Source organism: Bufo gargarizans, chromosome 9 (assembly GCF_014858855.1).
Source record: "Bufo gargarizans isolate SCDJY-AF-19 chromosome 9, ASM1485885v1, whole genome shotgun sequence".
Classification (NCBI taxonomy): domain Eukaryota; kingdom Metazoa; phylum Chordata; class Amphibia; order Anura; family Bufonidae; genus Bufo; species Bufo gargarizans.
In genome coordinates this window covers 188,340,036-188,484,214 of record NC_058088.1, presented here as the reverse complement: position 1 = coordinate 188,484,214, position 144,179 = coordinate 188,340,036, and the positions used below count along the sequence as shown (strand labels likewise).

Sequence of the window (144,179 nt, the reverse complement as noted above, 5' to 3'; positions counted from 1 at the left end):
CCTCTTCCCAAACGTGTATATGGCTGCTACTTTATAATCTAATATTCGACTTTTTCGCTGCACTTTTGCACCTAATTCCTGAGCCGACCTACGAATAGTCTAATTTCACACGATCTGCCTGCGCCCTGACGAGCGCAAAGACGCATCCACTAATCGCACTCAACAGACGAGCATCATAAATGACGCCCAGTGCATCCATAGTGCAATCATCAGCAACAGTGCACCCCCCAAATAGTACAAATAACAGTGCACCCCCCAAATAGTACAAATAACAGTGCACCCCCTAAACAGTACGAGTAACAGTACACCCCCCAAATAGTACAAATAACAGTGCACCCCCCAAATAGTACAAATAACAGTGCACCCCCCAAATAGTACAAATAACAGTGCACCCCCCAAATAGTACAAATAACAGTGCACCCCCTAAACAGTACGAGTAACAGTACACCCCCCAAATAGTACAAATAACAGTGCACCCCCCAAATAGTACAAATAACAGTGCACCCCCTAAACAGTACGAGTAACAGTACACCCCCCAAATAGTACAAATAACAGTGCACCCCCTAAACAGTACGAGTAACAGTACACCCCCCAAATAGTACAAATAACAGTGCACCCCCCAAATAGTACAAATAACAGTGCACCCCCTAAACAGTACGAGTAACAGTACACCCCCCAAATAGTACAAATAACAGTGCACCCCCCAAATAGTACAAACAGTGCACCCCCTAAACAGTACGAGTAACAGTACACCCCCCAAATAGTACAAATAACAGTGCACCCCCCAAATAGTACAAATAACAGTGCACCCCCCAAATAGTACAAATAACAGTGCACCCCCTAAACAGTACGAGTAACAGTACACCCCCCAAATAGTACAAATAACAGTGCACCCCCCAAATAGTACAAATAACAGTGCACCCCCTAAACAGTACGAGTAACAGTACACCCCCCAAATAGTACAAATAACAGTGCACCCCCCAAATAGTACAAACAGTGCACCCCCTAAACAGTACGAGTAACAGTACACCCCCCAAATAGTACAAATAACAGTGCACCCCCCAAATAGTACAAACAGTGCACCCCCTAAACAGTACGAGTAACAGTACACCCCCCAAATAGTACAAGTAACAGTGCACCCCCTAAACAGTACGAGCAACAGTGTTATCCTCCATAACAGGAGAGGACAGCGGCCATACGTACGTTTATACACCCCGGGTGACCAGAAGACATTGTCAGTAGTCAGTAGTGAACCCGTTCTCCATGTCATCTTGTTTTTCTGACAAATTTGCCGTAATTCCTGCAAATAAGAATCCCTTAGAGGGCGTCGGCGAGAGAACCGGTTCTGCTGCATCGTCGCCCCGTCCATCACAGAGCAGAACCCGGGGCTGATACAGAAACCAGCTCGTATTTGTTCCTGGAAAAGCTGGGTGACAACACAACCAGTGTACCCCCTAAATAGTATGAGCAACACAACCGGTGTACCCCCTAAATAGTACGAGCAACAGTGTACCCCCTAAATAGTACGAGCAACAGTGTACCCCCTAAATAGTACGAGCAACAGTGTACCCCCTAAATAGTACGAGCAACAGTGCACCCCCTAAATAGTACGAGCAACAGTGCACCCCCTAAATAGTATGAGCAATAGTGTACCTCCTAAATAGTACGAGCAACAGTGCACCCCCTAAATAGTACGAGCAACAGTGCACCCCCTAAATAGTACGAGCAACAGTGCACCCCCTAAATAGTATGAGCAACAGTGCACCCCCTAAATAGTATGAGCAACAGTGCACCCCCTAAATAGTACGAGCAACAGTGCACCCCCTAAATAGTACGAGCAACAGTGCACCCCCTAAATAGTACGAGCAACAGTGCACCCCCTAAATAGTATGAGCAACAGTGCACCCCCTAAATAGTACGAGCAACAGTGCACCCCCTAAATAGTACGAGCAACAGTGCACCCCCTAAATAGTACGAGCAACAGTGCACCCCCTGAATAGTACGAGCAACAGTGCACCCCCTGAATAGTACGAGCAACAGTGCACCCCCTGAATAGTACGAGCAACAGTGCACCCCCTGAATAGTACGAGCAACAGTGCACCCCCTGAATAGTACGAGCAACAGTGCACCCCCTAAGGCGCCTTTCACACGGGCGTTGCGGATTAGGGCCGGATGCGTTCAGAGTGCGTTCAGTGAAACTTGCGCCACTTTGCAAGTAAGTTCAGTCAGTTTTGTCTGCGATTGCGTTCCGTTTTTTCCGCGCGGGTGCGATGCGTTTTGATGCGTTTTTTACGCGTGTGATAAAAAATCGGAAGGTTTACAAACAACATCTCTTAGCAACCATCAGTGAAAAACGCATCGCACCCGCACTTGCTTGCGGATGCAATGCGTTTTTCACGCAGCCCCATTCACTTCTATGGGGCCAGCCTGCGTGAAAAACGCAGAATATAGAACCTGCTGCGATTTTCACGCAACGCAGAACTGATGCGTGAAAAACAACGCTCATGTGCACAGCCCCATTGAAATGAATGGGTCAGGATTCAGTGCGGGTGCAATGCGTTCATGTCACGCGTTGCACCCGCGCAGAAAACTCGCTCGTGTGAAAGGGACCTAAATAGTGCGAGCAACAGTGTATCGCCCATAACAGGAGAGGACAGCGGCCATACGTACGTTTATACACCCCGGGTGACCAGAAGACATAGTCAGTAGTGAACCTGTTCTCCATGTCATCTTGTTTTTCTGACAAATTTACCGTAATTCGTGCAAATAAGAATCCCTGTGTATACGGGGGCATCGGCGACAGAACCGGATCACAGAGCAGAACCCGGGGCTGATACAGAAACCAGCTCGTACCTGTTCCTGGGAAAGCTGAGTGACAACACAACCAGTGTACCCCCTAAATAGTATGAGCAACGCAACCAATATGGCTGCCATTATAGCTCAATGAGAGGTTGTCACCTAGTAACCCAGCAACCAATCAGTTTGCTGCTTTTATTTTACAACCAGATCCAGAAAAATGACACCTGGATTCTGATTGGTTGTTAAAGGTGATTATAAAAAGGACAGTGCTAGTGCCCCTAGTGGTGAGTGGGAGGTATAGGCCTTAGCTGTTACTAAGGTGTCTGAAAGTGGGCGGGTCTGGGTGTCACTCCTGCAGCCAATGGAGAGGAGGCATCTTGGCTGATTGACAGGAGAAGCAGCTGAGGTGAGGGAAGGTTCTGGAAGTCTCGGTGTGAGCTGAGGAAAGAGGAAGGCAGAGGTTATAAGAGAGGGAAGAACAGCAACTCCATGATGGCTGCTGACAGGATTCCCTGTTTCAGTTTACTGCCATGAGGGGAATATTTACCTGCTTCATTTTTTGACACATTTTTGGTGTGATTTTTTAAATTGTTGAAAGGCGTTTGTACAAAAATTGTGAAAATTTTAAAGATTGAGGTAAAAATGACTGATAATTACACCATAACCATGTGTAACATAGTCTGTCCATGTCAGAGAGGCCCCCCCTAACAACTGAACCCCCACACTGCATAGTAATGTCCTGACAACCGGGCCCCCGCACTGCATAGTAATGTCCTGACAACCGGGCCCCTGCACTGCATAGTAATGTCCTGACAACCGGACCCCCGCACTGCATAGTAATGTCCTGACAACCGGGCCCCTGCACCGCATAGTAATGTCCTGACAACCGGACCCCTGCACTGCATAGTAATGTCCTGACAACCGGGCCCCCGCACTGCATAGTAATGTCCTGACAACCGGACCCCCGCACTGCATAGTAATGTCCTGACAACCGGGCCCCTGCACTGCATAGTAATGTCCTGACAACCGGACCCCCGCACTGCATAGTAATGTCCTGACAACCGGGCCCCTGCACTGCATAGTAATGTCCTGACAACCGGACCCCCGCACTGCATAGTAATGTCCTGACAACCGGGCCCCTGCACCGCATAGTAATGTCCTGACAACCGGACCCCTGCACTGCATAGTAATGTCCTGACAACCGGGCCCCCGCACTGCATAGTAATGTCCTGACAACCGGACCCCCGCACTGCATAGTAATGTCCTGACAACCGGACCCCCGCACTGCATAGTAATGTCCTGACAACCGGGCCCCTGCACTGCATAGTAATGTCCTGACAACCGGACCCCCGCACTGCATAGTAATGTCCTGACAACCGGGCCCCTGCACTGCATAGTAATGTCCTGACAACCGGACCCCTGCACTGCATAGTAATGTCCTGACAACCGGGCCCGCACTGCATAGTAATGTCCTGACAACCGGACCACTGCACTGCATAGTAATGTCCTGACAACCGGACCCCCGCACTGCATAGTAATGTCCTGACAACCGGACCCGCACTGCGCTCTTCATACCCCAACACTGTATAGTAATGTTCTGACAACCAGATGCCCATACTGCTGAGCTGTGTATCTAATCCTATCCTGTGTGATACTGACTGCTGAGCTGTGTATCTAATCCTATCATGTGTGATACTGTCTGCTGAGCCGTGTATCTAATCCTATCCTGTGTGATACTGTCTGCTGAGCTGTGTATCTAATCCTCTCCTGTGTGATACTGTCTGCTGAGCTGTGTATCTAATCCTATCCTGTGAGATACTGACTGCTGAGCTGTGTATCTAAGACTATCCTGTGTGATACTGTCTGCTGAGCCGGTGTATCTAATCCTATCCTGTGTGATACTGTCTGCTGAGCTGTGTATCTAATCCTATCCTGTGTTATACTGTCTGCTGAGCTGTGTATCTAATCCTATCCTGTGTGATACTGTCTCCTGAGCTGTGTATCTAATCCTATCCTGTGTGATACTGTCTGCTGAGCCGGTGTATCTAATCCTATCCTGTGTGATACTGTCTGCTGAGCCGGTGTATCTAATCCTATCCTGTGTGATACTGTCTGCTGAGCCGGTGTATCTAATCCTATCCTGTGTGATACTGTCTGCGGAGCTGTGTATCTAATCCTATCCTGTGTTATACTGTCTGCTGAGCTGGTGTATCTAATCCTATCCTGTGTGATACTGTCTGCTGAGCTGTGTATCTAATCCTATCCTGTGTGATACTGCCTGCTGAGCTGTGTATCTAATCCTATCCTGTGTGATACTGTCTGCTGAGCTGTGTATCTAATCCTATCCTGTGTGATACTGCCTGCTGAGCCGGTGTATCTAATCCTATCATGTGTGATACTGTCTTCTGAGCTGTGTATCTAATCCTATCCTGTGTGATACTGCCTGCTGAGCTGTGTATCTAATCCTATCCTGTGTGATACTGTCTGCTGAGCTGTGTATCTAATCCTATCCTGTGTGATACTGTCTGCTGAGCTGTGTATCTAATCCTATCCTGTGTGATACTGTCTGCTGAGCTGTGTATCTAATCCTATCCTGTGTGATACTGTCTGCTGAGCTGTGTATCTAATCCTATCCTGTGTGATACTGTCTGCTGAGCTGTGTATCTAATCCTATCCTGTGTGATACTGCCTGCTGACTGTGTATCTAATCCTATCCTGTGTGATACTGTCTGCTGAGCTGTGTATCTAATCCTATCCTGTGTGATACCGTCTGCTGAGCTGTGTAGCTAAGCCCATCATGTGTGATACTGCCTGCTGAGCTGTGTAGCTAAGCCCATCATGTGTGATACAAGCTGCTGCCCCTCTGGGGTGTTCTGTAATCTGTACGTCTTGTCTCTTATTTATTCCCTCAATGCTGTGATTCGCCGGAGTCCAGGACTTAGGGCTCTTTTACACAAGTGGATGTCATGCGAGTAATCTGCTGCATGAAAGAGAACCAAGCCCCGCACTGGACAGCAGAGATACAGAGCAGTAACATGACTGATATTGCTCCGTGCCTCTCTGTGACCTTTTTACTACATATTTACAGTGAGATGAAGTTGTCACCGTGATTTTGTAGTAAAAAGATCACAGAGAGTGACGGAGCAATATCAATCATGTTACTGCTCCATGTCTCTGCTGTCCGGAGCGGGGCTTGGCTCTCTTTCACGCAGCGGATTCCACGCACGCCATCCACTCGTGTGAAAGAGCCCTTCTACATTGTAACAAACCAGGCAAAAGCCACAAAATAATCGCTGAAACGTGGCGCGCCTTTAAATGCGTTTGCTGTAAACTGCTGCAGCCGCCCCTTTACTTAGGCCGGTGCTAGATCTCGATACTCACAGGGTGCTGCTTCCCCGGCTAGGAGATGGTTCAGTGCCCGCTTTCTGGAGGGGAACGCCCCGGCCTCACTGTTCAGGAATGGGGGGTGTCTTCCGTACTGGTGGTTTTAATGTTATGGGCGTATACCCTAGCGGATCCTATAACAGCTGCATCCTGGAGTGTGATATTTGCGTAGTATATACCCAGTGGTGTAATATATTTGTACTGGTTGCAGGCACTCCGATTCCCGGAAAACCAGTGTTGTCTGCAAAATTAGATGCATAATTTTTTAGAAGTCTCCAGTTTTATCATTTAAACCCTTCCTGATGGAGCGATTTTCCATTTTTACATTTCATTTTTCGCTCCCTGTCTTACCGGGGCTAAAATATTTGTATTTTTATTTCCCCATAGTCGTAAAAGGGCATGTTTTTTTTGTGAAAAAAGTTGCACTCTCTAATGCCACCATTTAATATTGCATAAGAGGAGCTGGAAAAAAATTCTAAATGTTTTTTTTGTTGTTGTTTTTTTACCATGTTCACTGTGCGGTAAAACTGACTTGTGCTCTTCATTCTCCGTTTCAGATAACTTTTCACAATCAGCTGCCATGAAAACACAGAACATTATATAGATGTCCTGAGCAGCACAGATGTGAATAAAGCATAGGACATTATAGAGATGTCCTGAGCAGCACAGATGTGAATAAAGCACTGTACATTATAGAGATGTCCTGAGCAGCACAGATGCGAATAAAGCACTGGACATTATAGAGATGTCCTGAGCAGCACAGATGTGAATAAAGCACGGGACATTATAGAGATGTCCCGAGCAGCACGGATGCGAATAAAGCACTTGTGGTAAGATATATCACTTACTTTCTCTGCTCACTGTGCAGCTCTCCACTCCTTGCCCTCCTCTCTCTGTAGACTTCTAAGGGATAATCCTTCTCTTTCAAGTTGGATTTATCACAGAGTTTAGACAAAAAAGTTATTTTGGATAAGTGGGAGGGATGGGGTGAAAAGAGCTGATAACTGGAGAACAAGGCATTATTTTCTGATAAGACATATTACAAAGCTTCTTATATTCACCTTTATTATTGATTTATGCAAATAATAATGACCATTTAATTCCATTAATTATAGGACGAGTGTCTATCAGTCATGGGATGCTCCACTGGTAGACATCATTAGAAGTTGTTGGAAAATATTATTCACACTCAGCGCCATCTGCAGGTGACCAGTGTGCACTGCGATGATTAAAGGGGTTTTCCAAGATTGTTTTATCTGATGACCTATCCAGTATCTGATGGGTGGGGGTCCGACACCCTGGACCCCTGCCGATCAGCTGTTTGAGAAGGCATCGGCACTCAAACAACCGGGTAGGAACACAAACCATCATAGGACAAGTTCTTAAAAGGGTATTCCCATCACATATAACGGGGGCATATTGCTAACATATGCCCATATTGTCTGATAGGTGTGGGTCCCACCTCTGGGACCCGCAACTATAAGGAGAACTGAGCGGGGAAAGCTGTGGCTGGAGGACCCGGGGTTTCCCAGGGTCCGTCCACCACCAAGCGCTGCTCCCATACAAGTAAATAGGAGCACATTGCGCAAGCGCGGCCCCTGCTCCCATTAATTTCTATGGGGGCAGACGGAAATAGCCGAGCCAGCGATCAGCTATTTTCGGCGGCCCCATTGAAATGAATGGAGGGCGGCTGCGCATGCGCAGTGCACCCTCCATTAATTTCCCTGCTCCGTTCTCGTTGTAGGTGCGTGTCCCAGAGGTGGGACCTGCACCTTTTAGACAATGGGGGAATATCCTAGCAATATGCCCCCATTATATGTGATGCTAAAACCCTTTTAAGGGGAACTCTGATTGCTGATATGTCTCCTGTCAGACATCTTTTTTTTCGACCACTTAGATGTTTCCTTATAATTTCTAATTCTGAGTTTTGGGAATATAGGGTGGACTTGATGCGGGGTACATAGCGGAGTCAACATTAGAGGCATCCTTTGAAGATCTTGGGCACCAATGTAAAAACTGCCACCAGGTCTAGTGGGGTATTTTGGTCCCTCAGGCAACAGGGGCTGAATGCTACCTCTGCAACCCCTATATCAAATCCCCCCCCCCTTACCCAAAATAAAAACACTTAAAAGGGTATTCCCATCACAGACAACGAGGACATATCGCTAGGGCATCTCTGGGACCTGCACCTACACTGGGAAAGGTGGTGGAGGGTGCACCGCACATGCGCAGCCGCCCTCCATTCATTTCTATGGGGCCTCTGAAAATAGCCGAGTGCTGGCTCAGCTATTTCCATCAACCCCCATAGAATTGAATGGGAACGGTGGCTGCGCAAGCGTGGTGCACTCCCGTTCACTTTAAACAATAATAAAAATAAACATCATGGGCATCCCTGCATGTAGCTGTGCATTGCGCCCCCAGAATGAATTTTACTGGTCGGCTCTAGGCACCCCAGTCCGACACTATGTGTTTGGTATTGCAGCTTGGTCCCATTTACATGAGCTACACCAGTGTCTTCACTGGCCTAAGAAGAGCCACAGCGCTCATGGAGTACTGTAGTCTCTGCAAACAGCTGATTGCACCCCCACCCATTAGATACTGATGACCTGTCCTAAGGATACATCATCAGTATTAAACAGTCAGAAAACTCCTTTAAAGAGGAACAGAAATATTCACTATATTTGATTTGTTTCTATAATAATCTGTAGAACCTTGAGTTTCTCATTTACAGTAGAATTTCAGATGGATCCACTAGGGGGCAATATAGGCCTGATAATAGTCTACTTAGTGCCCTGCTCCTCATTCACATCCGTATCATCCAACCTGGACAATTATTTTCTCTCTCCAGGACCTGAGCCTCTCCGTCTAGTCGTACATTTCTGATGGTAACACTTCACCCACCTAGATAATCATCAGCTGAATGTGACTGAGAGGTCTCATGGGCAGATTATCGCACACAACAAACCTATTACCAGATAATTATCTGGACGTCTTTTACATTTAGATTTGGTTTTCTGGCACAAAACAATCTTAACTCTTAAACAAAGCAATTTTCTTCTTTCTCAATCAGCGTTGTTTCACGCGGAGAAGATACTGATGGCGTCTTGCAAACTGTTCTGTGTCCAGACGGTAATCAAGCAAGCTCTCTCTTCCCCTCTCCCAGCAGGAAGGCCCAGCACGGTCGTGTAAGTATTTCTGGATCTGTTTTGTAGAATTTACCCTGCTATCCTGTTACTTCTGAATGTCCAAATTCTATCAACATTCAGTCTTGTTGGGAAAAGAAACCCTCAAGGACATATTCCTGCTGTCCTGAAGAGAATGGGGCTGAGGGCAATACCAAGCACAACCACTATACAATATACGGCACTGTGCTTGATGAGCTGCAAGACGGCCGCAGAGCTCACAGCAATGGGGGTGCCTTCTCAAACTGGGTGTCAGGCCCCCGCTGATCAGATACTGATGACCTATCCTAAGGATAGGTCATCAGTATCAAAATCCCAGAAAACCCCTTTTGAGATAGAAGTCAATAAATTGTATGTAACTCCATGAGTATGAGGTCGTCTGAAATCAATCTTCTGTTTTACCAGAGGCTCAGCTGTGTCCGTTCTCCTTGCTTTACACTGCAGCTCTGCTTGTCCACATTGGATGCTGGCTCTTTGGCACCCAATATACTCAGTGCAGTCCAATCTGTATGAAATGCTGTGGTTGTGTGTGGGTGCACCTTGGACAATACTCTTAATGTACACGTCTGAGGCAGTCATGATATGAACAGAGTCTTATGCTGGCCATAGTACTGATCATGGCCTCCAATTTCCAGAACCTTATGGGGTTTCGCCACTCTCCTCAACAGCAGATGTCAGAGAAAGAAGGATCAAGCTGTTGGATTTCAACATGTTCTCAGAGGAGCGGTGTCTGGAAGCGGGTTACTCCCCCTCACCATTCAGAAGACATGTACACTTGGCCAAGCCCAGCATGCATGTGCAGATTGGAAAGGATAGTTGTCAGATAAACAGTCTAATGTATGACCGGCCTTTGACATGCTTTTATTTCACCTCCTGTTCCACCACCCTAATAGTTTACTGTCACCACCCAGATCATATATCCGAAGGAAAAGAAGAGCTTATCAACCAGACAATGGAATTAATTCTGTAAATAGCACCCAGAAGGGAGAGACGCCTCTGTAAAGTTAGGGACTCGGCTCTTTTGTTTGCACTTAACCACTTCAGCCCCGCTAGGTGAAACCCCCTTCATGACCAGGCCACTTTTTACACTTCGGCACTACACTCCTTTCACCGTTTATCGCTCGGTCATGCAACTTACCACCCAAATGAATTTTACCTCCTTTTCTTCTCACTAATGGAGCTTTCATTTGGTGGTATTTTATTGCTGCTGACATTTTTACTTTTTTTGTTATTAATCAAAATGTAACGATTTTTTTGCAAAAAAATGACATTTTTCACTTTCAGCTGTAAAATTTTGCAAAAAAAACGACATCCATATATAAATTTTTCGCCAAATTTATTGTTCTACATGTCTTTGATAAAAAAAAATGTTTGGGCAAAAAAAAAATGGTTTGGGTAAAAGTTATAGCATTTACAAACTATGGTACAAAAATGTGAATTTCCGCTTTTTGAAACAGCTCTGACTTTCTGAGCACCTGTCATGATTCCTGAGGTTCTACAATGCCCAAACAGTAGAAAACCCCCACAAATGACCCCATTTCGGAAAGTAGACACCCTAAGGTATTCGCTGATGGGCATAGTGAGTTCATAGAACTTTTTATTTTTTGTCACAAGTTAGCGGAAAATGATGATGATTTTTTCTTATTTTTTTTTCTTACAAAGTCTCATATTCCACTAACTTGCGACAAAAAATAAAAAATTCTAGGAACTCGCCATGCCCCTCACGGAATACCTTGGGGTGTCTTCTTTCCAAAATGGGGTCACTTGTGGCGTAGTTATACTGCCCTGGCAATTTAGGGGCCCAAATGTGTGAGAAGAACTTTGCAATCAAAATGTGTAAAAAATGACCGGTGAAATCCAAAAGGTGCACTTTGGAATATGTGCCCCTTTGCCCACCTTGGCAGCAAAAAAGTGTCACACATCTGGTATCGCCGTACTCAGGAGAAGTTGGGGAATGTGTTTTGGGGTGTCATTTTACATATACCCATGCTGGGTGAGAAAAATATCTTGGTCAAATGCCAACTTTGTATAAAAAAATGGGAAAAGTTGTCTTTTGCCAAGATATTTCTCTCATCCAGCATGGGTATATGTAAAATGACACCCCAAAACACATTCCCCAACTTCTCCTGAGTACGGCGATACCAGATGTGTGACACTTTTTTGCTGCCAAGGTGGGCAAAGGGGCACATATTCCAAAGTGCACCTTTCAGATTTTGCAGGCCATTTTTTACACATTTTGATTGCAAGGTACTTCTCACACATTTGGGCCCCTAAATTGCCAGGGCAGTATAACTACGCCACAAGTGACCCCATTTTGGAAAGAAGACACCTCAGGGTATTCCGTGAGGGGCATGGCGAGTTCCTAGAATTTTTTATTTTATGTCACAAGTTAGCGGAAAATGATGATTTTTTTTTTTCTCTTTTTTCCTTACAAAGTCTCATATTCCACTAACTTGCGACAAAAAATAAAAAATTCTAGGAACTCGCCATGCCCCTCACGGAATACCTTGGGGTGTCTTCTTTCCAAAATGGGGTTACTTGTGGCGTAGTTATACTGCCCTGGCAATTTAGGGGCCCAAATGTGTAAGAAGTACCTTGCAATCAAAATCTGTAAAAAATGGCCGGTGAAATCCGAAAGGTGCACTTTGGAATATGTGCCCCTTTGCCCACCTTGGCTGCAAAAAAGTGTCACACATCTGGTATCGCCGTACTCAGGAGAAGTTGGGGAATGTGTTTTGGGGTGCTATTTTACATATAACCATGCTGGGTGAGAGAAATATCTTGGCAAAAGACAACTTTTCCTATTTTTTTTATACAAAGTTGGCATTTGACCAAGATATTTTTCTCACCCAGCATGGGTATATGTAAAATGACACCCCAAAACACATTCCCCAACTTCTCCTGAGTACGGCGATACCAGATGTGTGACACTTTTTTGCAGCCTAGATGCGCAAAGGGGCCTAAATTCCTTTTAGGAGGGCATTTTTAGACATTTGGATCCCAGACTTCTTCTCACACTTTTGGGCCCCTAAAAAGCCAGGGCAGTATAAATACCCCACATGTGACCCCACTTTGGAAAGAAGACACCCCAAGGTATTCAATGAGGGGCCTGGCGAGTTCCTAGAAATTTTTTATTTTTTGCATAAGTTAGCGGAAATTGATTTTTTTGGTTTTTTTCTCAAAAAAGTCTCACTTTCCGCTAACTTAGGACAAAAATTTCAATCTTTCATGGACTCAATATGCCCCTCACGGAATACCTTGGGGTGTCTTCTTTCCGAAATGGGATCACATGTGGGGTATTTATACTGCCCTGGCTTTTTAGGGGCCCTAAAGCGTGAGAAGAAGTCTGGAATATAAATGTCTAAAAATGTTTACGCATTTGGATTCCGTGAGGGGTATGGTGAGTTCATGGGAGATTTTATTTTTTGACACAAGTTAGTAGAATATGAGACTTAGTAAGAAAAAACAAAAACAAAAACAAACAAAAAATTTCCGCTAACTTGTGCCAAAAAAATGTCTGAATGGAGCCTTACAGGGGGGGGGTGATCAATGACAGGGGGGGTGATCAATGACAGGGGGGTGATCAATGACAGGGGGGTAATCACCCATATAGACTCCCGGATCACCCCCCTGTCATTGATCACGCCCCTGGTAAGGCTCCATTCAGACGTCCGTATAATTTTTACGGATCCATGGATCGGATCCGCAAAACACATGCGGACGTCTGAATGGAGCCTTACAGGGGGGTTATCAATGACAGGGGGTGATCAGGGTGATCAGGGTGATCACCCCCCTGTCACTGATCACCCCCCCTGTAAGGCTCCATTCAGACATCCGCATGATTTTTTACGGATACATGGATACATGGATCGGATCCACAAAACACATGCGGACGTCTGAATAGAGCCTTACAGGGGGGTTATCAATGACAGGGGGTGATCAGGGTGATCACCCCCCTGTCACTGATCACCCCCCCTGTAAGGCTCCATTCAGACATCCGCATGATTTTTTACAGATCCATGGATACATGGATCGGATCCACAAAACACATGCGGACGTCTGAATGGAGCCTTACAGGGGGGTTATCAATGACAGGGGGTGATCAGGGTGATCAGGGTGATCACCCCCCTGTCACTGATCACCCCCCCTGTAAGGCTCCATTCAGACATCCGCATGATTTTTTACGGATACATGGATACATGGATCGGATCCACAAAACACATGCGGACGTCTGAATGGAGCCTTACAGGGGGGTTATCAATGACAGGGGGTGATCAGGGTGATCGGGGTGATCACCCCCCTGTCACTGATCACCCCCCCTGTAAGGCTCCATTCAGACATCCGCATGATTTTTTACGGATACATGGATACATGGATCGGATCCACAAAACACATGCGGACGTCTGAATAGAGCCTTACAGGGGGGTTATCAATGACAGGGGGTGATCAGGGTGATCACCCCCCTGTCACTGATCACCCCCCCTGTAAGGCTCCATTCAGACATCCGCATGATTTTTTACGGATCCATGGATACATGGATCGGATCCACAAAACACATGCGGACGTCTGAATAGAGCCTTACAGGGGGGTTATCAATGACAGGGGGTGATCAGGGTGATCACCCCCCTGTCACTGATCACCCCCCCTGTAAGGCTCCATTCAGACATCCGCATGATTTTTTACGGATCCATGGATACATGGATCGGATCCACAAAACACATGCGGACGTCTGAATGGAGCCTTACAGGGGGGTTATCAATGACAGGGGGTGATCAGGGTGATCAGGGTGATCACCCCCCTGTCACTGATCACCCCCCCTGTAAGGCTCCATTCAGACATCCGCATGATTTTTTACGGATACATGGATACATGGATCGGATCCACAAAACACATGCGGACGTCTGAATGGAGCCTTACAGGGGGGTTATCAATGACAGGGGGTGATCAGGGTGATCAGGGTGATCACCCCCCTGTCACTGATCACCCCCCCTGTAAGGCTCCATTCAGACATCCGCATGATTTTTTACGGATCCATGGATACATGGATCGGATCCACAAAACACATGCGGACGTCTGAATGGAGCCTAACAGGTGGGTGATCAGGGAGTGTATATGGGTGATCACCCGCCTGTCATTGATCACCCCCCCTGTAAGGCTCCATTCAGACATCCGCATGATTTTTTACGGATACATGGATACATGGATCGGATCCACAAAACACATGCGGACGTCTGAATAGAGCCTTACAGGGGGGTTATCAATGACAGGGGGTGATCAGGGTGATCACCCCCCTGTCACTGATCACCCCCCCTGTAAGGCTCCATTCAGACATCCGCATGATTTTTTACGGATCCATGGATACATGGATCGGATCCACAAAACACATGCGGACGTCTGAATAGAGCCTTACAGGGGGGTTATCAATGACAGGGGGTGATCAGGGTGATCACCCCCCTGTCACTGATCACCCCCCCTGTAAGGCTCCATTCAGACATCCGCATGATTTTTTACGGATCCATGGATACATGGATCGGATCCACAAAACACATGCGGACGTCTGAATGGAGCCTTACAGGGGGGTTATCAATGACAGGGGGTGATCAGGGTGATCAGGGTGATCACCCCCCTGTCACTGATCACCCCCCCTGTAAGGCTCCATTCAGACATCCGCATGAGTTTTTTACGGATACATGGATACATGGATCGGATCCACAAAACACATGCGGACGTCTGAATGGAGCCTTACAGGGGGGTTATCAATGACAGGGGGTGATCAGGGTGATCAGGGTGATCACCCCCCTGTCACTGATCACCCCCCCTGTAAGGCTCCATTCAGACATCCGCATGATTTTTTACGGATCCATGGATACATGGATCGGATCCACAAAACACATGCGGACGTCTGAATGGAGCCTAACAGGGGGGTGATCAGGGAGTGTATATGGGTGATCACCCGCCTGTCATTGATCACCCCCCTGTAAGGCTCCATTTAGACGTCCGTATGCGTTTTGCGGATCCGATCCATGTATCCATGGATCCGTAAAAATCATGCGGACGTCTGAATAGAGCCTTACAGGGGGGTGATCAATGACAGGGGGGTGATCAATGACAGGGGGTGATCAGGGAGTGTATATGGGTGATCACCCGCCTGTCATTGATCACCCCCCTGTAAGGCTCCATTTAGACGTCCGTATGCGTTTTGCGGATCCGATCCATGTATCCATGGATCCGTAAAAATCATGCGGACGTCTGAATGGAGCCTTACAGGGGGGTGATCAATGACAGGGGGGTGATCAATGACAGGGGGTGATCAGGGAGTGTATATGGGTGATCACCCGCCTGTCATTGATCACCCCCCTGTAAGGCTCCATTTAGACGTCCGTATGCGTTTTGCGGATCCGATCCATGTATCCGTGGATCCGTAAAAATCATACGGACGTCTGAACGGAGCCTGACAGGGGGGTGATCAATGACAGGGCGGTGATCAATGACAGGGGGGTGATCAGGGAGTTTATATGGGGTGATCATGGGTGATCAGGGGTTTATAAGGGGTTAATAAGTGACGGGGGGGGGGTGTAGTGTAGTGTAGTGTTTGGTGCGACTGTACTGACCTACCTGAGTCCTCTGGTGGTCGATCCTAACAAAAGGGACCACCAGAGGACCAGGTAGGAGGTATATTAGACGCTGTTATGAAAACAGCGTCTAATATACCTGTTAGGGGTTAAAAAATTCGGATCTCCAGCCTGCCAGCGAACGATCGCCGCTGGCAGGCTGGAGATCCACTCGCTTACCTTCCGTTCCTGTGAGCGCGCGCGCCTGTGTGCGCGCGTTCACAGGAAATCTCGCGTCTCGCGAGATGACGCATATATGCGTGACTGTGCGCCAGCCTGCCACCTCCGGAACGCACATGTGCGTTAGGCGGTCCGGAGGTGGTTAAAAGGGGTTATCCCATGATTAGTGTAAAAAAATAATAATCAGACATCATATAGTACATGACAACCCCTTTCTAACAAATCTAGAACCAGCCCTGTACCTCACATGGATCCAGAGATCTCCACATTCATTGCACTGCTAAATTTATATCAAACTGAAAACTCAAGGGGAGTGTCCTTTCTGCTGCAGCTAAGGGGCGTGTCTCAGCTCTCCCTATCACAGCTCAGGGGGCGTGTCTCAGCCCTCCCTATCACAGCTCAGGAGTCAGTTGAAGGATCGAACTGAGCATGTTCCTCAGGAGGCAGTTGAAGGATGGAACTGAGCATGTGCGGCCTTTTCAGTGAGCAGGTCAATAAAATAAGAAAAAAAACAGCAGGTGGCGCTGTACAGACATTTTATTGAATAACAGCGACTATGCAAAAATTTTTATTACATACAATTACAAAAGTATTCAGATACAGGTGCTGGTTTGAAAACTGTAGAATATTTTTGTGGGACAACACCTTTAATATAATTCTTAAAGGGGGCCTCCACCAATTCCTGCTCAACAGGACGAGTATGCTCTGTATTGCTCCGTGCAGCAGTATTGGAGATGATTGGCTATCTTTCATACAGTTAACCCCTTCCCGACACATAACGTACTATTACGTCATGGAAGCCACTGCGTTCCTGCAATTTGACGTAATAGTACATCATGGTGATCGGGCGGGCATCGGAGCAGTGCGCACGCGAACACTGCAGGGGCCCGGCAGTCCCTGGTAGCCGGGCCCCTGCTGTATCCGCTGGCATCACTGTAAAAGCCGATGCCTGTGGATTAACCCGTCCTATGCCGCGGTCCTCGCTGACCGCGACATAGCAGGGGTTTGTGTTGGGTGAGGGAGCACATCGACTCATTGTGTCAGAAGGCAGCCAGATGCCATGCAGAGGCTGCCCAATGCCTTGCACTGCATCGGGACCTGCCTTCCACGAGTGCCGAGGAGATCCAGCCTCAGGCCCGCCTCCTAGGCAACCTGTTAGTGTACTACTCACTGTGCATGCATTGCAGAGGGGATCAGACCCCCAAAAGTGAACATCAGAAATAAAGAAAAAAAAGTTTAAAAAAAAGTGTTTTTATTAAAATTAATAGTTTTTAAGTAAAAAAAGAAAAAGAACGCCCCTTTCCCCTTATTTTATGATAAAAAAGAAAAAACAGAAAAATATACATGTTGGGTATCGCCACGTCTGTAACAACCAGCTCTATAAAAATATCACATGACCTGACCCCTCAGGTGAATACCGTAAAAAAAAAAAAAAAAGTGTAAAAAAAAAAGCAATTTTTGTCACCTTACATCACAAAAATTACAACACCAAGCGATCAAAAAGGCATATACCCCAAGCGATAAAAAAGGCATATCCCGCAAAAAATTAGAACTTAACTAAGACGATCTGCTCTATAAAAAAGTCACATGACCAAATCTCTCCGGTAAACTCTGTAAAAATAAATAAATAAAAACTGCGCCAAAACAACCAATTTTTTGGTCACCTTGCCCCATAAAGTGTAATAATGAATGATCAAAAAATCATATGTACCCAAAAATGGTACCAATAAAAATGTCAACTCTTCTTGCAAAGAATTGGCACAAGACAATTGGCAGAAAAAAAATAAAAAATAGGGCGTTTAGAAAATGGAGATACAAAAACCTAATTTTTGTTTTCAAAAATGCTTTATGTAAAACTGAAACAAACATTATAGAAAGTAAACATAGTTAATATCATTGCGTCTGTAACAAGCTGCTCTATAAAAATAGCGCATGATATAACCTGTACGATGAATGTTGTTAAAAATAAAAAATAAAAACGGTGCCAAAAAATCAATTTTTTGGTTACCTTGCCTCACAAAAAACGTAATCTAGAGCAATTAAAAATCATATGTACCCCCAAAATAGTACCAATAAAACTGGCACCTTATCCTGTAGTTTCCAAAATGTGGTCACTTTTTGGAGTTTTAAACTGTAAGGGTGCATCAGGGGGGCTTCAAATGGAACATGGCATCCGAAAACCATATGGTGTTCCTTTCCTACTGCGCCCTGCCGTTTGGTCATACAGCAGTTTACGACCACATATGGGGTGTTTCTGTAAACCGCAGTATTAGGGTAATAAATATTGAGTTTTATTTAGCTGTTAACCCTTGCTTTGCTACTGGAAAAAATTGATTAAAATGTAAAATCTGCCAAAAAAGTTAAATTCAGAAATGTAATCTCCATTTTCCAATAATTCTTGTGGAACACCTAAAGGGTTAACAAAGTTTGTAAAATTAGTTTTGAATACCTTGAGGAGTGTAGTTTCTAAAATAGGGTCATCTTTGGGTGGTTTCTATTATGTAAGCCCCACAAAGTGACTTCAGACCTGAACTGGCCCTTAAAAAGTGGGTTTTGGAAATTTTCTGAAAGATTTCAAGATTTGCTTCTAAACTTCTAAGCCTTCTAACGTCCCCAAAAAATAAAATGTCATTATCAAAATGATCCAAACATGAAGTAGACATATGGGGAATGTAAAGTAATAACTATTTTATGAGGTATCCCTATCTATTATAAAAGTTGAGAAATAGAAATTAGAAAATTTGGGAATTTTTCTAAATTTGGTGTAAATTTGGGATTTTCTCACAAATAAAGGTGAAATATATTGACTCAAATTTATGACTATCATGAAGTACAATATGTTACGAGAAAACAATCTCAGAATGGCCTGGATAAGTAAAAGTGTTCCAAAGCTATTGCCACATAAAGTGACACATGTCAGATTTGCAAAAAATGGCCTGGGCAGAAGAGCGAAAACTGGCACGGGGTAGAAGGGGTTAAACATAGCAAAAGAGTCTCTGCCACTGCTCCCTACTACAGAGAAGCTAACAGTCCAACTATGTGTCGGCCTCTGATTTTTCACTTAGGCCTCTTGCACACGAATGCACGAACACTCACCGTGGGGCATCCGCAGTGGATCACGGACCCATTCACTTTATTGGGTCAGCGATTCGGCCGTTCCACAAAAAGATAGGACATGTTCTTTGTAAATTTTGTTTTTATTAGTTTTTAAACAAGAAAAATAAAACTTTTATTAACAGTGCACATGGTTCCATTCACCATTACAATCAAAGTAATATAATATATATATAATATAACAATATTCAATAAAAAAGCGAGCATTATTTATATAAAAACTAATAAATATTACAAATAAAGAAAAAAATGCACTGGGGGAATAATTCTAATGAATATACTGTGAATGAGCACATATAATCTTTTTGCGGAACGGAAGTACGGGACGAAACCCCACGGAAGCACTCCGTACTGCTTCCGTAGGGTTCCGTACTTCCGTTCCGCATCTCCGGATTTGCGGACCCATTGAAGTGAATGGGTCCGCATCCGTGATGCGGAATGCACATAGAATGGTGCCCGTGTATTGCGGATCCGCAAATGCAGTCTGCAATACGGCCACGGAGCGCACACGTTTGTGTGCGATGAGCCTTAAGGTTTTCTGAATTTCTCAGGTTCTTGTCTCTAGATTACAGACCATGTGCCCAGTGACGTATGTTAAGTCTGGATTGGACTTTATTACATAGAGCTGCCAAGTCAAGGAAGAAATCTGTGCATACTGTGAGAGATTCCGGGAAGCGAATCGACACCACGGATGAAGAGGTTGGTATGGCATAGATATGGTGGGAAAGATCTGTTACTAGAAGAGACCCCTTTAAATTAAGGTCCTAACAGAAAGTGCTGATCTTCTTAGGACGAACTTAAAGGGATTGGGTCATCTCACATTTATTAGTGCCTCGCCTATAGTGAACTTTTGAAAACTTTTTTTTTTTTAGTTGTTAATCCTTCTCACCCAATCCTGTTGAAAATGAAATCCTGCAAACCGCAACCTGTATTTACTTGTTATTAAATGCTATATTCCCCAGGGAACCTATACATGGAATGCCAGGGCTTCTGTGTACACCAATTACTCAGCGACTGCCATCTGGGCACGGTTCCAGCAGGTTCATTTCTTATTGCGCTCTCACATCCATCGCTATTGAAATGCTGATGGTTTCTGCGACGATTAAAAAGTTATTTCATTTTCTACTCTTTTAAATTCTCCCAAATCAAAGGGATAGCCTTATCTGATTAAGCGTTGGGATATGCTATCACTTTGTAATTGATGGGGTTCTGGCTGTAGGAACCCCAGTGGTCCTGAGAATGAAGGGGCCACAGAGCATTCTTTCTCTGGATCAGTGGGGGTCCCAGTGGTCAGACCCTTACTAGTCATAAAGCAATGGCATGTCCTTTATCCAATGTGAATAACACTTTCCGAACATATATTTTTTTTTTAAACAGGCAGAAAAGGTGACGCTGAAAACTGATAACCATTAGGCAAGGACTCCACGTACTGAACTGGTAGTATTACTGTGGCTCATGCACAACTGCAAGGGAGGAAAAGGCATACAATCAAGGCTGACAACTCTGTGCCACTGTGGAGCCCTAGCCTTAATGTAAGACTAAAATGTGCTCAGAACAGTTGTCACCCCTCGTCCACCAGTGCAGGTAGGTAAAACATATACTGTATTCAGCGCATTGCTCAGCAGGGGGCATCAGTGAGCACAAGAGTGGCATAGAACCGTTCCTCTATAAATGCCATAAAAGAAGGGAGCGTCTCCTGCTTAGGAGCCCCCCAAAATTAGCCATCCCTTGGCATTTATAGAAGCAGGCCACCCATTGTGGTGTCGGGTTTTGCCAAAAATACAATGCTTTATAGCATTAAAATAGTATTAAACAGCAGTCAAATGAATTGGTTAATCTTAGTATCCGTGAGGGTCTAGGGCAATAAAGGAAGTGATATCAGAAGGCTAATGTCTGTATACCTGGTAGTCTAGGGCAATAAGAGGCTTACTTACATTACCCCTGGTGGTCTGGGGTAGTGAATGGGTTAGTATACAAATCCATGGTGGTCTAGGGTAGTGAATGGGTTAATATACAAATCCCTGGTGGTCTAGGGTAGTGAAAGGGTTAGTATACAAATCCCTCGTGATCTAGGGTAGTGAATGGGTTAGTATACAAATCTCTGGTGGTCTAGGGTAGTGAATGGGTTAGTATACAAATCTCTGGTGGTCTAGGGTAGTGAATGGGTTGGTATACAAATCCCTGGTGGTCTAGGGTAGCGAATGGGTTATTATAAAAATCCCTGGTGGTCTAGGCCAGTGAAATGGTTACATTAAAAAATTTTGGTGATAGGTAGAAGAAGAGTTAATGTTGCATACCGGCGGTCCGGTGGGTTACTGGATACTCTAGGCCAGTGATGTTGAACCTTTTAGAGACCGAGTGCCCAAACTGTAACCCAAAACCCACTTATTTATTGCCAAGTGCCAACACTGTAATTTACCACAGTCCAGTATAGTATATCTTCCATGTACTTTATCATTTAGCTATATATGCTCCCTACATTCAGTGCGCTGCCTGTGCTGTTCATAGTGCGCCCTGCGCTGATGAATGGCAGGAGAAGTCTAAGGCATATTGGTATACCATGGACTTTTTCCAGGGTGCTCATGCCCACAGAGAGGGCTCTGAGTGCCACCTCTGGCACCCGTGATATAGGTTCGCCACCACTGCTTTAGGCTATAGTATTGTCCTCTCTGTAACAAGGGGCTGAATACTGATCATTAAAGAGTTTTTTGGGGGTAGGATATTGATGAACTATCCCCAGAATATGTCATCATTATTAGACTGGCGGAGTCGATCAGCTGTTTGAAGAGACTGTGTCGCTCCCTCAGCGCAAGGAACCAACCAGATGCGGATGATGGATCTTCAGAAATATTTATTGCAACCACACTACGCATTTTGGGGAAAGAATCCCCTTCATCAGGTGAAGAATATTGCATAACAAATCAACAAACAGACTGGATATACACACACATATGGTCACATGCAAGTAAGGTCAGAGGGGAGGTGGGCATCACCCCAAAATCTCCCCAAACTGGAATCATAAAAACAAATATACAAACTAATAAATTAAAGGGAACCTGTCAGCTGGATTTTGTGTATAGAGCTGAGGACATGGGTTGCTAGATGGCCGCTAGCACATCCGCAATACCCAGTCCCCATAGCTCTGTGTGCTTTTATTGTGTATAAAAACCGATACATATGCAAATTATCCTGAGATGAGTCAGAGCTTGAAAATATGACTTTTCTCTGGTCACACAAGTAAGATATGACTCTTTTTTATGTTAATTTGCATACATATCAAATCGTTTTTCTAACACAATAAAAGCACACAGAGCTATGGGGACTGGGTATTGCGGATGTGCTAGCGGCCATCTAGCAAACCATGTCCTCAGCTCTATACCCAAAATCCAGGTGTCAGGTTCCCTTTAAGACATATACATATATTCACTGCCCCTTTGGGCTTACAGGCTATCCACACAAATGTATTTTGTTCATTAATATACATTATGATCGCTTTAAGACACTTTAGGGATCAGCCCATCGCTAGGGAGGAGGAACTGCGTCACCCAAGGTCACATGATCGCTGTTCCGATCATGTGACCTATGATGCAGACTTGTTGCTAGACAACGTGACGCTTCCCTTAATGTGCATTTTTTGCAATCAATTATATGTATATTTATAATTATATACATTATATATTCTAGTTATTGTGTATTTTATCATATCATTCATTTTTTTATTATTAATATATTTTGTAGTCTGTCTGATATATTTGGGAATATGTCTCTCTCCCCCTTCTTTCTTCGAAATAATATAATACATTGCCCCGTGGACCGATCGCTCCCAGTGATGAATGGCACCTCAAGCACCTCTTCACAGCACTGCAGACTGCCCCATGGAGGCGGCGTGACGCCTGACCCTTCCGAGTGCCGAGCCTCTCTTCACGCCGGCCTGGAAGTGTAACGTCACCTAGCAACAAGTCTGCATCATAGGTCACATGATCGGAACAGCGATCATGTGACCCTGGGTGACGCAGTTCCTCCTCCCTAGCGATGGGCTGATCCCTAAAGTGTCTTACAGCGATCATAATGTATATTAATGAACAAAATACATGTATGTGGATAGCCTGTAAGCCCAAAGGGGCAGTGAATATATGTATATGTCTTAATTTATTAGTTTTGTATATTTGTTTTTATGATTCCAATTTGGGGAGATTTTGGGGTGACGCCCACCTCCCCTCTGACCTTACTTGCATGTGACCATATGTGTGTGTACATATATATATCCAGTCTGTTTGTTCATTTTTTATGCAATATTCTTCACCTGATGAAGGGGATTCTTTCCCCAAAACGCGTAGTGTGGTTGCAATAAATATTTCTGAAGATCCATCATCCGCATCTGGTTGGTTCCTCGCGCCGAGGGATTCTCCTTTCTTTCACTATATACTAATCCTCTGTGTGGGCCTTTGCACGCTCATCTGGGGACACCTGCATTTGTGGCCGCATACCTACCTTTACATTGGGGATTGAATTTATCTCCGACACGTCTTCAGTAGCGTTGTGCCTATATTTGCACAACCCTATAAGGTGAGCCTCCTAAATTGGAGTTTATTTCAAATTCCCAAACGTTTTTACCCTATGGTGCGCCCTGTTTTTCTGTCTATACAGTAAACAACCTGCTTTTACATGTCGCTCCTATGTATCAAGCACGGCGCCGTCCATTGGATAGCGGCTGTACTTGGTATTGCATTCTAGGACCATTCACTTGAATGGCACTGAGCCGCGCCTAGGCCACATGACCAATTAATGGGACATCACAGGCCTAGGAAGGGGCTGCGGGCCTCACTGGAGCATCTCTGTCTCTTCAAACGGCTGATTGGCAGGGTTGCCAAGAGTCATACCCCCACCGATCTGACACTGACGACCTATCCTGAGTAGAGGCCATCAATATCAAAATCCCAGAAAACCCCTTTAAGTTTCCTGCTCTTTCCATGCACTGATCATAGAGATGAGAGCAAGGTGGACTCTTCAGCTCTAAAGAAACACAGTTCTCTCTATGATCAGGTAGAGCAAATCATTCTACCTGATCACTCATAGAAGAGCTCAGAGCTTCTGAGCCGTTGGACCATGCTACCCTACAGCTTAGAGGGGAGAGCTGGCACCCCGTAATACTCTGTGATCACCCAGCTACACTAATGAGAAGAAATAAGGAATAAAACTTTTGATGCTTCTCTCGTCAGTGTAAATAACACACTGCCCACCTTACTAATCTCCAGTATGCCCTTTCTGGGTGAGAATTATTTATCCTGTTGGGTGGAGTTGATTCACATATCCCGGTCAATAGGAGAACAATGAAAGAAAACACAGCCGCCACATAACCTTAGAATAATCTCAGTAAATATTTGCACAGCTCATGTGACCCGTCTTTAGCTTAAGAAATTAGCACAAGTTTGACAAGAAGAAGTTTCTTTTTTTTTCGGTATTGAACTGGTAAGTCGATTTTTAAGAAATCTGTGCAGAACAAGATGCAGCCATGAAGTGGTGGAAGTCAAGCTTTCCTGAATATTTTTAGCATCTGAAAAGTTTGCAAAAAGTTTTTGGCAGTTGACCTGTGTTGTCTTAATTGACTGAAGATTGATCGTTGACATGAAGGGTTTTCTGGAAGTCGTCTTCTGGATTACTTTTTTAGGTACGAGTAGTCTACAGAACCCCAAGTGTCCAGATGTCTGCAGATGTTCTTCAGGAGTCGTAGACTGCTACGGAAGAGGGCTCTATTTCATCCCAGAAGATCTGGATGAAGACACCCACACCATGCTCCTCGCCTACAATAAAATTACTGCCCTGAAGACGTTATCATTTTATAAGTACCCATACCTTAGTCATCTGGAGTTGCACAACAATTTAATCTCCAACATTGACCCTCAGGCCTTCAAGAACCTTCAGAATCTGACCTACTTGGATCTCAGCAGAAACCAGTTGACAATCTTAAAACCAAAGGTTTTCAAGCCATTGACCAGCCTAAAAACATTAAACTTGGGGAACAACTGGATTACCAGTCTGCCCGGGGATATCCTGGAGCCCCTCAGAAATCTGACCACGCTGTATTTACACAACAACGCCCTGACTGGCCTGAGGGTGGACATTTTATATCATTTACCGGCCTTGACGCAGCTGAGATTGGATGGAAACCCCTGGGTTTGCACTTGTCAAATTCAGTATCTGTTGTCTTGGATGATAGACAATGCTCAGAAAATTTATGGTAAGATTCTAGGATTTTTAGGAGAATTTGGCGAGCATCTGGGTATACCAAGAATGTGTCTAGTCTAGGATGGTTCCTCATAGAAGACTTTAGGTAAGTGCACATTCATCAGATTTGCTGTGGATTGTCTCTGCCAATCCACTGGAAAATGTACAAAGGTACATTCACACAGAATTGTACAGATTTTGGGGCAGATTCGCTTTGTAATGTGGATTTGCAATTGAGATCTGCTAAAAAAAAATATGAAATGGTAAAAATCTGCAGCAAAATCTGCATCACTAGACTACATGCAGATACGATGGCCTGTGCAGCTCAGAGAAGTGTGCATGTGTCCTAAAAGCGGAAAGGGGAGTAAAACAGTATTAGGCTACATTCACATGGCCTTATCCGTTTTGCGGTCCACAACCCGTGGATACCTTCCGTGTGCATCCTGCAGGCCCCATTGTCAAAATGCCTATTTTTGACTGAAAAAACAACACGAATAGGATATGTTCTAGAATTTGCTGCGCAGATGCAACAGCACATGGATACATGTCTGCATCTTCTGTGGCCCTATAGAAATCAATGAGTCTGCGTGAAAATAGTCATGTGAATGAGGTCTTTGACCATGGCTGTTGACTTCTTTACCCTGTTTCGATTGTTTTAAAGGGGTAGTATCTTCTTTTTTCCAGAAGTGGCTTGTCCATGGGCTAAATCTAGTATTGTAAGCAGGGGCGGATCGGCCATAGACCCTATGGGGAAACTTCCCAGTGGGCCAATGCCATGGGGGCCATCTGCACCCTCCTCATGGCTGCCAGTCAAGTAAGTAATGATTTTATGCTCCCAGAGCTGGGAGCGTCAAATACCTAAAGTATGTACCTAGCTGGCATCTACAGGTGCCCCCCTAACTTCTGAATTCAACTGTGTTGCCACCCTGAGGCAACTGGAATAGGAGGAAAGGAAGTGGTGCTGGCCACCACAGTGGGGCATCTGTGGAGGTGTTTTGTGCTGCTGGAGCAGTATTTTGTGCTGCACTGTGGCATTTAGCACTGCTGGAGTGGTATTTTGTGCCACAAAAATGGTGTTGCTGGCTCTGCCTACTTGTGTCGGCCCCACCTACTCTTGTAGGCTCTGCCTTCTATCAATTTGGACCCGCCTACGACATGGGGCCACTTTAAGTTCTCGGTCAGCCCCTGATTGCAGGTTAGTCTTTGTGAAGTGAATGGGGCCACTCGGGGGGGGGGCTATTTCCCTAGCATATGCCTCTACCAACCCAAATTTTTTCCAATTTTTTTTAATGTCTTGTAGAGAAAGAAAGAACTTTATGTGGAGTCCCAAAATACCTGAACCAATATCCTATCCTAGAAATCGAGAGGGACTCGTTCGACCACTGCCAGGACTTCTTCACCCTGCATGAATACCTTTATTTCCTGCTGATTGGCCTGGTGCTTTTCCTGAGCAGCATCATCCTCTGCCTGGTAACGGGGGGTCTCATTGTTTTCTACGAACGGTTGTTACTAAAAGCCCAACGAAAGCCACGTGTGTATAAGAAAAGGACAGTGAAGAAACGGGAGAGCATAACCAACGGCCACCACATACCAGTGTGCCATATATAAGTCGTGACCGAAACCTGCCTGTGCCTTCACTTGCTGAAAAATTTAAAGGGACACGAGTTATATATATTAAAAAAAAAATTAGGAACACTTGCCATGATCTACTCCTCTTTACATAACCCTTCTAATGTCACAATCCAAAGGATGAAAAATGCAAAGTTTTTATATTCTTCTCTTTGTGTTACAGGAGACAGCCATTTTGACTCCTCTTCCTCTTTCTCCTTCCAATGCTAGTGAACGCAGACCATAAAGTTTAGAAAAACTGCTTACAGTCGCGATACACCATGGGGAGCTGCCAGCTATTCCATCCGACTCCCTCTCCCATACACATGCACGCTGGTCTCACAGGAGAATGCATGTGTTCTTACCGTGGATGAGGGGGGGGGGGGAGAGTAAGAAAATCCAGCACCCCAATCCTCCCTTCCCATGACATATGCCATCGGAGTCGGGAGGATCCCATACATCTCATTAGATGATTGGTCAGTCCTACAGAAATCGGTGGGTTTGACCAACAGTCTTCTAATGTGTCTTGCCAGCTTTAGACTGCATCATCAAGGGTCAGAACTGCCCACCATCATTTCTTAGGGCTCATGCATTCAAGTGTACTTCATCAGTGGACATTGCGGAAGATTGAATAGGTCTTAGGTCTGCATCTTCCAGATACAATCGAAGATAGGACTTCAACTATCTTTTTGTGGTACGGAGACACGGATCAGGGCTTCCAATCCATACCTCTGCACCACAATCAGATAGTTGAAGTCCTATCTTCAGTTATATCTGGGAGATGCGAACCCATTCAAGTCAATGGGTCCGCATCCTTGATACGGAGTGCACACGGCCAGTGCCCGTATATATTGTGGACCGGCTGTACGGTCCGCAAAATGGGCACTGAGCAATTGATCTTACACCCCTCTCCCCATATGTGCTCGGTGCTTGTGTATGGAATGGTCGGGTGAGATAGTTGTAGACCAGCAGGTATCTTATGTGTATGGCCAGCCTTAGCCAAAGGCAGAGGGGGACCAGGAGGAGGAAAGGAGGTAGATGTTGGTGAAAGAAGCCTGTTTTTTTTAGGAGAGTTCTTTTAAAACAGGGGTGTGCAGCCTGGGGACCACATGCGGTCCATGATGCTGTTACATCTAGACACAGAAAAGCATGTTTTTTTTTCCACCCTTGTAATACAACCACAGATTTTATGTTTCTAGGCCTCCTACATGCGGCACCTAGAATTGTTGTCCCAGACTGTCTGAAAGGCCATTTAAATGAGCATTGATCAACTTGTATATTGCCGATCACTGCTCCTTATGGACCCGGCATCGGCTTGTGTAAGAGGAACCTGAGCTTTGGCAGCATAGACTAGGACTGTGATGCCTTACAACTCCCAAGATGTACACTTGCTTGGCTGTTCTCCTAAGAAATGAATGGAGCATACTGGGAGTCGTAGTCTTACCACAACTGGAGTGCCATAACTTGACTAGGGTGTCAAAAATGAATAGGGACATTATAATTGTTTTCTATTCCTTTTTTTTATTATTTCATTTTCCCCATAGTTTAAGATATCATTTATGTAAAAGAAATCGGTACAGGAAATAAATACATGAAAAATAATATTTTACAAGAACTTTATTTATAAATATCCTTTAAATAATTTCACACTGAGCGGCTTATACAGAAACGCTTACCCAGAGAATCGAATGACCGAGCACTCAAGAAGATCAATTTGTAAAAACAAATTATAGCAATATATATATTTATATCTGAAATATTTAGAAACGTATATCTGACATCACCCCTCTTACCAGAAACTCAAGCCTGGACTGATGGCCTACTACTACCTGTGGCTTGCCAGCAGTTATGGAACCACAAGACCCATCATGTCCTTCCACACAAGGACAGGAAGTGGCTTGTGGTTCTACCACAACTGACAAGTCAGAGGTTGAAGAAGCCCGATTTAGTGTAAATCTTCTCACCTCAGGGAAAATGACCCATCATTTACAGATTTACATGCCCTAAACCATCCATAGAGTGTATCTGCAATGTATGTAATTACACATATGGTAGATGACAATACTGCGCATGCACACATGTATATTGTATGTAGTTCAGTGCATCATCACATGTCATTTCCTAGTAAAAAAAATAAAAAAAATATTTTGAGTTTTTTGGGCTTCATTATATTTCACACAGACTAATCTATAGTTAATTATAGAGAGGAAATGAGGCATATGATGGTAACACATACAATATAGTATACAGTGTAGATAAATAATGCAATAACTTAGCATATCTTAAGAAAAACATCAGCAAACTAATATAACGTATTTAATCAATAAATACAATAGAAGGGACTAAAAGCATCAATAATATCGATACGGCGATCAGTACGTGTATCGTTATGACTGATGACAGGAACGTATGATTTAGAAAACCCTTAGGAAGTCCAAGCACCGGTCAGTGGCCACAAAGAGTGTCTCTTGCTCTGGAGGACACGGCACATCTCTGAATTACACGGACAGCCTATTGATTTCATTAAGAACTGTGCAATACTTCATGTCACCAGTGGTGGCACTGCAGGGAAATTGAGCACAGCTGATAGCTGAAGGTCTTAAAAGCAGGACGCCATGTAATTGGCTTAAAGGGGCATTCTTGTTATATTAAGCTACTATTAGATCAGTGGGTCACCACGGGGTACAGCGCTCCCTATCTAGCGATCGGTGGAGGGTCCTACCACTAATAGTTATTTCCTATTCTGTGGATAGGGGATAACTTTATATAACCGGAATACCCCTTTAAGTCCTTCCAACAAAACCGGTCTGTCCAAAGCAGTAAACCCCTTTTACTGAAACACAACTGGTCTCGGCGCAGGAAGTCTCCTGGACCGACCCTCTGGACTACATATAGTATTTTATTCACTGCACCGTCAACCGGATTTGCATGTAAATGAATCATATCTTAAATAAATTGTCAAAACAGGCCGGACATTTGTGTATAGCACAGATCCGAATCTCCAGTACAAAGAAACTGTCATAATGGAAGGACCTGCCTCCAGGAAAAATGGTTATCTTTTGGACCAATTGTATAGTACTCAGGTATATAGCAGTGCTCGGCTCGATCTATCACAGTTCCATAGATGTGAATGGGGTGGTGGTGAAGCATGAACACTACCACTCCATTCTCATGGGGACCTCAGGTGCTGAGATCTCCGGGGGAAAGTGTTCTTTGTAGGAGACCCTCCCTTTAATTTTCTTGCCGAGTGCTTTATTCATAATTTATCACTACCATTTACCTAATGTACATTACAGTCCGACCAAAAGATGAGCACTTTGTCCCGGTTTAGAAAAAAAATAATCTGCTCTTGATTGAGGGAAAAGTTGCAATACCGGACCTAGCCCATGGACAGACGTGGCACTGTTTCTGGGAAACCCCTTAAAAAAAAATTAGGAGTAAGGGAGTTTTTCAGGATTCTTATATTGATGGCCTATCCTCAGGATAGGTAATCAATGTCTGATCGGTGGGGGTCTGACTGCTGTCACCCCTGCCAAACAGCTGTTTGATAAGAATGTGGCCCTCGGTGAGCGTTACAGCCTCTTCCTAGGTCCGTGACGTCATCTTACATAGGTCACATGACCTAGTGAACAGGACTGAGCAGCAGTACAAAGCACAGCCACTATACGACGTTCGGCGCTGTGAGGAGGGAGCAGCGCTCAATGAAGAGTGCTGATCGGCAGGGGTGTCGTGAGTCGGACCCTCACCAATCAGATATTGATGGGCCATCAATATAAAAATCACAGAAAACCCCTGTAACGAAAAGGATCCATATTCAGGGGGAAAGCTTTTTTTTATCGATGTCTAATTGCCTAGGAGTAAAGGGACAGACTTAATAGAAACTATTAAAGCTACCAGATTGAACATTTAAAAAAATGTTGTATCGCCTTTTGACCCTTTTTATGCAAAATCTAGAGGAGGAATAATGTAATAAATGCTATTTAAAATATATAGGTAAATGCACCTGTGGCATCATCTGCTTTGTGAGCTATGGTATGCAAGAAAGCCAGTCAGGAGATGAAAGGGTGAGCATACTAATACTGGGTCAGATGATGAAGTGACTGAAAAATAACATTTTTAAACTCCCGATAAATGAAAGCTGTTATACAGACATCAAATGGGTGAGTACAAGTTATAACACTTATGTCGTGAAAAGTTAGACATACATGACCGTCTTCTTCCTGCAACAGCGCCACAGGCTGTGTGTGGTATTGCAGCTCAACTCCGTTCACTTCAAATGGAGCTAAGCTGCAATACCAGACATGGCCTGTACACAGGTGAGGCGCTGTTTCTGGAAGAAAGCAGACATCTTTTTTTCTATTTCTGTACAAACCCTTTAAAAACATATCTATATAATAACAGTAATATTAATATAATTAGTCAGACATGTTGACGTGCACTTGTATAGGTTATATTACACATCAAATGACCATAATGTTACAGAAAATGGCTTCTAACAAATCAAATACATTAAAAAAATAATAATAATTAAAGGGACTGGCCCGCAAACACCATCCAAGCACAGTGCTCATCTATCTCCGGAATAGGGAATGGAGCAGTGGTCATGAATGAACACTCTACCAATATATTAAGGGGTGCAGGGACTCTTCAATCAGTCAGACCCCCCCAGCGATTAAAGATTTATCAGATAAATGTTTGTGGGCCAACCCTCCAATATTAAACACTTCATTGGAATTGGACCGTTATATGCCAGATTATCCGAATCAGATGCAAAAATATTTCACTGGAAAAATATCCGTACAGTCCGGCTGTCCCTGAAATTGTCATACTGTTCTGTTACAGTGCAATGGAGATGAATCCTATATACTTATGAATTGCATTCCCGAACTGAAAAGATGTGGAGATGAACCAAAACATGGAGGACCTCATGTATCAAAATAGCCAAAAAGTTGCTCTAAGCAAAAAGTCCATGAGTATTTCATTTTTCCAATGTAATCCAAATGCCATCTGGTTCACGTTTCTTCTTTTGATACATGAGGCCCATTGATGGTTTTATATCTGAATATATTTGGGTCCAAACACCTTCCAAAAAATTACATACGATCTAGGGATGAGCAAATCGATTTGTCTCAATGGCAAGAGCTCTTCACCTGTCCCCAAGTCGAAGAAGCACCCACCTGCCCGTTGATTGACTGGGCCTTACACGTAGCTCGACCCTGTCCTGCTCAGAGTAGCGACACAGGCACCAAAGCTCAAAATTTAGCTTCGAAAGCAGAGACTGCCCAGAAGTTTAGTGGCGCATGCGCAGTCGGTGAGCTGGTGAAAAGCTTTGGCTAAAGAGACAGATCAATTTGTTAGAATCGATTCGCTCATCTATAATAATGGCCTAACCCGACGGTTGGGTTATATTAAAATTGTGGAGTATGTAATTCAATGGAGATGGCCCACTAAAGGACAAGACGATCCCCCAGTGACACACTAGTGGGGGCCCTTAAAGTCCAGCAAAAGGCAACCTCATTTGGAGGTGACTTTGGAGCCAATCACTTCCCTTCCATTCGGACGTGTTGGTTCGTAAATAACTTTTTGGACCTTATGGTTGCTACGTCCTGTGTGTAATGATAACAATAAAGATTATGATGTCATTCAAATGAGTACGTGATGGAAAGTGGCTCAATCATGTCCTCTGGTGGGTCTAAGGAACCCTAGTCCATTTTTAACAACATTTCCATTGGTAAATTGGGGGCATTTAAGGCCCACCGCTGAGAAAAGCTCAAACCTGCCCTGGAATGCCCATTTCTGGCCTGGGTTTACAAAGGCCTGGGGCAGGACGAATTTAGTGACAATCATGGCAAATTTGGGACTATGTATATTATTTAATACTACACATGGTTGCACTGGCCCACCAACGGACTTGAAGGACCTCTAAAAAGTTCTGATATAATAAGGCCCTGGCAAAAATGAGGGTCCAGCAGTAGACAACCCCATCAAGGCTGGGCTGTTATGTTGTGACCACAGCAGAAACCATGCTGACCTAAAAATTAGAGCCATTTTCAAATTAATCTCCACCTCTGGCTATCTCCGTCAGTCCCATAGAGACTGAGTGGAGTTGCAGTGGGCATGCTCGACCATCGTTCCATTGGAACCCCCCGTTTTCGTGATCAGTTGAGCCCCCGCAATCAGACACTTACCCCCTCTCCTGTGGCACAACCCCTTTACCAATTTAAACCCCCCTTTTGCCACAACACAAGAACCCAGCCTAAAACATAACAATGGAACTGACCTGTAAGAAGTAACCTATTAGTCCCTATGGATTATATGACCCAGAGGGTCTTGCGTAATTCATTGCGGGCAGGCAAAAGTTTTGGTTAAAGCATGACTTGGCGCCTAGAATCATATCCACCAGTGGAGCTAGGTCTGACATGGTTTGCCGAATCCAAGCCAAAATGCACAATATTGAGGTTCACCACACAAAGTCATTGATTTTTAAAAATTTTCACTAATTTTATGAATGGCTGTGAAGCCTATATATATGTATTAGAGATGAGCGAATCGAAGTTGACGAAGTGGAATTTGATCCGAATTTCAGGAAAAATTTGATACGCAGTTATATGTTCTAAAGCCTTTTTGAAGTGTATAAGTAAAAAAAAGAAAATATATTTGCCGTTCAGTGGTGCAGTTATATATTCTAAAGCCTTTTCTGTTGTATATAAGTGGAAAAAAAATAATAATATATATTTGCTGTTCAGCGGTGCAGTTATATGTTCGAAAGTCCTTTTTTGTGTTTATTAGTGGCACAAAAAAAAGTATTTCCGTTGTGTGGTGAAGTGAGAAAATGACAGCCCTTTTTGGCATGTATTAGTGGGAAAAAAAGGGCTGATTAGCCGTTGTGTGGTAAAGTGAGACTTTTTTGGGGTGTTTTAATTTCCTTTTTATTTATTTATTTGATCTAAGAGTATGTCAGACAGATAGTGCCAGGCCCTGCCCAGGGGAGTGGCAGAGGCCTAAGTGTTTCTGGCGCAGGCAGAGGTCGCAGCAGAGTAAAGGGGCGTGGCAGCAGGAGTCACAGCGAGAGGCCTGAGCTCCTGGTGTCATCTAGCGATCGTGTCTTGACCAGCAACCCAGCGGTTCTTGAATGGTTGACTTGGTCATCCACTTCGTCCCAAGTGACATCAGACACTCCCAGCCAAGAGTCATGGGTTCGTCAGACAATTTTATCCTTTTTGAGACATTTAATAAATACTTTTTTGTTTTCATTTTAACATCCCCAATTTACATTTAATGAAATACTAATTTAAGGGTGACGCATTCCTGTATTGGCGTGATCTGCCTAGTGTGAATTTCGTCAGACACAACCCTTAGTTGGCATGGCCCGGAAGGGGGCCCTGTGCCCTCACCTGTCCTCAACCTTCCTCTGTCCTTTTCTGTTCCCTCAGCCAGAGAAGTATTATATGCTGTGGGCTCAGCTCCACTATACAGCGAGGACGAGCTACTAGAGGACAGTCAGCAGCTACTGCCTAGCCAAGATATGGAGGAGAAATCCGCTGCTTCCTCTGCTAGGCGGGCAAGTAGTGATGAGGAGAGTGGCGTGGGAGCTGGTGTTGCGAGCGGTGAGGCTCCTGACCCAGAGACCGTTGAGGAGGACATCAGTGACATGCAGACAGTACTCGATGATGATGATGTAGCTGATCGCACTTGGGAGCTGGGTATATTAGGGGTTTCATTATCATCGGGAGAAGAGGGTGGCAGCTTGCCCGTGAGGCAGCTGCAGAGCCAGCAAGTCGCTAGCATAGCCGGGAGTCAGCAGGGTGGCAGCAGTGGGAGGTTGGTAGCCAGACGTGCTCGGGGTAGACCACCCGCTTCGCAGGAGCCTAACTGCCCGGAAAGTAGTGGTGCAGGGGTTCACAGAGGCAGCGGTGGTAGCAGTCAGTCAGTGTGTAGTGTTGGGAGTAAAATCACCTACTTGGTGGTGTGGCGGTTTTTTGTTAAGCCGCCGGAGGAGTTGAACATGGCCATATGTAGAATCTGTGGGCAAAAGGTGAAGCGTGGCCAGGGTGCCAATGTTGGCACCACGGCCCTGCGTCAACATATGCAGCGTCACCATAAAGTGGCCTGGGAGAACCGTGGCTCCGATGTGGTGGTCCAGCCTGCCGCAGCAACCGCTGCATCACCCAGTGGCACGCACCCGGTATCAGGCAGTCAAGGCTTCACCACCTCAGCCAAAGGGAGCTGTCTGTCCTTCCCATCATCTGCTGGTCCTGAAGCTCCTGCTCCTCCTCATCAGTTATTCCGTCAGCAATCGATCACTGAAGCGATTGCCAAGAGACAACAGTATGCGTGCACTTATCCAACGGCGCAGAAGCTGAATTTGCTCCTGTCCAAGTTGCTGGTGCTGCAGTCTCTCCCTTTCCAAGTGGGGGACTCTGCACCTTTCAGAGAACTGATGGCTTGTGCCGAGCTGAGATGGAGAGTCCCAAGCCATCATTTCTTTGCCAAAAAGGCAGTACCAGCCCTTCACACACTTGTAGAACAGAAAGTGGGCCAGTCCTTGAGCCTGTCGGTGTTTGCCAAAGTGCACGGCAGCGCTGACGTGTGGAGCTGTAACTACGGTCAGGGTCAATACATGTCCTTTACGGCCCACTGGGTGAATGTGGTTCCTGCACAGCCACACCAGCAACTTGGCCAGGTGATGCCGCTTCTGCCTCCACGTTGTCACGCACGCCGTTGGTTCTGCGACAATGTCCGCCTCTGCCTCCTCATCCTCCACCATGTCCTCAGCCTCCACTGCAGGGACAAGTCACAGTGCTCCTCCAGCATACCACGTTTCCACCCGTTGGAATTCCATCCTCCATATGTTGGACCGATAACACGAACAGAGAAAGGCCATAAACGATTTCTTGATGATCCAAACGGACAGGAGTACTCCTCTCTGTAACTTCGATGTCAGCCAGTGGCAGCTCATGTGTGACACCTGCCGTTTGCTCAGGCCCTTTGAGGAGGCCACGTTATTTGTCAGACGCCAGGACTACGGGATGAACAACATCATTCCACTGCTTCATGTCCTGGAACAGATGCTGGTAAATCTGGCTTGTCAGGGGAATGGAGATGTGGCGCCTAGATCGCAAGGCCACATGAGCCCTGTGGGGGCTGAACAGGAGGAGGAAGAGGACATTGGAGCACAAGCAATGTGTAGCCAAATGGGTGGTTTTTCTACTCAGCTGACAGGAGAGGAGGAGCAGCCAGGGGAGATACAGGGCGATGAGGAAGACGAGGCAGAGGACCTAGACACACAGTGGCATTATGCAGTGGAGATGGAGGCAGCGAGTCCCTCCGAGTCACTAGCACAAATGGCCCGATGCATGATCACTTGCTTGTGTAGTGACAGCCGAATTGTCACCATTCTGCCGAGGGATGACTTCTGGCTCTCCACCTTGTTGGACCCTCACTACCGGTCCAAAATGGGGGCCTTTTTTACACCCACTGAGAGGGAGGATAAACTGAACTACTATAGAGACATCCTGTGTAGTGAGTTGGCCGCTGCATATCTGCACCATTGTCCATCCTCTCGCAGATCTGACCGGGGGGCCCTCTGCGCTCACGTTCCTCTGCCATGGCTGCTGTGGCAGGGTGGGGGGGTAGGAGCAGTTCCAGCTCCATCAGCAGCAACTTGAGTCTAGAGTCGCTGATGAGCAGCTTTCTTCACCCGCCTAGTGAATAAACTACTCACCAGCAGCAGCAGCTAGACCTGGAGCAGGACCTGAACCAGCAGGTGGTGGCATACTGGGACAGTACCCTGCCACCCCACATTGAAGATCCGCTAGACTACTGGGCAGCCAAACTGGATTTGTGGCCGCAACTAGCAGAGTTTGCCCTAGAAAAGCTGCCCTGCCCGGCCAGTAGTGTGGCATCAGAGCGGGTGTTTACTGCGGATGGGGGCCATAGTTACCCCAAGAAGAACTCGTCTGTCCACCCAAAATGTGGAGAGACTGACCTTTGTCAACATGAATCAGGCGTGGATCAGCCAGGATTTCCAATCACCAATGCCTGATGCATCAGACTAGATCATCCATGGTGCCACACCAACACTTTGACAAAAGGGACCGGTTTCTTCTGGCTACCTGCCTCAGCTACTATTCTGATTCTGCCACCCGCCTGATGCCACACATCTGATGCCAAGTGCTCCTTTTTTCACCCACTATCTTCAGCTGGTAATCGTATTGCCACCCACCTCCCCACTCTGTCACCAGGTCAATGAGTGGTCTCCTGATGCTGCTGCCACCTCCTTACTATGTCACCGGGTCACTCTGGGGTGTCCTGATGCTGCTGCCACCTCCACACTATGTCACCTTGCCACTCTGTGGTCTCCTGAAGCTGCTGCCACCTCCACACTGTCATTGTGCCATTCTGTGGCCTCTTGATGCTGCCGCCACCTCCACACTGACATTGTGCCACTCTGTGGCCTCCTCATGCTGCTTCCACCTCCCCACTATGTCATAGGGCCACTCTGTGGACTTCTCATGCTGTTCCCACCCTCCGCACTTCATGACTGGGCCACTATTTTGCCTTTCGACCTGGCTGACATCATCATTTATTTGACCTTTTCTTCTGATCTGTCGAAAGGAAAAATGAGACGCACAACGGATCCTGTCTGTGTAGCAGCTGTAAGGCCTGTATGGTCCCATCAGAATTGGTTTATGATTTGGTAGCCAAAAGCAGGAGTGGATACAAAACACAGAAGACATGCAAATATTCCATTCATGTGTCATCTCCGTTTTGGATCCACTCCTGTATTTTTGGGCATTAGCAATACTGATGAATTACTGACCAAATGCTGATCGAGTGAAAGTGGATGCTCCACAGACAGGATCCATTTTTTGTGGGTTATTGTTCTGACGGATCAGAGGAAGGGCAAAATAATCAGTGACGTCACCACAACCTTACTGCTGACCCCCCTCTCCACTCTGTCGGGGGGCTCTACTTGTATAAGCGTTTAATATGACAGGCTCTGGAGACATCTATGTGGAATCAGCTGACGACGGTGTAAAAGGAGTGCGCTTCTTCTTGACGCTAACATCAACCTGAGTTATTTAGTCAGTTTTGGCCCCGTGACTGCCCAAATAAGTGAAATGTGCAGTGATTCTAAGAGCGACGCCGGTCATCTGCATGTCATACGGACTCAGTATTATTTCACTACCACAGCAGACTCCCTATGCGTGTTACTGCAAGGCACAGTGTTCTACACCACTATACAGGCTCTCTGTAGCCCTGAAATAGCAGTTTTTATAACGATTCGCCGCAAATAAATTCGGATCAAAACAAATTCGGCAAACCAGCCGACTCAATTTTTTTTTTTCAATTTGCTCATCTCTAATATGTATTAAAAGATATATTAAGTGAAATGGAAAAATTTCTGTTATAATATGGCAATATTCCAGCTCATGTTTACAGGTAATCAATGGAGGTCGCCATGTTGTAGTCTGGACTAATACTTTATGCAGAGAGTGAGACAAGTGAATCAATTGGTAGCCTTCCCGTACACCTATAAATACAAATGGCTGCCACCAGCGTGGGCGCCTGCAGATTGGATTTAAATTTATTTGCAAAAGAAAAAGAATGTACTACTTAAAGGAAACAAAAAAAAATGGCTGCTTTCGTCCAAAACCAGCGCCACATCTGTCCACAGGTTGTGTATAGTATTGCAACTCATCCCCATTCACTTCAATGGACCTGAGCCGCGATACCAGGCATAACCCTGGTGTGGGGCTGTTTTTTTGAATAATGCAGCCATGTTTTTCTAATCCTGTACAACCCCTATTGAAGGGATTGTTCATAATTTTTTTTAGAACCAGTGCCACCATATCCATGGGTGACGTTTGGCATTGCAGCTAGGCCCCTATTCAAGTAAATAGGACTGAGTTGCAATTCCAGAAACAGCCCATGGACATGATGTGCGCTGCTTCCGGAGAACCCAAAAATGTTAAGACGCAAAATAAAAACCTAAAAGATAATAGAAAGCGTTCACATTTCGAATAATACATGTGCAGAAATACACATTCCATGCATATTGAAGACATTTTTGTTGTTGATGGAATAAAAAAAGAGGCAGATGATGATAAGCAGTACGATAATAACACAGATTTAGCAGCAAAAAGGAAATAAAAAAATAAATAAAAATGTTTGAATATTGTTCAACTGTCCAATTTTTCATGTACAGAAAAATAATTAGGAAAAAGGGCAGAGAGAAGGGTTCATTTATTAGGTTGGGGGGGGGAATGAGTTCATTTCTCTCCAGCAAATGTTTGAAGTGTAAAATCCAACCATCGAGCCAGGTGTAGTGGGCAGAGGGGGGTGGGATATTTGGAGAACATGCAGTCCCAGAGTCCTGTTGTGGCCTCGTTCTTACCAGTTATGCAAATGTGAATTGCGTTGCTCTTAGGTCCATTATATACCATCCACAAGCCAGAACAGTCACTGTCTCTCTTCTTTGTACTACACCACAGTGCTAACAGAGGGATCGGACAGATTTAGCTGACCCGTGATGTCAGTTGGATGGTATTGCTGTAAAATACAAATATACAGAGAGGAAAGGTGAGGATCAACCTGGGCCAAGCCTGGACTCTGCCGTTGCAGCTTCTGTTTCATTCTGCAGAGTTTTATGTCTGTAAAAATGACAATATGTTGGGCCAGTTATATATTCAGGTGGCTTACTGGCTGCTGAGAACATTTGTTACACTGATAACGATATACAGGACACACATTGGAGTTTACGGTCATATATTTGATCTGTATTACAGCTGGAAGATGTAGGTGTAGTAATGTATGGAGGGTGCAGGATGTTGTCATAGAAATTAGGGTACTTTTACAGTAGCGTTTAAGTTTTCCGGAATTGAGTTCCGTCATAGGGGCTCAATACCGGAAAAAAATGCTTCAGTTTTGTCCCCATTTATTGTCAATGGGGACAAAACTGAATTAAACGGAATGCTCCAAAATGCATTCCATTCCGTTTAGTTGCGTTCCGATACTGAAGAGCAAACCGCAACATGGATTTTGCTTTCCGTCCTGGGGACGGATCCGTTTTCTCTGACACAATAGGAAACGGATCCATCCCCCATTGACTTTCAATGGAGTTTATGACGGATCTGTTAAAGATAAAACAACCGGATCTGTTCATAACGAATGCAGACGATTGTATTATCAGTAACAAAAGCGTTTTTGCTGAACCCTGCCGGATCCAGAAAAAATGCTAGTGGGAAAGTAGCCTTACAGAGTGTATCCAACCCTGGTACTGCCTAAAATGTCGACTCCTCCCAATCCCAAAGCTGAATACTAAAAACAGATTATGCTTTCTCAAAACTTCAAGAACATTGAGAATAGTCCTTATAAATAAGAAGTTTAAATATATTATTCAGTAATCTCAACAAAACAACAATGTTTTCATAAGATAATTGGGTGCTTTATGGCCTATAAATGCTGTAAAATAACACAAATATAACTACTAATTTACTACTGCTATGTACAAGAATATGACTACTATAATACCGCTCCTATGTACAAGAATATAACTACTATAATACTGCCTCCTATATACAAGAATATAACTACTATAATACTGCTCCTATGTACAAGAATATAACTACTATAATACTGCTCCTATGTACAAGAATATAACTACTATAATACTGCCTACTATATACAAGAATATAACTACTATAATACTGCTCCTATGTACAAGAATATAACTACTATAATACTGCCTCCTATGTACAAGTATATAACTACTATAATACTGCTCCTATGTACAAGAATACAACTACTATAATACTGCTCCTATGTACTAGAATATAACTACTATAATACTGCTTCTATGCACAAGAATATAACTGCTATAATACTGCCTCCTATGTACAAGAATATAGCTACTATAATACTGCCTCCTATGTACAAGAATATAACTACTATAATACTGCTCCTATGTACAAGAATATAACTACTATAATACTGCCTCCTATGTACAAGAATATAACTACTATAATACTGCTCCTATGTACAGAATATAACTACTATAATACTGCCTCCTATGTACAAGAATATAACTACTATAATACTGCCTCCTATGTACAAAAATATAACTACTATAATAAAGCTTCTATGTACAAGAATATAACTACTATAATACCGCTCCTATGTACAAGAATATAACTACTATAATACTGCCTCCTATGTACCAGAATATAACTACTATAATACTGCTCCTATGTACAAGAATATAACCACTATAATACTGCTCCTATGTAGAAGAATATAACTACTATAATACTGCCCTGTGTACAAGAATATAACTACTATAATACTGCTCCTATGTACAAGAATATAACTACTATAATACTGCCTCCTATGTACAAGAATATAACTACTATAATACTGCTCCTATGTACCAGAATATAACCACTATAATACTGCTCCTGTGTACAAGAATATAACTACTATAATACTGCCCCTGTGTACAAGAATATAACTACTATAATACTGCTTCTATGTACAAGGATATAACTACTATAATACTGCTCCTATGTACAAGGATATAACTACTATAATACTGCTCCTATGTACCAGAATATAACTACTATAATACTGCTCCTATGTACAAGAATATAACTACTATAATACTGCTCCTATGTACAAGAATATAACTACTATAATACTGCCTCCTATATACAAGAATATAACTACTATAATACTGCTTCTATGCACCAGAATATAACTACTATAATACTGCTTCTATGCACAAGAATATAACTGCTATAATACTGCCTCCTATGTACAAGAATATAGCTACTATAATACTGCCTCCTATGTACAAGAATATAACTACTATAATACTGCTCCTATGTACAAGAATATAACTACTATAATACTGCCTCCTATGTACAAGAATATAACTACTATAATACTGCTCCTATGTACAGAATATAACTACTATAATACTGCCTCCTATGTACAAGAATATAACTACTATAATACTGCCTCCTATGTACAAAAATATAACTACTATAATAAAGCTTCTATGTACAAGAATATAACTACTATAATACCGCTCCTATGTACAAGAATATAACTACTATAATACTGCCTCCTATGTACCAGAATATAACTACTATAATACTGCTCCTATGTACAAGAATATAACCACTATAATACTGCTCCTATGTAGAAGAATATAACTACTATAATACTGCCCTGTGTACAAGAATATAACTACTATAATACTGCTCCTATGTACAAGAATATAACTACTATAATACTGCCTCCTATGTACAAGAATATAACTACTATAATACTGCTCCTATGTACCAGAATATAACCACTATAATACTGCTCCTGTGTACAAGAATATAACTACTATAATACTGCCCCTGTGTACAAGAATATAACTACTATAATACTGCTTCTATGTACAAGGATATAACTACTATAATACTGCTCCTATGTACAAGGATATAACTACTATAATACTGCTCCTATGTACCAGAATATAACTACTATAATACTGCTCCTATGTACAAGAATATAACTACTATAATACTGCTCCTATGTACAAGAATATAACTACTATAATACTGCTCCTATGTACAAGGATATAACTACTATAATACTGCTCCTATGTATAAGAATATAACTACTATAATACTGCTCCTATGTACAAGGATATAACTACTATAATACTGCTCCTATGTACCAGAATATAACTACTATAATACTGCTCCTATGTACAAGATTATAACTACTATAATACTGCTCCTATGTACAAGAATATAACTACTATAATACTGCTCCTATGTACAAGAATATAACTACTATAATACTGCTCCTATGTACAAGAATATAACTACTATAATACTGCTCCTATGTACAAGACTATAACTACTATAATACTGCCTCCTATGTACAGGAATATAACTACATTTCCATAAGATGTAAGTGTGTAATGTCTAACATACTTGTTGGATGGTTCCTCAGAGTGATAGATAAGATGTCTATACACACTAGATCTATGTCAACCAAACTCTCTGATTTCGGTGAGTTTTCCTACCATCTAATGTGTATTGGGGCCTCCTGACTCTTCTGACTGCTGATGTCAGGGAGATGAGCGTCACTGTTTGGGGCGGCAGAAACTGATGATGGTAAATAGCACTCTGAATCTCTATTGGGTAATCTTCCAATTGACAGAATAGAAATGACTTTTCCGTGGAGGACCTGTTTCCTTTGTGCCTTGAAGTGTGAACAAAGACTGTTAAAGGCGGCTTTACACGTCCTGATGTTAAAGCCAATTCCTTCCCGACAGTCGGCTGCTCGTTCAGTGGAGGTGATCGCTGTATTTACATGCGGTGATCTCCATCACAGTATGAGGACAAGCGGTCGCTATTAATACCCCTCGTCCTCGTACAGCTGCATTGTTTCTGGTCAGCGGATCGCTGTTTAGACCGCATGATGATTAATGTGCCTGCACGAATTACAGGATCACCCATGAACCAGTGTTTCTGCGGCACATTTAGATGGACAGATTGTTGGGAACGAGCGTTCGTAGGTACGATCGTTCCCGATAATATGCCCAACTATTGGGCAGTCTAGAAGGTACAGTGGAGCCACTGTAAATGTGTTTTCAAGGTGCATCTTCCTGGAAGGGTTTATTTAATGGGCGTCAAAGTCCATTGCTCTTGAGCAGCTCCAGGCAAATCTTGGTATGTATTAGGGGTCTCCTAAAATCTACCATTGATGCTTATTTGACAGGTAGATTGTACGCTTTTATAGTAATAAGATATCTATTTTTTATTTTGCTCCCCTGCTTGTTATCTTGTGTTTTACCGTGTTTTTTTATACTCCATTTACCTCCAGAGCAGCATTCCTAATTCTGCTGGTTTTTGTACAGTACAATGAAGAATGGAAGCTCAGATGACCATTTAGACAAGGGTGTGCGCTCGACTGCAACCATCGACATTGCCCCGATGTATCTTAAAAGGTAAAGTAACTTTTTCACATAGTCTTATTCATTAATGTCTACAGTTCGTTTACAGACGCATTTCTCTCCATAGTAACAGACTACAAACAAACCCTGTGCAGTCTGATATTGCAGTCTTGTGTCACCTCCTTCCACCTGCCTCCTCATTTACTGTCTGAGCTTCTCAAGAGGAGATCAGACTACACCGGGTTTGTTTGTAGTCTGTAACCATGTCAACACGGTAGATTTTTAATTCCGATGATTTTTTTAAATGTTATTTTAAATAGATTGAAACAATCAAGAAATACACATGGCCTGTTATATATTATGTCACATCCAAGTGTGGATGCAGAAGAAGGTCGAATGCAGCTTTGAAGGTGAATAGAGCAGCATTTTCCTGAGGTGTGTACGCAGATTTAACTGAAATGCTATATGTTGAGGAATGCACTTTGATTAATTTTTTAATTTTATTAATTTTGATGGACTTAGGGCTATTTGTGAGGTCTCTGTGTGGTAGAAGTTACAGGGAGACTTGGATATTCAGCATCTGCCTTCCAGTTCTTTTCTTATTTCTATCTAAAATAGAAGGTTAAAAATACAACCGTCCTTCATTGTGCCGCCTCGGCAGGGGAGGCTTTGTCCTGCCATCTCAGCGCAAGGCGAGAAAAAAGCTGCAATGTGTTAGAAGATAAAGCGCCATTGTGTGCCGGTCTGATCTGTGCACGGTGTGTGCCGTGTACGCTCTGCGGCCCTCAAAGCACACGCTCAGTATGTGGTTGTGTTGCTGCCGCCTCTGCCTGACTATGTGTAAGAACTACAAGGTGACACTGACCTGGCAGTAATAGATATGGAATCAGGATTAAAGGGAGTCTGTCACCAGCTCAGCTGAATGTAATGATACCTTTCACTTAGCGAAAAGTGCTTTTAATTAATATGCAAATGAGCAGTTAAGTGCACAGAGGGTGGGACCAAGCCTTGCTCCTCCTGCTTTTTCTGCCAGCCCCTCCCCCTGTTTCTTGATCATGCGGTTCTCACCAAGCTCAACGGCCCTAATGCGCTGCCATTTCTATGTGGTAATGAGCTGCATTATGGTGGACATATGTTGAGTGAAAGATCTACCCTTCCTCAGGTGTCCTACATATTGCTGCAAAACCTCCTATATCTTGCACACAATGAGAGTGAAAGATAAATAATCTATGCTATGAGGCAGTGGTCTCCAACCTTTGCGTGGTTCTCTACAACTCCCAACATACTATGTCAAAGAGTTTCACCACAGTGGAACAGTCAAAGGTTGGAGCCCAAGGAAGGATCATATTGATTGGACTGAGGTTTTTCCAATATGGTGGAAGATCTCAATGTGTAGTTGGCCATCAGAAGTGACCCTTATCTCTTCTTGGGATATTTTTTTTATCACAAGTTACAAGGGTGTCCAACCATGACATGCACAGTGTTATTCATATGACCCATTTTACAATGCATTCGGAAAGTCTTCAGACCCTTTCACTTTTTTCTCACATTTTGTTATGTTGCTCCTTGTGCTAAAATGTAAAAAATAAATCAAGTTTCCCCCATCATTCTGCACTTAATGCCCCATAATAAGAAGGTGAAAAAGAGAATTTTAGAAATTTTTAGCAAATTTGTTAAATAGGAAAAACTCAAATTTCGCCTGGACATAAGTATTCAGACCTTTTGCTCTGACTCTTGACATTTAGCTCTGGGGCCTCCCATTTCTCTGGATCATCTTTGAGATGTTTCTCCACCTTGGTACCTGTGTCACCTGTGGTAAATTCAGTGTATTGGACATGATTTGAAAGACACAGCACTGTCTATATAAGGTCTCACAGCAAAAATCAAGCCATGAGGCGGAAAGAACTGCCCGCAGAGCTCAGAGACATGATCTTCCTGAGGTACACATCTGGGGAATGGGATGAAAGCATTTCTGCTGCACTGAAAGTTCCCAAGAGCACAGTGGCCTTCATCAGGACCCAACCGCCCATAGACTGTACAGGGAAATTTACCAGTGGGCTGATGCTTACGCTGCCGACCAGGTACATTCATTAATGCTAGGAGCATCAGACGCCCTCCTGAATTCAAGTACTCAGCACAATGATACAGTTGAATACTGCAGCGGGGTGGCAGTATTTTTTGCTGCACTGCAATATTGCTGGCCTCATCTACTTCTGTTGTCCTTTCCTACTTGCATTGCTCCAACTTCTTTTCAGTTTGGACCCACCTACAACATTAGGCTACTTTATTTTTTTATTTTTTTTCAGGGTCTCTTTTAAGTTCTCAGTCCATCCCTGGCCTTCATAATTCTTAAATGGAAGAAGTTTGCAACAACCAGGATTCTTCCTAGAGCTGGCAGCCCCACCAAACTAAGTAATCAGAGGAGAAGGGCCTTGGTAGGAGAGGTGGCCAGGAACCCAATGGTCACTAGCTTAGCTACAAAGATTCTGTGTGCAGATGGGAGAAACTTCCAGAAGGTCGACAATCACTGCAGTCCCCACCAATCTGGGGGACTGAATACTTATGTCCTCAGTAAAGGATTTTTTTCTGTTTAAATAAATGAAACTTGAACATTTTATCACCTTCTCATTATGAGGAATCGGGTGCAGAATGAAGGTGGAAAACTGGATTTATTTTTTATTTTAACACAAGGCCAAATCATAACAAAATGTGAAAAAGTGAGAGTCTGAAAACTTTCCAAATGCACTGTTTGTTGTCTTTGTACTTATCTGAGGATAAAAATCCTTGAACCGCTGAACCACGAGATAAAATAATAGATTCATTTACTGCGCTGATTTATCTTTAGCCTTAAAACTGGATATCTTTAGATAAGCCATATATACATGACATGTCAGTTAGTTCTTTTTATCTAGATATTCTAAACTCTCTGGGACATCAGAAATCATTAACATGGCCATACATATTAGATAGAACTATGTTGATGGTTGAAAAACCATTGATGCTTCTACACCTTCAACATCTCATGTATATGGCCACCTTTAAAAGATGTGATTCCCGTCAATGTGCCCATATGCCTGTCAATAGCTGCCACTCAGCCAATAGCTTTTCTTCCTGACTCCCAAATACACCATGGGCTCAGCAAACGATGCATGTATTCTTAATGGAGAGAGATAGTACAACTGACAACTCTGGCGGTGGCGGCTTATCTATCTCTTGAGAACAAATGATTGGAAGCTGAAATCCCACATGCCTGATCCTTCTGTCCTCCAACATCATCTGTCAGGGTGAATCAGCACATCCCCATACAAATTAAATGGAATGATTTAGAAGAACAGTCCTGGACAGTTGATGTCTGTTGTAAGCCTTGTTCCGGGCCTAAAAGAGTGGAGCACAAAAGGGAAAATCCTGGTCTCATGCTCCGCCCCTGTAGAACCACAAAAGGGAGAATCCTGGTCTCATGCCCCGCCCCTGCAGAACTTGTACTAGGTATAATATATAACTTTTTGCCCAAGTCTTCCCGTAATAATAAGTCACTCATCGGTGACCAGATATCTACATAACTTTAGGGTTGGATGAGACCTCCACTACCCTCTCTCAATATCCACCTATTAATTACAACAGTCGATGTCTACAGTCTATTGTATCCAATGGAGGATGGGGAAAAATTAACGTGAGATATCAGTAATAGATGTAACTGTAGAATATGTTGGAACGTTTTGCAAAATTATGTTCTAATGGTGCAGCCTACATCAGCGCCTGGTTACCCATTGCCTAAGGTGATTTTTATGGTAGGTAGGTTTAGACAGTATGTCATAGTGTGTGTATGTATATGATGTATACAAATTGATTAAACTGTGACGATATACAAGGTATACAAACCTAGCACATGGTACATCCACACAAAAAAAATTAACATTGGTTTTAGAAACAAATTTACCCTAACGAACTGACATTTATAAAAACACAGTAAAAACCAGTAACATACAGTTTGACAATTCTGATTTTGTACAGTATTTTTGTGTTGGTATTAATTACCCTATAAAAATAGTTTTCTTAATCAAGCAAATTGTTGCATTTGGAATTAATGGAACACATCTGGAAGGGGTTGAGAGTTAAAGGGGGGGGGGGGGTCGATTTTGGGGTGTGTGGGTGGGGGGGGGGTCTCTTCAGCAAGGTGCTGTCATCACAAACAAAAAGAGTACACAAACTTGTGACACAAACATGACCCTTAGTGATGTGAAACTTTGCCAAAATAACAAAAATATAGTGTGTGTCCAGAAAGCTTACAACAACGAACAGGAAGGAACACGTAAAAAAATCATAAAAATAAAAGTAAACACCAAAAAGTCTCGGTAAAAGATCGGCACCAATAAACGCAAAGAATTTTCTTAAATTTTTTTAGTTTTTTTTTAAGAATTAAAAAAATTATGCCATTAGCGGTGTCTTCAGACTGACAAAAAATTTATAGATCGGCTCCATGTTTGATGATGGAGCCCAGAAAATTTAAATTTCCTTAGATTTCGATGACTGACTCTTGACAAAAACATGGGGCTGGAATGTACTTGCATGTACAATGCGCAGCTTCTGGATGGGCATTTGGCAACCAATGAAATGGTAGAAGGAATTAAGAAACAGAGAGAGAGAGAGAGCCAGAGACAAAGACGAAGAATTAGAAGAGAAGATTAAGAGGTTGAGCCATACAGAAAAGAGAGCAAGCAAGAGACAGAAAGTAAGAGAAAGCAAAGCTCTTCCTCTGAGAGTGCAAGCAAGAGAGAGAGATAGAGAGAGTAAGAGCGAGAGAGTAAGTCAGAGAGAGAGAGAAAGAGAGCTGAATTCTTCTTCCTTACCGTGTCTTTGCAGGACCTACGTCTCTTGAAGCTGGAGGCCAGGGTTGAGGTGATGGACCTAAAAGAGGCTTTCTTTTTAGGGTCAGGTTCTGCTCTACCACTTTTTCTATCCTAAAATGAATATGTATAAGCAATTAGATACCTAATGTGCCTCTCTTTCAACTACCTCTATACCGAATATAGTCCAAGGTGACAAGAGGTTGGCCTATCTCTTAAGACTCTGTATGGACTATGGTCTAAGGATTATTGTCACCTAGCTACGGTGGATTCATGGTCAAGGAGGACATGTCAACAAAATGGTCACCAGTTATATAGTAGAAGGTTTACTAGTTGTACTGGGTAAGATCCACCAATGTCTTCTACAGAACTTGGAGTCAAAGAAGGAGTTGTGTATCTACATCTACTTTGCTTAAACATGGGCTTTGTTAATTAGGGGAAAAAATTCCTGAATTACATACATAATGCTCTACTGGGCGATAGTTAAATGCCAATTTAAGTTACGGTGACCATGGACAGTGGCAGTGGACTCTAAGTGCATCTATTAGGGGGTATAAGGACTGTGTGGGTGTCTAGAGAAGGTTAGGCTCTTTAAGCTGGAGGCAATGTCACAAGAAAGATAGAAGACGGCATTAGAAAGCAGCCATTGTATGAGATTTCTGTAAAAAATGTAGTCAAAAATTTTAATGGTGCATTGGCGCAAAGCGTTTTTGTTTGTTGTTTTTTGTCCAAAAGCAAAAATAAATAAAAAGAAAGAAAAATGAAAATAATACTTTCTAAAAAAAAAAAAAAAAAATAGCAAATGAAATAAGAGAAGCATTAGCTATTTTTGACATTGCATAAGAAAATGTTGTGAAATCATAAAAGGTGGGAGAGAAAAGAAAAAGATGAGGCTTGTTCTGTTATACCAACACTGAGTATAACAAAAATTTATTCCATAGGTGCCCAGGCACCATCAATGGGATAAATTTTGGGATTTGTTGTTTTCCTTTTCGATAGGCATGCACAAATGGGGTTTAAGCGGGATGGATGGCATGGAATGACTATATTTTGCTCCATGTATTATCCCAAATCCAAATTTTTGCTTAAACAAATAGATTTTTTCCACTTGCCTTCCTTCTAGTAACGTGACAGACTTTTGTTTTCTGAAGTTCCCACCTGTGGAAAGGTCTCAGATTGTAAGATTGTTTTTATTAATTTTTTTTCACAGTCCCCACAGAGTGACATGCACACGTAACATGTACAAAAAAAAATTTCCCCTACGTTGACACGGGGCGCAGGGGATTTCTAGAAGGTTGGCAAGTGAAAATTGTGGTGCTCGTGACAGTCTAGTGCCCCTGGCTGGCAGACTTCTCCCCGAACGAACACGAAGGGAGAGAGTTCCCGAGAGACCAGACACCAGAAATTAAGCTCTTACCATCTGTAGTTAACAAGCTGAAATTTTTGGGGGGGAGGGGTGCAACAAAATTGAAAAAATATATATATCTGAGAAACGTTCCGTATCGGGATTGAAAAATAACATGTACACCTATAAATCTATATTGTTTTTGCTGTTTTTGGATTTTTCACCATGATCTGACCCCCAAGTTTCTGGAAAAATATAGCTCGTGTTTCTTGTACAACTTACAAGATTGATTAAGACATTATAAAGGATCTACGGCACTAATTAATTTTCTCTTCGTCTGTATTTTAAGGGCAAGGCTCCTTCATACAGGATCCAATGGGAAGGTTTTTTTTATCTTGCTAGATTTCGATCAACTTGAATGCCATTTCTCTTGGATCCTACTCTGTTCTGAAAGCAATATATTCTATATCTAACAAGCAAAGGCTAAAAAAATAAATAAAAAAATTACAAAAATTCTGGAATTTCACATACGGAGTCCTGACCCTCAGGTTGTGAACCTCCATCCAGATGTCACAGGGGTGCGTTCTTTAGTAAAGCATGGAAACTAGAGAGAACCATTTGTTTTGATGGCGGCTCCCCCCTGAGGACAAAAGGATCAGGCATGTTAAAATCCAACTATCTGATCCTTGTCTCCCTCGACAGCGTATGTCAGGAGGACCTCATATACATGAGATGGTTGGTTGGTCCTGCTGAAATCAGAAGCTCCAGCCAACATACATCTAATGTGTATGGCAAGCTGACATTTTTATGACTGTCCCCCAATTGTTTTCTCAGACAATACTATGGTTTTTTTTTTATATTTACCCAGTTGTTATAACCCCCTCCCACCTCTAAATCATTGTCTAGGTCTCCCAGGTCTGCAGGACCTCACAGAAAGAGCACATGCACCACAATAATTTATATGAATTCATCTTGATTATGTAGATTGCAACTGCACTTTAGTTTTTTTATAGTATTTTTTTTATGTTTTTTTCACAAACCTGTTTTGTTTATTCATTCATATAAACTTTTTTTTTTAATAACCAGCATCTGTCTTCAAATTTTTTTTACCAGTAGATTAACAGCAACATGGCAACTAATCATGTATCATACTACAGGACAGACATGGGTTCGTTATCCATTTGTCACCAACATATGGGGAGGTATTGGTGGACTGCGCGGACTGTTGGTGTTTGACGAGCCTCAATATCTTGGTGACTCAGACACATGGTTATGTGATAGCCATGGGGCTTGTGTTTCAGTGTGGAACATGGAGGTTGTATGGAAAATATATGAAGTTGTATGAAATAGTAAAGAACCCATGTGGATGCTGTAGACCATCAGGAAAGTGCAGTCCAATATAACATCAATGAAATGGATTCACTTGGTCACGTTTCTTTGTTGCCCCGGCTGAAAGGGAAGGGTTAGTCCAACATCACATTCAACAGAATATGACTTCCTGTATACGCACACATATATAAATAGTATTTCCTGCTGATACAAAAGACAAAAACTAAAACTGCAGTATTGCATTTTAACAATAAAAAAATTTTATTGAATATTTTTGGCTTTTTGCCATACATGTAATATTATAAGATTATCCAAAGGTTGCCTTTAGTAAATCTAATAGGGTCTCTGATAATCATGACTTCCATCCAAGCCCCTCAGAAATTGTGTCCCCCTGCGATGTAACATTTTATCACCCTATATTCAATATGCAAAAACAGATGGCGATCAGGGTGCCCCAATTTATGGGGTTTCTCGGCGGGAATGGATGCATACATGCTTTTGCTAGGACTACCTTGAAAACCAAACCACAAACTTCGAGTGGCTTATGTAAATTCCACCCAAAAGTAGGCTTTCCCAAGCTGAGTTTAAAGGCTATGTACACCTTTTGGGGGCAATTTGTTTTATTATTATTGCATTGTACTCATTTTGAGCTAAAAATATTTTTTTCAATTGATCTTTACTAAAAATATGGAATTCTTTTTTGTGTACAGAGCTGAGATGCTCTAGTAGCAGCCTGTGGATTTTCTGTCCTTTTCGTCATTTGGGGAGCTGACAGGCTCCTCATCACTGCTCTCTGACATTATAAACACTCATTAGAGCTCAGTTTGTATCTTACTGATAAGAATGTGGCTTAAATAAGTGTTTATGACCTCTTAGTAGTTTAGAGATAAGGTTTATTAGATGACCGGCACTATGTGAAAGTACCAGTCACACAGCTAGAAAAACTGTTAAATCTTTGTGACAGAATGGCTCAATATTTTTTAATAAAGGCCAATTGAAAATATGATTTTTATCCAAAAATTTTAAAAATGCAATCATACACAAATATTGCCTCTGAAGGTATACATAGCCTTTTAAATTTCTTGATTTTTGCAATTCAAATTTTGGCAACAGTGAGGATGGTACTAAAGAGATTCTGTCAAGATGTTTCCACCTACATTTTCCAAGCTCTTTCCATTCCCCCTATTCATTAGCAGAATGGGAACAAACCAACTTTCAGCTGACAATCTTGTTGCTATGGATCTACTGCCCAGCAACAAGATCATTTTGTAGAAGGTTGTCAAACAACATCTCCCTAGAAACCAGTCTGGCTTAGTTCACTAAGTTCTTCAAAAAGGCCCGAGATGGAGAAGTAAGAATTTACAGTGTTCACAGATATGTTCCTCTTAAGGTGGCCAAACACATTCAATAGCTGTTGCCTGAACAATGGTTCAGCCAACAGCCATCTCTAATGGCTCCCTCAGAAACACATACACGTTCAGCTCAGCCGAAGGGGGGAGTGGAGAAGGCCTCAGCCAGACACCTCTGGTGGCAACTTATCTCCCAGGAGAACAGAGGGATCATCAGGCAAATATATTCACTTTGCCTGGACCTTCTGTCCCCCAACGATATCCGTCGGGAGCTCCAATTAGATTGTCAGACAAACCTGCCGTTCTTTGGGGGGGTTCGGCTGCTAAATGTATTTAGGTGAAGAGATCCTCCTCTCAAGGTTTGGGAAGTTTTTGATTTATGTCAAAGATTAGAGCAATAAAAAAATGTAGGGCGTAATATAAGACAGTCTGGTTGTTAGGGAACAGCTGCTTGGCAACTTCATATAAAATATTGTTGTTATTTGGCAGTAGGTCCATAGCAACCAGTCTGACTAACAAAACCCACTGCAGTTTTAGTATCTTGTTTACACAATGGTCAACAAATGCCATTTCAGAACAGAAGAAATGGACGACAAGAATGACCCGCTCAGTGTTAAGAAGATTCCATTGTCAGCCATCTTCTGACACTGACCCAGTCATCCCACACGCAAAATATGGCGAGAGAACCAAGACATAGAAGAATGGTCACACCTGAGAATCCACAGTGAGATGGAGAAGGCTTAATGTAGACTGGACGAGACGTGGACTATGGTGAAGAGTCTGCTCTCTGACAACGAAACGGCAAACGCACCTGTTGGTTAAGTTCTCTAAAACGTTTTGTCATACCTGCAGGTTTTTTCGCCAAACGTTAACGGCGGCAAAAGCGAGCTGCATCTGCTTCCTCCGAGCATCCTTGTGTCGTTTGTAGGCAATCTCAATAAATATCAGGAAGATCCCGGCAACAATACCGCCAGCAACAAGCATGAAGACACCTGGGGGGCGGAATCACAGATAAGGGAAAAATTATTTGATAAAATTAGAAGAAAAAAAAATGTTCTGAATAAAATACAAAAGTATTACTAATTTACTATTTTTTTTTTTTTATTTCTTCGAATTTTCTGGTATTCAGCTATTTTTTGTTAGTTCTAGGATAAATTACGAATTGTTACTAATTTTTACACTCACTTTTTCTTGGTAATTTTCATATTTAGTCCGCTTTTTGAGGGTGGATACGAATTGTCTGATCGGTAAACTTTTATGGGGTCATTTATCAAACTGGTGTATAGTATAACTGGTTTAGTTGCCCATAGCAACCAATCGGATTCCAACTTTAATTTTTGACAGCTCCTTTGGAAAATGAAAGTTGGAATCTGGTTGCTATGAGCAACTAAGCCAGTTCTACTTTACACCAGTTTTATAAATGATCCAATAATTATTTTTTTACATCCTCGTTGCTCCCGTTCTGATGCTTCCAGGGTCCTGCTTTAGTCTCTACTAACTGCTGGTCCCTCTTGACACGGAAATGGGATGGCTCAGCCAATTACTGTCATAGGAGGGTCATCGCTTCGGCCAGTGATTGTCCGGCAGTCTCATATCCTGTGCCAGGAGGGACCAAAAAGTAGAGACCAGTAGGGGACCCAAAAAGCATCAGAACAAGAGTGGCGGGGGATCTGAGCCTTTATTTTTATTTTTTTATTCCTGCTGTACTGTAAAACCTTCCTGCTCCTTGTCTGGCCGGTTGACCGAAAGCCTAGCTAGGACTCTGCCTTATGGTTATCCTTCTCCCAGCATATCACTTGCCTGCCATGTTCTCAAAGGTGAGTGTAGCTGGGGCATTGCTGCGAGAGTCACATTCCTGATACCTGACCCATGTCTTATCAAGATCTTCCATAAATCCATTCTCATGTGATCTAGAAAAGGAAATTAATAGACAGTGAGAAACCGCTACCATTTATTACTAGTAGATGACGGACACAAACCATAAAGTGCTGCCATATTATCTGTACTGGATGCATAAAGACCTGTGAAAGAAATCCCTAAAATGTTATTTGGTCCAACTAAATATTAAAATGCAACACATATCACAGTAAGAAAATTGTACAATGTCAGGTTCTGCGTGGTATACAGTATTACAGTAATTATAGTATTTTATAGTATAGTAGTAGTTGTATATAGCAGACAGTATTATAGTAGTTATATTCTTGTACATAGGAGCAGTATTATAGTAGTTATATTCTTGTGCATAGGAGCAGTATTATAGTAGTTATATTCTTGTACATAGGAGCAGTATTATAGTAGTTATATTCTTAACCAAATCTCTTTTTATTGAGAAAGCAAATAGTTAAATAGTGCAATAGTATGACAAACGCCATACGCAGATGACTACAGACAAATGCATCAAATACAATCGTATTCAAAACATATGAGGGGGAATGAACACAGATAAACAAAGGAGACTAACAGACAGGAATAAGAAAACAAACATGAGAAGAAGGAGGGGGGGGAGGGGGGTAGCTACAATACTGGAGAAATCGCTCAATACGTGGTGGGGTCGCTCAGTTCGCCGGGTGGCGATAGCCCTTACAGGGACTCCATACGTCTAGATAGTAGTTATATTCTTGTATATAGGAGCAGTATTATAGTAGTTATATTCTTGTACATAGGAGCAGTATTATAGTAGTTATATTCCTGTACATAGGAGCAGTATTATAGTAGTTATATTCTTGTACATAGGAGCGGTATTATAGTAGTTATATTCTTGTACATAGGAGCAGTATTATAGTAGTTATATTCTTGTACATAGGAGCAGTATTATAGTAGTTATATTCTTGTACATAGGAGCAGTATTATAGTAGTTATATTCTTGTACATAGGGGCAGTATTATAGTAGTTATATTCTTGTACATAGGAGCAGTATTATAGTAGTTATATTCTTGTACATAGGAGGCAGTATTTTAGTAGTTATATTCTTGCACATAGGAGCAGTATTATAGTAGTTATATTCTTGTACATAGGAGCAGTATTATAGTAGTTATATTCTTGTACATAGGAGCAGTATTATAGTAGTTATATTCTTGTTCATAGGAGCAGTATTATAGTAGTTATATTCTTGTACATAGGAGCAGTATTATAGTAGTTATATTCTTGTACATAGGAGGCAGTATTTTAGTAGTTATATTCTTGCACATAGGAGCAGTATTATAGTAGTTATATTCTTGTACATAGGAGGCAGTATTATAGTAGTTATATTCTTGTGCATAGGGGGCAGTATTATAGTAGTTATATTCTTGTACATAGGAGCAGTATTATAGTAGTTATATTCTTGTACATAGGAGGCAGTATTATAGTAGTTATATTCTTGTACATAGGAGGCAGTATTATAGTAGTTATATTCTTGCACATAGGAGCAGTATTATAGTAGTTATATTCTTTGTCAAATTTCTTTTTATTGACAGCAATAAAATCATCAAAACATAGACAGAACATTCCATCTCCAGTAGTTGTTGTACAGATTCAAGTGCAACATAGACATAGCATTCCGTTACAGGCAATACATGCGGTCAGTTACAAAATACATCCAGTCAAGTTGTTGAGTAATTTAACATAAACAGCACCGATTAAACCTGGTCATAAGTATCTTAGAACCTATGGGAACTCATGGCGCAGTTGCATATACATGTTCCTCATACATAGGCGTCATGTACCCCTGTGCAGTTCAGACATCCTTGAGGGGCACTGATGGTCCTACCTTGACCCTATATGTACCTTCCTAATTGTCCACAGCAAGGAGGAGGAAAGATTCCAACCAGGATGGGAAAAAGGGGGATAACGAGGGAGGGGGAAAATGAACCCTGTTCCTCCAACATGGAGGGACGGGGAGTTTGGGAGATAAGATCTCCTCGGCGGAGACCCTCCTGTACACACATACTTCCAGTGCTTCCCATATGTACTCTACCTACTAGCGCTATATAAACATTCCTGATTTTAAATAGTCATGGCATGGGACTGAGAAATAAAGACTCTACTGAACGCAACCCTTTCATCTAGTGGGCCTGAGGGTCTATTCTCTGGTTCCTGTACGTCATCCATGGGGTCCATAATTTTAAAAAGTTTTCGTGCCGTCTGTTCTCCCAGCCAGCCAGCTCCTCCATTCTACATAACTGGTCCACCTTTGTCTCCCAATGTGGAATTGCAGGTGGTTCCTCACTGAGCCATTTTTGTGGTATTAGGAGCCTCGCAGCTTGTATCAAGTGTGTAGGTAAGCTTGTTTTGGACGGAAACAAGGCTGGTGTGGGAAGCCAGAGGAGCACCAGTTCTGGTGACAGCTGTATGCTTTTGTTCATGACTTTATTTATTACCTCTGATACTCCCTCCCAATATCCCCGTATCTTAGGGCACGACCAAAATATGTGAGTTTGCGATCCACTCGCCTCCTTACACCTCCAGCACAAATCAGAAGCGCAGAGACCTTTAATGAATAATTGTTTAGGGGTATGGTACCACTGAGTTAGTAACTTGTATGAGTGCTCTTGTACCCTCACGCATCTGGAAAATCCATGTGAGTGTGCGTGAATACGCAATATGTCTGTTTCTGAGAATTTTAAGTCTAGTTCTGTGGCCCAAGTTTTTATATAATTCGGGACCCCCACAGGGTTTTGTATGTTAAGTGCCAAGTATAGTTTAGATATCAGTTTGTTGGGGGGGGACTCTAAATGCAGCAGCTTTTCAAACCAGGTGCTTTCTGCTGTACTCTGTCTATCTTCTAATAGTGGTTTACTGACAGACTTAAATTCTATGGAGTCCAGAAAGTGGCAGGATGACAAAACGCTATTTATGGGGTGCTGGCCAGGGAGAGCCTTTGATGACCCATCTAGGAATTCTGTTATAGTGTAAGATTGCAATCTGTTCCAAGCTGGCGATACGTTTTCTGCATTGGGTCTAACTAGGAATGGAGCTAGGTCAGCTGGCATCAGTGAAGACGGGGCAGTTAGCAAGTATTTATCTTTGTTTAGTTGTCTCACCACCGCTGCCGTGCCTTTGAGCAGCACATGGGAGTGTAGTGAAGAGGAGTTCAGGCCCCATAAACCCGCCCTCTGCTTCCTGTCAAGTTGTGCAATCTCTAGTTCTCTACTCAGGGTGTTGGACCACGGGGCGTGTATATATAGCCACCTCTTCAAGTGTATGGCCTTATAATACTGATGAGCATCGGGTAGAGCCATCCCTCCCTGAGCCCTCCTCAATATCAACGTGCTATGCGCCAGTCTCGCTCCCCCCCCCCCCCAAAGGAACGTGCTAAATAGTCGTCTGATTTGCGTAAAGAAGGAGGAGGGAAGAAAGACAGGCAGCATCTGCATCGCGTATAATAGCTTAGGCATAACAAATGCTTTCAGCATATTCTTCCGGCCCATCCACGATACATATGGAATACGCAGGGTGTGTAACTGTTGTTGGATGTCCTTTAGTAATGTAGCATAATTTAGTTGGAACAATTTCTCTAGCTTACAGGGAATTTTGATACCCAGGTAGGACAGGTGAGACGTTTGCCATATAAAGGGAGTATTGGTTTTAAGTAGGTTGATCTGGCTAGCTGATGCCGACACATTCATTGCCTCTGATTTTGTGTGGTTTACCTTAAAGTTGGACACTTGTCCATACTGCTCGAACAGGGCTATCAGATGCGGGAAGGCCTCGACCGGGTTAGACACCATAACCAAAAGGTCATCTGCGTAGGCTGCATTAAGATGTTCGATGGAACTATTCTCCAATTTAATGCCCTTGATACCGGGATGTTCCCGAATAGCTTGAAGCAATGTTTCCATTACTAATATGTATAGGGCAGGCGATAACGGGCAACCCTGTCTCGTCCCATTCCGTATGGGGAAGGGAGGCGACAGAGTGCCATTAACCCTGATCCGGGCGCTTGGATCACTATACAGTGACATGATAGCGTTCCGGAACTGTTGAGGGAACCCGAACTTTTGCAAGGCCCCCATCATATATGCCCAATTCACCCGGTCAAAGGCCTTCTCCGCATCTATACCCAGCAGGACCAGGGGAATTCTTTTTTTAACAGCTAGTTGCATAATGGACAAGATTCTGCACGAATTGTGACTTCCTTCCCTGCCCGGAACAAAACCAGTCTGTTCAGGGTTTATAAGTTTAGGGAGAAGAGCACTTATCCTAGAAGCCATAAGTTTCGCCCAGACCTTAATATCGACGTTTAAGAGCGAGATTGGTCTGTAACTGCCACATAATTTAGGGTCCTTCCCTGGTTTGGGGAGGATAGTGACTGTGGCCTCAAGGGACTGCTTGTGTAGCTGGGATCCGTTCAGGAGCTCATTGCACCAGGCAGCCAAGTGAGGAGTCAGTACTTTGGAGAATTTTTTATAATAACCCACTGGGAAGCCGTCCGGGCCTGGACTCTTCCCTAGTGGCATGGAACCCAATAGTTTAGTAACTTCTTCCTCCGTTACAGGAGATAATAGAGCCTGGCCTTCTACCTCAGTTAAGGTGGGCAACTGTAAATGCTTTAGGAAGTTGTCTATCAGGGTATCTCTCCCCTCAGTGGATCCTGCCACCTCCTCTGGGAGACCGTAAAGATCGCTATAAAATTTTTGAAACTCAATGGCTATGTCTGACGTTTTATGTAGGGTAGTGCCATTTTTTGTATCAATGCCTGCAATATACATAGAGTCCTTTTTTTGTTTAAGCAAAGCGGACATGAGTTTCGTGCCTTTATCTCCATGTGAATAAAAGCGAAATTGCGAGTACTGGTACGTCTTCGCATAGCCTACATTTAGGTGATCCGTCAGCTGTTTACGTAGGATGGATAGCTGATCCCTGGCCTCAATGGCTCTAGACCTCTTATGTAGCGATTCAATATCAGCTATTTGCCTAAGTAGGTTATTAATGTGCTCCTGTCTGACCTTCTTGACTCTGCTGCCCAGCGCAATGAGCTCCCCCCTCATGACTTGTTTGTGCGTCTCCCAGACGGTCGTGAGCGGCATGCCTTCCGTGCAATTCTCCCTAAAAAACAATGTCAGTTTCTGAGTGAGAGTAGTTAGGTCAGATTGTTTATCTAAGAGTGTTTCATTTAACCGCCATTGTCTAGCGTGGATTGGCAAAGTTGGGAATTGGAGTGAAGCCGTCACCGGGGCATGGTCCGAAACTGTGATGGGTTCAATGGTGGACCGCTCCAGCCTGTCCGCACAGCTGCCAGAGATCAGGACATAGTCCAGCCTCTTATAGGTGTTGTGTGGGGCTGAAAAGAACGAAAAATCTTTGTCAACAGGGTGAAGCAGTCTCCAAGAATCCACCAAGTTAGCATCCGCAAGATAATTATTAACCCTACCTATGACCATTTGAGTTAATTGTGAAATGCCATCCGAGGCGTCTAGTAAGGGATTCAGCGTCATATTTAAGTCACCCCCTATTAGTCTTATCCCTTCTGCAAAGGAGGCAAACGTTTTCAGAGTACCAATAAGCCATTTTGCTTGACCTCTGTTAGGGCTATATAAGCTGGCAAGAGTCACTACCTGGGTACCAATTGAGCCCTTCACAAATACATAGCGCCCTTCCGGGTCTTCTTGTTTACAAATCAGTTGAAAGGGGACATTCTTAGCTATGGCAATGCCCACACCCCTAGCTGCCTTACTATATTCACTAGTGAACCAGTGCCGAAAATAAGTCCTGGGAAGGGTAGGCGCATGCGCCGACTTAAAGTGCAATTCCTGCAGGAAACAGATGTCAGTATGCAATTTCTTCATCAACCTTATAACTTGTGACCTCTTCTGCGGGGTGTTAAACCCTCTGACATTAAATGACGTACATTTAATTAATGCCATGATAGCGTCTGATTAGGTTTTTTAGAGCGAGCAATAGATCAGATGCATGTGTGTGACCAGGGAAACTCAGTAACATAAAAAACACTACGAACAATTGATAAGTGGAGTAAAACTCCAACATGTGTGTCGGGTGACTTGTGCCTAACGCGCAGCCCATCAGAAAAAGGCAAAGCGCGAATGGCCCAAGCCAGCCTGTACTAAGGCGCTTGCACCAGGACTGCGCCAGTAGATCCCTGGTGAGTGCCATCTGGAACTGAAGGCAGATGGCAGTACGGGGGGAGAATGCCAACCTGTCCCATGAGCCATAGCAAACTGACTCAAGTATGTTAATCAGCATAAAAACCTAGCCCGGCCGGCCCTGTGGCCACACTCTGTCTCCAACATATCATATCACAGTGCATATGTTATAGGGCGACTCATAAACCTTAACCCCAAGGCTCCAATATATGCCGTAGATATGTAGATAAGTGACTACATTCCCGGATCAAAACCAGGAAAGGGGGGTATCACAGCGTCTGTATTCAACTAACTGTGTCAGCCCGCCATGGAGCGGCCCATCCGCAGCATCACAGCCAGGCCCCGTCCGGGACCCGACCACGAGGCGGCGGCTAGGCGTCTCATTAACGGCTATGAAAAAGGCAAACATAAATAATTATACATTATACTTGCAGAGCGGTGCACCAAAAATCAACAACCATAGTGTGGCCTAGCCGGCCTTCCCGCTTCCAACAATCGCCATCTGTAAGCATAGGCCATGCTGAAAAACCATGTACGTCGCTTAGGGCCTGACGTTGGGCTTCCTTTTATTCGTTGCTCTAATCCACTTCTGCTCCACCGGTAGGTCAGGCAATGGAACTCCTGTGTCAGCCGACGGCAGCCAGGATGGTATGTCCAGTGGGGGTGTTTGAAGAAGGGACCATGCTGCTGGTAAGTCCGCTGGAGCACGTATCGTGCATCTCTTGCCCTCTGAAGAGAAAGTTAGTCCAAATGGAAATAGCCACTTGTAGGGTAGTTTGATCGCCCGTAGATGTTCTGTTAGTGGCCTCAAGATTCTCCTCTTGCTTAGGGTCGAGGGTGCTAGATCTTGATATAGTAGTATCTTGGCTCCTTCATATGTCGGCTCCCTCTGCTCTCTGGCCGCTTTGAGTATAGCAGCTGTATCTACGTATCGTAGCAGACCACATACTACATCTCTAGGCGGGTCTGTGTCTTTTGGCCTCGGCCTCAGCGCTCTGTGGATCCGCTCCACACAAATCTCAGCAGCCCGCTCTGCGCCCAATAGGCCCGAAAAAATGGCGGCAGCCGCTTCTGGTAGTGCGTCATGAGGCACCAGCTCTGGGAGACCACGCAGCCTGATGTTCTTCCGACGGCTACGATTTTCCTGGTCTTCTATTAGAGCAAAAGCGGTATCTAGCGAGGAGGCAATCGCTGCACTGTTGTCGCCCAAGGTATGAGCAAAAGTTAATATGGCCGCCTGATTGTGCTCCAACTTGTCCACCCGGTGTCCGATGTGCTTCACATCGTTCTTGATCTCCGTGAGTTCCTGCATCACCGGCGCCAGTGCTGTAGTCAGAGCTTGTTGTATAAACTGGCGTGAGATGGGAGCCGATGCAATCGCACGGGTCTGGGTGTCAGTGTCAGGAGAGACGCCTTCCGCTCCTTCTGCGTCTTGTGGCCACTCATCTTGTTCAAGCGGCGCCATCTTAGCAGCACTTGCGGCTGGTGATTTCTTGTGGAAGAATTTATCCATTTCTGGCGGATTTTTGTCCAACCTGTAGCGTTCTGGTGTTTCTCTGGGGATATATCTGCCTACTTTGCCCATTCTTGTACGGCTAGATAGCAGAATTTACTGGTTTGCTGGCTCACATGGAGAGGAGCTCTCTCACATGCGTCTTTCCCGGTCGGCTGTCAGGCTCCGCCCCATAGTAGTTATATTCTTGTACATAGGAGCAGTATTATAGTAGTTATATTCTTGTACATAGGAGCAGTATTATAGTAGTTATATTCTTGTACATAGGAGGCAGTATTATAGTAGTTATATTCTTGTACATAGGGGCAGTATTATAGTAGTTATATTCTTGTACATAGGAGCAGTATTATAGTAGTTATATTCTTGTACATAGGAGGCAGTATTATAGTAGTTATATTCTTGTACATAGGAGCAGTATTATAGTAGTTATATTCTTGTACATAGGAGCAGTATTATAGTAGTTATATTCTTGTACATAGGAGCAGTATTATAGTAGTTATATTCTTGTACATAGGAGCAGTATTATAGTAGTTATATTCTTGTACATAGGAGCAGTATTATAGTAGTTATATTCTTGTACATAGGAGCAGTATTATAGTAGTTTTATTCTTGTACATAGGAGGCAGTATTATAGTAGTTATATTCTTGTACATAGGAGCAGTATTATAGTAGTTATATTCTTGTACATAGGAGGCAGTATTATAGTAGTTATATTCTTGTACATAGGAGGCAGTATTATAGTAGTTATATTCTTGTACATAGGAGCAGTATTATAGTAGTTATATTCTTGTACATAGGAGCAGTATTATAGTAGTTATATTCTTGTACATAGGAGCAGTATTATAGTAGTTATATTCTTGTACATAGGAGGCAGTATTATAGTAGTTATATTCTTGTACATAGGAGCAGTATTATAGTAGTTATATTCTTGTACATAGGAGGCAGTATTTAGTAGTTATATTCTTGCACATAGGAGCAGTATTATAGTAGTTATATTCTTGTACATAGGAGCAGTATTATAGTAGTTATATTCTTGTTCATAGGAGCAGTATTATAGTAGTTATATTCTTGTACATAGGAGCAGTATTATAGTAGTTATATTCTTGTACATAGGAGCAGTATTATAGTAGTTATATTCTTGTACATAGGAGGCAGTATTATAGTAGTTATATTCTTGTACATAGGAGCAGTATTATAGTAGTTATATTCTTGTACATAGGAGCAGTATTATAGTAGTTATATTCTTGTACATAGGAGGCAGTATTTATAGTAGTTATATTCTTGTACATAGGAGCAGTATTATAGTAGTTATATTCTTGTACATAGGAGCAGTATTATAGTAGTTATATTCTTGTACATAGGAGCAGTATTATAGTAGTTATATTCTTGTACATAGGAGCAGTATTATAGTAGTTATATTCTTGTACATAGGAGCAGTATTATAGTAGTTATATTCTTGTACATAGGAGCAGTATTATAGTAGTTATATTCTTGTACATAGGAGCAGTATTATAGTAGTTATATTCTTGTACATAGGAGGCAGTATTATAGTAGTTATATTCTTGTACATAGGAGGCAGTATTATAGTAGTTATATTCTTGTACATAGGAGGCAGTATTATAGTAGTTATATTCTTGTACATAGGAGCAGTATTATAGTAGTTATATTCTTGTACATAGGAGCAGTATTATAGTAGTTATATTCTTGTACATAGGAGGCAGTATTATAGTAGTTATATTCTTGTACATAGGAGCAGTATTATAGTAGTTATATTCTTGTACATAGGAGCAGTATTATAGTAGTTATATTCTTGTACATAGGAGCAGTATTATAGTAGTTATATTCTTGTACATAGGAGCAGTATTATAGTAGTTATATTCTTGTACATAGGAGCAGTATTATAGTAGTTATATTCTTGTACATAGGAGCAGTATTATAGTAGTTATATTCTTGTACATAGGAGGCAGTATTATAGTAGTTATATTCCTGTACATAGGAGGCAGTATTATAGTAGTTATATTCTTGTATATAGGAGCAGTATTATAGTAGTTATATTCTTGTACATAGGAGCAGTATTATAGTAGTTATATTCTTGTACATAGGAGGCAGTATTATAGTAGTTATATTCTTGTACATAGGAGCAGTATTATAGTAGTTATATTCTTGTACATAGAGCAGTATTATAGTAGGTATATTTTTGTACATAGGAGCAATATTATTGTAGTTATATTCTTGTTTATAGAAATAGATAAATATGCTTCTTGCTGAAGAACAGTGATAAGTGACATTTAGGCGAACAAGGGTAGACAAACCTGTTTTGAACAAATCAGATAATGCAGAACTTGCTTGACTGGTCTAAGGAATCTATTTCAATTCCTAGGAAATTTTAATACTGTCCCCTCCCTTGTTCATTCAGTGCTCCCTATTTTTCCATTCCAGGACACTTATTAAAATCAATAGAATTTTCACTTCACAGATCTGCTGCAAATTGAAAATTTAGAGGGGGCTCTAGGCAGAGGTCTGTCACCTCAGTGTAAATAAGTTGTCAATGTAAATGAGTTGTCCAGTCTTAGAAGTATTAACATCTCTCTGAATTTTGGAAAATGTGCTTGCTTTGTTCAAATTTTTGCCTAATTTACATAATTTTGATATGGACATTGACATCCTGTGATTAATTAAAGGCGACTGATCTAAAATGGTTTTACTATCCCATTGTCCTGCAGTCAATCTGTTACACGGGCCTAGACCCCCCCCCCCCCCCCTCAAGAGTCTGACTGGTTGAAAGCTCTCATTGGAGAAGCTCATAGTTGTGAACCCATCGGCATCTGGGGTGTGGGGCTTTAATGTGTGCAAGTGAGATTAAGCAGGGATTAAAATGGGGACCCATTTTATGGCAATTGCCTCATCCCCACACCGTTATTCGATAACACTGCAAGGTCTATGGAGAGGGGTGTCCTTCAAAAATTTACAATATTCAATAATAAAGGTGACACCATAGCATCCATACAGGCTGCCCCAAAATCAAGTGTCGTGTATTGTAAACTCAACATCACATCTGAAACGCCCCCATTTTTTAAAATAAAATCCAGTCTGGAACATACTTGAGAATATTGAGGGACACGTTCTGCTTCCAAGGACTGTCCTTCCTCATACCGATACCAAAACCAGAACGGAAGAACAGTTCTCCGGTAGTGACGAGATCGCACTTCTGAGAAGCCTCAAATTCCAGCACGGCAGAATCCCAGATGAAAGCATGGAGTTTACTGAGAGAGATAAGAAGGATGACGTTCAAGGATAACTCCAGGCAGAACATCTTGATACCCCATTTTTTTTTTTTAGAGGTCCCCATAAATGGTTGTGAGGACCATTTGTGCATGCTGGGACTGGACTAAACCTATGAAATGAAGACATAAGTAAAAAGGAATAACAACAGAGACTGAAGTTAAAATTTTGGACCCCGATGAAAAATGCATCCCATCCCCACCAAGTACCATTCATAATACTGGTGTCTATGTGGTAGAGGGGCCTTTGGGCTGGGTGTGACGGCTAGGCCACTGGATAGCAGATGTTTTGGCCTTATAGACTTGAGATATCCAATATTATTCCGCAGGGTATGTATTTCCTCATATAATCTTACCAGGGGTGAAAATTTGCTTTAGATTATCAAAATCCAACATACACCTTATTATATAACATCCCATGACATTAAATCGCAATTTCATCAAGAACCGTCAACGAGATAAACATCTAAGTGGGTGGAGTGGCGTTTCAAGGGCACTAAACGGGAATCCTGGAGCACTGCGCCCACTGGAGGACACACACAGACATTACGTGATGAAATGACATCGTGGTAATGTCTAACATTTCTGTAAGCGGCCTGTTATAAACCTTAGCGAGAAATGCAGTTAGGTTACATTCCTCTGTGACACAGAGAGCCGGAGTGGCTGCAGTTTGTCTGTGCAGCAGTTGTTGTTTTTTTCCAGAGAGGGCTACTTACTTATCCCGCACGGCCTGTATGGCTTCGGCCGCACTCTCGTAGTTATGTTTCTCCATGTGCCGATACATTGTGCTCAGCTCCACCTGCCTCCTGAAGTAAATGTCCACAGAGCTCTGCTTGACCGTGGCATAGATGAACTTGTCACTGGGGTTCCGAAGCTGCAGAAATAATAATTAATATGAAAAGCCGAAATGGCTGCCGTATACTAAACAAAAAAAAAACATGGAGCTGCTCCATTTAACTTTATGGACTTCAGGAGGTGGACATGTGTACGGAGCGAGACGGGTGTATGGAGAAGTCAGGAGGAACAGACAAGCGTTCAGGCAACAACTGTCTGTAGTATATGGCTAGCTATATACTGCCCATACACATGCCTGATTCTTCTGTACTCAGTGATGATACTATTTCTTCTTATGGAGAACCCCTAGTAGGCGTAAGGAACCTTATAGGCAGTGTCGGACTGGGGTACCTAGGGCCCATCAGTAATATGTATTTTGGGGGCGCACCATATGGATACATTCAAATATAAATAATTTAACAAGTTTTTTTTATATGAACATAGGCTGGTTGAATATATGTATGTAGTGCAGTAAGTCTACTGTGTTATGTGCCACTTGTGTAGGGGGTGGGAGACTAGGGGCCCACCTTGCTCAAGGGCCCACCGGGGGATTCCCCTGTACCCCTGTGGGCCAGTCCGAGCCTGCTTATAGGCCAGGCCATGCTCCTCTGAGAAAAATATATGCAAATTACCTCTGTTTTCAAAAATAAAAAAAGATATCTGAGCCTCTAATGCCATCAGATGTATCCTATAAATCAATTTTTGACTTTTTAAACAGGCCTTAAGACATAACTTAGAATTATAGCTAAACCAGCACCTCTTCTGCAGACAGCTGTTTCTGAGTGACTGCCACTCATCAGTGCAGAGCAGAGGGAACTGGCTTAAAGGGGTTGGCTCATCTCGCACTTTTCGCTAGGATATGCTACTAATGTCTGATAGGTGCAGGTACCACCTTCTGGGATCCACATCTATCTCTAGAACGGAGCCCCCAAAGTGAAGGAGAGTGCTCCCTGCATGCCCTTCTATGGGAGTCCCCAAAAAAAAAAAACAGTTAGTGCGCTCGGCTATTTTCTGAACTCCCATAGAAGAGAATAGAGAATGCACCGCGCAAACGCACCCACCTCTCCATTCACTTCTATGTGAGTTCCACAAAAGAACAAGCGAGTGCGCTCGTCTATTTTCGCAACTCCCATAGAAGGGAACGGAGAATGCACAGCGCAAGCGCAGCCACCTCTCCTTTCACTTCTATGGGAGTTCTGTAAATAGCCGAGCTGGGATTTCCGCATTCCCATAAAAGTAATTGGAGGTGTGCCACGCTTGCGCGATGTGCACTCCTTCACTTTCGGGGCCCCGTTCTAGAGATAGATGCAGGTCCCAGAGGAGGGACCCACACCTCCTAGCGATATGCCACCAAAAGTGTGAGTTGAGCCAACCAATTGGATCCTGACGAAGAGCTGTTAAGCCAGTTACCTCTGCACTGATGAGGAGCAATCACCCAGAAACCTCTATCTGCAGACCAGGTTCTGGCTTAGCTAGAATCCTAAATTACTGTGTGTCTCAAGGGCGGATTAAAAGGTCGAACATTAATTTATAGGATAGCCACCTTACATCTCGAGCCATGGTAGCTCAGCTATGTTTTTCTTTTTGGAAAAAGCTAATTGCATACTATTCTCAGAGGGGACGAGCTGCTGTCAGACACATTCAGGACACACGTGTATATGTATGGGGCGGGTCAGGAGAACTAGCAAAGGTACTATTATATATGACTGGTGACCCATTAATGTGATGCTGTTATTATTTACTGGTCTTTAATTAAAATGCATTATGGTGAATTGTGACATGTCCTGGAATAAGGACATAGGTGACATCTGAAATGCCTAAGCATGCATGTACTGGAACGTAACATACAGCAATAAAGATTAGAAGGATAGTATAGAAGCACTAGTGGATACAGGAGCAAGCCGTTCTAACATCTGGGATAGTGCCACATAGAACAATGTCTGGAACAGGTTTAGCAGGGACCACTGTTCCTCTGCAAGAAACCAAGAACATGAGAGTAAGGCCTCATGCACATGACCGTTGACAGATGGTGTCTGTGTGCGTTCCGCAATTTGTGGAACGGCACGGACAGCCATTGATATAACTGCCTATTCTTGTCCGCAAAACGGACAAGAATAGGACAGGTTATATTTTTTTTTGCGGACCATGGAACGGAGCAGCGTGCTGTCCGCATCTTTTGCGGCCCCATTGAAGTGAATGGGTCCGCATCCAAGCCGCAAAAACTGCGGACCAAAACAACGGTCGTGTGCATGAGGCCTAAGTTCAAAAGATACACTGGAAATTCTTAGTACATTTTTGGAGTCTGATAGCTGTCCTGTTAATCAATTTGAACGATGTCGATGTATGTTCACTTCTGTATTCGGCGCAGGTGCAGTGAGTGAAGGCTCCTGCTGCCGGCTTCCTCACTGTGACGTAGTCGGCGCAGGCAAAGTGAGGAAGCCGGCACCAGGGGCGTGGCCTTCACTCACTGCGCCTGCGCCGAATACAGAAGTGAACGGCGCAGGCACGGGATTTCCTCAACGATGCATGGAACTTGGACATTAATCAAGAGAAGCTGGGCGGGTAGAACGGAGGACCTGGGCGGGATACATGGTTAGTTTTTCGAGCCTCTAGGTGCTGAATCTATGCCCACATAGCCCCTAGAGGCTCAATAGCATATTGTAAAAGTGTGTATTTTAGAAGAACGGCTGCAGGGACAAATGTAAAAAACACACAGTTATGTAGTGCACACATCGCTAATGTCAGTCAGCTACATAACACAAATTCTGATGGTAGAAACCCTAAAATCCAGGGTATAGAGACACAGATTAAAGAGTACTTGTAGACTGGTGTGATTAGGGAATGTGTATCCCCCCTACAATACCCCCTTATTTGCTATTAAGAAATGGACAGAAAAGGGAAAACCAGCAACATACAGAATGGTCCATGATTTGCGTGCCATAAATAACTGTATTAGAAACGCCAGTGGTGCCAAATCCTCATACTCTGTTATCACAGATCCCAAATTCTTCACAATGGTTCACAGTTCTTGATTTGGCTAAAGCTTTCTTTTTTTTTGTTCCCTTGGAGGAGGGCAGCCAGGTGCTGTTTGCATTTACACATGACAGGCGGCAGTATTGCTGGACTTATCTTCCACAAGGAGCAAAGAATTCACCAAATCAATATAACTAGTGATGAGCGTCCAGTAGACTTATTCATTAAATACCAGATCCGTCTTTCCGGTATCATCTGGAATAACAGATCCGGTAGTTAATTTTTTCAAAGCTAGAAAGAACTGCGCATGCGCAGACCGGAAATACCAGATCCGTCTTTCTGGAACACTTGGTACCGGATCCGGCATTAATACATTTAACGTTTTGGCAAGTGCGGTAGTGTTCCGGAATTTTGTCCGGAAAAAAATACCGTACAAGGGACGGAACGGAAGACATTCTCGGATTGCTTTCCATTCAGAATGCATTTGGATAAAACGGAAGCGTTTTTTTCCGGTATTGAGACCCTTTACCGGATTTCAATAACGGAAAAGAATAACGCTAGTGTGAAAATTTTCTAACACCTATGTCATCTGTGTAATTATTTCCAGGTCCTTCACAAGTGTGCATTTACCTTACTATCTTGAAACAGGTTTTTTCTTTAATACGCCTGGTTCACCAGCAGGTGGCAGCGTATATGGCAGAGAGAGAGACTGGAACTCTCAACATTCTATTTTCCCCACTTTGGGCAGAAGTGGGCCAGTCCTGCTTCCTACCAGAGGGGGCGGGTTGAAGTTTAAACTCGATAGTGGAGCTGAGTGGACATGAAAGACGTAACAGCAAGAGGAAAATGTTCTCCGGCTGCAGCAGAAGTTTCTCCAAAGGAAATAGCTCGTAGAGCCCCTTGACTCCTTGCTATATTACTTACTGAGTGTCAGGAGGGGAACAACAGCCAAAGGCCCCCCCATCCAGGAATACCAGAACCGACCAAAAGTCCAGTAACCAGACCCAAGCTGAGTTTAGCACAGCAGAGAGAGAAAGCAGACTTATCAAGTGTGCCTGCCAGTTTATGCCAAAGCCTGCTGGAACTAAGAGAGAGCCTGAATATTGTTTGGATGCAAGTTTACCCAAGTAAAGCTGTTGAACTTTATCAAGGCCTGGACTCGACTTATTCTCCACCATTACTCATCCTCTTTATTATTTCAGATAAAACCCTGGGGAGAGACGGAATCCAGGTAGGAGCACCGTGACACATAGAGACTATTAAGGCCGCACCACATCACTCGACATTCCTATCAACCTGGGACACGATCGGCCCTGGGGGGGCCAAATGTCAGATGGAATTAAACATTTATCAAAGGAAAGAATCATCAATCATAGAGGCACCCTTACCAAAAACTGCAAAGCAACGCCAAACGTTTTCGTGTCTGGTTACACATTGCAGACAGTGGATACCTTCAGCATCAACATTTATGCAACCGCTGTATGATGCTCAAAGCAGACAACCATTTTCCCTAACCCCAGAAGAAGTGGCAGCTATTAATCACCTTAAAGGCTGTATTATATCTCCACCAGGATTGGGTCTCCCTAAGTATTCCAAACCATTTTTCCTTTTTATCCCATGGACACACAAAAGGAGACTTAGAGGCCAAGGTGGCAGCAAAAAGCATGAGTTTACCAATCCTCACATCCACTGGCAGAGAGGCCAAATGATAACCAAGTGGTGCCAGTTTTTCTTGCAGTGTTAGTGCACTGAGATCCTGAAGACGCAACTTGGAGATATGCAGAGACTCCACGCTGGGAGGCTCAGTTAATCTGGACAAGACTGTCCAGTTGTATTTGGATGGGCATCTATTTTGTCTGCTTCCCCTGGGTTTCCGACTCCTGGCACCCCCGCCGATCAGCTGTTTCAGGAGGATGTGGTGCTACAGTGAGAGCTGCAGCTTCCCAAGCACAGCGCCGTACATTGTATAGTGGCTGTACTTGGTATTACAGCTCAGTTCCATTCACTTGAATGGGACTGAACCGCTCCTAGGCCACGTGACCGACGAACGTGATGTCACTGGCCCAGGAAGAGGCCGCAGCGTTGTGACCTCTTCAAACAGGGAGTTGGACCCCCACTGGCCAGGTATTTATGACCTATCCTGAGCATAGGGCATCAATATTAAACAACCAGAAAACTTCTTTAAAAGGGAGCCTGTCACCAGAATATTCACTATTACACTGGTCACAATGCCTTGTGGGGCTAGCTCAGCTGAATGTAATGGTACCTTTCACCTAGCAATCAGTTGCTCCTTTATGGAGAAAGAGTACTTTTAATCTATATATAAATGAGCGGTTAGGTGCACCAAGCCGCTCTGTGCACTCCTGCCCCTCCGGCTTCCTCTGCCAGCCCCTCCCTCTCCTTCCTGATTGACAGGGCCAAATAAGCAGACTATGCAGGAACCTGGCCCCATCCATCAAAAAGACGGAAGGGCTGAGCAAGGGTGGACAGTGTTTTGGGCCCGCCCTCGGTGCACCTAACTGCTCATTTACATATGGATGTAAAGTCAATTTTTTCTAGAATGATACAACGGATCGCTAATTGAAAGTTATCATTACATTCATCTCAGCTAGTCCTACAAGACATTTTGTCTGGTGTGACTGCAAATTTCCTAGTGACAGACTTCTTTTCTTTGGAACCATTTTTTCTATTTATTTTGGGGCAAAGTATGTTTTTGTAATAGTATTTTTTTTAAAATGTTGCTTAGTTCGGCTTGTGCTCTAATTTGGTCATAAATCAGTTTAAATAAGTGTTCAGGAGACGGATTTATCCCAGAACATCATTCTGCAGCTGCTATGTACTGTGAAACGCGGAGGCTGCAGAAGCCAAAGGAACCAACAATAAAAAAAAAAAAGCCTATTACACAAACATTTTTGTAGCCCAAAATACATCTAAAAAGTCAGTAACAAATTTGGCTTCGACGTACAGGATGACATACGGAAGATAGGATGGGCTGGGCACATCTCAAGTCCAATGTTTCCTATGGAGTTCATGTTTCAGTGTGAAATAAATCCGCATGAGGAGATAATATGTGAGGTTTATCTGATCCGCAGTCATATTGTAGTGAAGAATAGTGTTCAATAATGCCGCCACACCTTCCTGACATTCTGTATCAGGCAGTGACAAGGTCTCTGTATACAGCCTAACTGCAGACATCGCCCGTCACGTTCTCAGATGTTTAGGAGGCCACAGATGCAGCCATAATTTCATCCACTGTGCTATTTGGATAAGATCCATAGCTGTGTTCAGCGTTGAATAGAATATGTAGCAAGCAAAAAAGAAACGGCTCACTGTCTGGGGACACTCGGGGCACTTGTCCATAGTCATGTTCGGTGCACAGAGATGCTGAGACGGACCCCTGGGGTATATTGCACCCTTGGAAAGCTAGGTGCTGGACATCCCCTTCCTCCAGATGTTTCATGAATACAGTGACAGAAGGAGACTTACACAGAGCAGAGCATCCAGAAAAGGGAACCAATGATTGGGATGTTAGTGTACACTTCATGTATGTGCGGTGGCTGCCATGACAGTTATCCATGTCGGAGACCAAGATAACGCAGCTTTTATTAGTTGTTTTAATGGGGTTATCCCATGAACAGCATTGATCACCCCAGCGATCTCGAGAAAAAGGGGTCCCTGAGCCCCCTGTCCGAATGGAGCGGTAGAGAAAATGTCGGGCCACCTCTCCATTCAATCCTATGGAAGGCTGTCTACATCGGTTCCCAAAAAAGTGTATGGAGCTCAAGGTGTTCCCCACCGTATGCCCTGCAGTCTTATTCTGGTGTCCTACATGAAGCTACTCACCCGGGGGTCATTTATCCCTGTTATCCTTTCCTCAGGTCTGTCCAGCACCAGGAAGGCAGCCAGGTTAGCAGTGTAGGAGGCTACGATGATCATAGCAAATCCAGCCCACACCATGCCCAGGATCCGAGCCGAGAAGCTTCTTGGTGCCCCTGTGGAAGAAGAGGCCATTAATCACTGCCATGTGACTGATATTGATCCATCTTGGGGGTTAGCTGACCGTGCATGTGGTCATATAACGCAGATTACAGTTTATTAATTCAGAGACTTTTATGGTGGCTTCATGACCCAGATTTTGGCCTGTGGCGTGGATATAATGAGCCTCACTGTTCACTCCAGCTTAGACCTGTGGCCTACGCAGTTGGCACAATATACTGGCGCCATCGTGCTGCCTGTGTCATGTCAAGGACAAAAGCCGCTATGCTCCATGGTGTTGGGCAAGTGGTTTTTGGGGGGACTCAAAGAGAGATTTTTACTGTGTAGGGCACAAAGAGGGCAACTATGACTGTGGAGGGGAAAAGTTGGTATTAATGTGCAGGAGCACAAAGGAGGGCAATATTAATGTGGGGCAAAAAACAGGAAATTTTACTGGGTGGGGATGGTATACATTGTGGGGCAAAAATGTGGGCACTAGTGCACTTACTGTATGTCTTAGGGCCTACACCCGTGATCCTTTAAGGGGCTGTTCCGAGACAGGCGGGGGTCCAACTCCCAGCATCCCCAACGATCAGCTGTTTGCAGAGTCTACGACGCTCCGTGAGCACCGTGGCCTCTTCCTAGGCCAGTGACGTCACATTCATCGATCATGTGGCCTAGTGGCAGCTCAATCCCATTCAAGAGAATAGGGCTGAGCTGCAATACCAAGGATAGCCACTATACAGTGTAAGGTGCATGATGTGAAGAGGCATTGGTGCTCACCAGAAGGCAGCAGCCTCCTCAAACAGCTGACCGGTGGGGGGTGCCAGGTGTCTGATCCCTACTGATCTGATCTTATCCTGAAGATTGGTCATCAATATCTAAATCTCACAAAAAAGATCTGAGTAGTGCCCCTGGGGGGCGGGGGGAAGGGGGCGCGATAATGAGCACTAGAATCTACCCGGGGGAAAATGTGGTCCATCCCAAGTCACCACTAATGATGAATACTTTTACATCTATCACACAGGTCTACGTTGAAGTCACCTTCTCCAATTCCAGAGTTCAGCAGGACACCCCAGGAGAACCACATAGCAGAAGACAGTGTGAGGGCATCCTCCTCTTCCTCCTCAGTGTTCACTTTAAAACGGCCAAATGGACTGGGAGGAAAGGTAATGCAATGGGTAAGTCAGGGTATGCGAAGCACGTTCATAATGAAAATATTATGCTATTAATCGCTGTACTAAGGTCATAGAAGATACAAACAACTCCAGACCAAACCCAACCAGGAATGGTGTGATATGTTGATGCTCAGCTTCTAAGGCCACATTATCACATTTATCACTACCTCTAGAGTCCAAGGTGAAACGATAACAGGGATCAATGACCGTTAGGTCAAAACTATGAAGTTATGTTACCAGCGCTTCCTACAAGTACAGTGAACAGATTGCCAGAGAACAGAAATCATCTTGTAGGACTGACCTGAACCGATCCAGTAGATACAACATAACGGCCACCACATGTACAGAGAGTCCGACCAAGAGCCATAGAGTACTCTGGAAAGGCTGCATAAATGAATCCAGTGTACTCCTGGGGATTTCCTGTAAGGACCCAAGAAAATATACTCATTATCTATATTACTATAAAGGAGATGCATAGGTTGTACTAGCATAGTCCGTACTGGAGGTGGTGTATATCTCACTAAGATTGCTCAGATGGGTGAGGTAAAAAGAATCAAGAAAGTTGTGTTGTTTCAGCAAATTGTAGCTTTCTGAGGAATTTTTATTCTACAGTATTTTATGGACTGGATTTTAATAGAATGGCATGCCGGTTGGTAGTGGGACATGCCATTCCCCCCACACTCCAGTAAAAGATATTCACCCAGCCTAAGAAGAACCCAGGTGTAGCTGCTGGGCTCATTACTGTGAACAGCAGCGCTGCGGCCTTCTCACTGTTTACCGCCGGCCCACTGACGTCACGACTAGTATCAACTAGCGTGGGCGGGGCTAAGCTCCATTCAAGTGAACAGAGCTTAGCCCCGCCCACGCCAGTTGATACTAGTCGTGACGTCAGTGGGCCGGCGGTAAACATTGAGAAGTCCGCTGCGCTGCTGGAGCGCCGCTGCCTTCTCAAACAGCTGATCGGCGGGGGTCCTGGGTGTCGGACCCCCGCCGATCAGAAGCTGATGATCTATCCAGAGGATAGATCATTAGTTAAATGAAAGTGCAGAAACCCTTTAAGTATGCACCCCATTGAGTGATTTGAGTAAAATACCTGAAAGCTGAATGTTTAGATTTTTTACATTTTTCTCTTAATATTTGAAATTTTTTACATTGCTATTTTTACCCTACAAAATGAACGTTTTTCTTTACTTCTTTGCTATGTAGAGTTGTTTTTGTCTAGATATTCACCTGGTAGTTACACACACAAAGAAGTCTATATAAATTGTATAAACTGCACTTTTCTGTTCCTGGAGAAGGCCTTCAGTGGGTTGCCCCAACCCCAATAGACATTCTCTTGGGCTATGGACATTATAGAAGAAGATGCAACCCCACTCAGGACTCTACTGTAGTATTAGCCGGATCAAAGGGTTATTGGAAGGATTGGTTCATTCAAAGTTTGGTGCATTGGCACTGATTCCCCTGTAGAAGGAGGTCAGTGTAGTAGACCTTGATTTGAATGGAGCAGTAGAGATCATGCATGACCACCACTCTAGAAAAACAGGGACTGTGGTCCCACTCTAGTGATTGTGGGTGTCTCAGTGGTCTTCCCCTTTCCAATCATATACTTATCAGCTTGTCCTGTGGATGCCCCAGAAGTTCAATCCACACCGATCACACATATCCCTTTAAGCCTTATTGCTATGCAACACAATTGATAAATGGGAACTTAAAGGGGTCCTCTCACTTCAGCAAATGGCATTTATTATGGAGAGAAAGTTAATACAAGGCACTTACTAATCTTTCATCATTGTCCATATTCCCTCCTTTGCCGGCTTGATTAATTTTATTTAATAAAATAAGATTTATATTAATCACATTATACACTGCTTGTTTCCATGGTTACGACCACCCTGCAATCCATCAGCGGTGGTCATGCTTGCACACTATAGGAAAAAGCACCGGCTCTCACGGTCCCCGCCACCAGAGAGGCCGGCACTTTTTCCTATAGTGTGCAAGCACGGCCACTGCTGATGGATTGCATGGTGGTCGTAACTATGGAAACGAGCAGTGTATAATGTGGTGGAAAAATGAATCCAGCCAGCAAAGGAAGCAATATAGAGAATCAGAATACATTAGTAAGTGCCTTGTATTAACTTTCTCTACCTGATAAATGTCACTTGCTGAAGTGACACAACCCATTTAAAACTTCATATGCCCTAATACCTCTGAGCTAGTGGGAGAAGTTACCTCCCGGTACAGGCTACATTGCGGTACATGCCATAAATATGTACAATGCCTCCGTTCTCTCCTGACCGATCATCACTACTGGGGCCCCATAGATCCTACCCACCGTGACTCCCATAAAGTGGACTCTACTGGTTTCAAAGATTCTAAATCCCAAGGGCCTGTATAATACAGAACCCGACAAGACAGCTTCTATGGGGCCAAAGAAGAAAGGGGGACCAAGTCCATTTGGTCTATGGGTAGTGTAAACCTGGACATGGTAAATAAGTCAATGGAGAGTGAAATTGTAGGATGATTAGCGTGCCCCAGACCGTTATCTTAATGAGCACCAGGAGAGGACCAGAAATTGCTTTAGTTCTGGGGACCCACTCTCCTCTATGTCCACCCCTGCTATTTCCTACCCTACATACCTTTTTCACAAGGATGGTCAGCCCCTGGTACTTGAAGGGCTTGGAGAATTCGATGTACTGAGCGCACTCGTTGTTGATGGTCAGCGGGGCGACGATCATGTCGGCTTGTCCGCTCAGTAGCTCGCCCATCATCCCGTTCCATTCTTTCTTATTACTGTTATTAACCTGAAACAAGACGACTCACACATTTTACTCCCGTTCCCCGGGCGAACGCACTTATCAGATTAATCTAAGATGATTACAAAGGGCAAGTTTATACCATTAGGAACATCTGACAGAAAAGAAGAGGCAAAGTGAATTTGTCAGGTATTATCCCAGATTAATCTGCCAGCAGCTGCATGTAATCTGACAAGTGGATGAGCCAGAGGCATGCTGTCCCGCTCGGCCTGAGGGCTCAGACACTTCATTGAGCCAAATGCCCTCACGCAGCTGTTCTTCACAAGTATACATGGATATAGGCCCAAATGCGCGCATGATATATATTTGGTTACATCACCTGGTTGCACCAACGGGGTAGGGTATAAACAGGGTCCAATACCTTACCTTGGGCCGCCCCTATGAGGAGCTTTCCCCGATCCTGGCCATAGTAGACGTGCAGATGCTAGGTAACCTGGAGAACTTTCCTCTTCCTGCATCTAGGTGTGTGGTTGGTAGACAACAAGCAACCCCTACCTCTTTTCATTCTCAGAAGCCCCATCCAGGCTGCTTTTCTCAACCAAGGTAACCCTGAAATTGACATCCCCAGTGGCCTATTTTAACTTAGTTCCGGCCTCTGGATGCAGCCCGATCACTACTCTTCCGATAAACTATTGTCTCCAATCTAAAACTACTCCAAGTGTCACAACCTGGGGATTAAAGGGTGACTACCACCGAATCCCTTAGATTGCACACTTTGCTTTAGCCAGCGCAAATCGGATTAGAGGGTCCATCCACGACAGGGAGGAACCGATCGTGGACTGGCCATTAAAAATCATGAGGCTCTTACTAATGACCAGGGGGTCATTTATTAAACAGAAATATGCCTAAATTAGGCGTACTTCTGGCGCAGATTGTGGTGCAAAGGTAACCGCTCACGCCAGGTCTAAAAAAATGTGGGCGTGGAATGGGCGGGGAAGGGGATGGGCCAGCACCTGTTTTAGGCGTACAAAATGGTCTAAATGTAAGACAGCAAAGAGCTTAAATGTTTTTCATTTATAGTAGGTATACCACTTTAATATAGAATAATCCCCATTTTGGGTAGCATGTATCATTTGTTTCCAAAAACGCCCACTTTTGCTCATATTTGCATAAGGTCCTCCCCTGCGGTACCATTCAGTGAAAAAGGGGCAGTTGCGTTATTTGGTGAATATGTAAAATGTACAAAATAATGGACGCAAATAATGTAAGCAACTCACCCGCTCCTGGGTGCCAAACTTCCCATCAGCCACTAGGTGAAACTCGTAATTGAAATTCATCTCTTTGGCAAGTTTCAGCAATAAGTCGATGCAGAAACCGTAACAGCACTGGGGTACGGTGGGGCGACCTGATAACAGAGCGATGGAGATCAGAATGTGGCATAAGGATAATACTATCAATTACAGATCTGAGTCACCGAGGGAAGCCTCTACCTGGAATGGTATCATTGGGTCCTGAACATGGAACTTTTTTTATGAGGTCCCCGGTTATGGCATATTCCTCCCTGCAGGAGCCGTCCGGCAGAGCTGATTTCACATACACAAAGGGTTCCTGATGAATGGTAACTATCTGTGGGTGAAACAGTGAGGAACAATTGAAAGGGAGAGTCCTGGCAAAGCTGATTCTCTGTTATGCCTAGTGCGGGTCAAAGGGGGTGGAGCATGACCTAAGTGTTCCTTGGATTCCCTGTGTCATGCTCCACCTCCTTATGCCCTGGACAGTGAATCAATTTTATCTGAAGTGTTCATCATGCTTTTTTTTTATGTTTTTGAATAAAAGAATTGGAAACTTTTTTTTTCTACTTGGATTATCTTGCACAAGTCAGCAAGTGTTTCCTGCACCGATGCGTTTGGGACACTCAGTGGAGATTATTAACTGAAGTGTCAGTGGGCTCCAAAATTTTTGGGACATAATATTTTATCATAATATATTAGTGTTAATGTAAAAAGCGGAAAACTCAAAGAAACTACAGCATAACGTGGTATTGCTGAAGGAAAACTTCAACCTTTACCTTTAAATTGGTTGACATTTTGTAACCTTGCGGTTTCTCCGTTTCACCGCCCGGCCAAATGATTTTTCTTTCATTTTGTAAAATCTGGGGAAAAAAAATAATAAATCACATCATCAACCTCCATCGGCCTAGGAAAGATGAAAGGGCAGAGCAGGAAAAATAAGAGTTAAGAGTAAAAAAAGAAAAATAACAAAATAACCAAAGAATATATCTAAGACAAAGACACTTCACAAGAGATGATGAATTATAAAAAAAAAATACTAAAAATATATGTAATAAATAAATAGAAAAAGAAGAAAAATGCAAAAATATAGTATTAACAAAATCTAGCTTTAAACCCAAATGTGCAGGGGAGGTTAAAGATCCCCAGCAGAGGGTGTAGCTATAGGGGGTGCAGAGGTAGCAGTCGCTACCGGGCCCAGGTGCCTGAGGAGCTCAAAGACCCTTGTGCCACATAAGACATTGGCATTATAGAAAGTGCATGCTGGTCAATTTACACCTCTGGCTGGAGGGAAGGGGTTAGGTTAAGAATTTGGCATGAGGGGGTGCCCTTTCAATGTTTGCCTCAGGCAGCAGGAAGAATACGTGCTCCCCTGCCCCTTGCCAACAAGCACTGAGGGACGGGGGCCCAAGCTGAACTCTTGCACCAGGGCCCATGAGCTTTTAGCTACGCCCCTGATCCCCAGATCCCCTTTGATTTCAGTATTCTTCTATATTGTATTTGCATAACCCCATGCCAGATTTCCGACTCACATGACTCCCGTTGAAGATGCCGACTTGAACAAGTTTCCGATTCTGCAGATTCATGATGCTATAATTAGCAAATTTCCTGTCTCCGTCCTCATTAAACTCCACTCGTCCTGTTACTCCCTCAGGATACTTGGAAGACATGAGCACCCTATAGCGACAAAATATAGATTGGAAATCATGGAAGGTTTTCATGGTTTGCTGTGTGTTAGGCCTGGTCAATTCACAAAAAGTTCAACATGGTAATTTTTGTAGTAACCAGATATTTCCCCAGGACAATTTTTATACTTGATTTTTATGCACTCCGCAATATTGAAATTGCAACACCAAGAAAGACAAGGTTTTGCAAATCGAGAAAATAGCAGGTGTCCTAATATATGCAGATGACATTTTCAAGCACCTAGCTCCAATCTGTGACATGTGGGAGGGGCATAAAAAGCAGATTGAAAGCAAAGTTTTTTGGCCACATGAAACCTCATAAATCAGATCAAGTCATGTGAGATGATTGTGTGATGTCTCCTGTTCATCGACATGACAGTGATCACCACCTATCACAAACTGAGAGGGACTGAATCCTTGAGCTGAGAGCCCTTGGTTTATCACACCAGCAGATCGCTATGTGCCTAGGCCGATATGTCAGCACTGGTCAACGCTGCGTGTCCCAGTGGTTGGGAGAGCAACAACGGACTAGAATGACAGCAAGGGGTGCAGAGAGTAGAACCTCTACTCGGACAGATCATCTGATTAGAAGAATGAGGCCTAGTGATCCATTCTGTTCTGCAAATTAAATTGGACATCATATCCCAAGCCTAGGGCAGCAAACAGCATGTACACAAACCATCAGAAGGCGTCTGCACAACATTGGGCTACGAGCCAGAGGTCCAGCTACAGGTGATCCACTGACCTCACGCCACTACTCCCAAGGCTATCATGGTGCAAAGCAAGATGGCAATGGAGGCTGGAATGGAGAGCTGTCATCTTCAGTGATGAGTCTCGCTTTTGTCTCGATGCAATGAAATTGGTCTGGAGACCATTTGAGCAATGGCATAAAGAGGGCGTCACAAGGGAATGCCACACTGGTCCTACTCCCTATGGTGTGGGGTGGCATAATGTACACCTTTCAGGTACTAACAGCTCGGCGTTACATTGATTTGGTCGTGGAACCAGTGGTACGGCCATTTCTCCAAAGTGTCCCAGGATCTGTTTATAAACAGGATAATGCAAGGTTTCATGTTGCTCGTACTACTGTGAGCAGCCTGCATTGCCTAAACGTACTACCATGGCCTACAGCATCTCTAGGACATCATTGATTGGCAATTGTAAGCAGCGGATCTTGATGATTTCCGTGCCCAATTGCATTCAGCGCGGCAGAACATTTCTCAGAAACCATTAGTAATGTCACTGATAGAAGCACGTGGATTTCTGCACGTGGTGCTCATACTCCATAGTGGATAAATCTAGATGTTTTGAGTATTTTGTTTTCATTTCATTTAGATTTATTATTTGCATATCATTAACATGTCTATCCATCCTGTGATTTCCAGAATTACATGACTTTTCCTTCTTAGTGTTACAGTTTCAGTGTTGAGGAGTGTATGTAAGCCATCCATACTCTTATGTCCTCATGACAACACTTCCTTCCTAGGCTTTGCCATAAGGACCTGATATGGATATGTCAACATCCACATTAATGTCCCCATCGCAACTTGCCTAAATTGTGGTAGTTATAAGGTTGTCTCATGTAGACCACCCATTGTGCATCGGGAACTTGCAGAGGAAATGTAATATTACATGGGGCGATTCAAAATACGGCATAGGAGCTGATTGCAACCAGCTCTGGTTCATAGGACTCTTTCTATGAGGTCCTTGTGTCCTAATAAGGTGGTCTTTGAAATATGTGACCCTTGAGATGCATGGTTTTTGGATCCACAGAGCGGAAGTGTTATCACAGGAAGCATGAATAACCTGACACCAGGGGTGCACCATCAATGAGGCGAGGTGAGGCGTTTGCCTCAGGCTAGATGGGGGGATTATCTGTTTATGTAGTATAGTATTGGGAAGCACAGTATGTGGCGGTGTATTACCCTGTATGTTTTGTGGCTCTGTATGTAATGTTTTCCAAGTATGTCTTTAACAGTAAGGCTGGAGGGAAGGGGTTAGGTTAAGAAATTGGCATTGGGGGTTTGGGGCGCCATTTCAGTTTTTGCCTCAGGCAGCATAAAGGCTAGGTGCACCCCTGCCTGACACTGCTCATGTCTAGTAAGTTACAGAAGGGACTGTCATGTAGGGAGCAGATCCTTCAACCACGGTAGACATATAAGCACCTCTTAAAGAGCGGCCCTGTTTTCCATATGTTGGTATTCCCAACACAACCTCTTGGAGGGTCAGTAATATTTTCCTTCTCAAAAAGTTCATGAATCGCCTGAGCCGCGACCGCGACTGCGTCACTGATATGCGCAGACTCGTTTTTCCCGTTAATTAGCTGGAGACCTATGACTCCTGGGGGAAGAAGAGTGAAATCATTATTAGGAGGCACCCAATGATACTGTCATTTCCGACCTTCCCATTACGGCCATTGCCTAAAATGCATTTAAAAACTAACAAAATCTTGTTCGCTGCATTACATTACCGTCTGGAGCATATCGCAAGGCACTTCCTGAGATCTCCCGTTCTCCCACCAACCAGACATAGCCGGGGCCGGTCATTTCCAGAACCGCCGCTGTTTTGTATACCGTGCTGGCATCATCCTCGCTGAAAGGAAAGTGACACAAAGATAATATCACCATATCAAGCCATCAGAGGCCCGCCACCCTAGGTGGCATTGACCGTCAGCTCCCTTATCACTTCTGCCATGGCACTGGACTCGTTCGTTGAGTGGGAGGTTGTTGTGCTACAAGTCTCAACATGAACCAAAGGAATATTTACCTTCTATACAAATGAGTGCAAGAGATAACAAAGTGGGTAAACAGGGCACAGTTAGGGTAGAGTTACCATATGGTTTACATCAGAGGAGTGAACATGGAGATGTGCCAGGAGTAGTTGCCATGTTACTCAGGAACATGTATCGGCAGTACCTCCAAAATGTTTAATATTGATGTCATTTGGATCTGTCGTCTCTGCAGTGTGGATAGACAGACAGTTTGTGAGCTGCCAACCAGAACAGGTGCAATAGTCATGGATTTTACTGGCTAATAGTGGGTATGGTGCCACCCAGGAATATATTGAGCCAGTACAGATTAATCTGTCACATAAAGAGGACGGATAGATAGATAAATATGAGATAGATAGACAAATAGTGTCACGGCCTTTGGTGTGCGCCGTGACATGGTTGCCATGCATGCTGTTGCCAGCGGCAACCTGTTGTGGTTACAGCATGTAGGTGCCTCCTCCTTTCTCCTTGGGCCTTCCCTGTCTTATGCCGGAGGGTTAATTATCTAGGTGGTGGGGATTTAGCTGTGTCCTGGGTGTGGCCAGGAGGTTTATTTTACCTGTGGCTTCCAGGCTGGAGTCAGTTGTACTCCAGCCTTGTTTGGTGATGGAGCGCTGCTCCTTTCTTGGGTTAACCTGCCCAGTCCTTGAGGAACCGGTAGTCTCCTTTTCCTGACCCCTATGCTGGGGTTCGTTAGAGTCAGTAGGGCCCAGGTTCCAGTGTATGAGTCCTCCCACCATTAGGGGGCGCTCATACGGTCAGGAGATCAGGGCTAGGATGAGGGTTGTATTGGAGGTTTTAATTTTCTGCATCCTTGCTTACAGGCCTGGTTACTTCCTGTATTCCTTTCATTATATGGTGGGGGGTTTCCCCTACTCCCCACCGTGACAAATAGATGATAGAGACAAAGAGAGATGGATAGATATAGAACAGATAGAGAATGGAGAGATAGACAAAATTAGAGAGAGATATGAAATAACAATAGAGAGATATGAGATAGCTATGGGGTGGATAGAGAAAGAATAGATAGATCGATAAAGATATTAGAGAGATAGAGATATGAGATAGATAGTGGAGTGCCGTGGAATATTTTTATTTCTGCACTTTTGGAGATTGGATCACTTCAACATCCGCTGGCACCCTTCTGCTTTTTTGGACGTGCAGTGCCGTTCATACTATATTATAGATAGACAAATAGATAGATAGATAAATAGATAGAAGAGAAAAGAAAAGTAGCAGCACACAAACTTTTTATATGGGGGTGCAAACAATCCTCCTAGGGGACCGGAGACCAAGGACCCAATTGTAGACAAAAAGAGAAGAGAAGGCAGCACTCCAGGTAGTAAGGAAAAGTGGACGATTTATTCACCCAACCAGCAGCAACGTTTCAGCTCTCACAATGGAGCCTTTATTCAGGTAGTAAGGAAAAGTGGACGATTTATTCACCCAACCAGCAGCAACGTTTCAGCTCTCACAATGGAGCCTTTATTCAGGTAGTAAGGAAAAGTGGACGATTTATTCACCCAACCAGCAGCAACGTTTCAGCTCTCACAATGGAGCCTTTATCCAGCTGCTGGATAAAGGCTCCATTGTGAGAGCTGAAACGTTGCTGCTGGTTGGGTGAATAAATCGTCCACTTTTCCTTACTACCTGGAGTGCTGCCTTCTCTTCTCTTTTTGTAGATAAATAGATAGATACAGGGGTGGGATTCAAATTTTTAACAACAGGTTCCCTACTCAACAGCGGACACGCGACATCACAACACGTTTACATATACAGTACAGACCAAAAGTTTGGACACACCTTCTCATTCAAAGAGTTTTCTTTATTTTGATGACTATGAAAATTGTAGATTCACACTGAAGGCATCAAAACTATGAATTAACACATGTGGAATTATATACATAACATAAAAGTGTGAAACAACTGAAAATATGTCATATTCTAGGTTCTTCAAAGTAGCCACCTTTTGCTTTGATTACTGCTTTGCACACTCTTGGCATTCTCTTGATGAGCTTCAAGAGGTAGTCACCTGAAATGGTCTTCCAACAGTCTTGAAGGAGTTCCCAGAGATGCTTAGCACTTGTTGGCCCTTTTGCCTTCACTCTGCGGTCCAGCTCACCCCAAACCATCTCGATTGGGTTCAGGTCCGGTGACTGTGGAGGCCAGGTCATCTGGCGCAGCACCCCATCACTCTCCTTCATGGTCAAATAGCCCTTACACAGCCTGGAGGTGTTTGGGGTCATTGTCCTGTTGAAAAATAAATGATGGTCCAACTAAACGCAAACCGGATGGAATAGCATGCCGCTGCAAGATGCTGTGGTAGCCATGCTGGTGCAGTATGCCTTCAATTTTGAATAAATCCCCAACAGTGTCACCAGCAAAGCACCCTCACACCATCACACCTCCTCCTCCATGCTTCACGGTGGGAACCAGGCATGTAGAGTCCATCCGTTCACCTTTTCTGCGTCGCACAAAGACACGGTGGTTGGAACCAAAGATCTCAAATTTGGACTCATCAGACCAAAGCACAGATTTCCACTGGTCTAATGTCCATTCCTTGTGTTCTTTAGCCCAAACAAGTCTCTTCTGCTTGTTGCCTGTCCTTAGCAGTGGTTTCCTAGCAGATCTTCCACCATGAAGGCCTGATTCACACAGTCTCCTCTTAACAGTTGTTCTAGAGATGTGTCTGCTGCTAGAACTCTGTGTGGCATTGACCTGGTCTCTAATCTGCGCTGCTGTTAACCTGCGATTTCTGAGGCTGGTGACTCGGATGAACTTATCCTCCGCAGCAGAGGTGACTCTTGGTCTTCCTTTCCTGGGGCGGTCCGCATGTGAGCCAGTTTCTTTGTAGCGCTTGATGGTTTTTGGGACTACACTTGGGGACACTTTCAAATTTTTCCCAATTTTTCGGACTGACTGACCTTCATTTCTTAAAGTAATGATGGCCACTCGTTTTTCTTTACTTAGCTGCTTTTTTCTTGCCATAATACAAATTCTAACAGTCTATTCAGTAGGACTATCAGCTGTGTATCCACCTGACTTCTCCACAACGCAACTGATGGTCCCAACCCCATTTATAAGGCAAGAAATCCCACTTATTAAACCTGACAGGGCACACCTGTGAAGTGAAGACCATTTCAGGTGAAGCTCATCAAGAGAATGCCAAGAGTGTGCAAAGCAGTAATCAAAGCAAAAGGTGGCTACTTTGAAGAACCTAGAATGACATATTTTCAGTTGTTTCACACTTTTTTGTTATGTATATAATTCCACATGTGTTAATTCATAGTTTTGATGCCTTCAGTGTGAATCTACAATTTTCATAGTCCTGAAAATAAAGAAAAAACTCTTTGAATGAGAAGGTGTGTCCAAACTTTTGGTCTGTACTGTACATACACCCTATACATGGTATACATACATAAATACACCATATATACACTACACACACACAGGCTACTTTCACACTAGCAATACCGGGAAATAAACACTTCCGTTTTGTCCCGATTCATTGTCAATGGGGACAAAACTGAACTAAACAGAACGGAGTGCTCCAAAATGCATTCCGTTTCGTTTAGTTGCATTCCCATACCGGAGAGCAAACCGCAACATGTTGTAGTTTTCTTTCCGTCCTGGGATGCGGAGCAAGACAGATCCGGCATGACCACCAATGCAAGTGAATGAGGACGTGTCCGTTTTCTCTGACACAATAGAAAACTGATCCGTCCCCTATTGAGTTCATGACGGATCCGTCTTGGCAATGTTAAAGATAATACAACCGGATCCGATCATAACGGAGGCAGATGGTTGTATTATCAGTAACGGAAGCGTTTTTGCTGAACCCTGCTAGTGTGGAAGTAGCCTAATGAGCTAAACTATCAGCAGCACGCAAAGCAATGGAAGTGAACATCTCCAGCTGCCCTTATGTCACCAAAGCACTGGATCGGGACTCAGCCGGTGACATGGTTCTCCGATCCAGTTGTAATTTTAACAACCGTAGAACTAGAGGGAACTGGCAGAATCCCATGCCTAGATAGATGAAGAGAGAGATGAGATACCGGATGGATAGTCAGATTAGAGAGAGAGACAGAGAGATGGAAAGATGATAGATAAATATGATAGATAGATAGCAGGGGCGTAGCTATAGGGGGTGCAGAGGTAGCAGTCGCTACAGGGCCCAGGAGCCTGTGGGGGCCCAAAGACCCTTGTGTCACATAAGAAGACACTGGTATTATAGAAAGTGCATGCTGGTCAAGTTACATCTCTGGCTGGAGGGAAGGGGTTAGGTAAAGAATTTGGCATGGGGGTGGTGGGTGCCGTTAGGCAGCATGAAGGCTGACGGGAAGGGGGGCCCAAGCTGAACTCTTGCACCCGGGCCCATAAGCCTTTAGCTACGCCCCTGATAGATAGAATATGCAAAAAGAAACAGCAGCACAGTCCAGGTGTAAGGGTGCGATTCCAGACAAAGATTCCATATACAATATTCAAAGAATGAATGATGAAGGAGCACTCCAAATTAGGTGAAGGGTGCCTGACAAAGGCCTCATTGAGCTGGGCTGAAACGTTGCTACTTGGGAATAAACGGGTCTCACACCCTTCACCTACTTTGTAGAGCTGCCTCATCTTTTTTTTTTTGAATATCATAGATAGATAGACAATATAAATATGAGAAGAATTTTACAACCAATGGGAAACCTATTACAATATTAAGGATGCGCTTAGATAAAAAAAAAGAAGAGGATAAACACCATAAGGCATATCATTCTAGCCAACAATAAACTTGGCGCTCTGTGTAGATTAATGCTGTTATTCCATTATCAGAATATATTTCAATCAGGGAATAATCTGAAAATAAAAAAAATATTTAAAAAGTTCATCGGGGGAGATCTCTGCATGTATGCCTGTCTGGACTTGACCCCAGGGCATTTCCTGTGTATAGAAAACAAATGTCAGACAGTACAGAGGCCAGGGTGTCCTGGTCGCCAACTTACCTAGCGGAGAGGATGATCACTCTGGCTTCCAGTCCTTTCGCTTCAGTCAGAAGAGCCGTCACATTTTTGGTCCCAGGTTCAAAGTGAAGAACTTTTTCTGCCTGTGATTAGTGTGAGCAAATGGAATTAGCACGGGTAATACATACCTTTCTGAGAGTGAGCCATGCTATCTAGAGAAAGAAGGTTACACACTCTTATCACAAGTCAAGAGATTTTTTTTCTTTTTTATCTATGTCCAATATTTTCTTTAATTATTTTTTCCTTTTCTTTTTTTTCTTTATATTTTTTCCTTGCTTTCATTTTGCACTCTGCATGCAAACTGAAGTTCGCCAAGACCCAAAAAGAAAAAAAAAAGACGTGCATTTTATAAGATATTAGGTTAAAAAAAGGTCTGGAAATGCATAAAAAAAAAAAAAAGAAAATCCAATGAAGTGTCCTCTTCCCAAAATCAAAAAACCAAAAAGAATATATCGCAAATAAAAAAAGAGAAAAAAAGTTTTTTTACCTTTGAAGAATAAAAGTGAATATTTTATACTGTAGAATAAAATCTTCCTTATTTTTTTTGAAAAATAATGATAAAAAAACTTGCAGGTTAATTCATTGGTTCACATGCATTCCTAACAAACTTTAACTGCTGGAGGTGCCCACAATTAATTTTTTCACATAATTTTTTATTTTTCATTTTTTTATTTTATTTTTTTGCTAGCCCCTCCAGCATCAAAGGATAAAGAGAGTTCACTGAAGGGGGCAGGCTCAGCACTTACATTTCCCATTGTCTTGTCCAATCCATTACCGGATTGCACAAAAATAGCAGACAGTCACGGACCACCTAAGTTAGGTGGGGGGCAGGAGGAGGAATTTAGATTGTATCGTTTTTGGTTTTGGGGTGTCTGTGACTTAGTTAGAACCGGTGGGCTACGTGCATTTTCCATGCATATATACCTTGGGTCCACGCTTGTTGTCATAGGAAAGTTGTTCGAGGTTTTCATAGTTCCTTTTTTTACTCTGATGAATAATGTGCACAGAGAAAATATGTAGACACAGAAGAATATTATAAACAGTTGAATATGGTGTGTAGAAAAGCAAACCAACATCCACCTCATTTCTCCACCTCTGCTAAAGGGTCACAATAACACTGGAGCTTGCAAAAAAACCATGTGATGTATGTCAGTGAATGTAGACCGCATAGGCAGTGTTGCTACTGTACACAGAGGGCCGAGGCTAGTGAAACCTTTTGCGTTAAAATGCAGCCCGATCTGCAGCAGCATGTTATAGAGCAGGATGAGCCGAACAAATTGATATATATATTTGTAGGAAAAGATTCAGTAGAACCTGTAATATATTAATTTAAACCTCTGCCCATTCTTAAGAGTCCAGGGGGCAGGGAGTGGTACCACCCACTGGACTCTTTAAGCCCAGAATGATTAGAAGCTTCATGACAGGTTCTACTGAATCTTTTCCCACAAATATATATATCAATCTTCTCAGCTCTTCCTACTCTATAACATGCCGCCCACAGATTGGAGTGCATTTTTAACGTGACATTTAATGAAAAACTATAAAAAAACAAAAACAAAATGGAGGTATTTTGTCACAGCTCTACATTCATTTCTGAGCTTAAAACTTCAGAGGTCAAAGATAGAAATATTAATTAATTTTTTTGTTTCTATATCGCAAGACCATAGCCGGGGGTGGGGGTGTGGGGGGGGGGGGTACAAGGACATTGGCCACCGCATTATACTGTGAGAAGGTATTAGGACACAGGGCTAAGATAGTAAGATACCATTCACATATGTCAGATTTGATACGTATTCCGCACAAATATCCACATCAAATTCGAAGACAATCCCACGCACGTGAATAGGGTTTCTCCAACAGAAAATTTCCGGGCCAATTTTTGGTGGAAATAACTAGTGTGCTTATTTTAGGCAGAAATGCCAAGGATAACACTGGTGCTAATCATAGAGCAAATTCAATGCAAACCCACATTCAAAATCTGAGGGTCAGCCTTAGATTTCTGCCATGTTGGAATTTAATGCTGATATGTGAATAGAGCCTTAATGGCTATGGACACCTTTAGGGGCAATTTTTTTAAAAATTATTGCATTAAACTCATTTTGAACTAAAATAATTTAAAAATGTCTTTTTTTCTGTACAGAGCTGAGATGCTCTAGCAGCAGCCTTTGGATTTTCTGTCTTTTCGGTCAGACCAGGAGCTGACAGGCTCCTTATCTCTGCTCTCTGACCTTATAAACACTCATTGTAGCTCAATTCTTATCTGACTGATATGAATGTGGATTATATAAGTGTTTATGACCTCTCAGTACTTTAGAGATAAGGTTTATTAGATGACCGGCACAGAGTGAAAAAGTGAAAGTACCAGTCACACAGCTAGAAAAACTGTTAAACCTTTGTGACCGAACGGCTCAATATTTTTTTTTAATAAAGGCCAATTGAAAAAAATATTTTTAGCCAAAAATGAGTAACATGCAATCATAAAACAAATTGCCTCAGAAGGTGTACATAGCCTTTAATTTAACATTGGCCCCAGATGAGGGCCATGCTGTGCCCAGGGCCCCTTTGTACATCTGGGATGTTTCAAAAAATCTATAAATTATCTTTACTGATGGTCAAAATGCAGAATGTGTGTAATGGGGGGAGCGTCAAGAAAATGGAAGCCAGATTATAATTGCTTGCCTCTTCATCCCCTATGGATATGCAATAATAATCCTGCCAACATCCTCACCATAGATATGAAGCAAAAATTCATAGAATAGTGTCCATTTTGTAAATATAGATGATTTTCAAAAATATTACATTTTTAAAAATATTTATAAAAAAATCTAAGAAACTTTCCCCATATTTTTAATACTTGTGTGAATGTAAAATATCATGATAAATATCATATATGCCCATCAACCATAACACTGAAACCAGGTGACGTGAATGGCATTGACCATTAAAAAAATTATTTAAATAAAATAATTGTAAAAAAAATGCAATTTTTTGCATATATTTGCCAGCAATTTCTCCAGTTCGGCTATGTATCAATAGATCAGTTGAAGTAATGCAAGACATTTTTTTTATGGATACCTTAAGATACATTGCACAGTTTTTTTGGTTACTGTGATTTGACCTACAGTACAGACAAAAAGTTTGGACACACCTTCTCATTCAAAGAGTTTTCTTTATTTTCATGACTATGAAAATTGTAGATTCACACTGAAGGCATCAAAACTATGAATTAACACATGTGGAATTATATACATAACAAAAAAGTGTGAAACAACTGAAAATATGTCATATTCTAGGTTCTTCACAGTAGCCACCTTTTGCTCTGATTACTGCTTTGCACACTCTTGGCATTCTCTTGATGAGCTTCAGGAGGTAGTCACCTGAAATGGTTTTCACTTCACAGGTGTGCCCTGTCAGGTTTAATAAGTGGAATTTCTTGCCTTATAAATGGGGTTGGGACCATCAGTTGCGTTGTGGAGAAGTCAGGTGGATACACAGCTGATAGTCCTACTGAATAGACTGTTAGAATTTGTATTATGGCAAGAAAAAAGCAGCTAAGTAAAGAAAAACGAGTGGCCATCATTACTTTAAGAAATGAAGGTCAGTCAGTCCGAAAAATTGGGAAAACTTTGAAAGTGTCCCCAAGTGCAGTCACAAAAACCATCAAGCGCTACAAAGAAACTGGCTCACATGCGGACCGCCCCAGGAAAGGAAGACCAAGAGTCACCTCTGCTGCGGAGGATAAGTTCATCCGAGTCACCAGCCTCAGAAATCGCAGGTTAACAGCAGCTCAGATTAGAGACCAGGTCAATGCCACACAGAGTTCTAGTAGCAGACACATCTCTAGAACAACTGTTAAGAGGAGACTGTGTGAATCAGGCCTTCATGGTAGAATATCTGCTAGGAAACCACTGCTAAGGACGGGCAACAAGCAGAAGAGACTTGTTTGGGCTAAAGAACACAAGGAATGGACATTAGACCAGTGGAAATCTGTGCTTTGGTCTGATGAGTCCAAATTTTAGATCTTTGGTTCCAACCACCGTGTCTTTGTGCGACGCAGAAAAGGTGAACGGATGGACTCTACATGCCTGGTTCCCACCGTGAAGCATGGAGGAGGAGGTGTGATGGTGTGGGGGTGCTTTGCTGGTGACACTGTTGGGGATTTATTCAAAATTGAAGGCATACTGAACCAGCATGGCTACCACAGCATCTTGCAGCGGCATGCTATTCCATCCGGTTTGCGTTTAGTTGGACCATCATTTATTTTTCAACAGGACAATGACCCCAAACGCACCTCCAGGCTGTGTAAGGGCCATTTGACCATAAAGGAGAGTGATGGGGTGCTGCGCCAGATGACCTGGCCTCCACAGTCACCGGACCTGAACCTAATCGAGATGGTTTGGGGTGAGCTGGACCGCAGAGTGAAGGCAAAAGGGCCAACAAGTGCTAAGCATCTCTGGGAACTCCTTCAAGACTGTTGGAAGACCATTTCAGGTGACTACCTCTTGAAGCTCATCAAGAGAATGCCAAGAGTGTGCAAAGCAGTAATCAAAGCAAAAGGTGGCTACTTTGAAGAACCTAGAATGACATATTTTCAGTTGTTTCACACTTTTTTGTTATGTATATAATTCCACATGTGTTAATTCATAGTTTTGATGCCTTCAGTGTGAATCTACAATTTTCATAGTCATGAAAATAAAGAAAACTCTTTGAATGAGAAGGTGTGTCCAAACTTTTGGTCTGTCCTGTATATGTTAGAAACAGAGAAGAAGAAGAAAGAGTCCTTCATTCATACAGTTATACAGGGTGGCCCACAAAAAGTGTATGTAGTATCTACCAGCATAATCGGACCTTCCCAGAGATGCAGAGACCTGGACGGGGACCACTTTCAGCATCTTCTGTGACATGTGGGTAATAAAAAATAAAAATAAAAAATCCACTTGCTCGTTCATCTTGTCATACTATTGCTGGAGGCAGGCTACTTTTTCCTGGGCCACCCTGTATTCAGGATTCAGTGGGAATGCACTTTTAAAATTTTATTGTGAAAAATATATATTTTTTAAGTATTTGTTAATTATTTTTTATTTATGGTAATTTTTGGGCACATATTTTAGTGTCTTCACTTTTGCACACAGTTAAAAGGCATGATTAAGCTAATACGAACCCATATGTACATACTTCAGGCAGGTTAAAAGATATAATTGGATCATTTTTCACCCTAGGGACGCAAAATAGTTTTTTAATAAGCTCATACTGAAGGTTGAAGTGTTATATGATCTGTTATCTGAAAAATAATATCATAGATATTGACTGGAGATTATGAAGAGTAAATATTTGTCTGATGCGTTGCACTGATTGTACTCCACACATGTTTACTGCATCAATTTTTTTATTGCACAGTTTATTTTTGCATTTATGTCCATCCTATTTTCAGAGATAAAAAAATCTAAAAAACAGAAAATGCTTTTTTTATTTAAAAAATTGCTAGTTAAAACCGATGATCAGAGATTCAATTTGGGTTCAATTCGGCTGAATCAGTCAAAAAATTCAGTTCTGAATGAATTTTCAGCCTGAAAATTTGTGTATGGCAGGTCTCCTAGGACTTATATGTTCTCTCTCAATCTCTTAATTCACCTGAATTTTTACAAAATTTGTGTTGAATCCGATTCATTTGCTTCTCTATACCCATGAATTCTAAAGTAGAAAAGAAGTCACCGGTGCATCTCCAGTCACAATCTCGATACCGACCAGCAAGGTTTTTCTCCTTCAAGAGAAACAGAACATAGTACAATACCCAGGGTGTTTAATATTCAGTAAGATTTATTGTACTTACAAACATCGATTGGTAACAAGCGTGTATAGCTGCCTGACCCGGGTTTTACCTTTGCTTCATCTGGGGCGTTACCAATCGATGTTTGTAAGTACAATAAATCTTACTGAATATGAAACACCCTGGGTATTGTACTATGTTCTGTTTCTCCTGAAGGAGAAAAACCTTGCTGGTCGGTATCGAGATTGTAACTCGAGATGCATCGGTGACATCGTGGAATCTCTATTTGAATCTTCCTGTGAGTGAAACACCAGCCTGTGGAAGCCTAGCGCGGACCCATATATATGTACTTTGGTTGTCTTTCTGGAGAATGGACTTACTCCAATTTTTGGGACTGCTGCTTTAAACTGTTCCTGACACCACACAGAAATTCCTTTTGTGTCTAAAGTAGAAAAGAAGTCTAGAATAAAAAGTATACAACTTTCTAAAAAAAAAAGCATAAAAAAATCTAATTTTTTTAAAAAAAAACCTTAGTAAAACATTAATTCATAAATAAATAATTATTTGTAAATAATAAATAATAAATGATTATATTATTTTAAAAATAATATAATATTATTATTATGTTATATTATTTTATAAATAAAAAAACTGGAAATAGAAATGCAATACATTGTATTGTATTGTAGAGCAGGAGTTTATAAGTAAAAAAAAATCTACAATAAAAAATGTAAAACTTCTGTAATAGAAGATTAATTTATAAATTAGACATCTTTTAAACAATAATAAAAAATCTATAGTAAAATAAATTTATAAATAAAAAATTGGAAATAAAAATGCAATGGTAGATTTGGTAGATTTTTTTGGTAGATTTTTTTATTTATAAACTCATGCTCTATTATAGAGCATTAGTTTATAAATAAAAAAAATCTACCATAAAAAAATTTAAAATTCTGTAATAGAAGAAGATGAATTTATAAATTAAAGAAGTCTTTAAAAAAATAAAAAAAAGTTTTTATAGTAAAGCAGAAATTTATAAATCATTACAAATCTAAAATAAATATGTAAAAAACAATTCCATAACACATGAATTTATAAATTAATGAAATCTTTACAAAATTAAAAAAAATCTATAATAAAGCTTGAATTTATAAATTAAAAGTCTAAAATAAAAATATGAAAAACATTTGTATAATAAAAAATACAATTCCTATAGCAAAAAAATTAAAACAATTTCTAAAATATTAAAATGACTACTTTTTATTATTTATAGAATATAATATGGTTCCAAAGATCACTTGAGATATTCAGTTTTTGTCCCCGATTTATATAGAACTTTTTTTTTTATTCCGGTTTTTTTTTTTATGCAATGAACTTTATTTCGATGCAGTGTGTGCTGTGTGTATGATACATGTATGTGTATGTGACATTTGACATATCCTGTTGTACAGGGTTTATACAGAGGGATCCTGTTGTTTTCACAGTTGTAACGACTCCCAAACAAAGAACTGTTACCAGGAGATGTCAGACAATGGTCATCATGTGTATGGTACATAAGCCTATCCCTCCAGCAGGATTACTACCGCCTAGATCCTTTCTTCCATTACCTATTTATGTGGCTCAATATATGGGACTGCCGGGGGTATCCAACCAAAGAAACATGAATACACATTAAAATTTTTATCAGGTTTTCTGGCTTTCTATAAATAAAGTTAATCAGAGGTGTAATTTTAGGTTGGGGGATGACAGAATACAGCTTATTATTGAGTTCAATATGAACTGTATAGATCTGTCTTCAGTAAGCTCCCCCTAGTGGTGGCTACAGGCAGCCCAAATATTAGCACCATGTCTGTGCAATTAAGAAACTAATCAGCACAGATTCTGGACCTTCTAGGAGTAAGAAACTGAAATCACAGGTATCATATTGATGCATCTTTAGGCCGAGATGTTGATCTTGTAGTTCCCCATATGTAGGCATGACCAGGGGTGCACCTAGCCTTTCTGCTGCCTGAGGCGAAAACTGAAACTGCGCGCCACCCTCCCCAATGCCAATTTCTTAATCTAACCCCTTCCCTTCAGCCCATGGCCCTTCTGCTGCCCCCCTCTTGCCCCTACCTGGTGCTGCCTGAGACAATCGCCTCACCTGGCCTCATTGGTGGTGCACCCCTTGGTATGACTTAGAGCCGCACATTACTTTTCCCGCATTATTTCAGCTATATATTTAATTACATGTCATTTATAGTCAGTCTTTCTCCAGATCAAGCTTTTTCTTTATCACACTGGATTGCTCCAGGTTAAGAACAAGACAAAGTCGCCATACTAGTCAATCAAGGCATTGTTCTTGTGCAGTCGACACATTATAGAGCACAATACCAGCCTGAGGGGCAGAGGACACTTACGTAACTATACCTAACAGAAGATCTGCAACCAGCGCCATTGTAGTCCTGTGAATGTGATGCTAGGGGGTGCCATTAAATCCTGAAGAAGCAAGCTCCATACCCTTGATTCCTACTCTGTTCTTAAAGTGGTTGTGTAAAACCTGGAGCTTTGAGACCACCTGAATTGGACTGAGTTGTAATACCAGGCACCCCCTTCTTGGCGGTACTGAGTGGGTGAGAGAAAGGGCATGCGTGGCGCCTTACAGCCCTCTGATCAGAAAATGCACTCACTAGCTGGTCTCCAGTTAAACATTTTGTCATCTAAAGAGGTCTGGAGCGACCTCATCAGGACCCAAATAAAGACCCCTATGTATTCAAAAGCCTGATATCCCCTCCTAATGATAATGCCCTGGGAGTAGATGGCCTGCCAAGGAATACAAAGACCTATTGTTAACGGAGTTGCTTTCTACACTGCAGGTGGCCTTGGAAATGGGGCGTTACCTGACTCCATGAAGGAGGCGATTATTGTAATTATACCCAAGCCTGGTAAGGGCCACATCATCCCTGACTCTTATCGGCCGATATCATTATTATGTACTGATGTGAAACTTGTAGCTAAAGTTTTAGCAAATAGGCTAATAACGCATGTCCTGTGTCTTGTTCATGCAGATTAGACAGCGTTTATGCCTGGAAAATCAACCGCGACCAATTTACAGCGAGATTTTCTTAATTTGCAGGTGGGGAGGAGATAGCTGGAGGGGTGCTCCCAACTTGACCCTGCCAAGGCTTCTGACAGTGTTGACTGGGCATCAGGGGTGCACCTAACCTTTCTGCTGCCTGAAGGGAAAACTGAAGCGGCACCCCCCTCCCCCCAATGCCAATTTATTAATCTAACCCCTTTGCCACAATGAAAGCGCTCATTGCTCATAGCCCTTCGGTTGCCCCTTCTTGCCCCTACCTGGTGCTGCCTGACGCGATTGCCTCACCTGGCCTCATTGGTGGTGCACCCCTGGTGGGCGTACTTGTGGTCAGTGCTTAAGAAAATGGGTTTTGTCCCTCAGTTTAAAGTGTGGGTCCATGTAGAGTTCACCTATTGCACGTATACGGACAAATGGCGTGCTGTCCCCTTCCTTTACATTACAAAGAGGTACTAGGCAGGGTGCCCCCCCATTCCTTTTACTCTTTGCATCAGCCGTTGAGCCTTTGGCTGTTCTGATCCGCAATTCACATGATATATTGGGCTTTCCATATGGTTCCTTAGATAAAAGGAATACATTGTACGCCGATGATCTGCTTTTTATTTATTTATTTTTTGACTAACTTGGACCGGTCACTTCAGGTAGTTATGTCCCTAATAAGGGAATTTGATGAGTTTTTCAGGACTCACTATACATTGGGACTTATTGGCGCTAATGCCATTGGGACCAATTCCTAGCTCTGCCTCTATAACTGCCCCATCTATTCCCGTTGTTACATCACTCAAATACCTGGGAATAAATTATTCTCCCCGACCTTTATAATATATTGATTTATTCCTGCTCCCTTTAATTGAACGCAGCCGCCATAAAGTAATACATGGTGTTAATTGCCCCTATCGGTGACTGGTAAGGATGGTCTTAATGCCCCTGTTTCTTTATATATTACATAACTCTCCTATATGGATTCCAATTATACATTTTTTAAAGCTTTTTAGAGCTTTGATTTGGAAAGGGTAATATGCTAGAATCCGATTGGAGACTTTATAGCAGAATAAGGAGAACGGTGGTTTAGGAATCCTCTATGCTTTACTTCTTGCAGCTCAGTTTCAGCATCTGAAGGGATGGGGTAGAGGGGAGCCCTCTTATCACAGAAGAAATAACTGAGTATATGGATGGTGGGCGGCCTCCTCTTTATCTTTTGGAACTTGGGGCCCAGAATACACCACCAGAATTGACACCTACTTTGGACCTTATAATTAGGGTCTGGGATAAGGTTTAGGTTCTGAAAGGTAAGGGTGGTCACACTAAGGGTGTTTGCCCTATGGTATAACACTAACTTCTCTGAATTTGCAAAACTAGGAGAATTCCCCTTATAGATGTGAGCGGGAATATACACAGTTATACTCATAATATCGAAGGGGACCACATTAAGAGTTTTGACTGTCTTAGACAGTGCCGCATCGTGCCTTTTACCAGTGGATATGAAAAGGAGGTACCATATCAACAGTTAGAGGAGGACGTCTACTTAGAAGTGGTTGCAAATACAGTTTCCATCGTGTGAGAAGTATAAGCTGCAATGTTCAATATAAGTATTATGCGCTCCTTAATCTGATTTATTGAGGCCAGTGTCCCCATTACCTTTAATATAGTTGCCTGATATTTCCTCAAAGGGGTTCTCCAGGAATAAAAAAAAATGAGAATACTTAAATATTATTTTATAATAAATATATTCACAAATACCTTTCATTAGTTATAATGGCTTGTTTTGTCTAGGGAGCGATCATTAGGACAAATAAAATGGTCGCCGTCTTATCAGTACACACAAAACCTGTCCTAATCACACAGGAGGACAAGTTACTTCACCACAATGAGCCACAGAGCTGCCTCTTCCTCCTTTCTGCTCTACTTGTCAGGAATCATGATCCTGAATACAGGTGAATCTCTGTGGGAATGGAGATGATGAGGGGACATGAGAGGAGGGTGAGGTGTGGCTAATGAGCAGCAGCACTTGTTTACAGTCTCTATTACCACAGTCTGTCCTGTCCGTCCTCTCTGTACTTCATGTCTCCTCATGAACTAAATTCCCCAGAGATTCAGCTAAAGTTCTTATCTGTATTCCGGATCATAATCCCTGACAAGCAGAGAGGAGGATGAGGATGAGGCAGCTCTTTACCTCAATGTTGTGAAGTAACTTGTCCTCATGTGTGATCAGGACAGGTTTTGTGTGAACTGATGGGACAGTGGCCATTTTATTTCCCCTTATGATTGCTCCCCAGACAAAACGAGCCATTATAAATAATGAAAGGTACAGTATTTGAGAATATATTTATAATAAAGTAATATTTAAGTATTTTCATTTTCTTAATTCCCAGATAACCCCTTTAAGGGTAGTTGACCCCTTGGCAAAAATCCCCTGTCTTATGTTACAACTACGGAGGAAAGTCAGCTTTAAATACCAATTACAAAGCCCAATCTCACCTATGCTTCTGATATTCAGAAACCCCCTGGATTATCACTAATGACGTTTGTTTGGTGGAACCATGCCAAATGACTTCTTGCTTAATTGTAAACTCATGTCCAGACCATACTTTCTTTCTACCTTTTCACCCCCAACAACCGAACTCTTTAGAATTACCCAAGTCTTCCACTTCTTATCCTACCTGATCCCAACGAATGGCTCAGCAGGGTACCCAATGTTTGAGCTTTATAGAGGGGCATTCTCACCCTTCTTTTCTCGTTTTAAACTTAGAGGGGTTGTCCCACAAAAAAATATTGTACAGTTTTCAAACTAGCACCTGGATCTGAATTATTTTGTAATTGGGGTTAGTATAGCTATTGAGTTATTCAATAAAATGTATCTATATTGCGCCACCGGCTGCTTTAATTGTTCCTTATTTCTTTAACCTACTCACTGAGAAGGCCGCACATGCTCAGTTTCATCCTTCAACTGCCACCTGAGCTGTGATAGGGAGAGCTGAGACACGCCTCCTGAGCTGTGATAGGGAGAGCTGAGACACGCCTCCTGAGCTGTGATGGGGAGAGCTGAGACACGCCTCCTGAGCTGTGATGGGGAGAGCTGAGACACGCCTCCTGAGCTGTGATAGGGAGAGCTGAGACACGCCTCCTGAGCTGTGATAGGGAGAGATGAGACACGCCTCCTGAGCTGTGATAGGGAGAGATGAGACACGTCCCTTAGCTGCAGCAGAAAAGACATGCCCCTTGAGCTGTCAGCTGAATATAAATCTGGTAGAGCAATGAATAGGGAGATCTCTGGACCCATGTGAGGTACAGGGCTGGTTCTAGCTTTGTTAGAAAGAGATTTTCATGTACTATATGATGTCTGATATTCATTTTTGTACATTAGTCATGGGGTATCCCTTTAATAGAGACCTCTCTAAAGATACTTCCCTGAGTTTTATGGTGCCTTCTTATTGATCCAGTGGTTTCCATTTGATGTTTAGGGGTTGCCAAGAAATTGGTAACACCCTCCATGTCTGGTGGGCCCCCCCTAACCCCTTTCCGGGCAGTATTAGCTTAAGACCTTACAGGAAAATTTACCGGTGGGCTGATGCCCAGGGGGCAGCCTGAGCTCTCCTCATGGCCGGCCAGTGGAAGTTTTTGGTGATGTATTTTATGCTTCTGGCAGCAGTATTTTGTGATGGACTGTGGTATTTGGCTCTGTTGGGGTGGTATAATGTGCCACAATATGGTATTGCTGGCCCTAACTACTTGTGTTGGCCCTGCCCTCCATCAATTTGGACCTGGCTACAAAACGGGGCCACTTTTCATTAACTCGTAGTGTAGGTTATGTTCCTATTGTTCTACATATGTTCTGTTCTTTGACTTTATGCCTCTTCGAACTGTGTTCGACGTTCTCCACTAATATTGGAGGCCTATGTTCGCTATGTATTCACTCACATGCTTTGTGAACTTCTCCTTTTGTTGCTATTATGCCAATAAAACATAGAAAGTAATTCCCATGTTTCTTGTGAGAACGGTACGTACTCCCTCGGAGGTGGCTCTTGGGGGTTTACCTTGTGTTGGATTTGTTCCCGTTTTTGTTGTATGTCTTTTTTTCTCTTTCTGTATACACTGTTAAAAACTAATAAAAAATCAGATTTAAGAAAGCCTGCTATCCTCACTTTGGGTTAGTCTGGAAACTAGACTTCATCAATTTTAGAAGTTGCTGGTCCAGCTTAAATACTCTGCACTCTTTAAACTACTGTGATGTTCTTATTGACCGAAACCTCTTACCAGTCGCTCCTTATTGTCCTCATATAAAATTTTGTGTCAAGATGCCATGACACAGGCGGGTTAGATACAAGAGAGATGGCCCAAAACAGATATATAAATTGGGCCTCTTCCCTGGGCAACATGGCTATTGGGGCCTAAGGGAAAGGTCCACCATAGCCATGGGGAAGGGTGATGTGGACAAAACTAGGGCAAACCTCTAGGGTAGGGGTCAGCAACCTCCGGCACTCCAGGTGTTGGGAAGCTACATCTCTCATCATGCACACTTGCTTGGCTTTTCTCTAAACTCCTACACAAGTGGAAGGAGCATGCTGGGAGTTGTAGTTTCACAAGGTTGCTGATCCCTGCTCTAGGGCCATTGTAGTCAACTGTATCTGCATCCGGAGGGCAAGCAGGGGTCCAGACATTTGGCATCCATGGTCCAGTTTTGGACCTTGATCTGCCAGTTGAGTGCCCCCGCTCTAGGGCATACATGCTCTTAAACATGTGCCATGTATTGTTGTCATGTATGTTAGGTCGTGTAATGGCACATGGCCTCAGCAGCAATCTAAGCCTGTAACACATCTATATAATTTTTGGGTTCCCGTCCTCTATCCCGAATTGAGCACAGTGCATTTCCTCAGGGAGCTGGGCAGCCAGCCAGGGGTTTCCAATCTATCGCATGGGCAATGTCAGCAAAAGCCATGTAGACAGCATGTCGGATGAAGATGGTGGAGCAAATGTCGATGACGTAACAACAAGAGCTCGCCTGAGAATCTGCACTGTGCGGAAGTAAACTCAAAAAGTTCCATCACAATTTTTGTCTTCTCTAGCCAATCCACAGAGCTGCCGGCCACAGGTGTCGGAAAAGGTGTTCCTGCCATGTTACGCCAAGTTGCAGTATGCTGGTAGTGGTGGTGGTGGTGGGTTGTGGTTAGATTTGCAAAGCTCCAGGTTATTCCCTTGTATTGATTGACTTTATCGTAGGAGATTTGGCCTATGGCAAAGCACGTGAGATGAATTCTAGTACAACGGTTTGTGCTAGTGACACACTCTAGATGTATAAGCACAATGCTGTCATGTTACAATGAGAAGAGAAACATGTCTTAACGTATAGAAAGAAATCTACATACAGGTCTGAGGAACGTTAACGGGGTTATCACAAAAATCAACGGGAGGTCCCCATACTAACCTTGGATTCCCTTTCTTCCAGCAGGGTCTCCAGCTTCTTTTGGGCGGCCCGACCTTCGTGGTCATCGCTCACTATGAGGATGACGTGGTTCCAGCCGAAAATACGCATCATCTCAAACCATACAAGCGCCTGATGGGAGTATGGAGGAACCGTGCGCAGGAAAGACAAATGTATGCTCTGGAGTGGAGGACGGAGAAGAACACGGGTCATCCACAATGGTAACCCTTCTTATGTTGATACATTACACGTGTGGTACATATGGCATACCTTATCAGAATAGATAGACATCCTGGTTGTCAGACCGATGACTGGGATCCGGTAGAATCCGGCCGTGTATGAGACTGGTGTTGGCGTCAGGTGATCAGTTGGTGCCGGAGGGTGACTGACCAATATTGCATAGACCTGGGCATAAAAGAATTAGAAATACGGTGTGAATAAGTGAAGTATATACAGTTATATAACATAGATCCACTATCCAGGGGCTGCGTCCGTGCTCGTTGCAAAGGAACACAGGTGAGAGCTGCTAACACACCGGTTTTTGCAGTTATATAACATAGGTATATATGAACCTGCTCTGTTACTAACTGATCAGTAACCTTCCGGAGTCTACCCATTTCTTATATACATATATATGTCCTATATAAGCTCACCTATGTCCTGTATATAATATACAGCGTCTCCTCCCATGTCCTGTATATAATATGCAGCGTCTCCTCCCATGTCCTGTATATAATATACAGCGTCTCCTCCCATCAATAATGGCGTAATTTGAACCCAAAAAATACTAACATTACAAATCAAAAGTAGTGATTGGTTTCACCTCATATATCACAAGGCGTGCACCACTTTTAAAATGTGACTTTTTTATAATATAAACCTATTTCACTTGATTTGCGACATATTGATGCCAAAAGCACTAAAATGCAACTTTTTTAACCAAAATGCGCCATTTCAGCCATCGCTGCCAGACCACACTTGCGACTTCTGTAGCATATTTGTGACCTTTCCAGTTTTGTATCAGACTCAGGAAATGTTTGTTATTGTTTTGTTTTTGTTGAATGCTGTTTAGCTCATCGCATGCTGGTTTATACTTACCTGTCACTTGTTCCCCCTATGAGTTTGTTTTCATTTCATAAATGCGACTTTTTGACAAAAAGTTGCATCTTTCTGCCATAAATACGACTTTTTACACAAAACACCACCACATAAGCCGGCTTAATTGTCCGCAACAATTTGAACCATTTCTGCTGATAAGAGGATGATAAATGATGCGTAATATGCGCCAATTTGATGGCCCTGCCCACATTGACATTTATCACTAATTTTTGGCGTGATGCATTCTTTATGGTGAAAATTCTAGAGAAAACTATATAACGATATATTTAGCGCAAATCAATACGCCATTCACTTTGGCGCATTTTATTCCATAATTTTGTAGCAACGTCTCCACTCATGTCCCGTATATAATATTTCTTGGTTGTCCTACTGCAGCTCAGTCACAAATGGGTTAAAGCCCCCTAGGTCCAACTAGACAGACAGGTTGATAAGCAGTAATGATCAGTTAAGGCCTAGTTCACACTTCCGTTATTTGATCAGCTATTTCCATCAGTTATTATGAGCCAAAACCAGGCTTGGGTCAAAGACACAGAACAGGTGCAGATGTTTCCATTACACCTGATCTCTGTGGAGGCTTCACTACTGGTTTTGGCTCACAACTGCAACCACACTGAAACCAGTAAAACCAAAGAGGCTGTCGGATCACATCACGTGCAGCCAGTCTCTTAGATCTTCTGACACTTGTCACGTTAGAGACCGTGAGAGTAAGGAAGACAATGTCAGAGCGGTCTTTCCTGTGCTGCTATATGCTACCTAGCACTCCATGGCTGCCGTTCTCTAGGATATGTCTCCATTCTGACTATGTTGTGGTCACCTCCAGAGTTCTCATACTGTGAATGCTTCTTATAAGATGTCTGGCTTTTATGGAGACTCCAGGATGAGGTCTTAGAAATTCAGACACTGCAGGGAATGCCAGTAACCTTAGCGTCTGATGAATGATCCTTAGGAATGCTATGCCATACGCAAAAACAGACTTCATAATTTATTAGAGTCCGTTAAAGATGTGTAGGAACGGACAAAAATGTGCAGAATATGCCTAAATGTGACAGACTGTTCCCAAAAACTGAGGAGTGTTTCCTGGTCATCCAGTACTGAATGAATGACTGAAACAGGCAATTTAGATAGGAAAAAAAAATATCTTAGGCCTCACCTTGTGCGGCCTATAAAATAGACCTGACATCTATTTCTGTGACAAAAGGACTACAAATCTGGTTGACCCAGTTGTGTCAAGATGTGTAAGAGAGGCTGCCTAGAGGAGAGCTCCTCCAGAACTTACCTGTTCTAAATTTCACATCAGGGTACCTCTGTGACCCTCCTATGATCATTGTGAAATTTTCATCTGGATTCTTGCCACTCATTTGGATCAAACAGTGGGCTGGCGATGTATCATTCAAGAACTATCTTCTGCCAATCTGACATTTCACCCAGGTTTGTTGGTTGGTTACCAAATTTTAGAGCCTCTGAGCAATGGTAAAGGAATCAAGTTGAGACACTACGAAGAGTTCCCTGTTAGATGCTTTCAGGGACAAAAAGAAGGTCTTCTATGTAGAGGCAGATCTTTGACAACAGGAATATGGGGTCCAGACAGGGTCCAGAATGGGAAATTTCTCTACTGTATGTTCCAGGTGCAGGCCTCTACATGACTTTGGTGCTTTGTTCCGCCGACCGTAGGACATGGTTTAAACTACGCCAACTCTCTTAAGACCATTTTCCACGCCATAAACTGGCATAGAACATGGTAAATGAGATGGCCCAGCTGGCCGTCCCTCTTCCCCGTCCGTGTCAGGCCCCCTTTTTCCGCCACCACAGAAAAGTGGTGTGAGTGGGTAAAAAGTCACAGATTTGACTGCAAATCCCTTTTGCGACCAAATCTGCGACAAAAGGCCACTACTAGATGGGCCTAGTGTAAGCCCCTCTATTGAGAGGAGGAACATTCTAGAGATGGGGCAGTGTAGTCTAATACATAAGTGAGAACAGATGCAAAATGTGGGAGCTGATATTTTTTTTTAACAAATCTCTTTTTATTTAAGATTTTCATATAAAGATGAGACCGGCTAACTTTACAATCCCAGTAGTTGCAAAAGTATTACATAGCAGAATCTGAAATTCTGACTTTTTGATCGATGAGGGACGATTACAGCATCCTACATCATACAAGATGATACATTAAAACTGGGCCGCATGAGCCTACAAAACTGAAAACAATGGTACTGTGAGACCTTGCATTACAAAGGTGTTAAAGGTATAGGAAAATAAATAAAGCTAGCTGTCACTGCTGATTAAAATGCTAATTAGAGTGAAATGCTAGAGGTTACAACTTAGGTGTATGATAGTTCACGAAGGTTAAATATCTAATTCCTCTTCTTTGGGTCTCTAAATGTTCTCCATGGACTCCACACTTTCAGAAACTTGGAGTGAGATCTAGTTGCCCATCCTGCCAATTCTTCCATCAGATCTATCTGATAAATTTTATCATACCAATCCTCCAGTGATAGAGGAGAGGTGTTTAACCAGTTAAGGGGAATAAGCAGCCTGGCCGTCTGGACTAACAGGGTTGGTAAATCAGCCAATGGTGGTTGCCCTTTCTTTGAAGAAAACCACAAAAGTACAGATTGAGGAGAGAGCTCAATCGTGGAATTTTGAGCTCTACTTGGTCCCAGAAGGGGCGGATCAGTGGGCAAAACCACATGATATGACCTAATGTACCTTTCTGCGATTTGCATCTCCAGCACAGATCGTTATTTGCAATGCCCATTTTGAAGAGCTTAAAAGGAATCATCATACCATCCAGTCATGGTTTTAAAAGAATGTTCCTGTGTATTTATACATCTGGAAAAACCATGGGATCTCAGAAAGATCTGATCTACTTCTTGCGGGGTGAAGGACCTATCCAGGTCCTCTTCCCAAGCTCTTATGAAAGCTGGGGTTACTTCACCTTTTTTGGAAAGCAACCATTTGTAAAGGAGCGAGATACTGTGTCTTGGAATTGTATTATGAGATGTAAGTTGTTCAAACCAAGTGGGGGTAAAGGCAAGAAATTCCCGTCTTTAATGAATCTGGAGCAGAGGGACGAGTTATCACCTGTGGATTTCAAATCCGCTAATATGGAGGTTAGAGGGACACCGTCCAACTTGCTCCAAAATTGTGGAATGTGGGAGAAGTCTGTATTTAACAGGAAAGGGATTGCTTTTGCAGGTAAGTTATTTGGTGGGTTCCGAGAAGAGCTTTACTTCAGATTTAATTCTGTGGATGTTCAAGTAGAGCCCTTTGGATAATCCCATTGGCGCTACGTTTTGGGTACCAATGCACCAAAGCCCAGCATATTGTTTCTCTGACAATAATTCTAGCTCGATATCCGAGCCCAATATTCGGTATTTGGGGATGCATAATTGTAACCATCATTTTAACTGTATAGCTTTATAGTAGTGATTTAAATCTGGTAACCCAAATCCGCCATGCAAGCGAGTTCAAATTAACCTATCATGAGCTAATCTAGGTTTTTTGTTTTTCCACAGGAAGGAAGTAAAAGTCTGTTTGACTCGTCTAAAAAATTAGTGGGGGAGGTGGATGGGGACCATTTGAAGAAGATACAACAGCTTTGGCACTATGTATGTCTGTAGCAAATTATTTCGGCCCATCCAGGACACCCATGGGAGAGACAGCGATTGTAGCTGATCTTGGATCTTCTTCAGAAGGGGTAAGTAGTTAGAACTGAACAAGTTGGCGGGATTGTTTGTAAGTTCTATTCCCAGATAAGTAAGGGAGTCCATGATCCATCTAAAGGGGTAAGATGTTTTAAGGTGATGCATTGTGTGGGACGATAGCGCCACGCCCATAGCCACAGATTTAGTGTAATTGATTTTAAAGTTGGATAGGGATCCAAAGTTGGAAAAAGGTCCAGGAGCTTGTTTGGGGTTTGTTATCATTAGCGTTAAATCGTCCGCAAAGGCTGCGCATTTGTGTTCTATTTTGTTTATTGATAGGCGTTGGATCCGTAGGTTATCCCGGAACGCCTGGCGCAATGTCTCCCTCACTATTATGAACAGAGACGGGGATAAGGGGCACCCCTGCTGGGTCCCGTTAGTGATGCTAAACGGTCTGGATAGGGTACCATTGACCCTCACCCTAGCGCTAGCGGCCTGATACAAGGACATGAACGAGTCAGGAACTCCAAACCTGTGAAGAGTGCGTTGGGTGTAAAGCCAATCAACCCGATCGAAGGCCTTCTCCGCGTCTGTGCTTAAGAGTACCAGAGGCTGTGAGTTATATTTGTCCCATTAAATAGCATTAATAAGTCGACAGGACTGGAAATTCCCTTCCCGGCCTGTTACAAAGCCCGCTTGCTCTTTGTTAATTATCTGTGGAATTATAGTATTCAATCTAGATGCTAACAGTTTTGCCCATATTTTTATATCTAGATTGAGCAAAGAAATAGGCCAATAATTGCCACATTCTCTCGCATCTTTGCCCTTTTTGGTTATGGTTATTGTGGCCTCTAGCGTTTGTTTTGGGGGGGCTTCTCCTTCCGCCAGGGCCTGGCATCACTTTGTTAAATGCGGGGATAAGACTGGAAGAAGTTTCCTAGAATAACCTAACGGTAGGCCATCCGGGCCTGGGGCCTTACTTTTGATTATTTTTAGAGTCTCATCTTCTGAGAAGGGCTGTATTAGAGAGGAGCAGTCTTCAAGTGAGGTTGTTACAGGAGTGTGGTCAGAGATTGTAATAGGGTGTGTAATCCTATGGAAGACTTTTTTAGCATTTCTATGTGAGGACTAGACAGGAAAATATAATCTAACCGCTGATACGAGCGTTGTACTGCTGAATAGCATGAGTAATCTTTCACCAATCTTCAACGTCCTCCAATTGTCAATTCAGGCACCTCTCCTAGTAATCTCTGAATACCTCCCAACGTTCTTTGTGAGATTGTGGAACTTCCCAGTGTCGTGTCAATGCTCGGATTTAGAGACACATTAATGTCTCCTCCTATTATTTTTATCCCTTCAGCAAACTCTTGAAACTTGGCCAGAGTCGACTTGAGCCAGCGATGTTGTCTGATATTGGGGGCATATAGGCCGGCAAGCGTTACTAATAGTCTGCACCAATATGAATCTGCGGTCGGAGTCTTGCTGAGCTACCACTGGTACGTTTTTTTACTGATTGCGATACTAACACCTCTTGCGGAAGAGCTATATGTGCTATGAAACCACCAGAGAAGTGCACATTGGATATAAATGGGATTTTTCCCTTCCTGAAGGAAACATACCGTATTTTTCGCCGTATAAGACGCACTTTTTCTTCCCCCAAAATGGGGGAGAAATGCCCCTGCGTCTTATACGGCGAATGCAGTCAGTTTTACATCGCTGGCAGCGATGTAAAGAGAGCGAGGACTCGGGGAGGGACTGGGAGGAGGAGCTGGGGCCGGCAATAGCGGCGGGGCGGTGCAGTCACTGTACTAAAGGCCCGCCCCGCCGCTCCGGTGTACTAATAAAATATGTCATATTCAATGAATGGTTATTAAATATGCCCCTTTATGCTTAATAGTACCTTAAATCCTTAGCGCTTCAGTAGTATGCAGGCTGGGCGGGCGGCAGCGTAACTCCCTGATGTCACGTGCCTGCGCCGCCTACTTTATGAATGAAGCAGGCGGCGCAGGCAAGTGACGTCAGTGAGTGACGCGCCGCGCCGCGCCGGCTGCCCGGCCTGCCGGCATTGTACTGAAGCGCTTCGGATTTAAGGTACTTTTAGGAATAAAGAGGCATATTTAAAAACTATTAATTGAATAAGACATATGATATTAGTATACAGGAGCGGCGGGGGATCTGTGGATGGCACAGTTATGGGCTGGGAGGGTCTGTGGATGACACATGTATAATAGTGCCATCCACAGATCCCCCCCTGTAACAGTGCCAGCCACAGATCCCCCTGTAACAGTGAAAGCCACAGATCCCCCCATAACAGTGTCCGTCATCCACAGTTCCCCCCTAACAGTGTCCGTCATCCACAGTTCCCCCCTAACAGTGTCCGTCATCCACAGTTCCCCCCATAACAGTGTCCGTCATCCACAGTTCCCCCCATAACAGTGTCCGTCATCCACAGATCCCCCCATAAGTGTCAGTCATCCACAGATCCCCCCATAACAGTGTCAGTCATCCACAGATCCCCCCATAACAGTGTCCGTCATCTACAGATCCCCCCATAACAGTGTCCGTCATCCACAGATCCCCCCATAACAGTGTCCGTCATCCACAGATCCCCAGTAATAGTGCCATCCACAGACCACCTAGTTCCAAACCCACAGCACACCTTTTGGTTAAAAATATTTTTTTTCTTATTTTCCTCCCCAAAAACCTAGGTGCGTCTTATACGCCGGTGCGTCTTATACGGCGAAAAATACGGTATGTCGCTTCCAATTTTTTTCAGAAGTGTGGAACCTTGGGATCCTTTTTGGGGCGTATTGAGCCCTCTAACATTAAAGGTGCTTATCTTCAATTCTGCCATAACAGTGGCCTTAGTGTGTAAAGAATAACAAGCAAGGTGTAAGAACCAACATTATAACATTTGAGCTGCAAATATAAAAACCACGTGAGCTTAGTACCTGGTGGGTGAAGGTACGGCATATAACAAAAGAGGTAAGAACAACAAAACATAGAAAGTGTACCCAGGTGGCATTGGTACTATACCCCTGTGTAATGATAGATTCACAGAGACATCCTAACCCGTGCTCTCCACACCCGTGCTTCTGTTATCTGTATGCCTGTCTAGTCAAAATATGCTAGTGTGACGCATACAGATGGCAGAGATTAAAGCTAACATGAAAAATGCACGTCTTCAAAAGTAAAACGCAACTTTCACCACTCCAGCTCTACAGCCTGCTGCATGGATACTCAAATGTGCACAGTCACCTATACCTAATTGTCTGACTGTAGTAGGTTACTGCCTCAGAAACCACTAGACCTTAATAAGGGAAAGTGGTGAGTCACTTCTTTAACTGGTTCCAAGGTGTAGTAATCTTGAGGCCCGGAGTGTGTTGCAGTCTAATGAGTTCAGGAGCTGTCTTTCCTCCCAGTTGCTTTTCTACTGGTGAAGGGTTTACGCTCGCTAACTTGCTCCCAAGCGTCTGGAGCAGGAACTTGTGGTAATCTTGCGACTGTACTATCCACTGGCAACCAGGAGTTCAACGAGATTGGAGATATGTCCAGGACTTTCCACGCTGCAGGCAGATCTCGTGGTGAACGGACAGTACAGCGATGTCCGTTGTTGGCAAAAGTGATCCCAAAAGGATAGAGCCACATATATAGTAGCTTATGATTTCTCAGGTAGTCTGTTAGCGGTTTTAAAACCCTGCGTTTGGCCAGGGTAGAGGAGGATAAGTCCTGGAACATTAGGACCTGTGAGTCGCCATATTTGATTTCCACCTTCTTGCAGGATGCTTACAAAATGGCTGCTGTGTCTTTGTAGCTTAGGAGGCCACATATAACATCTCTGGGGGGGTTCCTCCTTTCTGGGAGTGGGGCGCAGGGAGCGATGTATTCTCTCAATGACAATACCTGCAGCCCTCTCCTCTCCCAGTAGATTCGCAAACATTGCCTTGCCGGCCTGTTCTAGCTCTTCTGGAGCTACTAACTCAGCAAGCCCTTTAAATCTAACATTTTTCCGCCTACTTCTATTTTCTTGATCCTCAATCATGAGGAAAGCATGATTCAGGGAGTCTATCTGTGCGCCCATTACATTTATCATGGCTGTGCTGTGTGTCTCTGCCGGGCTTCTAGCTGCTCCACCCGATTGCCCAGGGCACGCATATCTTGCCTTAAATTACGTACCTCCTGTATCAGCAGAGCCAGGGCTTGTGACAGCATTTCTTTGAAGAAGGCTTTTGTGAGTGCTTCAGTGTTTCTATGTATTCAGAGTCTCCTACATCCTCCTCCTCTGAATTCCGCTCTGTAACTGCGGGCGCCATCTTGGACGCGCGGGCAGGGGATGATACCGTTCTCTTATTCAGGAATCTATCCATGTCTGCCTGACTTTTCTTCGGTCCTGGAAGTTTCAGGAGCATTCCTGGATCTGTCCCTACCGATTTTTCCCATCTTAGAGCTATGAGTCACGTGCTAAGCAATGAAGCACGGGTACCTATGGAGAGAGCTCTTTCTCAAGCCTCCATCTTAAACAGTGGCTAGGCTCCGCCCCCCGTGAGAGCTTATAGTTAAGCCTGTCCTGGACCTCGGTACCATCCAGGGCAAGGAAGAACATACTAGAGCCTGGTCAGTCTAGTCTGAGACACAAGTGAGGACAGATTTAAAATGTGAGAGCTGACGTTCAATCTGTCCTGGACCTAGGTACCAGCTAGGGCAAGGCCAAAAGAAGGACTTTATCTACTGGAGAAGCAGGCCAGATGAAAAGAGGGAGTATAGAGTCAAAGTCATTGGAGAACTGCTGTCCTAAGAGGACCACCAAATATCCATTGCTTTGTGTTGAGGAGTATTCTTCTGGTGCCTTAGCCATCTGTGTGACTGCACTGCCCACATCGCTTACTTAAAGTGTAAACTTGCAGGATCAGAACTAAGGGTGGGTTTGCATCACGTTTTCCCCAGTCCTGTAAAAACCATATTTTTTTTATTTTTTTTACAATGGAACTCTACACTGTATGGCATCAGTCTGGGGCATCTGTTTAACTTATACATTATTTTCTGACATTTACTTTCCACTCTGTTGGTTGCATCGCTTTGCACAAAGTATTACCCCCCATGCCTGGATGTTTAACTACAAGCTAGAGAAGTGCAGCGTGACAAAGGAGGAAGACTGCTTTAAAGAGACACTTTAGTCTATCAACTACCTGTGCAGCTGTGAAACCTGTAACATCTGTGGAAAGTGCATTTTATGTACCAACTGCCAGTCCACTGCATGCTAAGGACGGTCCTGATTCGTTTGAATTTTAATTCTCCAGTAAAGAACTGTTGTGCTGCACAACTGCCTCATCACTGCTTCCTGCACCGTTACGCTACAAATTTTTGTGCTGTTATGAACCGGGACCTGGCACTGTGCCTCAAAACTGTCTATGCCAAGGGCACCTCAACTGTCATCAGGCAGTAGAACCTCAGAACTAGAGTGTGTCTTGAAGGGAAGAAAGGTTCACCTTTGCCATCACTGCCCAGTCCAGGCGAGCGACAGAGTGAGTGAGTATGGCGACCTCCATTCCTGCTGCTATCACTCCTATCTTCTCTGCACAGGGCTCCATCAAACACTTGGGTCTCCTCAACAATAAGTAAAATGTATACACTCAAGTTCAGAAAATTCCCAATAGATGCCTTTTTCTCCCAACACAAGCAATAATCCAATTGTTCTTCATCTTCTCCAAGGCTTCCAGATCAATTACAAGGAGTCACAGCTAGGTGCAACTCAACTTTGATTATAAACTCTCATCGGCTAGCTATAAAGTTGTCATCAGAGAAGAGAGATGCAATCCCGAAGGGCACAAGTCACAAGAGCCTAGACAAGGGTTTGTTGGGTGTATCTATAAACTTGCCAAGAGCTGAAGTGGGTGCCGAAAACCCAGCATCTGCTACGTGATAAAGCTCAGATTCCGCCGCCCCAGAAAGTCCTCATTATAGATGACTGCCTGGAGCTGTGGTGTTCATGTAGACAGATTGTGAGTTCTAAACATGCTGCACAAGAAGAAAGGGTTGTCATCCATCCTGAAAGATCTCAGGGCTGTCAGACTGGCTTCAGCTCACCTCCGACCATACCTGCCCAACCACCAAATGCTTGTTCAGTCAAACTACTTATCAAACGTTTATATCAACAAACAGGTTGCAAGGAGCCTCATCCAGAAGATTGGAGCCTCAACTCTACAATTTTTTTGAAAAAGTGATGAAAACCAACTCTGGATGTCACCGCGACAGAGGGAAATACTAAGGTACACAACTTTGCTCTCTGTATCACTCTCACCATGCTCTACTGACAGATGATCTGTCAATTAGTTGGGAAGAGAAGCTAGTGTATTTATATATTCCCATTTCCTCCATCAGTGCCGAGACTGACCAAGAAGACTCTGGCTATGACTTCTGTCCGCATCTCTATTCTCCCATTCTGTCCCTCACATGGCCTGGTTCTTGCTCCTCGGGTTATTCTTGATGGGCATTTCCAGGGACTGGATCGGTCTTCCAGGCATTCTGGACTTTCTCTTCCAAAAAGGGTTTCCTCTTTGAAGCTGGAAAGGGCAACCTGTTAAACTTAGGATTTCCACTGAGGTTCTTGGCACTATGTTAGTTGCCTGAAAGACTACAACATTTTTACGGAATAGATTCAATAATAATTGAAAGGTGCAGTTCACCACCATCAACGCAAAGTTCCAAAGCAAGGTTTTTATGTTGTCACGGCCTTAAAAAAAATCTCAGTCCAGCATCCATTGTCCTGAACCTTCTTGTGTCTTGTCCACAGTGTTAGCTGTGCTGATGAAACATCAGTTTAATCTATGGGAAGACTCTTCAGGATACCACTGTCAGAGGAGAAGTCTTAACATATATACAAAAGACCGATACCTTCAGAAAATCTGAGACCCTGCTTCTTCAACATCAAGGGCTCAATAAAAGCCAGAGAGCAAGTAATACCACTAGCTTGGTGGATCAGGGGAACTACTATGAAGTGCTACAAGCTTTTTCATGTAAGAGCGCACATCACCTGCTCCACCGCTACCTCCTGGACTGAACTGCGGCGTAATCCACTAGAACAAATTGGCAATGCTGCCACATGGTCAACATCTTCACCCTTAATGAAGAATCACAGGCTAGACATTGCCACTTCAGAGGGCCCTTGAAATGGCATCTTCTATCCCACCCTCTTGAACACTGCTTGTTAGGCCCCATTCATGCTTGTGCTGCTGTAGGATGTTTAGGAAAATGAAAATTTACTTACCAAAATCGTCATTTCCTGTAGTCCGTAGGCAGCACAACTCACCCTCCCTTCAATAAATTTATAAAAATACACTGGCTCCTTCCTCCTACTCAGCTTTATTGGGTTCATGGTGATTGATTATTTGACTAATCATTACTGCTTATTAAAGTGTCTGTCTAGTTGTACCCAGGGGGCTTTAACCCATTTGTGCTTGAGCTGCCTACGGACTACAGGAAATGAAAATTTAGGTAAGTACATTTTCATTATAGTGTCTCCTCCCATGTCCTGTATATAATATAATACAGTGCACAGTGCAGTATACAGTGCAGTTGCTTCAGTGTGATTATGGGGAGATCTATAAGGCTATGTTCACATTTGCATTAGAGACTCCCCACAAAATCTGCCAAAATTTGAGGCAAGAATAGTGCAGCGTGTCAATGGGGAGTAGAACTGTGTCAGTGGGCTTGGTATACTCTGTCCTAATGGGACACGGCTGTAATGACGAATGCTATAATATGGTGCAGCTGCTTGTTCATTATGTGCAGTAATATAGTGGAGATCGTAGGACTGTGATGGCATGATATAGTACCCCCCCCAGATATGCCGCATTTGGGTATTTGGTTGGACAGAGATGTAGATTATCTCCTTCCTCTACATCATATTCATTACTTATTGGGCCTTTTTCGCCTCACGATGAAACTACTAAAATAGTAGACGAGACGCGTCGAGGGTGATGTCTGCGGGCAGTGGCGCTCTTGTCCTGAACATGAGTGCAGTATCCGATGACATTCATCTATATTGACTGAGCGATGTTCCTGGAGATTCACTTACAAAGGTGACATTCTCCGGAATAAATGTTGTACTAGAGCACCCACTGCACTGGCCATATGGTTTTATATGCTTTTTAAACCATGTGTGTGTGTGTATACCGTATTTTTCACCCTATAAGACGCACCTGCCCATAAGACTCACCTGGGTTTTTAGATGAAGAAAATAAGAAAAAATATTTTTCATCACTGCTCAGCTCAGACCCCCAATGTTTAATAAGACCCCCCAATCAGACCTCAGATTAGACCCCCAGTGTTAATAAGGCCCCTATTAAGACCCCCAATCAGACCTCAGATTAGACCCCCAGTGTTAATAAGGCCCCTATTAAGACCCCCAATCAGACCTCATATCAGATTCCCAATTTTTAGAAGAACCCGCAATCAGACCTCATATCAGACCTCCATGTTAGTAAGCCCCCATGTGAAGCAGACCTCAGATCAGGCCTCCATGTAAATAAGTCCCCCAATCAGACCTCAGATCAGACCTCCATGTTAGTAAGCCCCCATGTGAAGCAGACCTCAGATCAGGCCTCCATGTAAATAAGTCCCCCAATCAGACCTCAGATCAGACCTCAATGTCAATAGGCCCCCATTGTTAAGCAGACCTCAGATCAGACCTCCATATTTATAAGACCACCATATTAATCAGACCTCAGATCAGAGAAAAACAAAATAATCTAGCTTGCTTCTCCTGCTCCAGATGCCACTGCTAACATCCAGCTATCTTCCTGGTGTTCCTGCTGCGCTGTGCCCCGAGGCTGTACTGCGTGAGGTCCCATAGTGCGCCAACGTCCTTATGCTGTGCACAGGACACAGCACAGCGAGTGGCCGTAGAAGACCAGGAAGCGGTGAGCCCAGGATGCGTTTGCATTCACCGCTTCCCGATCCTCTTTTGGTGACCCCTGGTCAAAATTACCGTTAAGCAAGTTGAAGATGAATTGATTTCGAAATGGCATAAAGTTAAAGATGAAACACATTTTCCAACATTTTATGCACTGTCAGGGTATTATTTTGGTTTTCTACAATTTTAGGGTGAAAAAAGGAAAGGAGTACCTTGTAAAAGTATGGGAACCCAAGGAGATTTCAGCACTTAGAATACTTTGACCAAGGTCTCAGACCTTAAGTAGCCTCTTAGGGTTAAAGGGGTGTGAGGATTTCCATGGGTGTGAGGATTTTTTGCCGTTCTTCTCTGCAGATCCTCTCACGTTCTGTCAGGTTGGATGGGGTCGTTGGTGGACAGCCATCTTCGGGTCTCTCAAGAGATGCTCCATTGGATTCAGGGCTCTGGCTGGGCCATTCAAGGACATTCACAGAGTTGTCCTAAAGCTGCTCCCATGTTGTCTTGACTGTGTGCTTAGGGTCACTGTCTTTTTGGATGGTGAACCTTCGGCCCAGTCTGAGGTCCAGAGCTCTGGATCAGGTTTTTATTAGGAATAGTTCTGTACTTTCCTCCATTCAGCTTTCTCTTCACCCTGACCAGTCTTCCTGTCCCCCCAGCATGATGCTGCCACCACCATGCTTCACTGTAGGGGTGGTATTGGGCAGGTGATGAGCGGCACCTGGTTTCCTCCAGGCATGATGCTTAGAAATGAGGCCAAAAACTTCAATCTTGTTTTCATCAGACCAGAGAGTCTTGTTACTCACTGTCTGAGGGTACTTTAGCTGCTTTTTTGTAAACACCAGGCGGCTTTCCTGTCTCTTTTAGTGCGGAGAGGCTTCTTTCTGGCCGCTCTGCCATAAAGCCCAGATTGGTGGGTGCTGCAGTGATGGTCGACCTTCTGGAAGTTTCTCCCATCTACACACAGGGTCTTTGGAGCTCAGCCAGAATGACCATTTGGTTCTTGGTCACCTTTCTTACCATGGTCCTTCTCCCAATTAATTAGTTTGGTGGGCGGCCAGCTCTAGGAAGAGTCCTGGTTGTTCCCAACTTCTTCCATGTAAGAATTATGGAGGTCCCTGTGCTCCTAGGAACCTTCAGTGCCATAGACATTTTTTGCCCCCTTCTCCAGGTCTGAGCCTCCATACAATCCTGTCTCTGAGCTCTACAGTCAGTTCTCTCCTCCTCATGGCTTGGTTTCTGCTCTGATCTGCATTGTCAGCTGTGAGACCTTATATAGACAGGGCTGTGTTTTTCCAAATCATGTCCAATCCGCTGAATTTACCACAGGTGACTCCAATCAAGGTGGAGAAACATCCTAAAGATGATCCAGAGAAATGGGAGGCCCCACAGCAAAATGTCAAGTGTTATAGCAAAGGGTCTGGACTTGTGTCCAGACCAAATTTTAGTTTTTTATTTTGCAATAAATTTGAGTGCAGATTGAGGGGGGAAATTTGATTTATTTATTTTTTATATATTTTTTTAGCACAAGGAGCAACATAACAAAATGTGAAAAAAATTAAAAGGGTCCGAAGATTTTCCACCTTATTTTTGCATAAATGTTTCATGTGCTGCCAGCCCCAGAGCAGAGGAGCGGAGGATAGGAGTAGTAGTGGCTCTGGCTGCAACAGTTATTCCCAGTGGCAATCCTCACAATATGCTCCCTAGTGCCAGGGCAGTGATAGGAGAGTACACCCCTTCTTCCCTCAGGACACACCCTGATGTTGGGGCTCCTGTCTGATGCTAGTTATGAGTGTTTTTTTATTTTAACTAGTGTGAGTATATAGCTTGGCCTGCTCCCCCTCACTCACTGAAGCCATCTGGCACCAGGAGAGAGATAGTGTGTGGACTCTCATTGCAGTCCTTGGTGGCCATTTGGCGCCGGGAGTGGTGTGGAGTGGGCCCAGCATGCATGTTGGCACCTGCTTTCCCAGGATATAATGGAGGCCATTTTGGCACCAAAAAATGAAAGAAATTCAAGCGGGCCCAACATGCATGTGGAACCTACACTTGCTGAATTATATGATAGCCGTTATGGCACATAACAGATAGAATTTAGTGTTAGGAACCCGTCTAACTAGAGATCGCCTTGACGTGCGGCAGACGGGCTCAAATACTTTTGTACAAAATGATTTGCCAAGCATCTCTAACTTATTAGTGTAGCATTTGCAACTGTGACGCAATTTTGTACTTTATTTGGTTTGCAGTGAGCTGCTGCATTGTATGTCTTGTTTAACAGTCTTGTTCTCAGCCATAGCAACGTGCTCCTGCGCTTTGGGATGTGCTGACTGACCCCCTTTTTCCTTTGTAGTTATGAGTGTTGTACAGGTGCAAGGCAGGAGATGTAGGTGCAGTGGCCGGCGAATGGTGCTGGAGTCAGTAACCGGGCCAGATGTACAAAATAAACAAGTCTCTCTTTACTAAAGTGAAGAACAGGAGTTGTAGTACATCCCAAGGTGTCAAAACACAGTTGCTAACTATTCATAGTGTAAATCTTCCCAGATAGTGATGTATGGCTTTAAGCAAGGTTGGGGGTGGTAGTACTCCTCATCCCTATATTTTCAGTATCTCTCTGCAGGATCTAAAGCTATAAGGTTCTTGCAATATTGTCTATAATTCACAGCTGAGGGGGTACAGGATTAAGATATGGCGGGCCAGGACCGCATCAAAGTGTGGAAGGGTGTATTAGCAATGTCCCTGCACTGCAGTAAGGTCACCTTCAGCCTTAAACAGCAAACACCTTACTGACTGACTCCAATGCAGATTTGGGACCTTTTAATTCTTTCCCTCTCTCCCTGGAGAACTGTAAATAGAGATGGTTTTCTTCAAGGAATGAGCACATGTAGCTGCTCTCACTTCCTCAGCTTCCTGCAAGAGAAGCGTCAGGAGTGTTAACCCTGACTGACCCATACAAAACTATGCAGGTGCAATACCATACATCAGAACATCATACAACACGAAGCAATTTGCAAGTACCCTCTTCTGGGTTACTGCACATGTGGATACAATGTTTCCGGCTGCATGATCACTGCTATGCCGCTAGCTGACGCCCTGCCTGACCTACTCACCACCAAACATTTTTATATGTGGTAGAAGTTTCTCTGGCGCTAGTGTGACTGTGAACGGCCGCCAGCACGTCGGGATTATTTATAGGGTTAGCCACTCCTTTTTCGGGCGTGACCACTGGGGTGGCGCTCTAATTGGATTATAGGGGTGTGTTAACTCCACATACCTCCATTGGGTCACCACATCCCCTATTGAGCATTCACGCCCAACCCGCTTATAGCGTCGTATGTTAAAGGGGTTATTCAAAACCTAAAACATGACCCCCCTGATGATGATGTCTGTATCGTTAGCTTTTTATGGTTTGATTATCAGTTTTTTACTGTGTAGTTTTTTTCTGGACCAATTTGTTTAGTACTTTTCACTTTTTGCCCCATTTTTTCCCCTGATGAACCAGCTACTGGGAAAACGCATTGGGAATATTTAGGGCATTGCGAGGGCGAGATAGGGCAGGCACGGGACCACAGGCCACCCACCATCAGGGTGTTCCTGTGGGTTGAGGCATTAGTTAGGGATATATTAGGGTTTTTTCCGCCCTAGCACACATTACCTGCCCTCCCTTCTGCATACATTTATATATGTCTGTGTTCTTTTGGTCCATCATGATCGATGTTTGTTACTCTTTAGAGGTATATGAAGTGATTTTATATGAATGTGGTGAATTAAAGTTAAGTTTGAATTCCTAGCTTTCTGTGACTTCTTTGATATATAGCAGGAATTTTCTAGATGAGTATCTAATCAGTATTAAACATTCTAGTTTGATTCAATTACATTATCGCCAATCTGTGTACACAAGGGTTTTAAGACCACATTCCCTTGATCATGGGGGTCCCAGCGGTCAGACCCCCATCAATCAGACACTTATCACCTGTCGTGTCATAGCTGTTGGACCTTTTCACATTTTCTATCCTTAAAGGTTTTCTTTGGGTGTAAAAAAAATTGAATTAAAATAAAAAATCGGGCCCAAAATATGTGTCAAACTAAAATAGAAATGCTTGCCTGTTAAAGGGCCAGTGTCCACTTCTCTAGTTCTCCTCTATCCACAGGATCAGGGGGATAACTAAGTGATCCGTGGGGGTCTGAACGCTGGAGCCCCCACTGATCCCCCTTCTTGACTGAGTGACAGGTGGAGCATATCCCCTGCCTCTCCATCCATTCTCTATGGGGTCGCCGGAGATGGCGGAGTACAGCGCTGGCTAATTCCAGTGGTCCCAAAGAGAATGAATGGAGAAGCAGGGCGTATGTGTGGCCTGTCACACCATCAGAAAGGGGGAACAGGACCCGTTCCTGGGATCAGTGGGGGGTCGCAGAATCGGATCCCACTAATCATATAGTTATGCCCTATGGTGTGGAGAGGATAACTTGAAAACCCTGCACAACCCCTTTAAATCCTCCACCACCAATATCTCTTTACATGGCAGCAGTGATGCCTGTAAATACGGAATATCATCGCTGCCGCCATGTAAACCGTACGTGTCAATACTGGAGAATGTGACTCACTGTAAAGAACCTTTTGGGCATAAGTCCAACCCCCTTTGCAGGTCACAACCTTTAACAAAGCCCAAGCAAAGGCGCTAGCGGAGCAACGTGAGCAAAGGGCAGAAACGGAGGATCACAACTGAAACAGAGGCATTAGGGTCACCTGAGGCAGGGTAATAGTGGGGATCCTGGAGCAGAGGTAACTGGAGAAGAGGCAATATTGGGGGTGCATTTAGAGGGAGGCATTGGGGGACATCTGGAGTTGGGGCACTTATGAGGGTGCACTTAAAGCACAGGCATTAGGGTCGCCTGAGGCAGGGTAATAGTGGTGATCATGGAGCAGAGGTATTAGGGGGTCAACTGGAGAAGAGGCAATATTAGGGGTGCATTTAGAGTGGGGGCATCTGGAGCTGGGGCATTTATGGGGGTGCAACTTAAGCGGAGGCATTAGGGTCGCCTGAGGCAGGGTAATAGTGGGGATCCTGGAGCAGGGGTATTAGGGGGGCATCTGAAGCTGTGGCACTAATAGGGGTGCACCTAAAGCAGAGGCATTGGGGAGACCTAGAACAGAGTCCCCCAATGCCACTCTGAACTCTGCAGAGAGCAGCAAACATTCATAGATCTGTGTCTGTTATACACAAATCCCCTGTTTCCCCCTTACAGCCTCCTACAGCTCACTACTGTCACACACCTGAGACATCAGCCCAGCCCCGCAGAGGAGTCCTTCTCTCCAGCAGCCAGTTTTCTGACAGCAGGGAGGGCAGGAGGATGGCCAGACATGTTCTCTCCTCCTTCACAGCCAGCAGCCCCAGAAGTTTAGAAGATACAGCGGGGCCTCCTGTACACCAGTGCGATACTGCCATATAGTGGTTACAATAATTATCTCTCCTGGCAAACAAGAGAAATAATTACTCCTCCATCCTACCTCCGGGTGCAGGAGACTGGGGGCCTACCTAGGAATCCCCCACATCCCCGGTGGGACAGTCCTAGCCTGGTTTCAGCAAGCTCTCTGGGTACAATGGGTCCAGCGAGCACGCCGATAACCTCTAGTAAAGCTGGATCCAGAGGGCTCCAGCAGGTTGTTCTCTGCCGGCAGTGGCGTTGCTACAGGGGGGCAATTGCCCCCCCCAGGTTATTCCTTGCCCCCCCAGGGTGCCCCCCCCTCCCGCTGATTACCCAAGGCAGCTGTGCTGCCTCTTGAGCCCCAATGGCCGGCGAATACTAATGAGCGCTTCTATTATGGAAGCGCTCATTAGTACCGAAGGACCACGAAGCGGTGAACGCTCTGTACTTACTGCTTCCTGGTCCTCGGCTGTCGTCTGTGCAGAGCTGCGCACAGCGTGAGGGCACTCTGTGACCTCACGCTGTGCGTGCCAGTTCAGAGCACAGCCGACGGAGGAGGAAGAAAATTGCGGGTGGCGCCCAGGAGCAGGAGAGGTAAGTGTTTTTTTATTTTATAAAAATGAGGCTGCTGGGGGCATAATGGTGGCTAATGAGAGGCATAATGGGGCTAATTAGACTATTAGAGGCAAAATGGAGGCTAAAGAGGCATATGGGCTGACAATGGGGCTAATAAGAGGCAGCATAATGGGGCTAATAAGAGGCATAAGAGCTTATAATGGGGGCTAATGAGGCATATGGGGGCTAATAAGTGGCATAAGGGCTTATAATGGGGCTAATGAAGCATAAGGGCTGATATGGGGTCTAATGAGAGGCATGGGTGCTAGATATGGGCTAATGAGAGGCATAATGGGGGCTAATGAGAGGCATAATGGGGGCTAATGAGAGGCATAATAACAGTGTCATCCACAGATGCCCCATAACACTGTGTAATCCACAGATGCCCCCATAACAGTGTGTCTTCCACAGATCCCCCATAACAGTGTGTCTTCCACAGATCCCCCATAACAGTGCGCCTGCGCACTGAGGAGAGACAAAAAGTAGGGGAAAGAATCAGCGGAAGCAAGCCGAGGACGGCACAGCAGACGACTGAATAGCTTCTTTTGTAAGTAAATTGTTTTATTATAAATGTATCCCTGCAGACCGCAATACTCTCGTATTTTGTAATCTTATTTATATATTCTTATTTTGTTTTTTTCAGTAGTATGATTAAGTGGTGAAAATTAAAAAGAGTAAAAGAGGAGTGGACTACAACTCCCAGCATGTCCAGGATGTTATTATGAAACACAAGTTGACATTTCAGGGAGAGGTTATAAGAGGAGAGAACTACAACTCCCAGCATGAACAGACTGTTATTATACAGAATCAGTGGATATCATAAGAGGAGAGAACTACAACTTCCAGCATGCACAGACTGTTATTAAAGGGCATCAGTAAACATTATGTGGAGAGGGATACAGTAGGACAAAACTACAACTCCCAGTATTAGGATGTTATGGCCAATCCCAGGACACCACTCACCTCTCCTCCAGGCACACACAATAGTTCCTCCCCACCTAGTTTCACTACATTTTCCTCTCCACCACTGAGCTCCATCTCCTTGCCCTGATCACATAATGATGGCATCATTACAGGTCCTTCAGCTGTAAAACTACTGACTCTGTACGGCTGCCCTGACTGCAGGCTAATGACATCACTGCAGGTCCTTCAGCTGTAAAACAATTGACTCTGTACTACTGCCCTGGTCACATGATGACATAATCACAGGTCCTTCAGCTGTAAAACTACTAACTCTATATGGCTGCCCTGATCCCATGCTGATGACATCATCACAGGTCCTTCGGCACAGCTAGCTATGTAAGTGTAATTGGGGGCAGTGCATTCCTGCAGGGTCGGGCCCCCTTCCACCATGGGCCCCATAGCAGCAGCGGAGGTACGCCACTGTTCACTAATTTTATTGTCTGACATGGACCCCACAGATGTTCTTGGTCACAATATAAGACACCAGCCCGCTCTCAGGGGACACCACTGCCACCCCTGGATTTTACCAGTCATATCGTTCATACATTTTTTTTACAATTTTCAGGTCCCATGGAAAAAACCTCAGGTTATGCTTGCCCGAATAAACTGAGGCCACTAATTGCCCTCCCGATGGAATACTTTCCTAAATATCTGCATCCCAGATATGAATTTATTAATAGATGAATTTTTAAAAAGTTCTCATGTTCATCGTTTCATGTTTTATGACTGTCCTGCCACATAAAGCTGTTAATTATTGGGATATGGGCAGGATCTCGAATAACTGAGTCGTTCCAATACACTAAGCGGTTTTCTGAGACTTCAATGCTAATGACCTATCCTCAGGATAGGCCCCAGTATCTGATCAGCGGGGGTCCGACACCCGGGACCCACACCGATCAGCTGTTTGAGAAGGTAGCAGCGCTCCTGTGAGTGCCGCAGCCTTCTGCAGCTTTTTCTAGGCTGAGTGACGTCATGTTCATCTGTCACATGGCCCCATAGAAGGTGAATGGGGCCAGGGCCGCCATCAGGGGGGTACAGCCGATACTCCAGTAAGGGGCCCAGACCCTGGGGGGGCCCGGCCAGTTCCAATGTAAAAAAAAAAAAAAAAAAAAAAAAAAATTTTTATTTTTTATTTTTTATTTTTTTTACCCCCTCTCATTTGTCAGTGATTTGAGTTGAACTTTATTGCATCGCTAGAGGGGGGCAATTGATCATTCCTTGCTAGTGATGTCCAGTTCATGAACGAATCATTCATTTCAATCGATTCAGTTCACTGAACCGGAGGAGTCGATTACTCTGACTGAGCCGATCCGTGTGAAGCCGCTCAGTCTGAGTCAGTGAGTCACACAGCACATAATAGCAGAGCCGCTGGCAGCAGGGAGGGACTCGGGAGGAGTGTAATCTGATCCTAGAGTGGAAGCTGCTTCTGCCAGCCCCTCCCCTCCCCGCCCACCAACCAATCAGAGCTGAGGCAAGGCAAGCACTAGCAGCTCTGAGTCTGAGTCACTGACACAAGTGAAGGGAGTCTGAGAAAGAATCGAATGAGTCACAGGTTAAAGGAATCTAAAGATCCGACTTAGGCCTCTTTCACACTTGCGTTGTCCGGATCCGGCGTGTACTCCACTTGCCGGAATTACACGCCGGATCCGGAAAAACGCAAGTGTACTGAAAGCATTTGAAGACGGATCCGTCTTCAAAATGCTTTCAGTGTTACTATGGCACCCAGGACGCTATTAAAGTCCTGGTTGCCATAGTAGTAGTGGGGAGCGGTATACTTACAGTCCGCGCGGCTCCCGGGGCGCTCCAGAATGACGTCAGAGCGCCCCATGCACATGGATCATGTGATCCATGCGATCACGTCATCCATGCGCTTGGGGCGCCCTGACGTCACTCTGGAGCGCCCCGGGAGCCGCACGGACGGTAAGTATACTGCTCCCCCGCTCACCGCTACACTTTACCATGGCTGCCAGGACTTTAGCGTCCCGGCAGCCATGGTAACCATTCAGAAAAAGCTAAACGTCGCATCCGGCAATGCGCCGAAACGACGTTTAGCTTAAGGCCGGATCCGGATAAATGCCTTTCAATGGGCATTCATTCCGAATCCGGCCTTGCGGCAAGTGTTCCGGATTTTTGGCCGGAGCAAAAAGCGCAGCATGCTGCGCTATTTGCTGCGGCCAAAAAACGTTCCGTTCCGGAACTGAAGACATCCTGATGCATCCTGAAGGACGGACTGTCCATTCAGAATGCATTAGGATAATCCTGATCAGTATTCTTCCGGCATAGAGCCCCGACGACGGAACTCTATGCCGGAAGACAAGAACGCAGATGTGAAAGAGCCCTTAGAGACTCATTCGATTCTTTGAGTTAAAAGAGCCGTGAGTCACCTAGAACAGTTTACACTGAGGCTGATGCTTTTGTTGCAGCAGTGATACGATTAAGGGACAGGAGCAGAGAGATAAGAGAAGTGACAGATGACTGTGAAGACCATGCGATCTGTTTGCTCAGAAGCCATGAGATTGTAAGGCTACTTTCACACTAGCGGCAGGACGGATCCGACAGGCTGTTCACCCTGTCAGATCCGTCCTTCCGTTATTTCGCCGGACCACCGCTCCGTCCCCATTGACTATAATGGGGACGGGGGTGGAGCTCCGGCCCAGCACGGCAGTGCATGGCGAAAGGCCGCCGGACTAAAAGTACTGCATGTCCAACTTGTTGTGTGGTCTTTGCTCAGGGGTAAAATGCAAAGCTGTTTTCTGGATTATCCAACAGGGCCATGATCCTCCATTATTGTTTTTAACCCCTCCCTTGCCAGCCCACCCAGCCCTATTTAGCTTTGTGTTCAGCTTTGAAAAAAATGTTTAGGCCATGAAGGGGTTAATTAAGTGTTGGAGGGGGTGGGGGGTGTTATTGTGCATATTGTGTTTGGGATCCATTTAACAAGTTTGACCAGTTGGGTTTGAGAGTGGTTGAGTGTCATCCACAGATCCCTCATAACAGTGCGTCACCCACAGACCCCCCCCCCCCATAACAGTGCGTCACCCACAGACCCCCCATAACAGTGTGTCACCCACAGATCCCCCATAACAGTGTGTCATCCACAGATCCCCCATAACAGTGTGTCATCCACAGATCCCCCATAACAGTGTCATCCACAGATCCCCCATAACAGTGTGTCATCCAGAGATTCCTCATAACAGTGTGTCATCCACAGATCCCCCATAACAATGTCATCCACAGATCCCCCATAACATTGTGTCATCCACAGATTCCCCCATAAACAGTGTGTCATCCACAGATCCCCCCATAACAGTGTGTCATCCACAGATCCCCCATAACATTGTGTCATCCACAGATCCCCCCATAACAGTGTGTCATCCACAGATCCCCCATAAAAGTGTCATCCACAGATTCCCCCATAAGTGTGTCATCCACATATTCCCCCCATAAGAGTAAGTCCTCCACAGATTCCCCCCATAACAGTACGTCATCCACAGATCCCCCCATAACACTGTAACAGTAAACCTTGTGCTTTTTTTTTTTTTTTTTAAATGTGCCAGGGGAAGATTGCTAGGGCAGATTAGAACAGATAGTGTAGTTAGTGTTAGTGGAGGGTCCTGCTTAAAAGAGTCTACCTTGCCGTGGTAGCAGGCTTCATATTATTTGGTCAAAAACGAATTCCTTACTGAAATCACTGATTATCACTTTTTACTGTCTTTGTAGTTGTAAAAAAATTATGAAATTGGGGGTAGGTCCTTGGGGGTGGAGGGGAGGTGGAGTCAGGATGGATTCTAAAGGGGCGGGGTAGGAGGGGGGGCCCAGGCCTTGAGCTGTGTAAGGGGCCCCAAAATTTCTGATGGCAGCCCTGAATGGGGCTGGGCGCAATACCAAGCATGACCACTATACAATGTACGGCGCTGTGCTTGGTGAGCTGTGAGAAGGCCGTGGCACTCACAAGAGCGCCGGTCCCTTCTCAGACAGCTGATCAGTGGGGGTCCCGGGTGTCAGACCGCCACTGATCAGATACTGATAACCTATCAGCCGATCCTGCAGCTGGAAACACTGCAATCCCAGAAGAGGGTACTGGTAAATTTATTTTGTGTTGTATGATGTTCTGATGTATCGTATTGCACCTGCATAGCTTTGTATGGATCAGTCGGGGTTAACAATCTCGACTCTGCCCTTGTAGGAAGCTAGATGATGGACTTAGGTCCACTCCTAGTTCACGCCAGTGTTTGCTGAGGAAGTGAGAGGAGCTCACTGCTTGGCGTGCATCCAGAAAACCATCTCTACAGTTCTCCAGGACCCCCACCGATCTGATTGAGTATAGGCCATAAATATTAAATACCTGGAAAACCTCTTTAAGGCCGACGGAGACTTTACTGCAGCGAGAGGGACATTGCTAAGTCACAGTCTGGTCCACCATATCTCAGTCCTGTAGCCCTCAGCTGGGAATTATAGTCAAGTTTGCAAGAACCTTACTGTCTGCATAGATTCTGCAGAGAAAGACTTTGGAGAAATAAAAGGAAGGAGTACTACAACCCCCATCCTGGCTTATATCCATAGATCGCTATCTGGGAGGATTTGCACTAGGAATTGTTAGAAACTGTGTTTTGACACTGTTGGATGTACTACAACTCCTATTCTGCACTCTAGTAAAAAGAGACGTTTATTTCCTACATCTGGCCTGGGTTCTGACTTCAGCACCATTCGCCGGCCACTGCACCCAACATCTCCTGACTTTTACACCACACCAAGGTCCAACCTCAACTACCATCAGGCAGGAGCCCAACATCAGGGTGTGCCCTAAGAGAAGAAAGGGTGTGCCCTCCTATCACTGCCCCTGCCCTCAGGATAAGTCTTTAATATCTGATTGGTGGTGGTCCAACACCCGGGACTCCAGCATTCCTGTGGGCACCGCGGCCTTCTCTCTGCTCACCAAGCACAGCGCTGTACATTGTATAGTGGCCGTGCTTGGTATTGCAGCTCAGTCTCATTCACTTCTATGGGGCTGAGCTTCTCCTAGGCCACGTGACCGATAAGTGTGACGCCACTGGCCTAGAAAAAGCAGGGAGAAGGCCGTGGCACTCACGGGAGCGCAAATGCCTTCTCAAACAGCGGCGGGGGTCCCGGCTGTCGGCCCCCCACTGATCAGATACTGATGACCTATCCTGAGGGGAGGTCATCAGAATAAATATCTTGGAAAACCCCTTTAATGTAAGTCTGATCCTAAACCAGCCACAGACAGGAGGCACGGATCGTCACTGCATGTGCCCTTTGCCCCGCGCACCCTGGCGCGCCCCATGGGTGGCATTCATCTCGGCAGTATCAGACATTGACACCACATTATAGCATTTCATTCACCGCACACTCAATAGAAGGAATTCCCTTCTGAGGAGACGGTAATGGACGCCTGGGGAGCCGGGAAGACAATTGAGTGGATTTCATTAGGAAGCATTACCAGATGTCAGGAAATTTACTGACGATAAGATCAAAGGACATTTCTACCAATCAGTCTGACACCTCTCATCACCATGTGCTGGGGTTGTCACAGGACGACAGGTCACTGCCCCTCACATGAGCATCCTGAAGTACTCTGTGCTGCTGGAAGGACCCCGCTCATACTGACATCACAGGAGGACAGGTCACTGCCCCTCACATGAGCATCCTGAAGTACTCTGTGCTGCTGGGAGGACCCCGCTCATGCTGACATCACAGGAGGACAGGTCACTGCCCCTCACATGAGCATCCTGAAGTACTCTGTGCTGCTGGGAGGACCCCCGCTCATACTGACATCACAGGAGGACAGGTCACTGCCCCTCACATAAGCATCCTGAAGTACTTTGTGCTGCTGGGAGGTCCCCCGCTCATACTGACATCACAGGAGGACAGGTCACTGCCCCTCACATGAGCATCCTGAAGTACTCTGTGCTGCTGGGAGGACCCCCGCTCATACTGACATCACAGGAGGACAGGTCACTGCCCCGCACATAAGCATCCTGAAGTACTTTGTGCTGCTGGGAGGACCTGCGTTTATACTGACATCACAGGAGGACAGGTCACTGCCTCTCACATGAGCATCCTGAAGTACTCTGTGCTGCTGGGAGGACCCCCGCTCATACTGCTGTCAGAATGTCAGTTCCAACACATCTTCTTTCTCCTCCTAATATAATGACACTGAACTCTACCAATGAAGCTCTCCCCTCTCCTGAAATACTCTGTGCTGCTAAGTGACCCTGCTCAGATAGATAATCGATAGGAGATAGACAGACAGACAGACAGATGTACACAGCCGTGTCTCTTTCTGTGGTGTGGCGCACTCTCCATCCACTTGTCGCAGGGCCCCCGCCATACACTGCACAGGCTCCGGGGTCCAGTCATTCATGTTTGGAGAAGTCGCACCCTTTCCCCATCCAGTGATATGAACCTCGCATTCAGAGCTTCCTATGGGGTGAGCAGGGACCTGATGCGACATTCTCCGCGACCGCCGCGGGTGTTGCCGCTCCCCTAGCACAGGAGACACACTCAGCGCTGCTGTGCAGGGATCCGGCTGCAATGCGGAGGAAGGAGAGTCATTGGGATTCAGTGAGGAGAGCGGAGGAGGAGTGTGATACAGCCTTCCATACAGGTGCTCCTACAGGTAGACTACATTCCCCAGCATGACTTTGGCTGGCAGGGTATGCTGAGGGTTGTAGTTCCACCACAGGCTGCCATCCAGTAATACACCAAGTAAAACCAACATTCAGTAAAACCAACAAGAATCAGGATGAGAAGCTTCAGGCGCCTCCAGGATTGAAGGGAGGGGATGTATCGCCATGTATATGGTGGAATTAACCCTCCAGACACTGCGGGGCTGGTGGTCTGATGCTTACAGAAGAGCTGTACACCAGACAATGGGGGCTGTTAGACTGAGTTCACACTTCAGGTATTTGATCAGTTATTTCCATCAGTTATCGTGAGCCGAAACCAGGTGCAGGTCAAAAACACAGAAGAGGTGCAGATCTGTCCATTATACTGATCTCTGTGCTTCACTTCTTCACTTACTGAAGTGTGAACTCGGCCCTAATCTGAAATACTGAGGATAGTCCATAGTCCTCATACACATATATCTAATGTGGTGTATACTGAGGATAGTCCATAGTCATCATACACATATATCTAATGTGGTATATACTGAGGATAGTCCATAGTCCTCATACACATATATCTAATGTGGTGTATACTGAGGATAGTCCATAGTCCTCATACACATATATCTAATGTGGTATATACTGAGGATAGTCCATAGTCCTCATACACATATATCTAATGTGGTATATAGTGAGGATAGTCCATAGTCCTCATACACATATATCTAATGTGGTATATACTGAGGATAGTCCATAGTCCTCATACACATATATCTAATGTGGTGTATACTGAGGATAGTCCATAGTCCTCATACACATATATCTAATGTGGTATATACTGAGGATAGTCCATAGTCCTCATACACATATGTCTAATGTGGTGTATACTGAGGATAGTCCATAGTCCTCATACACATATATCTAATGTGGTGTATACTGAGGATAGTCCATAGTCCTCATACACATATATCTAATGTGGTATATACTGAGGATAGTCCATAGTCCTCATACACATATATCTAATGTGTTGTATATTCAGGATAGTCCATAGTCCTCATACACATATATCTAATGTGATGTATACTGAGGATAGTCCATAGTCCTCATACACATATATCTAATGTGTTGTATACTGAGGATAGTCCATAGTCCTCATACACATATATCTAATGTGGTGTATACTGAGGATAGTCCATAGTCTTCATACACATATATCTAATGTGGTGTATACTGAGGATAGTCCATAGTCCTCATACACATATATCTAATGTGATGTATACTGAGGATAGTCCATAGTCCTCATACACATATATCTAATGTGTTGTATACTGAGGATAGTCCATAGTCCTCATACACATATATCTAATGTGTTATATATTCAGGATAGTCCATAGTCCTCATACACATATATCTAATGTGGTATATACTGAGGATAGTCCATAGTCCTCATACACATATATCTAATGTGTTGTATATTCAGGATAGTCCATAGTCCTCATACACATATATCTAATGTGTTGTATACTGAGGATAGTCCATAGTCCTCATACACATATATCTAATGGGGTGTATACTGAGGATAGTCCATAGTCTTCATACACATATATCTAATGTGGTGTATACTGAGGATAGTCCATAGTCCTCATACACATATATCTAATGTGGTGTATACTGAGGATAGTCCATAGACCTGATATATACATAGTCATTAGCCTCCAATGATTTGGTTGCCTACGTGATGCCCATAACCACTATTGTCTGGACTTCCACCCAATGCCCATTCCCTGCCCACCCTTACCTGGCTGGAGATGAGATCCTCACATACAGACAGTGCCATCTGGATGGCGTTGGGTCTGTGGGTGACTGAGGTGGCGTTGAGCTGGATCTTCCAAGTGCCATGTCTCTTGTTGGCCTGGTTCACTGCCTCTCTAAATATCTGTTCATGTTTTTTGGTGCTCAGAACCGCCCCAATATTCACAATTTTGGGGTCACATCCGGCTCTGGCAAACGAGAACAAGAATAGAACGGCCAAAAGGAAGAGGCGCATTCTGTCCATGGATTTTGCACACCCCGGTTGAGCCAACGTCCTGAATTTGGGGGGCTCCCCAGCTCCAAACAGGGTGAAGCTGAGATGCCACAGTCTGGGAGAAACCTTGGTTTTCTGCAAGATGGAGGGGTGGGCTGTGGGTGGAGGAATGGTAGGAAATGATGAGCCGAGGTCCTGATCATCCACAGGAGAGGAGACCATGCATAAATGTTCTTGCTATGTGGAGATCTTCCTTACTGATGATTAGTCTTGGTTACTCCTCATCCAGATCTCAGGTGTCTCCAAGGAGGTGATGTGAGATGTCAGTGGTGAGGTCTACAGATGGTTGGCATGGACAGGTGACGTTGTGAGGAGTTTGATGGGGTGTGAAGATGATATTAGGGGTGACGATGGCAGGGACAAAATGCTGGGGTGCTATGAGGGATGGTCACACCAGGGTTGTTGGAGAAGACCTCTGTCCTTCTGCCTCCAGAGCCTTCATCCTATGGAGGGGGCTGCCGACGGCTGCTGTCCTTGGTGCTGAAATGAGAGCTGCGGCTGATTCCCTCTCCTCTGCAATGACACAGTCTCCACCAATGGAGAGGAGGGGGGTCTCTCTCCCAAATAACAAACCCACCCACAGACCCGCTGCTACATTAACCCCTTCTGCGCCAGCTGTCATTGCTGTGTTCCTCTTCATTGTCTTAAACAGTGGAGAATATTCGGGTCAATGGGTAATTGGAACAAGTGTTTGTGATTCTCATCTTCTCCTTTCACCTCCAAAGCAGGGCTGGTTTTAATTCAATGGAGCACAGTGTTATATTGCATCATATTGACCCCCGGCATCCAGGCCGGAGGGGATGCAGACCTATCTGCCCAATGTCCGCACAATCTCGCCTGGTTAACCCTTGCCATGCTCAGTGTTGGATCGCAGTGTGTACAGAGGAGTACATGGGTGTAGGGGCTGCACCGTGAGCTAAAGATAGACGTTGTCAGATACAAGAGTCTTTAATGGGGGGCTGCGGGTGGGTACAGTCCTGAGGACGGCCACCTACCCACTTCTGTGGTAGAGGAAGCCCTGGGCTGCATCACTGGTGGGTCTGAAGAACATGTGTGCAGCACAGAGTATATTATCCCTATAGACAAGGGAATTCGGTACTAAAGGGGGGTTCTTCTTTTACAGCCACCAGTGGAGGTCTCAGGGCTTAGACCACAAGCCACCTGCCAGTGATTTCCTGACAGTCCTTAGACAGGACTGTCTTTGTTACTGATGTAGGCAGAGCCTTGTGTGTCCTTTGTGGGTGTTATGGGGGCACTGTGGAGGTCACTGTTATGGGGCACTGTGGATGGCATTGTTATGGGGGCACTGTGGTTGTCACTGTTATGGGGGCACTGTGGATGGCACTGTTATGGGGGCACTGTGGATGTCACCGTTATGGGGGCACTGTGGATGTCACTGTTATGGGAACACTGTGGATGTCACTGCTATGGGGACACTGTGGATGTCACTGTTATGGGGACACTGTGGATGGCATTGTTATGGGGGCACTGTGGATGTCACTGTTATAGTGGCGCTGTGGATGTCACTATTATGGAGGCACTGTGGATGTCTCTGTTATGGGGGCACTGTGGATGGCATTGTTATGCAGGCACTGTGGATGTCACTGTTATGGGGGCACTGTGGATGTCACTGTTATGGGGGCACTGTGGATGGCATTGTTATGGAGGCACTGTGGATGTCACTATTATAGAGGCACTGCGGATGTCTCTGTTATGGAGGCACTGTGGATGGCATTGTTATGGAGGCACTGTGGATGTCTCTGTTATGGGGGCACTGTGGAGGTCACTGTTATGGGGGCACTGTGGAGGTCACTGTTCTGGGGGCACTGTGGATGTCACTGTTCTGGGGGCACTGTGGATGTCACTGTTCTGGGGGCACTGTGGATGTCATTGTTATGGGGCACTGTGGATGTCATTGTTATGGGGCACTGTGGATGTCACTGTTATGGGGGCACTGTGGAGGTTACTGTTATGGGGGCACTGTGGAGGTTACTGTTATGGGGGCACTGCGGAGTTCACTGTTATGGGGGCACTGTGGAGTTTACTGTTATAGGGGCACTGCGGAGTTCACTGTTATGGGGGCACTGTGGAGTTTACTGTTATGGGGGCACTGTGGAGTTTACTGTTATGGGGGCACTGTGGAGTTTACTGTTATGGGGGCACTGTGGATGTCACTGTTATGGGGCACTGTGGATGTCACTGTTATGGGGGCACTGTGGAGGTTACTGTTATGGGGGCACTGTGGAGGTTACTGTTATGGGGGCACTGTGGAGGTTACTGTTATGGGGGCACTGTGGAGGTTACTGTTATGGGGGCACTGTGGATGTTACTGTTATGGGGGCACTGTGGAGTTCACTGTTATGGGGGCACTGTGGAGTTCACTGTTATGGGGGCACTGTGGAGTTCACTGTTATGGGGGCACTGTGGAGGTAACTGTTATGGGGGCACTGTGGAGGTAACTGTTATGGGGGCACTGTGGAGGTTACTGTTATGGGGGCACTGTGGAGGTTACTGTTATGGGGGCACTGCGGAGGTTACTGTTATGGGGGCACTGTGGATGTCACTGTTATGGAGGCACTGTGGATGTCTCTGTTATGGGGGCACTGTGGAGGTCATTGTTATGGGGCACTGTGGATGTCACTGTTATGGGGGCACTGTGGAGGTTACTGTTATGGGGGCACTGTGGAGGTTACTGTTATGGGGGCACTGTGGAGGTTACTGTTATGGGGGCACTGTGGAGGTTACTGTTATGGGGGCACTGTGGAGTTCACTGTTATGGGGGCACTGTGGAGTTCACTGTTATGGGGGCACTGTGGAGTTCACTGTTATGGGGGCACTGTGGAGTTCACTGTTATGGGGGCACTGTGGAGTTCACTGTTATGGGGGCACTGTGGAGTTCACTGTTATGGGGGCACTGTGGATGTCACTGTTATGGGGCACTGTGGAGGTCACTGTTATGGGGGCACTGTGGAGGTTACTGTTATGGGGGCACTGCGGAGGTTACTGTTATGGGGGCACTGCGGAGGTTACTGTTATGGGGGCACTGCGGAGTTCACTGTTATGGGGGCACTGTGGAGTTTACTGTTATAGGGGCACTGTGGAGTTTACTGTTATAGGGGCACTGTGGAGTTCACTGTTATGGGGGCACTGTGGAGTTCACTGTTATGGGGGCACTGTGGAGTTCACTGTTATGGGGGCACTGTGGAGTTCACTGTTATGGGGGCACTGTGGAGTTCACTGTTATGGTGGCACTGTGGAGTTCACTGTTATGGGTGCACTGTGGATGGCACTGTTATGGGGGCACTGTGGATGGCACTGTTATGGGGGCACTGTGGATGGCACTGTGTACAGCGTGGTTCATCCACTGGGTAAGATCCCCAGCTAGATTCCAGTCACACAATGTGGAGGGCGCTGCCGCCTCTAGAGCCAGAAGCAGAAGCTGCAGGTCACTTTCCAGGTGGAGTTTTACGCTGACAGATCGGAGACTTGCTGATATCTTCCCCCGGGTGCTGTACCGGGTTGGTTTGATGGTAACCATGTGGGGGAGGACAGAGAGACCGGCCCGATGGACACAGGGACCTTTATTTCCAGAAGGTAAAATGGATTTGTGTCTGTCCAGTATGTCCTCTTGCGGGGCAGAGGGGCTTTTTGACCTCTATGGGTACCGGAACATTGATACATCTGCAACCTCCACAGTGACCCCCTATAGTCATGTCCAGCGGGTGACTGCAGCACATCTCACACTGGCTACATGGAGTCCAGGAGCGCATTGTGTACACTGCAACCCCTTGTAATGAGGCGCAGTGCAGCTGGAAATGCTGTGCTGAGGGGGGCGGGCTCCTCATGGGCAGTGCTATGTGCTCTGACCAATCAGATGTCTCGGCATGAGGAAAGCTACTGCAGCTGCCTCTCCCCTCCTCACGGTCTTCTATATTCTGAGGTTTCTGATCAGCTTGGAGGCGGCTGCGCTCTTCAGTATGAGGTAGATGTGCCTCCGGGTAAGTGCTTCCCCTTCCTCCCGGGCTCACAAGGGGCCCCCGAGATCAAACCCCGCCACATCAGAATGGCGCTGCTATCAGGGCCTACATGTAATGCCGCCCTCTCTAGACAGACGCGCACTTTTTCTCAGCTCGAAGTCAGTTGTCATGGAAACTGGCTTAGAACAATACAAGCGCTCCGTCTTCTCATAGAAGGAAATTATAGATTATATTAGGTGATGGGCATTATTTATAATGTAATCAGCCCTTAAATGTACCGCTAATGCTGGCATGTCCTGTCACACTTAAAGGGTATGACACTTTCAGGGCAGTTTTTTTTTTAATATTTGCATTTTACTCATTTTTGGCTTAATTTTTTTTTTGCCAGTTGGTCTTTTTTTTAAATGTTCAGCCGTTTCTGAGTTATAGGGGTTAAAAATCAGTCTATTTGGAAGCTGTCACTTTCTCTTATCTCTGATCTCTTGACCCCATAAACACTTATTTAAGCTATATTCTTATCAGTTTGATAAAAATAGAATTATAGTGAGGTCCGGAGATCAGAGCTACACATGAGCCGTCAGATGACGAGATTCAAAGAAAACAGAAAGTGACAGCTTGCAGACAGAGTGATTTTTAACCCCTGTACCTCAGAAACGGCTGAAAATTGTTAATAGAGATCAATGAAAAAAGTTGGGTTTTTTTGCCCAAAATGAGTAAAATGCAGTCATAAAAATAAATTGCCCCAAAGGTGTCCATGGCCTTTAAACCCCGATCATGCCCCCCAAAATGCCCAGGCCCCTCACACAGGTTATACAAAACATACGGCGTGGGGGCAGCCAATATCGGGCCATGACAGGAACGAGCCTCCCTAGTGTCACCTGGGAGTCCCCGTTACCGTCACGGCCTGCTATTGGCTGACCAGCTGACCCCCCTGTCGCCAGATGTTTTGATCCACTTGAGGGGGAGATGTAGAGGCGGCCGTGCGTGCATCAGGAGCGACGCTGGTGCCGGGAAGCAAGGTAAGTATAACCTATGTAAGGGGCCCAGGCATTTTGGGGGGCATTATAGGGGTTGGATAACCCCTTTAAGCGAAGTGGACGAGATTTAAACAAGTGTTGCACCACCGCCACAGCCGGAGATGATAGCCAGCCGATCATTTTTGCCTCTCCTCCCTGCAGTTTTCCCCTCTGCCCATGACATGCTGCGTGCTGCTGCTGCTGCACAGGGTACGCTCTTTCACCTCTCCTGTGCATTACACTTGCATCTGCAATTCTGTCACTTTGGAATCCTTGTGTTAATCCGGCCACGTGTCCTGATGACAAGGATATGGGGTGCTGTGTGTCCTTAACTCGGCCACTTGGGGGGTGGGTCTCTATGGCAGGTTTTACTAGCAGCACTTACTCTACAACGTGTTACCTACGCGACTTGTGGATGCTGTGAAGAGTAGTCTGTGTCGCTGAACTCGAGTAACCTGACTAGCGGCAGCTCCTGACAGTGTCAGTCGGTGCTTGCAGAAGGTAAAGCAGCTTCTCTATTTTCTGGTCTAAAGTCAAGATTGTAGGGCGTGACCCTTATGATGTCACCACCCCGTCTGACAGAGGCTTTACTCTACTCTACACCTGTATTTTCATGCCCTGGGGGCGGCCGTCGCCCATCAGGTTGTCACTTTCTACAGATACGATTGTTTAGTGCGAGGGTTGTAGGGCTAGAGGACCCCTTTACAAATAGTTGCACACCCCCTCTATCAGCCAGGCGGATGACTGAGTTCAGTAGATTCTGCATTTCCCCCCTTGTAACCGTCTCTCCTCCCCCACGCAGTCACATCTTGTCAGGGGCCCCCATGGTGCTGATCTGCCCATGTGGGGGGCCCCAGTTTGGCTGCAGTGACACGATAGCCGACCGTATGAGATTTCTCCTCATTGTGAAGAGCTCGTCTACAGAAGCGCCGAGCGCCGCTCCCCCTCCCTGCACAATGAATGCAGCCGCTGAGCTCTTCTCTGCTCTCGTAAAGGCTCCCGCTGGGCGGTGGTTGTCGAGCGCAGGGTGCCGGCCGCTCCGAGCCTTGTGTACACAGTGGCACGCGATGTCAGGCGCTGCGCCGCACGTCCCTGCGATACTAAAGGGGAAGCGTCTACATATATACTGTTATCAGTGCCATGACAAACTCAGCTCTGCTATATCTCTCAGTAAGCCTGATAGTCCGGCACAGAGCGGTAATATCACCTGAAGCAGAGGGCATGCCCGATCACATCGCAGAGGCACGAGGCCTCGTGCGCCTCCTAGGACAGGGCATCACCCCCTCACAATATGGCCGCCCGCGTCCTGCATTATTATCTTTTCTCATCAAAAATCGCTGATTGTTTCCACTGAGGCTTTGTATCTGCTCGCTGACTGCTCCATCTTGTTTCCTAGCAACCAGCCCCATCTCCGTAGCAACCGCATCATTTGATGGACTGGTACCCATTAGCTACGAAAAGATGAATTTCTCCTAAATTGAGCCGTTCTGACCCAGTTCTAGATATTTTATGCATAGCGGATGATTTGGGGAACATGGTCACAAGTATAGCGTGCAGATGTAGCAGGGCTGGATTTGCAATTAGACCGGCTGATGTATGCATTGTGATCGCTCTCTGCGGATCAGCAACCTCTGGCATGCAGGTTGCTGTGAAACTACAACTCCCAGCATGCACACTGGCTCGGCTTTAACTCCCATAGAAAAGAGGATTTATGGGAGTTGTAGTTTCAGAAGAACTGGAGTGCAGGAGGGTGCTGATCCCTGTGTGCTAGGTGGTTCAATGACATGCACAGCACTGCTACATCTCTCGATGCGGGGAAATAAAGTGCACGTGAAAGGGCTATTGAAAGGTGGGGGTCCGACCTCTGGGACCGCCACTGATCCGGAAAATGAAGGGGGCGTCGCATTGATTCACAGCCGTGGCCTCTTCCCTTTCCCCCCTGCACAGCGGCGCCCGTGCCATTCACTTGAATAGAGCTTGCTGCAGTTCCCCTGCGGGTGGCGCCATGTTGGGAAAGCCGATGTGTAGGATCAATGGGGGTCAGACCTCCACTAACGATAACGTAGGGAAGTAGCGGCAATCTCCCCTGCAAAACAACAATCAACAAACCTAAGGGAAGCTCTGCCGGTATACAGCGATGTAGCAGAGCTGAGTTTGTCACTTGGCACGACTCCCAATAACACTAAGGGTTATCTTGTTTTCCTTAGGACAGACGGTAAACCTGATTATCAGCAGACTTATCAGAGAGGACTATCATGGAGCAAAGAAGAACCAGTTCAAGGACAAACTCAGCTCTGCTACACCGACAGTTCACGTCTTCACTCTTGACCTATGCCTTGTATCTCATGGGTGAAGGCCTCGTGTACAGGGAGGGGCGGCACCTCTCACCTAGTCGCCGACTACTTTACAAAGCGGCAGGAAATGAGGTGATATAAAATCATATCTGGTGCCGCTTATCCCACAGAGGCGGTCACCCACCCAGTTTTCCTGGAGCACGTCACTGCTCAGGGAGAAAGATTAGCTAAGGAGGATCCTGGGAAAGTTGGATTCCAGAGTTTGTAGTGCCGCTTATCTCCATACCTCATAGACGTTAGAGCATTACTGGAGCTGTAGATCTGCCGCTTATCTCTATTCCCCATGTTAGACCATTACTGCAGCTGTAGATCTGCCGCTTATCTCTATGTTCCATGTTCGACCATTAATGCAGCTTTAGATCTGCCGCTTATCTCCATGCCCCATGTTAGACCATTACTGCAGCTGTAGATCTGCCGCTTATCTCTATGTTCCATGTTCGACCATTACTGCAGCTGTAGATCTGCCGCTTATCTCTATGTTCCATGTTAGATCATTACTGCAGCTGTAGATCTGCCGCTTATCTCTATGTTCCATGTTAGACCATTACTGCAGCTGTAGATCTGCCGCTTATCTCTATTTTCCATGTTAGACTATTAATGCAGCTGTAGATCTGCCGCTTATCTCCATTCCCCATGATAGACCATTACTGCAGCTGTAGATCTGCCGCTTATCTCTATGTTCCATGTTAGACCATTACTGCAGCTGTAGATCTGCCGCTTATCTCTATGTTCCATGTTAGACCATTACTGCAGCTGTAGATCTGCCGCTTATCTCTATGTTCCATGTTAGACCATTACTGCAGCTGTAGATCTGCCGCTTATCTCCATGTCCCATGTTAGACCATTACTGCAGCTGTAGATCTGCCGCTTATCTCCATGCCCCATGTTAGATCATTACTGCAGCTGTAGATCTGCCGCTTATCTCTATGTTCCATGTTAGACCATTACTGCAGCTGTAGATCTGCCGCTTATCTCTATTTTCCATGTTAGACTATTAATGCAGCTGTAGATCTGCCGCTTATCTCCATTCCCCATGATAGACCATTACTGCAGCTGTAGATCTGCCGCTTATCTCTATGTTCCATGTTAGACCATTACTGCAGCTGTAGATCTACCGCTTATCTCTATGTTCCATGTTAGACCATTACTGCAGCTGTAGATCTGCCGCTTATCTCTATGTTCCATGTTAGACCATTACTGCAGCTGTAGATCTGCCGCTTATCTCCATGCCCCATGTTAGACCATTACTGCAGCTGTAGATCTGCCGCTTATCTCTATGTTCCATGTTAGACCATTACTGCAGCTGTAGATCTGCCGCTTATCTCTATTCCCCATGTTAGACCATTACTGCAGCTGTAGATCTGCCGCCTATCTCTACGTCCCATGTTAGACCATTACTGCAGCTGTAGATCTGCCGCTTAGCTCTATTCCCCATGATAGACCATTACTGCAGCTGTAGATCTGCCGCTTATCTCTATTCCCCATGTTAGACCATTACTGCAGCTGTAGATCGGCCGCTTATCTCCATGCCCCATGTTAGACCATTACTGCAGCTGTAGATCTGCCGCTTATCTCTATGTTCCATGTTAGACCATTACTGCAGCTGTAGATCTGCCGCTTATCTCCATGCCCCATGTTATACCATTACTGCAGCTGTAGATCTGCCGCTTATCTCTATGTTCCATGTTAGACCATTACTGCAGCTGTCGATCTGCCGCTTATCTCTATGTACCATGATAGACCATCACTTCAGCTGTATATTTGCCGCTTATCTCCATGCCCCATGTTAGACCATTACTGCAGCTGTAGATCTGCCGCTTATCTCTATGTTCCATGTTAGACCATTACTGCAGCTGTAGATCTGCCGCTTATCTTTGTTTCATGTTAGACCATTACTGCAGCTGTAGATCTGCCGCTTATCTCTATGTTCCATGTTAGACCATTACTGCAGCTGTAGATCTGCCGCTTATCTCCATGCCCCATGTTAGACCATTACTGCAGCTGTAGATCTGCCGCTTATCTCTGTTCTATGTTAGACCATTACTACAGCTGTAGATCTGCCGCTTATCTCCATGCCCCATGTTAGACCATTACTGCAGCTGTAGATCTGCCGCTTATCTCTGTTCTATGTTAGACCATTACTACAGCTGTAGATCTGCCGCTTATCTCCATGCCCCATGTTAGACCATTACTGCAGCTGTAGATCTGCTGCTTATCTCCATTCCCCATGTTAGAGCATTACTGCAGCTGTAGATCTGCCGCTTATCTTTATGTTTCATGCTAGACCAATACTGCAGCTGTAGATCTGCTGCTTATCTCCATTACCCATGTTAGACCATTACTGCAGCTGTAGATCTGCCGCTTATCTCCATTCCCCATGTTAGAGCATTACTGCAGCTGTAGATCTGCCGCTTATCTCTATGTTCCATGTTAGACCATTACTGCAGCTGTAGATCTGCCGCTTATCTCTATGTTCCATGTTAGACCATTACTGCAGCTGTAGATCTGCCGCTTATCTCCATGCCCCATGTTAGAACATTACCACAGCTGTAGATCTGACGCTTATCTCCATTCCCCATGTTAGACCATTAATGCAGCTGTAGATATGACGCTTATCTCCATTCCCCATGTTAGACCATTACTGCAGCTGCAGATCTGCCGCTTATCTCCATTATCTGTACTACAAACAATGTATTCAATTCCTCACTATTTTCTAGATCTCTGCTTTCTTTTACTGAATGGAAACACTGGGAAGTAAATTGTGCCCCACAAGTATTAAAAATAAAACCCAAATCTGCTAGATCCCTGTAAAGGTTTATTCACACGTTGCAGTTTTTGCTGCGATTTTCCAAAACCGCAGCATGAACCCTATGTCCGATCCTGAGATGGAGGGCTTGTCCTGTTTATTAGGAATTGCTAGTTGTGGAGTTGCCTCTGTGATCACGTGATCTGTGCGCCCCAACAGGCACGTAGCTCAGGTGCGTGGGTCATGTGACCGGGCCGCGGCCATGGAGACGGCGTCGCGCTGGTTGCATGGAGACGGCAGGTATAAGAGGGCGGAGCGGGGGCGGGGCTGTCACACAGGTGTGATGGAGTCGGTCCCGCGGTCGCTGCTGTGGCTGTCCGTCCTGTGTGTGCTGGGCGCTGTGCTGCTGGCCAGTGCCGGGAGCCTGCTCCTCAGCGCCCACCTGCTGCCGGACCTGCCCCGCTCCTCCGCCGCCGGCGTCCCCGCCCGGAGCCCACTGCTTGCCGGCTCCCTGCTGCTCCTGCTGCCGCTCGGCTTGTGGGGCTGGAGGGTGCTGAGCCGCCCGCTGGAGCTGCTGCGGAGCCCGGACGACGTGGGCTACATCCCGGAGCGGGGCCGGAGCCGGGCCCAGACCGCCAACCTGGTCCGGAGGAGGCGGAAGAAGGGAGACCTGCCCCCGGTCTATCCCAATGGCTGGTTCCAAGTGCTGGACTCGCACCTGCTGGAGCCCGGGGCCGTGCACAACCTCACCGTCTGTGGTAAGTGCCCACAGCTGAGGGGTCGGGCATCCATCAGCTACATGGGCACAATGGTGAGGGGTCCTGGGCATGTCCGGAATAGGACTGCGGCGCAGCAGTGTGCAGTTTGCTGGGTTTTGAGTGGTGGGCACGGCGCAGCAGAGTGGAGTTTGCTGGGATTGGGGAGGTGGGCACGGCGCAGCAGAGTGGAGTTTGCTGGGATTGGGGAGGTGGGCACGGCGCAGCAGAGTGGAGTTTGCTGGGATTTGAGTGGTGGGCACCATGTGTGGAGTTTCTGAAGGTGGGCATGATGCAGCTGTGTAGAGTTTGCAGAGGTGGAGTTTGGGAAGGTGGGCAACATGTAGCTGGGTGAAGCTTAAGGAGGTGGGCATGGTGCAGTTGAGTGCCAAACCCAGTAAATGTCACTCTGCTGCACTGTGCCCACCTTACCAAACTCCATAGTGGGCTTGGTGCAGCTAAGTGGAGTTTGCGAACTCCAGCGATCATTGTGCAGCTGTTTGCAGAGTTATTCTTTAAGTAACTGGGCACAGTACTGACATTATCATGAAGTCTACAGATGTAGCAGAGTTGACCTGGTGATAACACTACTCCTGTTGCTGGGCGGGCTTTCAGTAGGCCATTTCCTATGTACATGCACGTGAAGAATTGGGTGTTGGTTGGGGGGGTACATTGTGGACTGGTCACACTGGTATGATCCGTTACCCTGGTGACAGGATCCAGAACACTGTGAAGCTAACGGTGTAACGGGCAGACATAGCAGAGTGGGGTTTGTCACCTGGTGCAATAGGTTTCCCAGAACTCCAGAGAAAACCCATTCTTAGTTCTGATGTAAAACGGCTGTCATGTTCGGCTCTGCTACGTCTGTGAAACCAGTGAGGATGGATTTGTAACCTGGGGTGTAGCAGGTGACCTGAGCGCTGTGATCTCCAGGAAATATTCATTTAAAGGTGAACTCCAGACTTGTCCGGAGTGCCCCTTTAACTTGCACACTCCTTGGATAAATGTCCAGAACTTCTTCTGGATCGAGTCTGGATCTCTCTGCGCAGTGCAGTGGAGCAGTGACTGAGTTCTGCGCTCGGCTTGCAGTGCCTGGCTGTCATTGATTAGGTCGGGACGTGGAATGTAATGTAGGTGCGGTGCCGTATCTGGGACAGGCGCCCTCTCCCATCTTCCTGGCCCATGCTGGGAGATGATGGTGGTGCTAGTTCCTGTGCAATGCCACACTATAGTAACCTTTGCTCTTGGTTCTTCTTGTAGAACCAGTTCCCCGTGATCGGGAATGTGGGATCGGTGCCGCAATCGCATCGCCGCTCTAGAGGAACTAGTTTGTACCTTTTGGAGGGTGGGCACTGGAAGTACTTACCTCTCATCTCCCCTCTGCATGCAGCAGAGCCAACAGCACAGGGCATCCAT

General features: G+C 44.4%; 3 protein-coding genes and 1 long non-coding RNA gene across 7 annotated transcripts in view; 2 read left to right on the top strand and 2 right to left on the bottom strand.

Moving 5' to 3' along the window:
• LOC122946156 overlaps positions 1-6,261 on the bottom strand; it is a 20,078-nt gene extending 13,817 nt beyond the window's left edge. The window contains exon 1 of the long non-coding RNA XR_006391219.1: positions 6,181-6,261. This is a non-coding gene — a long non-coding RNA (uncharacterized LOC122946156). The remainder of the gene's footprint in view (positions 1-6,180) is intronic.
• An 18,547-nt stretch (positions 6,262-24,808) lies between these two features.
• Positions 24,809-27,281, top strand: LOC122946152 (leucine-rich repeat-containing protein 26-like). The gene is made up of 2 exons (XM_044305556.1): positions 24,809-25,508; positions 26,796-27,281. The coding sequence occupies exons 1-2, from the start codon at positions 24,896-24,898 to the stop codon at positions 27,101-27,103; spliced, it is 921 nt and encodes a 306-aa protein (XP_044161491.1). The 5' UTR covers positions 24,809-24,895; the 3' UTR covers positions 27,104-27,281.
• Positions 27,282-39,589: 12,308 nt separating this feature from the next.
• LOC122946147 (glutamate receptor ionotropic, NMDA 1-like) lies at positions 39,590-131,885 on the bottom strand. Of its 4 annotated transcripts, XM_044305548.1 has the most exons (21): positions 131,628-131,885; positions 102,801-102,935; positions 102,534-102,710; positions 89,193-89,255; positions 88,251-88,351; positions 82,963-83,084; positions 82,658-82,832; positions 80,340-80,484; positions 79,587-79,670; positions 79,003-79,144; positions 78,796-78,923; positions 77,402-77,566; positions 75,067-75,185; positions 74,632-74,744; positions 73,456-73,604; positions 66,522-66,679; positions 65,626-65,787; positions 54,731-54,840; positions 53,777-53,922; positions 48,911-49,021; positions 39,590-39,658 (listed from the first exon to the last, which is right to left on the bottom strand). In XM_044305548.1, exons 1-21 carry the CDS (start codon positions 131,883-131,885, stop codon positions 39,590-39,592), a joined length of 2,832 nt encoding a protein of 943 aa, XP_044161483.1. The 4 variants fall into 4 exon arrangements, with proteins under 4 accessions (XP_044161483.1, XP_044161485.1, XP_044161484.1 ...); XM_044305550.1 differs by lacking the exon at positions 48,911-49,021; XM_044305549.1 differs by lacking the exon at positions 89,193-89,255.
• A 10,349-nt stretch (positions 131,886-142,234) lies between these two features.
• LOC122946149 (cholesterol 7-desaturase nvd-like) overlaps positions 142,235-144,179 on the top strand; it is a 12,345-nt gene continuing 10,400 nt past the window's right edge. The window contains exon 1 of the mRNA XM_044305552.1: positions 142,235-142,766. Coding sequence (XP_044161487.1) covers positions 142,271-142,766 — 496 coding nt within the window. The 5' untranslated portion in view covers positions 142,235-142,270. The remainder of the gene's footprint in view (positions 142,767-144,179) is intronic.

Coding starts and splice junctions, on each gene's coding strand:
- LOC122946152 (XM_044305556.1), top strand. CDS start 24,896: ATGAAGGGTTTTCTGGAAGTCGTCTTCTGGATTACTTTTTTAGGTACG. Junction 25,509..26,795: donor CAATGCTCAGAAAATTTATG/GTAAGATTCTAG, acceptor AATGTCTTGTAG/AGAAAGAAAGAACTTTATGT.
- LOC122946147 (XM_044305548.1), bottom strand. CDS start 131,885: ATGGACAGAATGCGCCTCTTCCTTTTGGCCGTTCTATTCTTGTTCTCG. Junction 79,671..80,339: donor GCATCTTCAACGGGAGTCAT/GTGAGTCGGAAA, acceptor TTTTTTCCCCAG/ATTTTACAAAATGAAAGAAA. Junction 53,923..54,730: donor CACCTTTGAGAACATGGCAG/GCAAGTGATATG, acceptor TCCGCCCCCCAG/GTGTCTTCATGCTTGTTGCT.